Here is a 121,896-nt window from a genome sequence, read left to right as displayed (position 1 = left end):
TAAAAACATGCAGCATGAAGATGCAGAAAGTAGCGTGGAGCATGCAAAAACCAGATCTGCAGCACCATCTATCTACAAGGGTGAAGTACGTCAAAAGGCTTCCTTCTTCTTTAGTTCACCTCACAGATCTTCAGGTCTGTCAAAGATGTTTATTAGAAGTGAGAACTTCCCTACAATCCTCACGCCTGTAAGCATTAATATTTTAGATCTATTATAACTAGATGATAAAATATATTGTATGTAACAATTAGAATGACAGATACAAGCTGCTATTAAGTTCATGGGTATGTCTGGAGTGCTGCTGATATTAATCTTTTAAGCTCCCTTACTTCCCCAGGGATCACCATAGCAGAAGATGCTCGTGTTTGATTTGGCACAGATTTTCTGACACAAAGCTCTCATTTATCAGAGCTTGGGCTCAGCACAGGACTACACCAGCTTGCAATCCCTTAAGGCAAAGGAAATCATTCACATGTAAGGCAAACATGTTAATCACTGCACCACAGGGCTGCTATTGTGTCTCAGATACACGTGACATGAGTTTTGCTTGTTTATGAAAGTTATCAGATTTCTGTTATTAAAGGCAAAAACACAGATGTAATGTGATGAATGCATTTATTGAAGAAGGAAAGTGGGAAACCACCACTGCAGTTTGGCTCAGTGAAATCATTTTCAGCTTATTGTAACAACACAGTTTACTGAGTCTCCAGCTGTCAAATACAAGTATTAATATCTATAGACGACTGGTGCAGATGGAAAACCTTCATAAACAAACTTATAATACAAAAAAGCCCACATAGGCAACTCTTCCCCCAATTATTGCTCGTGTTATGCATCTAGGCACGGAGAGTGTTAAAGTCAGTACCATCAATGTGTCAGAGTATCAGGTGACTAAATGATGTCATCTAAAAAAGGCGAGGTCACGCTCAAGATTGACTTGCTTCTTTTTGCGAGGCAAGTGGAAAGCTGTCATCTACAGGATGTTTTCAAAAATAAATATTACAATTTCAAGCAGCAATTCAATATTTTAAGAGTGTAAAATTACAGTTTCAAGAAAGCCCATAAGAATCGTATTAGCAAATTCCTTCTGTCAAACAGAAAAGGATCTGATAATGCATCCAAATGTCCCAACATTCATACATTATTGCTTTAACATTATTGCTTTAGGGTCTATTCCATCTTTAATTCAATTCAATTACCTGTAGAGGAAATAAAGGTAAACAAATTTGATTTAAATTCAGATTCTTTTCCAGTTGAGATGGTGAGTGAGTTTAAATTGCTGATGTATCACCAAAATCTTTGTTCCATTTGGTGTACATATTAAGAGTTGCTGGACTAACAGTTGGTTTGATTCGCTTCAGAGAATCCTCAAAGTCTTTCTTCTTAATGTTGCGCACCTGTGGATATACACGACAGTATAACTGTAAAAACAGTACAAATGAGACATATGTAGGATTGGAAGTAAAAGCTATTCTCTCACCTCAGCAGCAGCCATATTACGGACTTGGTCTGGTCCCAACTCTGTACAAAGCAAAGTTCATATAAACATTAAAGATGTGGAAGTATGTGCGACTCTTTGACCAGCATGATAAAAGACTCATACCTCTTATTGGGCCAAGTGCAGCATCTCTGGCTAATGCTGTCAAATCGCTCCCTGAATATCCTGCAGTCACTCTGTGAAGAAAGTTTTGAGGGATTAATGCAAAGTGACATAAAATTATCCCTCTGAAGTCTTCAGAAGTGGAACTCACTTTGCAAGACAGGACAGTTCGTTTTGGCTCAGTGGACTCCCGTGCTTTCCCAAAAGATTTTTCAGCAGCGTAAATCTTGTCTGGAAGAACAAGAGTTACATCATATACAGTTATTAGATTTAACGGGCAACTGCTTTTTCCTCACAGGGACAGGTAGGTGTAGATAATCTTTTTCCCTTAATAAATGAAATAATAATTTTAAAACTGCATTTTGCATTTACTCAGGTTATCTTTATAAACAATTATTTCAGTATATTTGTGTATGTATATTTTTCTATGTATATACCTTCTCATCGGGTAAGGTCACATATACTCTTTTTGCAAAGCGCCTGAAGAACAAAAAACAACAAATGGTTGTGAGTCACGCATGAAAATAATCCTCCAACAAACAAAAAATATATTTACAGTATTTACAAATTGCTTTGTAAAATGTAAATACAGCCAGAATGCAATGATATGCAAATCTCATAAAACCTTATTGTATTCATGATTGAATATGGAAAACATAATATACTTAAACTGAGAAAATTTACCATTTTAAGAAAAATGCAAGGTCATTTTTAATTTGATGGCAGCAACATATTTCAAAACAGCTGTGACTTCTTTTCCCTATTTTTCATTTTATGATGTGACAAATGTTTTCAACTGGTGAAAAGTCCGGACTGCAGGCAGGCCACTTCAGCACCTGGACTGTTCTATGAAGCCATGCTGTTCTAATAGATGTAGTATGCAGATTAATATTATCTTGCTGAAATATGCAAGGGCTTCCCTGAAAATTATGCCATGGGACCATATGTTGCCCTAAAACCTGTATATGCTTTCAGCATTGATGGTGCCTTTCCAGATGTGCAAACTGCCAACGCCATAGGTGCTGATGCACCTCCATACCATTAGACATTTGAGCTGATTGCTGATAACAAGCCAGATGCTCCATTCTCCTCTTTACATTCCTCTGACCACAGAACAGTTTTGCACCCGATCCATTTTAAATGAACTTTGGCCCTGACAACCCAAACTGTGTTCACAGATCATTTCTGGAAGCAGTGATTTCCATGATAGAATCACATCTGTTTTTAATGCAGTGCTGCCTGAGGGCTCACACATTGAGTAGATTTTCAGCCTGGTCCCTTGCACACATTTCTCCAGATTCTCTGAGACTTTTAATAAGATTATGTACTATAGATCAGCGGTTCTCAACCACCGTGCCACGGACCGGTAGCGATCCATAAGTCGTTTGGTACCGGGCCGTGAGAGTTGAGGCTCGGGTGTGAAATTTCAGAGTTTTTATCGTTAACTCGGTATCCCTGGGTCTTTTCCCGTGTTGTAGTTGAAAGAAATGTTTACACGTTACCATAGCGACCAGAGAGCATTAAGGGGCAGAGAGGAGGACGTTACTTTCAGTGTTGTTGGCGCATTTCAGGAAGACACTGCTAATAAAGTTACACAATTACACAGTGAATTCGCATTTATTATTACATTTACAAAATACCACAGCTTTTGTCTTGGTCGTATCATTTTATTTTGTTGTATTTATCCGCAACACCTAAAGGCTTGTCTGTGAAAATATTGGCTGACATTAAACCGGTCCGTGGCGCAAATAAGGTTGGGGACCGCTGCTGTAGATGATGAGATGTGAGTTTACACTACTATCATTTGTTCTGAAACTGTAGACTATTTGTAGACAGTAGTTTGCAGATTAGTGAAACTATTTACTTCTGAGAAAGCTCTCTAAGAGGATCTTTTTACACCCCATCATTCTTACTTACGCATGTAGTTGCAAAATTTTCAAATGTTAAAATTTGGCTTTATGAGATCAGAAAATTGATGCATTCTGCTTTTCTTTTGCATTTTACACAGGATTTAAACATTTTTGGAAATGTTAATGTAGAACAGCATAACATACCTTAATATTGCTTCATCGAGCTCCTGGGGCCTGTTAGTTGCTCCCATTACAAGTACCCTGTCATCCTTTCCTGACTGCACCTGAAACCCAGAAGAAGAACTTCAGAGAAAACACCACGGCTCTCCAAGTTAACTAGGATTTGAGCTCCTCTGACAATGTTTGATGAGTGAATTGCTGAGCTCTGCTATGTTTAACAAATTTCTGAACTTACCCCGTCAAACTCAATGAGGAACTCAGTTTTTAAACGGCGAGAGGCGTCGTGCTCCCCCTCCCTCCTTTCACAGAGCAAGCTGTCCACTTCATCTGAGTGTCAAACAGTAAACAGTGAGGTTTATTCATGAGCTGAACATTTTTGAGATACACTGGTGTTTAAGGCACATCTATTCTTTAGTGTAACACACACCGATGAAGATTACTGAGGGCTGTAACTCTCTTGCAACCGCAAAGAGTGCTCGTACAAGCTTCTCGCCTTCTCCCACCTGTGATGGTGACGACATGAAACATTTAGAAGGACAAAAATGAGCTAGTAGGCAGAGAGAGCTCATTAAAAACTGTTAAAAGTGTTTCTTACATATTTGGAGGTCAAACTAGCAGCACTGATGTTGAAGAATGTTGCATTAGACTCTGCAGCAACTGCTTTGGCCTTGCAAGAGGAAATAAATGGCTGTGATTCAACTGAGGATAATGAGGGCTATCAACAGCTCTATGCAAAATACAAAACAGTTTAAAACATGACTCATATGATTTGTTGTGCTGTAAAAGGAACTTACGAGCATGGTCTTCCCATTTCCTGGTGGGCCAAATAAAAGCAAGCCACGTGCAGGAGCTCTCAGACCAGTAAAGAGCTAAACAGGAAAATGTAACAAAAAAAAAACTTTGCATCTTAACAAAGAAAAACTTTGAAAGTGTATTCATGGTAAGCAGACAGATAAAGGTTAAGAAGTAATAACCTCAGGTCTTAAGGCAGGAAGGATGACAATTTCTTGAAGTGCTTGCTTTGCCAGATCCTGCCCTGCGATGTCATCAAATGACACAGTCGCTCCACTGCAGTGAACAGAGGAAATATTTTAAATGTGCAATGCTTTTTTTTTTTTTTTTAATTTCACCCAGGGAAAAATGTCTTGTTGATTGTGATGCTTCTGATACCTTTCTACAATTTCATTCATAATTAAGTTGGCCAGTTTACTGTCCACATTCTTGAAGTTTTTCATATCCCTCTTCGGTGGCTGTTTCATAGCTGCCGGTCTTCCATTCTGAGTTTTTCCCACCCGAGCGGTTGTCTTAGCAGGAATAAGATTGTCCCAGAAAGCATTACACATTAGAAAGGTAGCTTCAAATGGCATGTGCCTGCACTATTAAATAACAAAAAAAACCCACAAACCTTTGCATCAGTTAGTCTTAATGAAGGTCTTACAGGAGTGGAGGGTCTGATGGTGGTGGAAACACCTGCGGGTTGACTTTTAGGAGCTGACTTTGGCTGTGGAAGAGCATGACGTGATGTCCCTTGGGGGTCATTTCTCCTTTTAGAGGCTAGTGTCGTCTCTGTGAAGGAAGACATTTGATGATCTCCAGCATGCCTTCTCAGCATACATTACTTTGATAAAAATAATCAAGGCCAACTCACCTAAAAGGGTAAGTCTGTCTTTTGCCATGGTGAGGTTGGTGACCATTTTATCCTGGAGTCTCTTTGCTCGGTCATACTGCTCTCCTGCTTAAAAATACACTGAGTATGAAGTTACAGCTGATTGACAGCTCACAGCATACCTGAATGTATTTGTAATACCTTGCCCAGTGAGCTCTATTGCAATACCCCTTTCAAGCTCAGAAATCCCTTTCTTGTACCACTGCACAGCCTCCTTCTTCTCACCTGTTGTGACAGAAAGGATGAGGTGTTTATTACTCTCTTTCACACGTACAACAGCATTTAATAACTCAATACAAAATTAATAACACAATAAACAAACCTGTGTCGTCCTCGTAGATCTTCAGTGCCTTGGATATATACTCAAATGCCTGCTTGTGGATGTTTTTTATAACTTCAGCGCTGTCTTTGGGCTTACTTCCGTTTGTTTTGGTCGACATTACTCTCGCGCTACTTCCCCCCTGTTCTCAGTCATAACACGGTAAGCTAGTCATAACCGAAAACGTTTAGGCTTTAAATCGCATTTAAAGGTGATGCAGTCCTCTTTCTTTGGGACAAAACACAATGCTTTAACTTCATAGAATAAAAGTTCTGGCGCTTCGTGACAACACAAACATTTCCAACACAAGCTTCCGGTTTACCGAGCGACCCAGACAGACTCCGCCCCTCTCCGTTCGACGCAACATCGCTAGAAGGCGCCCGCAGAACTCGTCCTCGTGAATGTACCGTTACAGTCATTAATGGACATTTTACTAGGTAAACAGAAAATACACTATTTAAAGGTGAAAACAAAAACATATTTTGTTTTATCCCTTATATAGTATAAGTAACGCAAAAGAAGCAAAGACAATTAAAAAAAACTTACGTAATTTCCTTTTTATTAAAGAAAAATTATATAGAACAAGAAGTAACTTCCGGTTGAATTCCAGACTAAAAGTATGCGATGTCTGCATATTTCCGGGACACAAACTGAAAATCTTTTTTTCTAAAACCTTAATAATGTGCACATACTGGTTCTCTTTAAAACAAACAAACCAACAAAAAACAAAGCATGACATTTGATTCAAGATTACATTTTTAACAGAGGAAGGGTTAGCCATTCAGTCTTTTTTAATTCCACCCATTTCTTATCACTATACCTGTGTTGTGTGCTGCACCCATATGGTTGAATGAAAACTGAATTCAGGTATAACAACATGACTACAGCTTTATTTGATTAGTACGTTTTACATGAGTGGCACGAGACTAACCACTGAAGATCAGTGAGACAACTCTGAAGATCAGCTAAAAGTATGTGAAGATAAATAACTGTCACTAGACATTCGTATTAGTGTAATAATGTGCTCATACTGATTTGTGATGCTGATTTATGTTTGAGAACACAGTCTCACTTTAACAAGACTCAACCACAAATCTAAATGTTTGCAGAAAAGTTATGTCACCACCTACAGTGAAACATCTATTTTGACAAACATTTGTGTTCATTGTTATCCAAAACCCAAAAGCTAAACAGAAAATAAATCTGAAGAGAATAATTATGGTAAACAGAATTAAAAACATTTAGAAGGAATAACCTCAGGTCTTAAAGCAGGAAAGTTGACAATTTCTTGAAGCACTTTTCCAAATACTGTCCTGTACTTGTTACAGCATAGGAGGGCCAGATATCCTTGGAAACATCTGCAGGGTGGATTTTGGAAACTGGCTTTGGTTTTGGAAGGACAAGATTAAGTGTCATTTGTCTCCTCTCCTTTTAAAGGGTGTTTTCTTACCTAAATAAGCTGATAAATAAGCTCTTTTCACATAGAGAAAATCTAAGCAAACAAAAATGCGCCACTACGAAGCACATTAGAATGTTCAGTCCGCCCCAAGCACATCTGGCCAATAAAGCAGATGTGTCTGACCAATAAGCCAATAAGCTGACTGAACTCAAGATTAACAGGGTTTCACACCTTTGTTGTGAGAATGTTCAGCCCACTTACTGGACAGATGTGTCTGGGGCAGGAGTAACAAAAGTAAACAATTGTTGACAATTTTATCTTATTGTCTGTTTGCTCTGTCATATTGATCTCCTGCTAAAATATGAAAGAGGGCATAGGACTTTTATCTGTACTTTTATCAGTTTTACAGCTTTTTCAATAGACAAAGACCTTCCTCATTGCCACTCATGCTACACACAGGACCTGAGTAACAGATTAACAATTAAGTTACAGAAGATAATGCTTTTCCCACAATGTACTACAGAGTTTTTTTTTTGTTTGTTTGGTTTTTTTTACTGTGGGTCCACAGTAAAAAGCCCAAAGTGCTGCACTGACCGTATTTTTTTTATTCACTATGGCAGCATTTCTTTATCATGGAGAAAAACTGAGACATACTGTTGAAATGTTACTTCTTCCTATATTAAGATAGCTCAGGGATTAAATATGTAGTTAAAACATCTTTCCATTAACAAAAAAGGCAGTTTCTCGGGTACAGACTAAAGTGGACTGTAGGCCCACGATGTAATATGAGTTTGACATCTCTGGTTTAGACAGGTCTTTTTGAAAATAGAGAACACAAGTTTTGTATTTTGTCATCCAGTTTTCTTACAGTATTTAAAAGTAGAAAGGGAGAGAGAGCCTTCAGTTTTCAGGCCCCTCTTCTATGGAACCAGCTTCCAGTTTGGATTCGGGAGACAGACACTATCTCTACTTTTAAGATTGGGCTTAAAACTTTCCTTTTTTCTCTAAAGCATATAGTTAGGGCTCAATCAGGTGACCCTGAATCCTCCCTTAGTTATGCTGCAATGGGTGTAGGCTGCTGGGTGATTCCCATGATGCATTTAGTATTTTTTCTTCAGTTACCTTTCTCACTCACTATGTGTTAATAGACCTCATTGCATTGAATCATACTTGTTATTAATCTCTAGCTGTCTTCCACAGCATGTCTTTTGTCTTGTCTTCCTTCTCTCACCCCAACTCTCATTCCAACCCAGATGGCTGGCCCTCCCTGAGCCTGGTTCTGCTGTAGGTTTCTTTCTGTTAAAATTGAGCTTTTCCTTCCATCCTCATAAAAGTGCTTGCTCATAGGGGGTCATATGATTATTGGGTTTTTCTCTGTATGTATTATTGCAGAGTCTAACTTACAATATAAAGTGCCTTGAGGCGACTGTTGCTGTGATTTGGTGCTGTATAAATAGTTGAATTGAATTGAATCTAAATCCATGAGAAAAGCAATTAGTTTTTAAACAGTCAAAAATCTCTCATGGTAGCAAACAATGACTGTAGAAATGACTGTTTTCTACAGTCACTGGTAGCAAAAGTACTCCTTTCAATCCTAAGAAGTGGAATAGGTACATTTTGGTGGATGCCCTATTGACGTCCCTGCTTTTTTGCCACGCTGTACCCGCTCACCTGACGGACAGCACAATTTCACAATCAAACAACATCTTAGTAATGGCTACGCCTCCTGGATTTTTTAACCAATCATGTAAAGATGAGCAATCAAACAGCCAATCGGACAGCTCTGACGTCTCTTCGATAACATTTTTTTTCAGACCCGCCCCTTGCCTGGCTTGACAGACAAGTCTGTAATCCTCAGATCCCAACTGTGACATCGCTGCTTTTATTATTACTGTTCTGAGTGTTTCATATCGGCACATTACAAACATTCTGTAATTTGTGCCTTTCCGCATTGCATGCTGATATTAACAGACTTTATGCCAAACGGACCCTAGCTACTCTCCTGGCTAACTTATTAACCGGTAACAACACAAGGGCCATCTGACGGTACACTGAGCTTGTTAGCCAGCTAGCTGCTGATTCTCCAGTCGAACTGCCCTTTGTCTTTTCAGGCAAGTCAGCTAGCAGGCGTTGGTTTCTTCTCTCGGGTAGTTAACCCAGGATTTTGGAGTTTTGTTTTTAATTTTTCGCCTGACAGGAGTGAAGCAAACCAAGATAGGCGGCTTGGGAACCAAGATGTCGAACCGAGTGGTGTGCAGAGAAGCAAGTCACGCCGGGAGCTGGTACTCTGCTTCGGGTAACTGTCAATGAAGCACCATCCGCGTTAGCACACCGTGTGCTAGCTGGCAGTCTTATTTGTTTGTTTTATGCTTTGTGTTCTATTAGTTTTTGAGGCTTCTCATTATGCGTAACTTACTGGCTTTGTAACTGGGCTCCTGGTGGCTTGCCACCGCAGAAACTGAATAGCCAGTGTCAGGGCTGTAACGTTAGTCCATCCGATTTTTTTTTTAAGTCGGCTATCTAACTGTTATCGACTGCCGTCTCTGTATTATCCCATTTGGTGTACGATTGGTTTGAACTTGTTCAGCACCTCCTCCTCGGATAGTGCGTGGAAATGTCAAAACAAAGCATTTTTGACTATCAACTCAACCAACGCTAACTTGGCTAATATTGCAGAACTTCCTGGCCTACGTGCTAGCTAGCCAGCTACACTTAAGATTTCCCGAAGCTAATTACCTACATTAACTTATGCGGTTATTGTCATTATTGTGTTCTTGTTGGTGTCTGCCCCTGATCCGCTTAAGTTATGTGTACAAATGCTCCCTGTCACAGAACAAAGGATTGGGTAGGGCAGGGCAGAAAGCTGAAGGTTCATGTTGCACCCCTTCCCCCATTTCACAAGCTGTACGCTAGTTTATTTTTTTATTAAATCCCAAAAGGCTGCCCGATTATCCATTAGAAACTGCCATTTACAATCCTTTTTGAGACAACATATAAAGCAGATAAATACTGAAAACAACAAATGCTGAGCTAACATTGATTACCGTGATTCTGGTTGTTTTTCTAACAAATCATTCAGCTCTGTGTGCTGTTAATGTTGTCAACTATTGACACTGGTAAACATGAACTTTAGTAGTTTATACTGTAATATAGGCATTGTATTCCAGTTTAGTTAATCACGTTTAGTAAGGTTAAAATTGGATTATGACACATTATAATGAGCTCCAGCTTTACAATGACAGTTGCCCAGCATATAAAAGATTGACAATACTATGTTAGGCTTTGTCAAGATGGGCTCTTATCCATTTCTTTCCCGTTCCAAAATAACTGACAAGGAATAATGAACTGCTGTCACAGCTGGATTTCAGCCCAGTGCATTGCTATTACAGTGCGACATTGGTAGGGATCTAAAATGATTGTAGCCTTATCAAAGTGTATTTGGACTATTTCTACAATTATCATTTGATTTTGTGACCCCTCTTTATTCTAGTGTTAGTCTACTCTAGTGAAATATATATACACGTATATATCTTTTTTTTTTTGTTTACTTTTCAGGATCCCAGCTGAATGCACAACTAGAAGGCTGGCTGTCTCAAGCACAGTCCACCATCAGACCCGCTAGAGCCATCATAGCACCGTAAGCACACATTGACAAACAGAAGGAAAATGTCTTCTGAATGTGTTCAATGCCTTCTTAATTGTAATATGGCTTGTTTTTGTTTGTAGCCATGCTGGGTATACTTACTGTGGTGCTTGTGCAGCACATGCCTACAAGCAGGTTGATCCCTCTATTACGTAAGTGATTCTGTTTTCTAGCTCTCTTCCTCATTTAAGAAGATGCTTTGCATGATTGTTTATCTTAATTCCACTTTTTCCACAGACTGAGCAGATGTGAGTGTAGATAGCAGAGTAAAGAAATGTTGGTGCTGTGCTTTTTGCGAAAACAGCTAATGAAATAAAATTCTGTTGCCCTTCAGTCGTAGGGTGTTCATCCTGGGACCTTCACACCATGTGCCCCTCTCTCGCTGTGCCCTGTCACCTGCAGACATCTATAGAACACCCCTCTATGACCTGAGAATCGACCAAAAGGGTATTCACTGTTTTCAAATATGTCTTACATCTTAACTTGTGCTATAATTTATTTATAGGTATTTTGCACATCCTCATAAAAGGTGTTTTGAGGATGTGCGGTGATGTGAGGTAGTAACATGACAGTTTGGATAACATTTAAAGTGTAAATTTCATGTTTTGTGCCAAAAGCAAAGTGAAGAACTTTTTTTTTTTTTTTTTGGAGTCATTGCTCTTAAAAATGTGAAATGAAGCAAGCACAGAGCTTCAACATACAGACCTTATGCCAGTTTGGCAGGTGATACACTTTTAATGATCCTCCAACGACCAGACATTGCCTTGACTCTGTGGTCAGGGCTTTCTTTTTATTTTTTAGATTTTCCTCAGCTAGGCACTTATCAGAATTCTAATCTCACTGACTTTATCAGTAGTCGTGACTATGAAAAAATTCTCAAAATAAAGTGAAATCTCTCTCTTTCAGTTTATGCTGACCTCTGGAAAACTGGGTTGTTTGAGAGAATGAGTCTGCAGACAGATGAAGATGAGCACAGTATTGAAATGCACTTGCCTTACACTGCTAAAGCCATGGAGAGGTAATGCACATGAGTGACATTCATTCAAGTGGAGAATCAATCTATGCATTTAAAGGGAACTGTCTGACAGATTGAAGCTTTTTCTTGACTGTTTCTGACAAAAGTAAATACAAGGTACAAAAGCTCTGTTACTTCTGTTCTCTTATTTTCCTTCACGTCCTATACTATGCACCAGGCACTATTGTAAACCAGAATCACACTGGTGCAGGGACACATGGATGTGCATAATTTATACAACCTTCTGTTAGGTTGGCTGGAGACAGAGCCATTTTCATGGTTCTGAAAAACAGGGATCATGTAGTAGAACTTGAACTGAGCTAAGTGACTCCATAATGGGAAATAACAAGTTGAAATCACACCATTGATGTTGACCAGTGAGACTAAAGTCACAAAGTTGTTGTTTTTAGCATGTAAAAGTTAAGTTATTATTATTGATGTTGCAGCCACAAAGACGAGTTTAGCATCGTGCCTGTGCTGGTGGGTGCGCTGAGTGAGTCAAAGGAACAGGAGTATGGGAAGCTGCTTAGCAAATACCTGGCAGACCCTTCTAACCTTTTCATCATCTCATCTGACTTCTGCCATTGGGGTATGTACTGACATGACACACTGAAAACAGCAGTTTGTGATGCAAGGATAATTTGGTCTAAATGACATAATTACTTGACTGTACCCAGCTGTGTACTGCGGTGTGTTTCTCTCTTGAAGGTCAACGGTTTCGCTATACATACTATGATGAATCTCAAGGGGAGATCTACAGGTCTATTGAGCATCTTGATAAAATGGTAACTACTGAGATATGTAAGATATAACATGTAATATAAAATGTTGGGGAAAAAAGTGATTGTAAATTTTTTTTCAATGAAAAGAATAAATCTGATCTATTTCACTGAGAAAAAACACTTTCATCGGCCAGATGCACGGCTGCTGTGGGTAATTAAGCACATATAAAACGCGCACAACCAATAAAAGCTATTGCACATGGCATTTTGAAAATCTCATGGCCTTAATGAGACAGTTTATTTGCTTGTACAAGTCAAAGATTAACTAAATTTAATGATAAAAAAAAACTACTGAATAGCAGAGAAGATTTATAGATTTTTCTTAGGGTCATGATTTTTTGTGATAAACTCCAAAATAATTTGTATATCAATTAAGTACAGTATATAATGGACTCTGATAAGACTGATATGTTGTTATATTGGTAGGGGCTTAGATATTGGCCATTTAACTACTTATGGATATCAGTATCTGCATTTATAACTGCCAATTAATGAAAATGTGAAAAGTGAAGAAGAAAAGGGAGACGTCATTCAACCACGCACAATTTGTCCACTAGAGGGCACTTACCAATTTACTGTGAAAGCAAAAAAACTACACTGCCATATTATCATAGTAAGGACTCAAATTTACATATAACCATGTGTAACTATGAGTGTGTGTCTCAAAGAAAAACAATTATTGGCCAATATATAGAATTTTTAAATTACACAGTATCAGTGTGAAAAATCTTATATCGGTCAGCCTCTAGTATATTACATGAATATAAAAAAGGAACGTGAATATCCAAGCTGATTTTCACTGCAGGGTTTCTGATTAATGACAGTTGCATTCCGCTTATCGAAGATCGTTTTATTGCGCATGCTGATTCATTGTCATGACCTACTTGGCCAGTCGCAACACCTAATGGAACTGAGCCATTATGAGTGTTATTCATTTCACTTTATTATTCCTGCTGCGGCGAGTCATAATGTGTTCTTATCCAAAAAAGATACAAATTTCTGCAGGTATGAGGGTACATTTAAGGTTTAATTTCTTTCTGTCTGTCAAGGGGATGGGCATTATAGAGCAGCTGGATCCCATGTCTTTCACCAACTACTTGAAGAAGTATCGCAACACCATATGTGGGCGTCACCCGATTGGAGTGCTGCTAAATGTAGGTAACCCAGGAAAAAGTCTTACCAAGTGTATTTCACTCACACTCGTGTTATTAGGTACACCCCCTTAATTCTTCATTACATAGATTCAGGATATTGACATGATGGGGGTGTGGATGCCATTTGAATACAGTGAACTCAGTGTCATGTTTAAGAAACCAGTTTGAGATGATTTGAGCTTTGTGACATTGCACGTTATCCTTCAGCCATCAGAAGATGGGTACACTGTGGTTAAAAACAGATGACCATATGTTTGCACATACTCAGAAAAAATACTCACACTGTGGCGTTTAAACAATTCTCAGTTGACACTAAGGGACCCAAGGTGTGCCAAGCAAATACCCCCACACACCATTAAGCAAGGATTATACTTTCTGCATCCGTGAGTTCACTTGGGTCCCAGTGACATGAATTTTGTCATCAAACAGTTTACTGAAATTGAGGAATTTCGATGAGCATCCCTAAATAAGAGCCTCAGTTTTCTGTTCTTGGCTGACAGGAGTGGCGTCCTGTGTGCTCTTCTGCTGCTGTAGCCCATCTGCTTCGAGGTTCGACTTGTTGTGTGCACAGAGATGCTCTTCTGCATACCTTGGTTGTAACTAGTTGTTATTTGAGTAGATGTTGCCTTGCTATCAGTTTGAAGCAGTCTAGTCATTCTCCTCTGACATCAATACATTTTATTTCTTTTTCGAGCCATTCTCTCTGAACTTCATGTCTGTGTGCCCAAATGAGTTGCTGCCATCTGATTGCCTGATTACATATTTGTGTTTATTCAGTTTTTGTGTGTATATAACAGTCGTTGATGAAATTCATGTTGTGGGCTGACTTTATTTGTATTTTTCATTTTGACTGATAACCCCAAGTACAGAATCTTCAATGAAATGAGGTTTAAACTACATGTTTTAATCAAGAAGTCAGCATCCTCATCAGCTTTTCTATACAAGAAACACAGAAAATACAGAATCTGGATTCATCTTGAGGTGATCATCCAGAAAATCCTAAGGAAATATTACGCTGTTATTTGATTTTAATATAACCTTTCAATGTAACCTCTAGTCCCACATGTATGACATCCTTCTGGGCTCTGGAAGCAGTGCTTTCCAGGTAGTCCATTCGTCATGACACCCCTATATTTCTTGTTTGTTTTTTATTTTATTTGGAAAAGCTAAATTAAGATGTGACATAAGGAGGATAGGTCTTAGTGCCACTCAGGTCCTCTGGCCAATGGTCAGTTGACATTCAGGATCCAAATTCATGTCCTTGTCGAGAATAATTCCCTAAAACGAGCCAATCTGTCGTCGTTATCGTCTTTGTTTGTCTAAAGACTCTTGCTGTGTCCCATGATGTGAATTAGTGCCTAAGTGGATTTTGCTGTTTTGCAGGCTGTGGCTGAGCTGAGGAAGTCTGGTCTAGAAATGAACTTCACTTTCCTGAACTACGCCCAATCAAGTCAGTGCAGGAACTGGCAGGATAGCTCTGTGAGTTATGCTGCTGGGGCACTCATCGTTCATTGAGGTCAACTTTTTGCAGGGGCCACTGCAACGCCGCCACCCTGCCCTTACTATCTATCGCCATAACCCGACCTAGACACCCTCCCTCTCACCCCCCTCCCCCAGTTATGCCCACTATTTGCAGGAAGGACCTAGACACTCAAAGCCAATACAGTCTTCTTTCTGTCTCTCCCTCAGCTCTCCTCTGCCTTTTCTCCGCCAGTTTGAAGTGTGTCTCAGAGCTTTTGGTTGAAACATTTTGCTTGAAGTGCAGTTTTGAGATTTTGTAGGAGCAAATGGTTAGTGGAGATGGGAAGAGTATGCAGTGTTTTGGCTTGGAGTAAGCAATGAGAGGGGAAAAAATAATCTTATTTAGGTTTTTGCAAGGACTGTAGTCCTCTTAGTTCCCTTTTATTTTCCCGACTAAACAGATTTGAGTTGAAAAAATGCAATCTTTATATTTGGACTCAATCTGTTCTCTTGTAATTTGCCTCAGAATAAGAATTAAAATAAAACTGCAGATATTAATGGAGACTATTTAAATGTTGCCAGATGAAAATGGAGTGTTTTGGCTGACTGCTTCAAGCTACATGCGATTTAAACTTTGAAAACAGTGTCATAGGTAATTACTACCATTGCTCAGCACGTGTTGTAGTTGCTAACAAAGGGCTGCACCCAACAAAGTTCACTAACCCCCCTTACTGTACAAAACCAAAAACAATATTATTATCCTTTTAGTTTATTAAACACAATATTTTAATCATATTTTATTCCTTTTTGTTTTCCTTATTTAGTAGTTTTAGATGTGATGATATTTACTCAATTAGTGTGTAGGTTTGAACAAAAGCCGAGTCGTCACTTGAGCTCTAAAGCCATCAGCCAGTTTGCCCAGTAAACTAGTGTATACAAACACCGCTTCCTGACTACAATCCCATGCTTTCTAGCATGCTAGAGCCAAACTGCAGTTATGTAGAAATACAATCAACGGTGGATATTGTGTGCGTGACTCCATCTATGAGACGTCCAGTCTCCGTTTACAACTCCACCCCGACTTTCTGTAGTTACTGAACTGTCAGAATAGGAGAAAGACAGTTTTGTTACACATTCAGCAACATTTCTTTTTGTCTAAACAACAGGCAAAGCACTGAAGACCACAATGACTTGCTTAAATAAGATCTGTACCTCTCCCCAGTGCAATGCGTGGTAAACCTTATCTGGATTTTTTTGATTGAGGAATGCCAAAATTTATTGGAAAAATGTAAGTTTTCATCCTTATATTTGGTTTACAGTTTGGAGAATTCATTTCAGAATTACTAATGAGACAGTGCAAGTGTCTCTTAGGCAAGTACTGTGCACAAGGCAATTAAAGATGGCTCGAGTATTAATATCAGCACAAATGCTTTCCTGGTAGTTTTAACAATCTACCCGGTGTTGCTCCCTGCTACGTTTTGGATTTATCGGAAGTGTCAAGCACAAATATTTTATTTACTAACAAGCGAAATAGTTGCTGCCTGAAATAATTCAGTTTCCAAAGGAATGCTACATGCAGACCCCCCCCAGTGATTTTTAGTAGCAGTTTAGGCTTTTAGTACCAGTAACGATAATAGGCAGCACACAAATGTCTGCTGTCCTGTTGTTTAAGATTGGAACGTCACTTTTCTCTGACTTTTGCTGCTAAAGTTGAATATTCCTATTTAAGCAAAGCAGTCCTCTAACATTAGCCCCTCCCCTCTTGGCACCAAAAGAGGCACCACACTCAGCATTAAACTACAGCATCTGTTCGAATGAAGTGGGCACAGACTGAAAGATGAAATCCCAGAATGGCTTGACCTCTATTGCTAATTTAAGGGAAACTAGTAAAGCATGACACACTGTGCTATTGTGCCTTTTATCACTGTTGCACATATACATATAAAGCATATTCTCACTTTTAGTCTTATTTTAGAATGTGTACTTGAGTTTTGTTTTTTCTCACGTGTACCCTCCCCTTTGCCTATTGCCCGACGGTGTCTCCAGCTCGCCCGACACACCAGGAATATTCTACCTGTCCCCCCCGTCATCCGTTGGTCTAAAATGGCACCAACTGTTATCTCCTTTCTCCAGCAGGGAGTTGTATTCCTCTTTCTCCTAATCACCTCATTCCTGTAGAGAGAGACAAAGGCTAAACCTCAACACTGTTCATTTTCTGTTATATGAATATTTGTTTGTCTTTTAGAAATGTTTTTTGTATTTCTTGTTTTTTTTTTTTCTTTTTTCTTTTCTTGGTTTGAGAATTGGAACTTACACGTCACAGACCTAAAAATATACTACTTAACTACTCCCTTAATGGAGTTTTTTTGATCTCAGGTTCCACTGGTAAAGCATCCCAAAAGGCTCTTCAGATGAGGCCGAGGATTCATGTAACAAAATGAGTAAAATGTACTGAAAAGCTTGTCTGCTCTGGTGTCTCGTTCTTCCGGTTTTTACAATCACAGAAAACGCACTGATCTCATACATCCATGTAACTTCTCAGTCACTGACTACATTGAAACCAATTATGTTTTTCAATACCAAACACTCATTTTCACCCCAGTTTACCAACTAACAGACATAAGCGAACAATAGGTTTACAGTGCAGCTTCTATAATAGACATCCTGTGCAAACTACATTAGTCATGAAGCAATTTTAAGGCCAATGTCACCAACAGGGGGAGGCAGGTTGCATGACAACACTAGTGTGTTTATTTTGGGAGGTAAAATATGTGAGGACTTCAATAGTCAAGTTTTTGTTTCAGATAGGAACCGATTCCACTTTGTGGTCATTTTCAAGGCTATAGTTTGAGTTGGTGTTAAATTGTACTGTTATACTGAGAATTATTTGTTATTTAGCCCATTCTTACTAATGGAGAGATAGTGGACAGAATATTACAAACACTAATCTGAAACTCTTTCAGCACCAATTGATCATTAAGTTCTTTTTCAAATAGGAAGGACACATTTTGGAGCAGTTTTACTACACTATAAGGTTTCCAAAATGTACCTATTAAAAAGGCAGCCGATTGTGCTTGTGTGTATTTGCACAAAACTACTACAGATTGTGTTGCTTTTTAAGTCTACCTTGCTTTATAGTACATATTTCTACTAGTTTTTTACATATTTGACCACTGAACTCAAATTTCCTTTTTTTTTTTTTTTTTTTTTTTTTAAAAGAAAATGTGTCTATATAAGTGCTGTAGCTGTGACTTGACTAATGAACTCGGATGCTAGATAGCTGCTGCTGGTTCCTTACTCATGCCATTTTCCCACCAGAAGCATTTGATCAGTTGTAGAAGGAGTCATAGTACAAGTTGAAGTTAACAAGAATTCTAACCACCAATGCTAAGTCTTTAGTTACCCTTCACTTTTTAATTAACTTGGTTGGTTGATTATTTCTTTGTTGTAACCTTGCTTCTGGGCAATAAATCTTGTACCGTTCAAAAGCCTGTTTATTTCCCCTTAAATGGTCCCACATTCGTGGAGATGCATTTGCGGGTTGTGCACATGAAAAACTTGCCAAATCATCTCTGCCAATGTCAAACAGCTTATTCTGCTATTGACTCTTGTTTGATGTCGTTTATTGGACTGGATCACTGAAGTCTGAAGAAATAACACCAAAAAAGAGTGAATAGCAGAATAAGCTGTTTGGCATCAACAAAAACATTTAGCAAGAATTTTATGGGCTCAACCCACATACTCAACTTTGCTTCTCAGCCCAATTGTATCCCCTTAATATGGAAGCCCGTTTCCGCCACTAAAAAAAAAAAAAAAGGATCCATAACTCAAAATTTCGAGTTATTTTCTCGAAATTTCGAGTTATTTTCTCGAAATTTCGACATATTAACTCAAAATTTTGAGAAAAGCAACTCGAAATTTCGAGTTAGCGCTGCCAATCAGTAATCTACGTGAATGACGTCATTTCCATGTTACCCGGAAGCTGAAGCCCTCAGCTACAAATGCTACAGCTAAGCTACCGGTATTACATCCAGTCGTGAATGCACAGATTGCTGAGTGTTTTCAGCCTGGCTTCACAAATGATGAAATCCCTGTGTTATTAGCTGAATCACATGGTGTTACTATCAGCAAACATACTTTAATTTGTTGGGATCTGTTTTTGAGTGCGCGGTTCTGCGCCATATGCTTCCGGGTAACAAGAAAGCGACCTCATTCACGTATATTTTTGATTGGCAGAGCTAACTCGAAATTTTGAGAAAAGTAACTCGAAATTTCGAGTTATATTTCTCGAAATTTCGAGTTATGGATACTAGCTTTTTTTTTTTTTTTTAGTGGCGGAAACGGGCTTCCATATCTTAATGCCCTTTCCTTACTTTTTTATGTGAAGTTTATTTTGCTTTCAAGGAGGCAGACTTTGTTATTTTTAGTGCAAAAGTTCCTCAAGCTCTCCGAAGGTCTTTTGGAGTTTTTCTTTGGCTGACATTGGCTGCTTTTTCATTCATTTTAAGTGCAGTCCTTGTACCTGACCTTTTTCAGAGGAACTTTGTTTTGTTAAGCCACTTAATACTGACTTATTATTAAATAGACATAAAACAGTCAACATTGGCACTTTATTGCCAGCGGCCTGTCACAAATACACATAATTCTTTCACATTTCTTTGGTTGAATATATGAAAGAAGCTTGGAGAACTCTTCTTGAAGACTACTTAAAGAAATGGCAAGAAAATTTGACAGAGATATAAATGGCATTTCCAGGTATGCTTGCACCTTTCAGTTCATTGCTGCACCTATTTCCCATTTTCCTAGCAAAGGTTAAATAAATGAGGGGTGGTTTGATACTTTTACACAGTATGTTTACTGGGGAATGAACATCAAAGACAATACAAGTTAAATGGTGTTGCACAGAGTGCTGAATTTTTATGTTTCCCTCATTTTCACATGTATTTAGAATCCATGTGAAAATGAGGGAAATGTATCAAATTTCTACATTTGCTACATTTCTACATTTCCTGATCTGAAAGAACAGGTTCTGATGTTCTGTAACAGTGACCTAGCTGTGTGCTTGTCATGGTTTTATTGAGGCTGAATACTTCAAATGATTAATTTCAGTACTATATTCATACCGAGTTGAACATACCAAAAAAAATGAACTTTTTGTGCAAATGCATATCATATATATCATCTGATCACTGAACCCTGAAACTAGGTACATTTATATAATCTATAATCAGGATTATAATCTGGACTTTGACTTTGCTATGAATTTTTGATGACTTCAGTCAGTCCTCCTGTGCCAGCTGTACCCTCTTGGTGGTATTTAGTAGGAGAGAAACTCTTACTCTAAAGCTACAGGACTCTGAACATTTACCCTCATGCCTTTTACATATCACTTGGAAATACAAAAAGAGCAACATAACTGAAGTGCACTTCAGGGATTGCCATGTACATCTGTAAGCAGTGGTGGTTTTGAGCACTTTGGTTACCTCTCATACTCAAACTTGTGATGACTCTTTTCATGTGTGTTACAGCTTTTGGAAATGTGACAGTTTAAAATCAAAATGTCTTCCAAGACAGAAAAGGCTAATCGAGACATTGCCTCTAGCAATGTTTGTACCTACGCTCTGAAAGCTCAACCTGTCAACAGCCTGATGAACACACACACCTCTTTCTTTATTTTGGGAGGAGTCTTGCAAGGCGGTTTACATCCATTGAGCTTCATACATATGCTTAGTTCGCGAGTGGAAACGGTCACAGCAGTTTTTACCGGTTGAGGTGAACACTTGCTAGGATGCACTGCCATCAGGACTTGGTGAGCTTTCTCAGCTGTGGACTTATTCTGGCAGGAGTTTGGCACCTGGTTTATCACAGGAAGTCACAGAGCTCCTATGGACGCTACATGGTATGCCCTCCTGCTAGAACGGTTCCTGCTAGACTAGCCTGGTTCCTTCAGGAGATGCCGGCTTTCATCATCCCTCTACTTTTAATGCTCACCACGCACAAATCCACAATTATGGGGAAGTACCTGCTGCTAGCGACCTTGTGCGTGCACTACTTTCAAAGGTAAAAGCAGAAAAACAAGTCAGCTTTGTGCCATTTGCTATGCATGTGAAGGGAACAGGGAACATGTATTCCTATTTACAATATTCCTATTTAATCTTTCCAACATAAGTGATCGACTTTGATGTTATTTAAAAAAAGGAAAGTTAAAATCCCTCTTCTCTAACAGTTTGTCTTTTCTATTTTACATAAAACAACAAAGACGTGGCGTAATCATCTTTTAGCTGCTGGATGTACATTACGTATTGAGACATTTAGTGAAAGCAAGAGACAAAATTTCAGATGGGGACCTAAAAAGCAAAAGAAAATAACAAAAGGAGATTTGAAAAGGATTTTTCCTGCTGCTATAATTCAAAACAACACTCTGAGGAATGCTTTCCTAACCTCCCATGAAGAGTGGAGCTTAGTGGCACCATTTTAGTTTTCACCTTAATGCCAAATCATTTATACAGTGTGCTTCCAGTGGATTGTAAAAACACAGCTTTTTCTGCATCTACCAACATGGAAAAAATGCACCATTATCCCCGTCTTTCGCCACCCCTGCTGCATCTACCATTTTGTTCCCCAATCATAGAACATTTGTGTACTCGCTATTGATGAGAGGAAAGCCTTTCCCGCTGAGTGTGATGGTGACAGCGGGTTTGTTCTGCTCTCTAAATGGTTTCCTGCAAGGACACTACCTGCTGCATTGTGCCCAGTTTGATGATGAGTGGTTTACGGGCTATTGCTTTAAAATTGGTAAGTGGAATATTTACTCTTTGGATGTGAAAGTCAGAATCTAATTGTATTTTTTTATATGTCTCATATACTGAGAATTCTTTTTTTGTTGTTGTTTTTTTTCAGGTTTACTGCTGTTTTACATCGGCATGGCCATTAATATTCACAGCGACTTTATTCTACGCAACTTGAGGAAACCAAAGGAAGTAATATACAAGATTCCTACTGGTAAGAGACAGATTACAAGTGACCAAACTCCCACTGTGCTTGTATTAACCTGCAGTCTACTTAATCTCCTGCAGGAGGTCTGTTTGAATATGTGTCTGGTGCCAACTACTTAGGGGAGATTGTGGAGTGGTTTGGATACGCTGTAGCCACCTGGTCTTTTCCAGCACTCTCATTCGCTCTGTTCACCCTCTGCTTCATTGGACCAAGAGCCTACTACCATCACAGGTGCCTAAGATATTGATGTGAAGGAGTCCTGACACAAATACTAACCCCTCAACTAAGGATTTTACCCACATGCTGTTTCTAAACCGTTGTTGTTTCTTCTGTTGCAGGTTTTATCTTGAGAAATTCAAAGACTATCCCAAGTTTCGAAAGGCTTTAGTTCCTTTTATCTTCTGAGGGAAAACATTCATGTATTGCAAAAAACTGTTTACCGTGGTCTATAACATGTTATACAACATTGTTATTAGTGAGGCCTTAACGTGGAATAGTCTAGTTAGCTTGGTTTAGTTAGTGTTTGTATTTAAGAAGGTACCGAGGTGAAGTGTATCAATAGTATTTGCAGCTTGTGAAATTTATGCATGATGTATTAATAAATGTATTTGTCTTGTTTATTACTGATACTCATACAACCGAGTTTCCAAAAGTCAGGAATGCTGTTTGAAATTAAATCAAATGTAAGAATCCATTGATTACCAATGATAGGTTTGTAGCTTGAACCCATCCGCTGGAACGTTGAAGACAATATAATTACACTGCAAAGCAAGACACAAGTAGGCAAGCTTCTTCATGTTTCTCGTGCACGGGAGAGAACCGGACAGGCGCCGTTCCTTCGCTTGACCCCAGTTGCTCTCGTCCGTTCTCCCGTACCACTGTTCTTTTATTGAGGTTACATGAATATGCATAAGTTCATTAACATATGACGTCTACATACACACAAAGAGTACCTTGCCTGTGTGTGTGTGTGTGTGTGTGTGTGTGTGTGTGTGTGTGTGTGTGTGTGTGTGTGTGTACTGCTGATCAAAGGGTCAAACATCCTTGGTCAGGAAGAGGGTAGCCTCCCCCTCACCCTAGATGGTTCATCCTAGATAACACGGTGAGGAAGTCCTGCAGCTCATCTAAACAAAAAGCACTTAGACTAGAACAGACGCAACTACGTTAATCCTACCATAAAACAATAAGAGAAGGTACGACCTCTCTCGTGCTCCCAGGATGTGGGTGTGCATTCTAGTGTGGAATACACACCAAGCCTTTGCAGCCTGCTAAAGATCACAGTCCTATCACTACACAATTGATTATACACCTCTAAGCATATATGGTTAAATATTTCTAAGCATAAATGACAATCAACAATACAAAACCTAACAACCAATTTTACTAATCTTGCTTCAAAACTGCTGGTGCCATAATTTTTGGGACAATTTCACAGCTTTTGTAATTTTGTGTCCGTAGACCATCACAGTGGGATTAAAACTAAACAAAAAGATGTTAGTTTCAACTCAAATGGTGTAACAGCAATAGGACCATAGCCCACCATTTTCAGTTGCTGTGAAAGTAATTGGAAACTTAACAGACAGCCGGTTTCAGTTGGCCAGGTGAGACCAGTTCTGTGACAAATGAGATAGATAAGAGATTTGGAGTCGATCCAGTTGTTGAATTTTACATTGGAACTTAACATGAGGTCTAAAGACATGTTGATGCAAGTGAGGCCCTCATGAGGCTGAAAAAAGGAAAGTATAAATTAAAAACAAACCTCTCTGTTTAAGAATGTACCAGCAAAATGAAAAGCCCACAGAAGCCAATTACAGTATGTGATGGCAAATTCCTTCTTCGATTAAGAAAAACAACTTCTCCACCAGTGGAAATGTGCTGCTAGTATTTAATGAAGTAGCAGGATGAATTGTGAAGCGTATAGGCCAATACTCTCTGCTCCAACTCAGCCAGATGTTGCAAAACTGATAGGAGACCCTTTCGCAGTGCAAATGGTAAATAACCCAGAGGCTACTGCCAAAGAAAGACAAGAGTTTCTCAAGGCAAAGACATGGGATATTCTTCAATGGGCAAGTCAGTGACTTGATCTCAACCCAACAAAGCGTGCTTTTCAAGTTACTGAAGACAAGACAAGGCAGAAAGTCCCACAAACATGCAGGAACTGGCTGCACTGAAGGCCTGGCAGACTATTGATGTTGCCTAACACCGTTTGTGAGCCACGGTTCAAATTCAAAGACTATCCCAACTTTCGAAAGGCTTTGTCCATAGGCTCTAGACTTCAAGCAGCCATTGACTACACTGGCTACAAAGAATTTTTATCCAAGTTTTAAAAACAATCTTTATAATTAAAAATTTATATAAGTATATATATAACCTCTTGAATTAAAGCTGAATATATGCACATCTGTCACATTTGATTTAAAATCTACTTCGTTGGTTTACAGAGGAAGCATTACAAAAACTAATGGACCTAACTACAAGGCTCCAAAAAAACCCCCAAACTTTAAAGTTACACTTTTTTAAATCAGAATACAGCATCAAGTCAGTGAATCTTCTGGGATATTGAGCTGGTCAGTTCAGTAGCAGAGGGGGTTGTTAATCAGTTTCTTCATCAGTTTCCTCTTTGATGTTAATGATATTAACGACAGGTGCACTAGATGGGCAACAATGAGACGAGCCCCAAAACAGGAATGGTTTTACACGTGGAGGACACTGACATTTTCGCCTCCTCATCTTTTCTGTTTTGCATTTGGCATACAGTCAAAGTCACTACTGGTAGCACGAGGCAATACCTGATACCAGAAGGTTTGCTGGGTCTCCCATCACAGTCTCAAGACCACGGAGGAGATTCCAGGGGACAGGCTCTGGGAGAGCTGGACAGCTGTGCATGTAAAAGGTCCTTAACACATCAGCAGGACCGGTATCTGCTCCTTTGTGCAAGGAGGAACAGGATGAGCACTGTCAGAGCTACAAAATGACCTCCAGCAGGACACTCATGAGGGTGGTCTAAGGGCCTGACGTCCTCTAGTGGGCCCTGTGCTCACTGCCTGGCACTGTGGAGCAGATTAGCATTTGCCATTAAAAACCAGAATTGACAGGTCCACCACTAGTGACCTGTGCTTTTCACAGATGAGAACAGGTTCACCCTGAGCACATATGACAGATGTGAAAGGGTCTGGAGAAGCCGTGGAGAATGTAATGCTGCCTTTAACATGTGGGTGGGTGGGTGGGTGAGTGATGGTCTGGAGAGGCATATCCACTGAGGGGCACACAGACCTTTACAGGCTAGCCAACGACACCATGACTGCCATTGGGTACCAGAATGAACCCCATGGACCCACTGTCAGAACCTATGCTGGTGCAGTGAGTCCTGGGTTCCTCCTGATGGATAACAATGCCCAGCCTCATGTGGTGAGAGTAAGGAGAGTGTCAGGGTACTGGGTCTCCTGACCCAGCGTGTTAATTCTTTGTGATTTTTTGTATTATTGTACTTGTGTGAGTTATTCTATGGTTTCTAGTTTTGATCCCTTGTCCTTCATGTTTCTCTGTGTCCCCTCTGTTCTGTGTAAGTCTGTATCTGCATGTTTGAGTTTCCCTCTGTGGCTTTCGGTTCTTAGAGCCCTCTGCCTTATGGTTTACGTCTCTGTGTTTCTTAGTTGCTGTCTCCACCGTGTCAAGTTCGCGTCTCTGTGTCTTACTTCCTGTTTTACTTTGAAGGTCCGTGTCTTATGTGAATGTGTTCAGGTTACGCTTCCTTGTCTCCTCAGTTCTGATTTCCCCCAGCTGTGCTCTCCTTCTGTGTCTCATTCCCCTCGTCACTTCCCAATGTATTTAAACCCCGTGTTTCTCTGAGTCAGTGTCGCGGAAACATCCGACTGGGTTATGTGATGGGTGCACTGATATGGAGCCGGTTGAGCATGTACTCCTTAGTTGTGGGAAGTATGTAAGTCACAGGAGGGTGATGTGGGGTGAACTGAGTGGTGGAAGGGAACTTACATTTGAACAAGTGGTTGATAAGTTAAGTCATGGTGAAGGGAAAGTGGTGGTTTTCATGGTTATTTATCCCGAATATTGTCTCAGTATGTGTGATACAAAAGAGAAAGTGGAAAGTATCAGGGCAGAGTTTTGGTATGATTGTGTAACTGTTAGCCTCAGACAGTCAGTCAATAGTATAATTCAGATCATAGATCAGTACATTTGCATATTTTTATAACTATAAAAAGAAAGCTGACACTTTTGAGACTTTATCTAATGTGTAAGCATCACAGCAGATGCCTTTGTGTCAACATAGCTGAGGCTAAAACAGAAAAACGATTTTATAAAAATATTCAGCAGTAGATCAAAACCGAAAGAAAACCATTAATTAACAAATGAACATTACCTGATGCTGCTGAATTGAAGCAGAGCAAATTACAGAGGTTTTATTAGAGACACAAGCGTTTTGCAATTTTGCATAATGTTAAAAAGTTTAAATTATTTTAGTAGCCTATTGAACGGCAGAAATTAGGTTTTCTTTTCGGAAGTATTTAAATGGGAAAGAACAGCGGCTGACAAACAACGGAGGTCTTATGCGTAACAAACAAGCGAATAATGCAGAAAACAGATTTTTAGACGGGAAACTGTTCTTGAAATACTGTGTGTGTGTGTGTGTGAGTGTGTGTGAGAGAGAGAGAGAGAGAGAGAGCTGTGCATGAATGTTTGAAGAGAAATAAAACCTGCAGCTTCAGAATCACGACCCGACAACGGATCAGAATCAGTGAACTGTCGGCTTTCAGCCCCGACCGTGTCCGTGCTGTCTGGTGAGAAAGGCGACATCTCACTGATTCTGATCCGTCAGTGTGTTTACGTCTTTGTGCAGAATCGGTGTACCTCCTCATTTACTGTTTTAACTGTTTGGTGGTGGTTGAAATGTAGTAATATTTATATTAAAAATCGATTCAGGATTTTAATAAATGCCCTTTTACATGCCAACCCAGCGTTTTCCTTCATCACCACGAAGGAAAACAGTCTGTGGTCGTCCGAGTTTGGTGATTTTTGTGTCACAGGACTACGTGTTTAATACAGGGACTTCCACATACATGTTTTTATTGAACATTTGAAGAACTAGCAAAAAAACCCCACAAACTCTTGTAGTTCACATAAAGTCAGAGATAAAAACGACAAGGAGCAGGTGCATCTAGTACAGGTAGAGCTGCTGCAAAAACCCACAGAGCCCAGCAGCCAGCAACAAATTCTGGATCCTTTGCTTTTAGTTAGCAATTAGCATTAGCAGCACATCCTGCGTCCGATGTGAAAGGACTTTTATGCTGCGCACTGTGACTCACAGCAATGGTCCTGGGTCAGCCCTGACTTTGTGTTAAACTAATCCTAAAGTAATAATGGTATTTCTAACCACTGACATACCACAACTTTATCCTTTCAACAGCCGCTGAAAGTAAGGGGACCTAACTGCTATCCGATATTTATATAGAGATTACCCTTCAAGGACCTGCAGTTAAAAAAAGGGCCCCTCCGACAGCCAAACCCATCTGTTCTCTGATTGGATTGTTTAATTTGTGATTGACATGACATTGACTGTGATGGATGCATGCAACCACACAACTGAGATACTTAGGTAATATTCATTTGGTCTTTTGTCTTATGTTTACGTTATGCTCTAAAGTTTCTGTGATCATAAGTTAACTAATTTGATATTTTGAGTTTACCTGTAATGCATGACAGCACTAAGCTATAGCCCAAATGGTGGCATAGACTTTGCTTTGCATTGTTTGTTATTTTATATAGGTATGTTATATTGATTATATTTCTACTCTTTCTGAGTTACCTGACCTCCGCTCCAGTCCTTCCTGGTTTGGCTGAGGGTGGAGCTGGTTTAAATGCAAAAGCCAATAAAGTGGACTGGACCATCTATTGTGATCATGCAGGGGGAATGGGGTTCTTCTTGAATGATGGTTATCTGTTATCTCTTTATTTTTCACCTTTGGTGTATATAATGGTTTATTCATTTGCTATATAACTGGAGCTGTTTCTCATTTGGGCAGGTCAGTTTGTTGAGTTATGTTTTTGTTAAGTGATTTTTGAGTAGCGGGCTGTTAAGTTAACCTCTTTTATGGGCCCACTTGGTTCTTAAAAACTTTATTTTTTGTTATTTTGAATTTTTGTAATCATCTTGTCCTTTTTGGGGGTATAATAAACCCATTTTTTTGAAGATTACATTTGTGCCTGTGTGTTCCTGGCTGCTTGGATCATGACATTGACCAATCAGCTTAAAGGAAGAAAAATAGGGTCAAAATTCGTACTTGTAACTTGCAGGGTTTTTTTTTTTTTTTTTTTTTTTTTTTTGGGCTAAGTCCACGCACAAATCTTTTTTACAAGTACAAAACCGATTTACAAGTACAAAATATTTATGACCACATTTTGAGCCCATACATCAAGAGGATCTGAGGATTCGGGAGTGACGGACGGTTAACAGCCAGGAGATGGCAGTAAAGCAACAGTTTTGGATGCAAGCTGCCGTTAAACTTGACTGAAGAAGAAGAGTCAGTGTCGCGTCGCCCCTCATGCCGTGTGGATCTCCCTGTGAGTTTAGTTTACTTTGTATGCTTGTTTTTCTGTGACCAGCAAATAAAGCTGTGGTTTTGAGTTCATCCCTCGAGTCTGTGAGTCCTGCATTTTGAGTCCTCATCTCCTGCCTGCCACACAGCATTTTATGACAGAATGACGCGACCAGACATGGACTCAGCAGGCTCCGCCCGGGAAATTGATTTGGCCCGCATCCAAGGTCTGGTAGAGCGGATTTCCCACACTGATGATGTTCGGGCTGTGACTGTAGGAATCAAAGCCATTGAAGCCATCCTCGAGAGGAACCCCCACTTTGGTCAACTCAGAGGATTTATGGACTCAATAAACATGGTGCGCGAGGCCCGGGAGGTACTGCAAGCCCGAGAGTTAGCTATTCTCGCCCGCTCCCGGTATTCAGCACCGAAGCCACCAGCGCTGCAGCAGCAGATGGAGCTCTCTGCAATGCAGCAGCGGCCATTAAAGCGCAAGGGGGTTGTTAAGTCAGAGATTATTAATCCCGAGACTGTTTTTCCAAAAGCTGCATTTTTCAGGTCCCCGGGGGGTTTGTGTGTTTCCGTTGAGCCTGAAGACAAAATAACGAGCACTGCGAAAGAGCTCTAGGTTTGCGCCCACAAGGACAGATTCTATGGCAATTCCTGAGACTGCTACGCTCTCCAAGGCTTCCCCAGAAGCTGAGTTTGTAATTTCATCTGAATCTGGACCCCTGGAGACAACAGAATCCACTCAGCCTGTGACTATTGACTGTTTCTTGGCTTACTCAGAGCAGGAAATAAATACCTCCAAGACTGTTTTTCCCGAGACTGCTCTAGCCCAAAGTGAAGCTCACTTAGCTGCCCGGCCTACTGAAGCTCACTTAGCTGCCCGGCCTACTGAAGCTCCATTCTCACCTCAGCTATCACTCCAGCCTCCTACATTGCCTTTAGGCCAGTCTGCTATTCATTGTTCAATTCAACCTTTAGTTCGGCCACTTGTGCAATCCATAGCTCAATTACCCATTCAGTCCATTGCTCATGTGCCTAGTCAGTTCCGAGCTCAGTCTCTTGCGTCGCCACCAGTTCAGTTCCCCGTAGCACTTCACTACACTCAGCCAGTCAGGCTGCTACTCAGTCAGTCATTCAACCTATAGCCCTGCCATTAATGCACTCTGTAGCTGAGCCGTTAGCTGCCCGGCCCGCAGCCAATTCAGCCACTCCTCCACCCGTTACTCCTCCACCCGTTACACCTCCACCACAACCGTCACTGCAGTTCCCGGTTCAGTTTCCTGCAGCTCAGCTGTCCCCAGTGCAGTCTCCCTTAGCACAGTCATCCACTCAACCACCAGCTCCACTTTCTCCCCAACCGTCACTACTACCTCTAGCTCAGGTTCCTGTGCAGTCACCCCTAGTTCATTCTCCTGTGAAGTCATCAACTCCACCACCCACTCCACTCTCACCACCACCGTTACTACAGACATTAGTTCAGTCCCCTGTGCCAGTGCAGACGCCCTCAGTTCTGTCTCCCATGCAGTCATCTACTTCACCACCATTAGTAGCTCAGCTCCCCGTGTCTCCAGTAGCCCAGCTCGCACCTGAACCATTAGCCCAGCTCGCACCTGAACCATTAGCCCAGTCCCCTGTAGCAGTTCAGTCTTCTGGTCAGCTTAACATTCAGCCAGGGGTCCCAATACCCTCTGGTTCTACATCGGCTCCTGCTGGAAGCTCTGATGAATCCATCCAGCACTCTGTGGCTCCCACACCGCCACCCGCCTCGTCCGCTGGGGGTTCTGGAGAGCCCGACCGTTTGACTTATGAACTTTTGTGACGGCGACCTCCGGGTCGGCCCCCTGACTTACTATTGAACTGTTCTTTGTGCGCCGTGTTTTCTGTGCATGTGTTGTTTTTGGACAGAGTTTTTATGACAGAGTTCCTAGAGAACAAAGTAACTGATGTTGCTGACTGGCACCCACACTTGCCTGACCTAAATCCAATAGAACACCTCTGGGAACACCTCTAATGACAGGAGCTCAATGATGCCCTGCTCCAGATCAGCGAGGAGATCCCCCCAGGACACCATCCGTCATCTCATCTCATTAAGGGCATATGCAGACGTTGTCAGACATGCATGTGGGGGCCACGCAAACTACTTACTAGTATTATGAGTTGCTTTAATGACATTTCTGCAAAATGGACTAGCCTGAAGTATCAATGTTTCATTTTTATTTATGGGCTGTCTTTGAATTCAGCCCTCTGCAAGTTGATAATTTTCATTTCCATCCAACAACATGGTATCTCTTTATTGCTAACACATTACCCAGTCCAAATTACTATAAATGCCCAGCATGATTCTTTTCCCCATACACATCAGATGCGTTTTCAGCGTAGTTAAACATTAATGCTACCTTCACAGATATAAGTTACCCATGTACTAATGTACCCCAGTGCCAGCATGGGTTTTAAATGATATGCAAAAGGACTCCCTATTGTCTAAACTTTTTTTTTTTTAATTTGAAACCAAAAAGGCAGCATTCAGTCCCCATTTTAAACCCACAAACCAGAATTCCACACTACACAAAAAATCTGTTCTGCTAATTCATATCTTGAATTATATATTTAACATCCAGAGCAAGATTAGCAGTTTCCACAGCAACTTGCAATGCGCTGAGTTTAGCTGTGAAGGAGTCTAGTACACGTGGCTGCACACGAGTGTCTCTAAACACCGGTGATGGACAGAAATCTGAATATTTAGTGTTTAGATAAGTCCACTTCTTACTTGGGCTACTTTGTACCAGACCGCAGCCACAGAAGCCCAAACTTTCCTCCATGGTTTCTTTGATGGCATCTGCAGGGAGCATCCAGCGATGAGCATGAGTCAGATCAATTAAAGAACTCCCACCATCGTGCTCCAGCGCTCGAGCTGCAGACTCCAGAGCACAGCAGAATAGCTCCACACCAAGAAGGTACTCTGTCTGTGAGCACATTAATACCGATGCAGTCTCTGGTACCTCACTCTTGCTCTAAGAAAAAAAATATGGCATCATGAAGGCATGTTATTGTGAAAGACACGTGAAATCAATAAAACTGGGGTAAGTGAAGACCAAATACTGGATCTCACCTTGTGTCTAACATAAGCAGCCAAGTTTGTCTCAGTACAGCCACCCCCAACCAAGGCAAATGGTTCCCTTAGAGTGAGCCTCAGTACATGTTCTGCCGTCTGGCACACCACCTTTAGCACAAACACATCAGGAAGTGACCACTTTGTCACATTTACATGACAATAATGGGTATTCCATGTCTCTGTGTTAAAAACATATATTTTCTGAAGAAATTTGATCTCTCAATGGACGAACACTAAAACATTTACTTTGTGGGAAAATCCATTACTGACTTCTCATTTATTGAACTAACATACAGCAGGAATTGTAAATCTTAGCGATAGGGAGTCTTATGAGTGGAATCTACGTTGTTTCAGGCAATATGTCTCTCCATCCATCATTAACTCCAGAAGCCAACAGTACAGCTTTAACACCCACTTTATCTTACCTTCAGCTCATTTAACATGGTCTGGTTCCTGTGGCAGAGGATCATTGTGCAGATCGCAGACTCCCCAAGAGGGAATAAATGCAGCATTGTCTTGGATCCAAAGTGCTTTATACAGAGATCCCTCACCTTCCCGTAGGTCTTGGGTGGGATTGTGGTATGTAATGTGGCCACAGGTTGAGCCCCTATTTGTAAAAGGTATGCAAAAGAACAAAACAAACAAACAAAAAAACCCCCACCATAAATACAACACAAGTATATTCCACTCGGACAGTAGATAGATTATTACAGTAGTGCAGTGAGCTGAATTGAAAAACAAATAAAGCCATTGGTGTTTAACTGGTGCTTGTATGTATGGCATGATTTTGCAGCCTGCATCTAGGCTTACCTGTCAGCTGAGTAAGTGGCTCCATAAGAGCAATTCCCAGTCTCTCTACCACTATGACACCATGACTCCTCAGATATTGCTGCAAAACTGGGTGGATGACCTTCTGGCACATGAAGAGCTTCACTTCATTGTTAATCACCTGTCTGCCAAGCTCTAGAAGTTGACCCAGGATCTGTGAGTCTGTGTCTACATCCGGGTGGGCCTCAATTACTCCATCTCCTAGTTCAGAAATGTCCCCAGCAAGAGACGCACTGAAAAGCACAACACTGAGGGGATTTAAAGGTTTGTCTTCCTCACTCAGGCCATCAGGCATCTCCACCAGTAAACCTGGAAGCACTTCAGAGCTTAGCACAGAATGACCTTCTACAGGAACAGTCACTATTCTGCCAAAACTGACTATACCTGGACTGCTGCAGGGAACGGTGAGCAAAAAAGCCTGCACAGCCAGTTTGCTAATGTGAAGCGTCTCGGGCTCTGTTAGTACACATGCGGGTTTGCTGGAGATAACACTGCGAGCTAACGTGATCAAGTTCTGAGTGCTGCAGAAGTCGAGCTTCACTCTACAACCACAGTCTTCTCGTTGAAGGTAGCTGGTACACAGAGCGAGCAGGTAGTTGTTCACTCTGATAGCCACGCTTTCCCTGAGAGCAGACTTTTTGATTTGTTCAATAAGAGAAAGGCATAAGATAGCTGCAAACAAACCGCAGTCGCTGAAGCGAGAGACGTGGTTGAGGATGGAGGTTTTTATGAGATTGATAAAAGGCTGCGAGGAGGAAACGGATGAAAGAAGAACCGAGGAGGCAGAGGTGGTCACGACGTATCCTCCAATGTTGTTGTGAACTTGTTTCAGTCTACCTGTGGGACCGAAACAAGACGTTAGTATCTGTTTCAGCAGGTGAAGCTTGCTGCAAATATCAGTGTTGTCCAGTGGCATATCAGTGCAAACAGATGGAGATTTCTTGCTGAGTCGAGACATGACCGAAGCACATTTAACATTGTTAAGGTAGACAGTACCAACATACGGCAAATCGGCAGTGATAAGTGTTAGCGATGGTAGAATAGTGATGCTCGTAGCATTGCCTGACCAAATTGTGTTTTAAAAGAACGGGGAACAGTTGCAGAGTAATTTATTAAATCCAACCAAAACCATCACTACCTTATTGTAGGGTCTAACATTTGATGCCATACATATTTAGATGTAATTTGACAGTGTGTAGTTTGAGAGATTGACAAAGGCGTTGTACAGACACAACTCGTTTCCATGGTAGCAACACAGCGCTTGGCCAAGCTGCGGTCCTACTCGAGAAACCGTCGCTTGCCTCTAGTACCGGCTTTTCATATAGAATAAACAAACTAAAAGCGAATTTACGAGTCTTTATGTAGAAGAGTAGTTGTCTATCTCTATTATTATTATTTTTTTTTATGCAAAAGGCATACAGTGAAACGTCCCACGCACAATGCGCTCAGTTATTGGACTACAAATTGAAGGTGACGTCATCTCCGGTCGCCCGGCTGTTGAAGAACCATTCAAAACTATTGGCGGTATGAAGTCCTGGTTAACTTTAATATACTTATATGTTTTATGTCTAACGAACTTATATGTTATTATTTTATTTTATTATAACACTTGTTATGTTTTTGTAATTGTTGACGGTGGCCGTTTGTCGTACGAGCGTAACAAATAAAGAAATCTGTCTCTGTTGTCTTCAAAAAATACAGCTAATCGCTGCCCACCGTGCACTTACTCTAGTGAAGCTAACTGAATTCATGAGAATGGCTCCTATCAAACTTGTCATTAAGGTAAGTGAAACGATATACCCAGTACACGAACTCGTGTGGTGCTGTGTTGAATTAACATACTGTATATTATATTTGTTGATGATGAATGAATAAAACGAGGTAGAGAAGGGTGTGTGGATGGAGGACAGTACAGATCAGGAAGTACAGATGATTAGTAAAGAGGAAGTGAGGGCGGCTGTGAAGAAGTTAAAATTATCGTAAGACTCATTTGCGGAACATTTGTAGCAGTATGAGCAGTACTGTTTTGATTACTGGGATACTGCAGACACAGGAAGAAATCTACACAACAATGTAGGCTTGAAGAGAATGCAGGGTAGGAACCCAAAGGAAGAAATGTTGATTATTTTGTTGACAATAGGACATATAGGCTAATCCATACACTAGAACAGGCAAACACCGAACAGGTCTCTGCATTTATGTAATCCACCAAAACCTGTTGAACACGTGCCAATCCTTTGCATTAAGTTTGAGTGAAAAAGAAGAGAATCAGTGGCTTTATTGAAGGACAAAAATTACAGTTTTACACTGAGGAATTTGTTGCTGAAAATAAACAATTTTCTATTTAAATATCTTGAATTAGATGATTGATGCTAGTCTCCTGTCCACATTCCAGTCCACTAGGTGGCAGTAATGCACCTGTAAATTGGTTTGCCAACTTACAGGTGCATTACTGCATTGAAGAAAAAGCTACAAGAGGATGAAGAGTGGAAAAGCAGTTGGTTCAAATGACTTGCCTTTGGCGGCATAGAGATATCTATATGAGATGGAAGCATGTGATAGGATGCCAAGGAAGGAACTGTGTTATTGCACGAGGAAGTTAGAAGTGGCAGAGAAGTATTTGAGGGTAGTATAGAACATATATGAGGACACCAAGATGATAGTGAGGTGTGCAGTATGAGTGACAGATAGGCTCTGCCGTGAGCCCATCCTTTTTGCTGTTGTGATGGACAGCTGAAATGAGATCTGGCAGGAGTCTCAGTGAACTGTCATTTTCACAGATGACTGTGATCTTTAGTAAGAGTAGGGAGCAGGTGGAGCCTGGAGAGATGGTGTGTTCAGGAGAGTAGAGGAATGAAACTCATTAGAACCAAGAAAGAATACATGTGTGTGAATAAGAGGGAGATGGGTGAAGATGCAAGGAGTAGAGGTACTGAAGGCGCATGAGTTTAAATATCTGGGAACAACCATCCAAAGCAACGCACAATGCAGAAGAGAGGTGAAGAAGAGAGTGCAGGTAGAGTGGAGCAGGTCAGAGGTGATTTGTGGGAAAGGGATAGCAGCAAGACTGAAATGGAAAGTTTACAAGATGGTTGTAAGACCTGCTATGATGTATGGTTTGGAGATGACACTGACAAAAAGACAGGAAGAGGAACTGGAGGTAGCAGAATTGAGGAAGTTCACATTGGTACTAATCAGGATGGACAGAATTCGAGATGAGTAGTTTGGAGACACAGAGGGCCAAGTCTGTGCATGTGTGTGCAGATGATGTATAGTGGATATGTTGAGGAAAGGATGTTTACTATGGAGCCCCCAGGCAGGATGAAAATAGATATACAGAGAAGATGAATGAATGTGAAGGAAGACATGAAGATGGTTGGTGTGAAAGAGAAAGATGCTAAGGATATGGTGAGATGTAGGCAGATGGTTAGTTGTGGGAGCGCATAAAGAGATCAGCTGAAATAAGGAGATAATATATATTTGTTAAATTAAAGAACATTGTGCTCCCATGTTCAGCTGCGCAACAGCAGTTGTACCTCAATGTGCTTTACATAGTATGGTAAAGACAGAGTTTGAAATTCTTATCAACACTCATTTTAAAAGCCTGCATCTCTGATGGTGCATTAATGCATGTGGGCTTGCCAGCTAACACATCTGGAATACACTCTCATCCAGATGATGTCTTTTTCAGGGAAGGCCTTGCATATTTCAGCAATACAATGCTAAAGCATGTACTGGATCTATTACAACAGCATGGCTTCACAGTAGAAGAGTCTCAATGCTGAACTGGTCTGGCTGCATTCCAAACCTTTCACCAGTTGGAAAGATTTGACAGAATATAAAATGAAAAATAGAAAAAGGAAGATGCAAGACTTTTGAGCAACTAGAATCCTGTATCAGATAAGAATGGGATAATGTTCCTCTCCTAAAAGCTCAGCATCTGGCCTCCTCAGTTTACAGATATTTACGTTATTGAAAGAAGAGGACATGCTACGCAGTAGTAAACATGTTGCTGCCATCAAATTCAAAATGACTTTGTTTTTTTCTTGAAATAGTACTACAATTTTCTCAAGTTTAAACATTTGGTATGTTTTCCATGTTCCCTTGTAAATAAAATGGGGAATTATAAGATTGCAGATCATTGAATTCTGCTTTTATTAACATTTTATACAGTGTCCCAGATATTTTGGAATTGGGTCTGTAACTCTAATTGAAGTGCATTTGCTGAGAGCTTTCCCAGTAAACTTTGCTCAGGGCTATAAAACTGTTTATAGCTTATTTCAGCATCTTGTCAACAAGTACTTGCCATATGTATTTGGGAAATATTTTGCTTCTAAGAAGCTGTTTTGTGTTTTTCACTCACCACAAAATGCATTTTTCTGACGTAAGATGCACACAAGGTACCAAGCGACGAGATGAATATGCTTTCTTTTCAAACGTTTTAGCCGTCATGATAAACAGCTCTCTGTGTTTGTGCTACGTCCAAATAGTAGAACAGCTACACAAACTACTTCCAGCAAGTGACATGAGTTTTTATGGTCTGTGCTAAACCTTTGAAAAGCTCTCGTGCAGCCCTGGAAAATATGCAACCCAGCAATACAGCATGTGGTTGTTTTTCTAGCATTTGCTGTATTCCAATTCTGATGTAAGATTTTATTTCTTTTTTCCCCCCTCTAAGTAGCACTGTATTTGTCCACAAGAGGGCACTACAGATGCATGTTTCAGCTGCTGTTACACCATGTTACCATGTTGTGGTTCATTCTTTAGAAAAAGTTGGAGTTTCTGGTCACCTTTTGGAAATCTCATGCCTTCCCAAGAGCCTTTTGTTAATGGGCACAACCATACGGCGAAGAGGAAACTCATTCTATGAAAAATCCGAGCTGTTCATCCTCAGTCTGTTGCTCTGACAGAAATAATGCACATCAGATGTTTTTGTTAAGTGCAGGGAAAGCTGTTGGTCTCTCTTTTGTTGATGTTTCATTTATTGAGAGTTTTGGATGAGGGGCTGCAGACATTTTCGCTGATCTCTCACATCCTCCGTAATGCCATGTGTGCCTAGCTGACCAGATATTGCGTTCATTCCCTTTTATTTGTTTCATATGCATGCCTGCATACAGGCTACCCCACCACCCCCCTCGGTTGGATGTGGGAGAGTAAAAACCCTGGAGGTTCACGGAAGGTTCCTTCCCACTGGGCACATAATGATACTGTTGTGTTAGTCTGCCTGAGAAAATCCACACAGCCTCTACCATGCTTAACCAGCTAACCGCAACAAGTATGTTAGAAGGGATCAGACCAAACAATAGCATTCAAGGCTCTGCCTATGGCTTCTCTTTTACAAGACATACAGCACTGCCACCATGTTTTCTTAATGACTGAATTAACTTCTTAGAATAATAAAGAGAAAAAAATCTCCTGGTTTCTGTTTTCACAGATGTTGTTGATTGTGTTTGCCATCTTGCACAGAGAATAAGGTTTATCTGAGAAATTATGATTTTTATGTTCTTGGATTCATCGGGCCATGTTCAGTAGGTTGTTCGGGGTGTTTTATGGTCCTTTCTACTGGGATGTTTTCAAAGCAGCTCCCTCCGTGGTCTGTGGAACTGCAGGAGGTGTTGGTATGCTCCTTCTTAAATAGGCTTAGACCATATAGTGACCTGCCACTTCTCAGACCTCCCGAAAAGGCCCTGTGGGCTAAAAGGCTGATCCACTCAAGTGCATGCTGTGTCTGCCAGGACATTATTGCTACAGAGCCCTGCAATCTGCCTTCTATTAAGAGCATACACCACCAACTTTTTACCCATCTAATGTAGTAAGTTGAGACAGACCAAAGTGTTTTTTTAAGGAATAAAAGATCTGAGTTATCACAGAGCAGTTTAATGTCAGAGGTTTATGTGCTGTTTAGTGTTATTGTTGGTCTGGAGATGAGCTCATAACAGACCACACATCGTGGCTCTGAACAAAAATGATTGCATTTTCTTCTTGGAAACATTTTTGACACTTTCCATTTTCAAAAAGAGAAAGTGACAAGGATAAAAAAAAAAAAAGAGGAAAAAAAACGCTTTCATCTCAAAACTGGCCTACATTGCAGTACAGAAATCACATCTCCTAATGAGGCAAAATGCTTCTCAGCTTGCTATTTCTGTCTATCTACCAATTTCTCAGGGATGTGTCTGCCTACACTTTGTTTGCCGAGTGTTACCTGGAGATATTCTTGTCTGTTCTTGCTGCTGGAATTCCTCTCCTGGGTTGTGTCTCTTTTTATCATCAAATAAAAGGAAACTCAGGTGTGCTAACATTCATCCAGAGTGAAGGGAGGCTTGCACACAAAACACTTTGGTGCACTGTTTGTAAATAACATTTGCATTTGGGAATAATCAAGTTTCAAATGTTAACGTTAATTAGCCAGTGGTTTGAAAAACTGGAAAACAGTTTTTTTTGTGTGTTCTTTGCTTTTTTTTATAAGGGGAAACCCAGGTGACTCACAGCACAAAGAAAGAGAGCTGGGAATGAGAAAAATAAAGCCAAAGTTGTCACACCCACATATCTAAAGAGTTCCCCAGGGTGCTTTGCAGGCTTGCAGAAAGAGTCAGAAAAAGAGAGAGAGAGACAAAGGGAGAGTTGGGATAGATGCAAGTTTTATTGAGTGAGACCGCATCTGCTGCCCCTTCTCTCCCAATGTAAACATCTGCGGCTGGTTAGTGTTAGCCTCTGAGCTAAGTGCAGTCTGAGAAGGTCTGGTTCTTACACTGCGATAGCAATGGCAAAGGGCAGCGAGGTGGGGAGGCGGGTGAAGCTGGGCTCCGTGCCCAAGTTTGAGCAGCGCAGGCAGGAGGTTTGGAGAGCTGGGTCTGGGAGAGAGATAAGGGAAGGTAAAGAGTGTTTTGGGAACTGAGTGTGACATAGACCAGAGCTCTGCAAATGAGAGAAAGTAAAAGAGTCATCGGGATGTGTTTATTTACAGGCAGAAAATAGAGAGGACCTTTCTTGTGTTGTGCTGTGGGCTGTGGGCAGGTTTAGTGTCTGCTTTTTTGGATTTTTTTTTCTCTTGGTTAACCTTTTTTTCCCCCCATGCAAGTTATCGGTTCAGAAGCAGGGAGACTTGGGATAGAGAAGCTGAGCCTTAGCCTGCAGGAAGACTCGGTCCTATCTATTCAATATGTGACAGCAGACCACAAAAGATGGCACAATAAAGGATTTGGGATTAAGTAGCGCTTCTTGCCGCCTCTCGTTCAGCCTTCAGCCTCTGTTCATAACTCTAAAGCCCGAGCAAAGCAGAGAACAAAGCGGTGCTGGCCCACTTTAGTATGTATGAAAAGAGTAACTTCCTCTTGAACTTGGCCCTTTATCAAACTGTTCCTTTCCAACAACAGTGGCAGAAGCTCTGAGTATTTCCTTAAATGTGTCACAACGTAAAATAGCTCTTCAGTTTCATCAGTGAATATGTCACATTTAATGAAACCCTTAGGGTCCTGAGTATGACATGGTAGAAACTGTCACAGAAAGAATAAAATATGGAGTTTTTACTGATGGGGTGATGCAAAATTCTCTGTTGCCCTTTTACTGTGTTTTCTAAAAAACAAAAGAGAGAGAGAAAACTTGTGGTTTCATCGCTGCATCTAAAAAGTATACTACTCCTTGCGAAGATCTCACTTTAAAAAGATCAATAAATAAACATACACGAAGGTTATGGTTCGTGGCATAGTTCAGCCAAGAGATGCACTGGTCACTCTTTGTGCTGGGAGTTGACAAATTTAGGCCACATGATGTGATTGTACTCAGAGCCTTTGTGCAAAATTAAATTAAATGCCAAATTCTGCTGCTATTTTGTCTTGTCTGCGATATTCAACATAAATGTCCCTTGTAAAAAGCTCTAGTAGCTGTAGTGCCCAAGCAGCACAGCGTTGGCCAAGATATCAATACTTTTGCAGGTAATTTGTCTCTCTACCAAACTGGCACTTTTGCTGGGCAAATTAATTGGTTTCTCATTAGGGTGATTGCATTAGTTTGCATTCCTGACAAAATCCCCCGTTTCCGAGAATCTGGCAGAATCACATGCTGTTTTTGTATAAGGGCAGACCAGTGTTTATCATTAACTTCCAATTCCCAGTCGAGCCTTGTCTGCTGTTCTAATGTGATAAAAAGAAGTTAGTCTAAAGCTTGATACTTGTCTGGCTTGCAGCCCAAAGGACACTCACTCAGAAGCACAGAAACCACGTCAGGGGATTTACAATGCTGTGCTTTTCTATAACGATCTCCCTCTGAACCCTATACTGATTGCATATTTTTAGCAAATTAATGTGACATCACACTTTTTTGTGATTGCAAAAAAGTTTGCATGATATTTTGTCCTTTCTGATGTCAACACAGCTGAGCAGGCAGATAACCGCTGGTCAGGTTCAGTCTCTGCCAGCACACATGAGATTGTGTGATTTTGAGCCATCTAATTCAATGATTGTAAGATTTTGAGAAAACAGAAAAAGTGCACAAGTCCAGTAGCCACAAAAATGTTGATGAGTGTCAACTGAACATTTGTCTTGCACATTGTCAGTAAAAACTAAAGATCATAAGGATCAAAGGGTGGTTAGACTGGATAATCTGGTAACTTGTACGCAGTGAAAAGAGTTAAGTCTTAGAAGTCGGGAACCAGTATACCAAAAAATCCAGTCTGCATGTGTCATCTCCACTAGCTGGTCTCTGTGTTTTGATTGACAGGGTCTGACCCTCTGTTGCTAGGTTTTCCCACACATGGGTATTTGTAGGAGGCCACCAGTCATTGGTGCGCAACTGTGAGACAAAGGTCAAAAGATGAAGAGAATGCTGATCTTTAGGGACGAGCTGATACTGACAGGCAACATGCACACAATTTAAACATGAGGAGCGGGCATTAAATGGGGCTCCGTTCTGGTCCGTGGGGTTCATTTCTTTGTGCATGCATGCTATTGTATAAGAACCTTTCAGTATTTTTTGCACACTCTGTTTTTACTTTTTAAACAGTTTTCCATTTGTAAATGTATTTTAACATTTAGACTTGCATTAGTACTTTAACATGAATTGGCATGCATTAATGCTGTAGGGCTGCACATACTCAATACTACAAGACATGTCTGAGATTAAAACCAACTAGAAAGATTCACTTATCAGTCATGTGGGGGCACCCTCTGCACTCGTTTAGCTGTGGAAATAAGAAAGCATATTCACTTCAGTTATTATAATACAGAAAGAACGAGAGAGGATAATGCTCTCAAGGGGAAAATAATGCAGAGTATTTGGCAGGCTGATTTGCTCACATGTAGCCTTTAATAACATTTGATGAAAGGTTCACAGCCAAGCTTTACTTTTTACCAGTTGAGAAACAATGCAGTACTTTAATGAGCAAGCTAAGCTAATCTTAACTAACAAAAGAAAGAGACAACTGGAAAAAGTTTGGAGGTGGGAAGTGTCCAGAGTTAGAACATTAGTAGACGGTTATACCCCTGCGGGATGAGGTCTCTCACGTCATGCTGAGAGCATGCTGGATTGTAGAGTTTAGTCATCTTGTCTATAATACTATGCTTTAACACTAGCCCAGAGGATGTGCCTGCTTAAAAACAAAGCTTTCAGTGTGTACCAGTTTCCCCTGTTACTGAATGATCCAGTGATCCTTCTCCTCTTGTTACACACTCTTCAAGTTCCACAATGTGATCCTCAGGTCAGTGTCTGGTTTTGGCTTTTCGTGACCTTAGTGTTTTTGCACCGTCATTCTCATGAATGCTTTTTGCTGCATTATCACTCTGGGTTTTAGTACTCGCTGCTCCACTGTGTCATGTTGTGGGTGGTCTCAGTCCATCCATTACTTCCTTGACCATGGAGAGGCTAAGTTCACACGAGACTCACATCCATTTGCTCTCTGCAGAGGGCAGCTTTTGCACTCATGTGTAAACCATAATCAGGCTAGCTTGAGAAAGATGTAACAGCAACTTAAACAGCAGCGGCACTTTTGGCCTCCTTGTTCCTTATTGCTTATTGTCACAAGGACATGGTGCTTCAGGAATCCACCCTGCTGCTCTTTTCCTTTCTTTCTACAACACACACACAAAAACAAGGTTTTATTACCTCTCTGATACAAACTGGGATAATAATCCTCATTTTTATGGTACATCTTTAGATTTTCCTGTAGCTTACTGTGTCCTCAGGCACTGTATTGCAGATATAATTTACGCTGAGTGAGGGGAAATATGAGGAGACAAACGGGGCCATACTTTTTGTAAAGAGATTGGTAGGGAGATGGCTAGACAGAGAAAAAGGAGGGAGCGGACTGCTGTGAGAGGCCTGGGGTGATGTTTGAGGACACAGGGGGTCGTTGTGGTTTGTCTCGCTGTCAATCACCCGCACTTTGATTCCCTTTGTTGCCTGTGAGCTCAATGCCCCTCAGCAACCTGTGGCTATCCTTCCTCTTTGTGTTACAGTGTGGGAACTATGCTGTGCTGGTGGATCTCCACGTTCTATCCCTGGGCGGCCAAGAGGACACTAGCTGGTTCACTACGAGCCACATCGAGGTACAGACACGGGGAGATGGGCGTGGCTGTTATTAAGTGTGAAAGGGAATACATGGCGTCTTTCCTGCTGGAGACCTTTTCAAAAGGCAGCAGCAGCGTAGAATCTAAAATGACTCTGAGCCTCGTCTATTTTCATTGTTGGAGAACTGTTCCCATTTCCCTCTCAGCCACATGTGGAATTTCAGTAATCATCTTTGCCTCATCTGAACTTTAAACTTTACTTGTTACGCCAAATCAAATCTTGTGTTCTCTTACCAATTCAACATATGTTTACTTTACATACATTAAATATGTGTTTTTAGGAGGTTACAACCCTGGTTCAAGATTCTGTGGACCAGAGGGTTAAGCAGTATACCGAGTTCCTCCACAGTAGAAGACAGCCCAAACAGAAGAAGGAGCTGGCATCAGCTTCAGCCTTTTCTGTGGAAGGTAAAACCCCATTATCCCCACCCTCGTTATACTGGATTGTTTTCTCCAGCGGCAAATATTCCAGTGTTTATCAGTTTATATAATTTAGTGCTTTAAAATCCATTATTTAGCACAACACTGTGTTTTTCAGTTGTTTTCCTCCAGCACTGGTTTTAATTGTCATGTGCCAGTTGTATTTATTCTGTTTTGAAATCATTGTTGCTTATTCTAATGAAGTCATCTACATCTTCCCTTTCCTTCTCCTAGGCGTGTCTGTCGTTAATTCTTGGATAAGTAAAATGGTTTACTTTGGCTTTGAACGCAGTACCATATTTACTCACACAAAGCAGACTGTTGAAGTCTGTACGCACAATGCAAATTGGGTTACAAAACAAAGTTACAGGAAAGCATTTCACGGCTACCTTGTTGAGTGGGTGAAAAGACAACAGAACTAGTTGGGACATGGTGGTTCCCTACGCCCAGGGTGTGACCTGTAAAGGCAAGAGCTGATAGGAGTTTTTATATTGTGTTGTGGTGTTTGACTTGGCAGGTCTCAGGTGCATTTGTATGCGCAAGACGCATGTTCATTAAACTTCTAACGTTTATTATCATTCTGTTTAATGCGCCACTGGGTAGTCTGAGTTTATCTGCGCCTGTAGTTAAACGATAACATCAAAAACCAGCTGCTGTGACACAAAAAAGTATGTACAGTAAATATCAATAAATTATGCACAAATTTACATAAGTCGATTCGGTTTGTCCCTGTTTATGCAGAAAAGATACATTCCCCCAGCCATCCACATGCATGCCTTTGAAGCACTATAAACCTATAAAGCATCAGAGGAACCTCCAGCTGTGTGGTGTAAGACAGACAGGTTTTGTCACAGGTAGCAGTTAAGGGCAGTTAAACTGGGCTCTCTCAGCGGGGCAAGCCTGACTGTTAGAGTGGGATTACAGGGCAGTCGGCCCCATAAAGTTTCTCCTGCGGCTGTAGCTCTGCCTCTCACGCTACCTCCCACACACACACCCACACACACACTTAGTCCTACCACCTTTTCGTAGTTTTCACACGTAGTGTATATGTACTCATTTTTCAACTTTCTGTCCATATAGTCCCGATATAGTACGACAGTGCGTGCACACAGGTGCTCATATGCATCAGAGAGAGTGTGAATCAGAAGTTGTACAGTGTGTTTGAGACACATATCCTCCCCCTGGGTTAGGTGTGAACAGGCTGACAGTGTAAGGTTACTGAAAAGCCTGACTCATATTTCCCATGACAGACTGACGAGAGACAGACATGTCTAATGATGGTGATCGTAGACTAAGGCTCCACGTGCGCACGCACACACACACACACACCCCAAATGGTTGTGCACAGTTTAGAGTGTGAACAAGGGGACTATCAGTATTTCAGCAGTGAAATATGCATGTAAAAATGATTAAGCTCCTTGCAGCTTCACCACAAAGAATGTAACCAGTGGAACATGACTCCATAGCATATCAGAGAATTTTCCCCTCTTACAACATGAAAAGGTATAGTGCCTCAAACAGGCCTACACAGTTCATGTTCTCTAGTCCTATTAAAGGTCTTAAGTGAGTGTAATGACATTCTTGGGCTTTTCATTGTCCCAAGTGAGGGAGGTGGCTGAGCAGTAAAGACTGAGGCTGTGACTGTGAGAAGTGAGCATGCAAGCAGGAGCCATAAAAAAGGGGAGGACAGACTATAGGCTTAGGGAGGGAAACCCAGCAAACCACAGGAGGGTATTAAGTATTGATGGTATCCATTCAGCAGTGGAGGTAGATATTAATCTTTCAGACTGTTGGAGAGATTGTTCTTTGTTTTAGCAGAGGACCTGTTTGCATCTGTTTGTTTTATGTTTGATGGCAGGATGGTCCTGGATATCAAGGGGTGAGCCACATGCGATGAAACATGTGCACGTGCATGTAGTTGCATATAGAGAAAGGTGTCAGGCAGGATAGTACTGATGTCTACGCCAAGAATAGGCAGATGGACCGTTGCGCTATGTGTGGGATGGTGCGGGAGGGGGCTTGTGGGTCTTGTGTGAGGCGGCGTTTGAGCTGGTGCCAGTGTAAAATCACAGGGACTTCCGCCAACAGACAGCAGTAAGAACGGCGTAACAGTCTCAGCTGTTGGCACTTCAAATGAGCCATCAACAGCTTTTAGCATTCCAAGACTCCTCAGCACAAGTGTCTGTATCGGACTTCTTTCTGTGAGTTATGGTATTTATGTATGTACGCTGTGCTGAATGCATATGTGTGTGTATAGCACCCAGTGAACAAGTCAGAGAGCAGCTTATCTCATGTCTTCTGTCAACATAAATCTAAGCCATTTCTACAAATCTCAGCTGCAGAAGCCAATTCCAACTGTCGGCCCCCCACCCCTCTCGTTTTTTTTATACAGGCTACTTGAGACTTCGTGATTAGCTCACAGTGATGTGATTTATTTATGTTTTTAGAGAGATGAACAGAGGGAACTTTTCCCACCAAGCATTTTGGCTCTGGACTTGCAGAATGGACATGGTAGACTTTAAAAGTCCAGGGAAGGGGAGCATGAGTGAGGCCTCATGCATTCTCACTGGTAGACCGTGTTCAACACACCCACATTTCTCATAGTAATTACAAAATGAAAATCAGTGCATAATATGTTCTGTGTTCTCAATGACATTTTAGTCATTCAAAATGTTATCCGAGTAAAGAAGCTACAACAAAGACTATCCACAATAACATTCATGAAAATTCATGACAGATGCTAATATCTTGATCATCATGCTGTCTAAAAACATACAGACTTGGAAAAACATACAGACTGTCTAAAAGATTGCCATACACCACCTACTGTATTTCCTTTTCCTTTACCGGATTAAATATGATCCTGCACTTTCTTGCCTCATATTGTTTCCACTCAAGAGGATATTGATTTTGTAGACCATAATAGCAATATGTATGTGTCTATGGGTATAGTGTAAACTGAGAAGTCCCATTTTACATGGGTTTAGTTAACGTGCCATTTCAACTTCCCAAAGTACATTGCCAGATGTCTTTTGTCTACCATTGGTATTGAAATAGGCACACTGATCTGCCTATGTGAGGCAGAGCTCAGGTGTGGTTTAACCTGGCATTTGGAGTCCTGCTACCAGTCGGAGGACTTAGAGGCACTGTGGCAAAATGGTACCTAGAGTCAGTTTGAACCCATGAGCTGGTTCCTTCTTCCTCTCCCTGCACAGGTGCCAGGGCTTAGAGGGAGGGAACACCTGCCAGCCTGTTTCCCCATGGCCACGGCAGGCTGGAGAGGCATTTTCCCAGGCTCCCCAGATGAATGGTCACTAATAGCCGTGGGAGAGGGCTTTGCGAGTGCTGCACAGTGTACCACTGACTCCTTTTGGCAGGCCTATGAAGGGGGCTTAAGGCAGCCTGGACACGGCCAATGCAGGAAAAGCACAAGTGTTGCTGGATAGCTTTACTGCTGGAGAATGTGTTTACGAATGACCATCTCCCTTCCAATAAAGACTGCGGAGGATGTTCAGGGACAAGAAGGGAGATGGCTCACTTTTACTCGGCTCTGATTTAACTGTTGTTTGACTTAACCATGCATTTCAAGATCTACAGCCCAACAGTGAGTTTCTAATTAGGATAGGATTGTAGTAGCATATGACATTTTCTGTGCAGATATACAAAGCAGTGCACGTGTTGCTTGGGATCATTTTGAAGAGTGTTCGGCCTGGATGCAAACCTTTCTGCTTAGTACTGTGATGCTTCTCTTGAGGCAGACTTTTTATCAAATGTCATTAAGTGGTGACGGTCTGATTTAACACACTTTGTTGGTTTGTAATGTAACGTCAGCTATTATTATTTATATTAGCAACTATTATGTGGGAACTCGTCTGTAAATAGGGAAGCATGCCTGTGTGGTTTAGTTACCTGCCCTGCTCTATGTTACTGGGCGTGAGGCAGGCTGGGATTAAGGCAAGAGGGAAACGGAGACCTGTGACAGGAACAAAGGAATTCCAAGGCCTAGGCTGGAAATGGATCCTGATCAGAGTAGCCGCTCCATCCAGCCCACCTCTCTCTCTGCTTGCTCTCCCTCCCTTGGCCCCTGCCAGGCAAGCCCCTTCCCCATGGTGCTTTGTGGTGTTGCTGTGGCTCTTTAAATCCTTTCTCTAAGCCTCTAGCCTTACTCAGCAGCAACACATAGGACAGTCCGACTCCATTGTTAACCCCACTACCTATTATTTCTCACAAACACGCACACTTCTCTTATTTGTCTTTCTTTTTTTCCCCTTACATTTTATGCATTTATATTTATTATCGCCTCTTCTCTGCCTTCCATGTCTGCACTTCTCTGCTCTCCTAATGCTGTCTTTTTATGTTTTCCCACTTTCCCTGCTTCACTTTCTCCACAGGGTCAGCTGTAGTCTCTTAGGACACAACCGCAATCCCCACCATAGCTGTCACACCACACTCTTTTCCCATATAATTAGGGCCTGAGTCTTAGCCTGAGCATGGATCACATTCATGTGACTGTTCCCTTTTACCACAATCTGGTGTGGGAGACGGAACACACACACACACACACACACACACACACACACACACACACACACACACACACACACACACACACACACACACACACACACACACACACACTCTGTTGAACTCATGCTAAGTGTTCAGCCTGACCAGAATGCCTTGTTGCAGGCATTACTAAAACATGTCAGAGAACAGCAGTTTCGTGCCCTTTCACTTTGGAAGAAATGGGCTTATGTCACGTGCTTTTGAGTTTTGGTTTTTTTGTTGTTGTTTTTTCCATGGACAGGTGTTGTTATAGTAGTTTGCCTAATGCACTGTTTTGTCAACACTGGTGAGGTCATAATTGAAAACAATATTGCATTACACTTTCAAATTGTACATAAAGTAACAGTTTCTAGTTAATCCACAATCACTTAAATTGCAGCAGTATAACTTTAACATTTACATAAAGCAGCATATCATGACAAATTTCTAGATTATGACTAGATCTTTGAACTTTAGCGTAACACGCTTGCTCTTTTACGCAACAAATTCCAAGTAATGTGTATATCTACTACCCACAAGTCATAGGCTGCTCTTAAACTTTTCCCCTTGTTGCACAAGTGGAGTTGCAGCAATGCATTACCTTGTAATACACTACCTCCAACACAGGTTATCAGAAAAGCCTGCCGACAATGGCTTTAACAAAAGCAAATACAATGGATAGTGCACGCTGACCATTTCCAGTTCATGTAGTGTTACATCATTTAACTATTTACAACAGATTATAATAAGATTCAGACCTAGTCAGAGGAAAACAGTTTTGTTTTTTCTCTCACTCACTTTGTACCTTCCTGTTATCAATAAACAGTGGTAGACATTCCAGGTAGGAGAGGCTTCTTTCAATGAGACTTCAGCCCTGGTTTTAAAGAGTGAACACTTTGCATAACTCAAAGCCCCAAAATGCACTTATTTTATTTAAATGCAGATTAAGCAGATTGCTTGCTCACTCTGAAAGCTCCGTTTGACTGCACTTTGGGAAATTTGTAACCTCGCGAGCTACTTAAGATATAATGATGATTGAACACGACATTTTGTATTGTGACTTCATGTCTCTCATCAGATTATGTTCCTGAAAAATATATTTTTCCCTTTGGTAATTGTTCTGCACTTCAGAATGCTCCCCACCACTTTTATTCACATGCTGCATTATGGGTTGGCCTGAGCTACCATGCTGCGGCGTATTTTGTAACTGCGATGAAGGGGTCACCCAAATGTTAAATTGAACACTCATGTGCAAATATTGTTTCAGGTGGAAGTTGTGCGGGATGATAAGGCACAGTTCTCTGCTACGGCCGTAGTTACAGTTACACACACAGAGTGATGTCCAGGAAAGCCCCCACTTACATATGGGTAACTTCCTCATGCGCTCTCATCCCTCACAACTCCACCCCACTCTCGCGCACTAAGCCTCGACTCTCCACCCACACTTGAGGACAGAGGGAGGGGGTCTACATCAAAGAAGAGATGTCAGGAGATCAGGATTCTCAGGCACTGGTGTCTGAGTGTCCTGCTGGTTCAACTCCTGTTCGTAAAGAGGTTTCGTGGGAATTACAGTTCTCCCGACATGCAGTCATTAGTTTTACATGCACACTAAGAATATGTTAATGAGAGAAATTAGGTTAGAGGAGGAAATCGGTGCCTTTGCAACTACTGCAGTAATCAGATTTTTGTTTTTGAGGCAGTGCAGGCATAATTTAAACATATAATACTGTGGCCTGTAGAATTCTGTTCATTTTGAGTTGAAACAGTTAAACTGACTGACTAAGCAGCTCTTTTTTTCCCCCCCAAGAGCCTGAATTTGACATAAAATCTTTGTTAAACTATGGAAATTGGTTTCAAGGATGCATCCAAGTTTTGGGTAATCAAGTAACTTAAGAGTCTGTAAACACAGAGAGAAAAAACTGAAGTTTTCCTCGTCACCACAGGACAGGCTGCTAGAAATGCCGATGGTAAGACGAAGTATGCTGTGTTTTCTATGGGTGTTTTAATGATCTCCTCAGGATATGACTGAAGTTAATGAAGTCTTTTCCATGGGTGCTTACCTTTGACCCTGGTCTGAATGCCTCTCACTCCTGTCTGGTCCATTTTACCGTCCTACTCACTCTGGACGCCTTCTGGTTTGACTTTTCTTTCCTCTCATTGTTTTCCCAGGAAGTGGTGAAAACTGCACTGTGTGTGTATGTGTGTTTCGAAAGCATAGCACTCTAGCATTGGTCTTTCTTCTGCAGTTGTTCTGCGGTATGTTACAAGATGGCAGAAGTCTCTCCAAACAAGAGGTTAAAATATTATCTACCACATTTCTAAAAACATGGCATACTAGCTTTTTTATTGTTTGATTTGACCTGTCATAATATTGTTGTGCATTGGATTTCAAAACAATTAAGCAAGGCCATCTTCTTTTTAAGGAAGTACAAATGAAACCTTTTAAAGTCTCTGCTCTGCAGATTTGAGTATTGCACCACTGTGGGCCACAGTTGCCACAAAAAGGGGCCACTTATTCCCAGAGGAGGGACCAGCAAACTGTTTGTGAGAGAGAAACATGAATGTAAGCTTAGCACGAGAGAACCTGGGCAGAGGGCCAAGAGCAACTCTGCGCTGCGCAGGACGTTTCAACATTGGAGCAACAGCTGATGTCTCGGGCCGCGGCGTTGCACTGGTTCCCAACTCCATGTCCAGACATCCCTGTCAAGTTTGTCCTGGGAATTGGCAAGCTCAACTCACCAAGGGAAAGCAGTGAGAACAGTTGTACAGCTAGACAAGTGGCTAAGAGGGCTAAATCAGAGCCTCCAAAAACAGAGTCATGAAAGTGCAAAGAAAGATGCTTGCTTCCTGGTTCCTCATGGACTAAGAGCAGTCAGAGAAAACAAAACGGAGATACAGATCAGCATTCCACAGTGGGTGATAAATGATTTGCTCCTTTGCTATTTAGGGAAAAACACAATATTAGATTTTGTTCCTGATAAAGAAATTCTGCTGTTAAATACAGACATGCTCAACATACCCAATCTGTGTGTTAATGCAATTTCCCATTGGGATTAATGGCAATCTATTTAAAGACTGTTGACTTATTCGTTATTATTACATACCTTATGTGCACCAGACTCTAACGGAACAGTCTTATAAGGCTGGAAACTCTAAAGACAATTTAGTGAGAGTACTATCAGTACCATATGTACTCCTACATTAAAGCTAACACCAGCACGGAGGTCCTCCTTCAAAGAGATGTGCACCAAGTATAGTGTAGTCAGTAGGAAGGACAGTGACATTTTTTTATTTTTTTATTTCGGCTCTGTACTCATGCGCATTGTATCTAAACCAAAAAGACGGCTAGAGCTTAAAGTACAGCAAGCCACGTTAAAGGAATAGTAAATCATTTTCTTAGGTTATTTGATAGGAAAAAAAGACTTCTTTCAAACTATTTATGCCCATTTAACATTTATGCATGCATATTTTCATCATCTCTTTCTCATTATGTCTCCTCACCTCAAGCCTCATCTCCTGAAGTCAGGGCTCCAACACACAAAAAAGTGTGTTAGCATGGTAACAGTACCATGCTAATTTGTGTGGCTAATACATTTTAGGCATCATTAACTGTAAAGGCTTTGCTACCAAATTATCTGCTTTTCATTATGGACAAGTGGATGTAATCCCGTATAGCTCGATGTTGGCAATTGAACATTATAATCACTGTTTTCTTGCAGACCTACAGTGATGGGGGCACATAGCCAGTAAAACAAATCATTATTATACATGCTGAGTGTGCCGCATTTCCAGAACTGCAAGCTCTCGGCTGATAAAGCAATTTGGACAATTCTTTTTTATTAATAAACATGGTCTTATGGGTCTTTTTGGAAGGAGCTTTTTGCTGCAAAGAAGCAGAGTTTAATGCCAGCCTGCGCAACCTAGATAGAGCTGTACAGATTCTATTCACTGACAAAAAGACAACTGGGTTGGTCCCAAGACATTAGTCATCCACTGATGGCTTGTGTAAAAAATCATTTGGCCTGAGGAGCAAGAGTTTTGTACAGAAATAAAGGATATGGTAAGCTGAGCTTCTTTTATCACCCCAAAGAAACATTTTAGTTTCACACAATTAATATTATGTAACTTTTGAAAACAAATAATGTGATGTAATGTGTAAGAAAATATTTAACCAATATGCAGTTTGAGTGAAGAAATGGCTCTTTACAGATCTCACAAATGTCACTACTAAAAGTCACCCTGCAGTTGTGCCCGTTAGATATTTGGGTTTTGTTCTCTTGCAGAGAGATTCTGTTGAATGTTCACAAATCATAGTTACGATGCTAAACATTTTCCAAAACAAATTTTGGTAAGGCTCAATTTATACTAATACATTTGATGGTAAAAAGCATTCCTGAAGGTGAAATTGAAAAGATTGTAGCCTATGGGTAACAATTTCCCCTGATTGTCATTAAAATACTGATTGTAATTGCTTAGTATCACAGTAACTCATAGTAACACACATCCAGTTTCAAAGGCTCTGTGATGAAGTTCACGATTGATGGATTTTAGTCTATATTTATAATGTCAGACTGATTTGATTTGTGTGTTTCATAATCTATGTTGGTATTGTCTTTTCTAATGATGAATGTTATTCTTGATGTGCTGACTCTAGTTGCTAATTATACCGCAGGCACCAACAGAAAGAAACCAGACATGATGCTATCAATCACTGGGTAGTAAACTTAAGAATATACAATAATATCTTGAAGTGTTGACACTGTTTTTGTAGTTTTGCCTCTGTTCACCACCAGATTGGATTCTAATTTAAACAATTAAGATGTGATTGAAGTGGAGACTTTCAGATTTAATTCAGGGGATTTAACAAAGGTATTGCATTAACTGTCTTTTAGTCTGGACCTGTTGTTCTTGAGTGTAATGGGTGGTTTGCACCTTGTTGTAAATGCTCTGTAGTTTCACTCATAAAGCCATTTCTTGATCGTGGACTTTAACAGTGATACACCTACTTTCTTAAATTTTGTAAAGGGTTTGTCATGAAATAATGCAGCAACAGGCTTCATGAACATGGGCATGAAACTAGTTGTAGTTTATTATTTGAAGTAGACGTGTCCAAGTTGTTCCAAGTTTTCTTGATGGGTGACCGTTAGTGTCACTACTGGCAGATTTAAAAAGACGTCCAAAACAGCAGCTTTTCAGAAATATAGACAGCCTCATTTTTAGCCTGATGACAGTGCACATTTGAGATTATCCAGGGACTTCTGAAAGAGCCTTAAGTGCAAGAGGTCATGATTTTCTCAAACTTAGGAAGACATGTAATCCTTTAATTGAAGCGGGAAAAAAAAAACCCCAACCCAAACCCAGACAGTTTGCAGAAAATGTTTTTTTTATATGTCCACACATGAGAGAGAATGTCAAATAAGAAATAATAGGAAGGTGGTGTTAAAGTTTCACATTCACTTTCTTATGAGGACAAAAAGGGTACGAAGAAGATATCAAAGGATGAACTGGCTTGGTCAGCTTCCCAGCACTGTGTGTCTGTTTGCAAAGAACAACTGCATAGCGTGTTAGCCAGGCCCTTGCTTTTAGTCAACAAATTCCTGCCAGATTAGGCAACAAGCTGCTGTTTCTGCACAGCACATCTTACATACCATGAAATCATTCCATGACAAATAGAGCAGAGACCCCAGAAATGGTTTCTGTGCTTGTGCCAAACTGGAAGGTCTTTTAAATTAAAGGAGAATGAATTGTTTCACACTCGATAAATAATTTGGCTTGTTTTAGCGTGCTGTGCCTTAGACCAAGCATAAACTTAAAGTTAGTAGAAAATTGATGGGTATGTGTCCAAGCATATGGAGCCATGTGCAGCACTGTTATCTGCATTAATGGAGTGTGCCCTATTGCTGCAAAATACACTAATCCTGTGTTCAGTTTTTTTTGTTTGTTTTTTTTATTTAAAAAACTTTACTGTGATTCTTCTACTGCATGTGACAGCAGTAAGGCCAGTTGTGGAACTCATCATATGAGGGGCTTTATACTCATGTAGTGTGTCCATTATTTAACCACTTTGTCTCACTATAACATTTGCAGCTGTTTCGTGTAATGATGGGAAATTGAATTTGGTTTGTAATCGGTGTATCAAAGCATGCCGGCATGCACCGTCTCACCAAAATGTGCCCACTGTTAGACAGGTAATAGAACCTTTTATGTTAACTGTCTCTCTGTTTTGGTTTATACAGGTGAAAAATTCAACCTGGTGGCCAATTTTCTGAAGCGACACTCCAGTCTCAGATGTATTGTCAAGCAGGGTAAGTGACCTACATGTTTTCAATAAATCCATCCCCAGTTAAAACTCACAAATAGACCTCTCAAGGGTTTATACTCAGCCAAATTTCCCACAGAATGAGTGAGGCATCTGTGGTCTGCATGTTGATGTTTCTCCCCCTCACTTGTTTTTATGTCCTGTCCCTACCTGATCGGGGTGTTGTTGAGAACAAGCGGCCATTAAGTGGTTCCCTTGAGAGGCTACTGAGAGAGGCAGAGAGAGAAGGATTCCTTAGCTGTCTGTGGAGGGCAGTGAGAATCTATCTCCATGGCTCATCTAATGCCTGTGACCCTTGGCCACCTTTTCATGGGACCAACATGGTTCTCTTCCTGTCAGTAAAGTTAATATCTGCTCCTTGGGGGAGGACCAGGCCTTGGCTGTTGAGGCAACGGTGACCTGTTGCTGGCTGAGATGACGGCTTCTCTCAGCAGGTCCATTACACATCAAATTAGACTCGGTCTCCTGAGGTCAAAGGTTGTGTAATTTGGTCCACTGAGTTGGCAGTACATATGTGGTTAGATCATTAAAAAAAATCAATTAGCTATAAAATGGATGGTGAAAAGTTTTTATCGTGGTTGACGAGACGGCTACAAAAAACGTTCTTAAAAGGAGTTCAAGGCTGAACCACAGTAGGTCTTCTTAAAGCTATGTTACGGTAATTAGTTGGTCAGAATGCAGTGAAATATTCTGATTTAGCTGACTTAAATTTCACTCCACAATGCCAACATTTTAAAGAATAAAGAAGGAAAAGCTGACATTTGGTGGAACAAAGACTGTAAAGTTTGCCCAGGGGTTGGCATTAAAGGAATAGTTACGAGGTCGTTGAGACTAAATTCCTCTTATTTAATATGGTTTGCAAATTCCCTGTCAATCTACTTGTTAGATTTCAAGAAGGCTTTTGGGTTTGCTTTAAATTTTAACTGGGATCGGGGTCCTTCGAAGAAAAGTTAGATTTCCAAACTCCAAGAAGTTCTCTGTCTAAAAGTGTCCTGAGAAATTTTCATTGAAGGTTCCAATTTCGCTTGAAACATTTCATGAGCTCTGAACTTTTTGTTGAGCAATCAAGCAGAACCCAAACCCAACTGAAAACAGCAGATATTATAAATTTAATTATTATTAGTGTCACATGTCATCCGGGCAGAGACCTTTGGAATATAGCTGGACCTGAGTTTCTTGACATTGTTTGGAAAAGCGGCTTAAATGATCTTTCCTTCTGAAGTCAGTGAGACAGTATTATTACTCCCAAGAGCCATTGTTAATGTAAAATTTCCTAATATTTCATGCTGTTTATGCAGCTCATAAAATTCAGTAATTATATATAAACTGCTATTTTCTCCCCGGTCTGAGGGATAGTAAATACTTGGTACTGGTAGATGTAAAAATTAAACATTGACCACAATTCCCTCTGTCTGAGTTTGACTGATAATTAGAGGTGAGCCCACGTTATTAACCAGCAGGGTCTGTGTTGTTTCTCTGCCTGCTCTCAGATTTGCGTGTGTTTCCCGAACGATATGTTGTGTGTGTGAGCCGTCCAGAAGATGCCTCAGCGCACCATAGAAACCCGAGCCTGCCCGCGGTGAGTGCTGTTTATACTCCTCTATTTCCTCTTCCAGTCGCCTGGCAAAAAGTCGTCCATGTGTCTGTGTGTTATTATAGGGATGTGCTGCCAAATTGCACTCTCGCTTATATATGCTTATCCTCTTTATAAGGGGTGGACTCTGAACCTACATGGGCTTTAAGGAGACCTAGTGAGAGGAAAACCAATGATCGTGGGAGGCTGGGTGAAGCGGTGCCAAGTCACGCTTTTTTGAAAAGCTCCTGCTCCCACATTTTTAATTACTTACCTGCAGAACTTTAGTTCTCTCTGTCAGTTTCAAGCATGAGGTTTTGGGGTTTGCATGCTCAAGAGAACCACAACAAAACCCTCTGTCCTGCGGTTGCATGTGCATTGTTTGGGTCTTTAAGAGAGAATTCGGTTAACTTTACTGTCTGCAGTTGAATGCCGCGTGCCTTGATTAATTGGACTCAAATAAAGTTGGGTTCAGTGAGTATTTCCTTGTAGTCTGTGCTGTGTAGACCAAGTTGAACTCTTGTCAGTGCCATAAGACCTACTGCTGTAGTTCTTTTTTTGTCCGCCTGTATTATAATCAGTTGTCCTTTGGTCAGTGTTCATTTGATCTCAAACTCCCCAGAGTATTCTGGGAAAAGCCTGTGGAGCCTCTCACCTTGGCACTCACATCAAGGACAGACATCTCTCCCATCACATCCCATGATCAGTGGCCTGATGTTTTTCTACAGGGTTTTTGCTATTGTTTCCCTTTGAAATGTCTCTGCACTCTCCACAGTTTGGCTTCCAATGAAAGCAGCGATTGTAATATTTTTAGTGGAGCAACATAGTCGTCAGTGAAAAGTTCAGATTGTGTAACCAATTTTCCAGTTCAAGGAGGCACTGTTGTCGATTGCGTTCCTCTCCTCAGGATGTGGTTCTCTGGGCTCATACAGTACAAGCTGAGGGAATTGGAGGGTGGGAGTCTTGTGGTGAAGCTCTCACTAGCTCAACCTCGAGCCCGCTTTGTAAGGGAAAGATACCAGACAGAGAGGCTGAAGTTTTTCACATGACAAAAACAATAATTTGTTTACATCCCTCACTCTGTTCTTATTTGTCAGAAAGGGAGTTTTTGCAGTTTTAATGCTGCCAAGGAAGTCAGAAATCGGAAAGGAAAAAAAAAAGGTTTAGACTGTGAGTCACAACTGATGTAAGGTATAATGTTGCTGTCTATAAATAATGGGGTGTTTGGAGTTCTGTGTCAGAATTGATATCATGTTTAAAAAGGGGTCTTTTATCCCCCAATTCTTGACAGCACAAGACGGGCAGTCTCAAAAAAAATGCCACATTTGTCCGTGTTTAGGGAGGTTTCAGGTTTGTCGTTAGGATTCAGTTTGTGTGACTAGTTGTGCAAAAATCTTCAGCCGCAGTGGAAATGTAGACTCATCAATAAGCAGTTTTCACAAGGTCAGGGGGTTATGTTATGAGGGAGCTAAGGTGACATCACTGAAAGGCAGCTTCTCACTCCCGCATTTGAGTGTACTCTATTTTAATTTTATACAGTTTGTTCACTCTATATTAGTCATATTTTCAACTGACATTTTGGTCAGGAAGCAGAAGCATTTTCCTTCTAAACAGCCACACACGATGAGAGAAAAGGCATGCTATATAAAAAGGTGAGATTCTATTTCTATCAAACAACCTTCCCAGGAAGGGATTAGCAGTGTAATATGCAAACTATGGGAAAGAGCAAACTAAAGGGGGGAAAAAAAGGCCAACTCCAGCTGTTTTGGTTTCAGATGGTCATTTGCTGCAGAAACAACCATGATTGTCCAGTTTGAAATGCTTGATTCAAATGTTACTGGGGCAGAGAGTGTTCAAGCATCCGGCAAATGTTTTGGTTCAGACATACTGAGTGCCATGTCTGGGATAAATGCTGAAATCCTATCAGCCTAATTGACTCTGTTTGTTAGGCACCTAGAATCCACTGTTGCTATGTAGAGGTTGGGCAATTGATGCTGCTTTGTTTTCATGTGATAATGGAAAAAAGGCATACGCAGAGGATTTGAAGATTTACGTCCCTTCCCTTCATAAAAGCTTGCTCCTATTGTGAGTCAGCACCAACACCGAAGAGGGCAGCATGGGAAGGAAGATCTAGTGTTTATAATTGCGGCCGTTGTTTTTTAGTCAGGCACAGAGTGGGCAGCTGAGGTGAGTGGCGTGCTGGGCTGCAGAAGTTTGGATCAAAGGCAGAACAGATGTGTTTCCAGTCTCCCCCCCTCCCCTCCTCTTTTGAGCTCTGGACAAGCTTGTGTGTTTACTCGTGACCTCAGCACGCCTCTGTTCTTCAGAGCTCACAACAGCTAACAGCAGTCCGTTCCCAAGCGTCCAGTGTCTACTGACCTCCTCTACACCTAGGCCGAATGCACGACTATGATCTCTTGCAGGTCCTCATTCCAGCCCATCTTAAACTGCTTTAAATGATTTACATGAAGTGTGTTCAGTTAACCACTTGTCTCAGTCCTTTGATATGGGTGGATCCAGAAACTCTTGTTTGGGGATAAGAACTGTCCCCTATTTTAGACATGTGCCCATGCATGTTTGTTGACTTTGTTGCAGAGAAGATGTGGTGAGCCTACACAAACAGGGCATGCTTGCCCTGTGGGAGCAGGGTGGGTGCATGATGAGGAGTGGAATTTGTGCACTGCATTCACGAACATCTCTGCAGGAGGTTTTTCATCCTCTGACAGTTAAATACTCTTGTTGTTTCTTGGTGCCAGTTTGAGGACTTTGTATACTTAGATGTGTCATCAAAACAAAAAAAGTTCCAGTGGAAAGAATAATTCATTTTTTATAATATGAGTGCTGTGAGGGCTTCAAGCATTTCAAGCTACCACAGATTTCAAGTTGAGACACTATTATTTTGTGACAGATGAGTGGAAAACTGCTTTATGGGATTGCATCTCACTGGTTTTGTATATGTTAGGTGAGGTACAAAGATATTAAAGTAATCCCAGAACAAACAATCTGACTTCCACTGTGGCACATGAAAGTTGATGGTTCATCGGAGCCTCCCATGCTGACTTGTTAGATTTTTTTATTTGAAGTTTTTATGTTTTAACTTCCATGCTTAAAAGCTTTTGGAAAAAGATTAACTGAAAAATGCTCTTTTTCTACAAAGCAAAATTCTTAAAGTAGTATTTAGATGATTGTGCATGTGTATTTGTGCAGACTATATACAAAAAAGCTGTAGTGTTTATAAATATGGCATTGTATATCAATAAGCATTGTCTTTAAACACCAAGAGAAGGTTTGTCATCCTTTGCAGCAACATTTTAAACAGCTCAGAGACCTTTTGGCCATATCGCTGCATTACTTTTGAGTGCAGCTGCATTAAAAGATAACCAACATAATCTGTGTTCTACCTTATCTTGGACGGCTTAGAGGTTGTTGCCTGTATTTTATGGAGGCTGTTGCTGGTTATCCTTTTGAAGTTTTTTTCCAGGAGTCATTCAGAGTTGGGGCAAGTGCTGAGAATCTGTCCTGGTAGCCTTTTAAACCAAATGAATCATTCTCTCTGCTATCCTTGCCCTTTTGCCAGGCTTATCGCTGTAATCTGACATCCAGATGTGCTGTTTTGTTGCAGCTCCTGTGGCGAGGCTGTGTTGTTTTGGAAGCTCTGGGGCCAGGGAGGGCACTGTTGGTCTGCTCTACATGTTGTATCACAAGGAGCATTTTTCAGCTTTGTGTGGGGGCGAGCAGACTGGCTGGCGGTGGGGGGGTTAAATCCTTTTTTTTCTCTCAGAGAGAGGTGGTAGCAACGGCGGGTAGACGTTCTTATTTACCACCATCCCTCCCTCCTTTTTCATGGGACTCTCTCCAGCTATTTAGAGTTTGCATCATTCCTTACAAGATTAGGCCACCTCGGTTCCCACACAATTCTTACCGTTTTATCCACATAGCTTGTGATAATTATAAGGTTATTTAATCCATCTGATTTCTTCTGTAGTTGCTATATACAGAATCTCCAACCTCTAGACCCCTGCTGAAAATAATTTATGCACAATCTCTCTCGCTCTCTCTGTTTATCTATCTTTTCTCTACTTGCTATCTATATCCAGCCTCTTCCTCTCTTCATGCTTCTTCCTTTCTCTGACTCTCCTCTTTCACTCTCTTGCTCTTTTGAAGTCGTGCCGACAGGAACAGAAAGGCACTAAACTTTCCCAGAGAGCCTCCCTTTAGCTCCTTGTTGATTTTTCTTTCAAGTTCATTTTCAAACGGCATTTATTCATATTAAACAGGCTAGAATACATATCAAGGCATTACAATGCAAACGATAGCACCCACATTTTTCTCAGAATTGTTGTTGTTGTTGGGGTGGGTGTGTGAGTGTGGAGGCGAAATGAGAGTTTGTATGTGTGTCACTGTCCCAAATCCATGTTGAAGGTTAGCTGTAGCTCTGGGTATGAGAGAAAAAGTCTAAAGACCAGAGCTCTGCCCACACTGTAGCATGACTCCATCTCGACACAAAGAGGAGCCTGTGTGGAACTTCCTGTGTGAGGATTCTTGCGTTTGTGGGCATGCTGGAGAGACTGTTGAGGTCAGGCAGTGTGACTCTGAGGGGGTGCCTTTGCTTTTGTTGTGCTCCACTCTCTTTTTTTTCTCTTATACACTCTGTAGTATCTTGTCTCTTGTATTTCGCCAGCTCCGCCTCCTTCCCTGCTGCCCGGCCTCCCCTCCCTCTGTCTGGCCTCTTTATTCCCGTCTACCACACCACAGACCAGAGTTGCTAGGTCTCAACACCCAGCGCAAAGCCACAATGCCCCAGCTTGCCCTCGCAGCTCGGGTCAATCACTCCATTTCCCCCTTGCGTGTCGGGTCACATGTTGTCACTAGTATCGTGACGTGCGGGGGAGGACATTTATGATATTTCTCTCAGTTTTCACAACATCTGCAGGATGCCAGAGCTTACCGCACTGGCTTTCCCCATCTTAGAGTGCACATTGATCATTTTACCAACCAGTTTATATAATAGCAATGATCTGAAAAATGGCTGATGTTGAATAAACATAGCGGCCACGACCTTGAATTTTCCCAGATTTAATTTCTGTCCAGTTGTTGTTTCCCGTTTGCAAAAACCAATAAAGTTTAGCGGCGTGAAGCTGTGGATAGCGGTCTCAGCCACGTTGATCCAAAGAGCGATAGCTTCAAAAGTATTGGATGGTTTGCTATGAGCTTGGGCATAGCATAGCGCAGTGGCCAGAGAATAGATCCTGATTATTAATAAATCCTATTTTTGGTGATCCCTTAAATCTTGTGCCGCCACTAGATCAAATTTTTCACTTGTCAGTGAAATAGCTCAACTTTTATTACACAGAAATACACTAGAGGATAAAGCTAAACCACTGTGGCGATCCCCTAACTTTTTGCTGTCAGGTTGATATGAATGTTTTTGAGTGAAATATCTCAACAGATAATTTAGCAGGCATGAAACTTGTCCCATCTTCTCCTTTAAACTATAAACTCGCTACCAGCACCCAGGAAAGTACTACTCAATACCATGGGGTTAAAAACATAAAAACAAAAAAACAAGATCACGTTCTTTTCCTGTCAAATTTACACTGTCCATTAACATTACAGACAGGCAGAACTTATGTTTGCTGCCTAGCTCCAACATTAACATGATCATTTTATTATTAGCCATAACCTCTACCTTACAGAAATGGCTATTGCTAATTGTTAAAAAGCTAATGTTAGCATGTGTTCCAGCCAGGTTAATATTTATTACTGTTTTAAAAAAAAAATCTTGCTGGAACAGGAGCTTTACTTACCTCACAAAAATATTCCTAAAGACCAGGGTGTCTGTCTTACATTTCCTTTGCCAGGGTTGTGGTGCTACTGTTTACATCTTCAGCTGCTAATGAGGGGAAGGCCTTTCTGCCCACCAATCTGCAGCATTCCTGTGCAAAGCTATCTGCCAACTGTAGGAAGTGAAGACGGCACTGCTGGTGTCAATAGTGAAATATTTAGTGATCTGTCAAGAGACCTAAAAACAAAACAGTCAAAGAAACATAGGTTAAAATGACAAGCTTTATTTCCTGACTTTTGAACTTTAAAATTGGGTCATCAGATGGATTCCTATTTAATTCTGTAGCCTAAAAATGCACACGCCAACCTTAAAAGGATTGCAAATACATCAAATGTGCATATCACTGCAAAACCTACAATGTATGCAAACACATAATAAAATCATTCTTACAAACCCACAAGGTAAAATTGAGGCCCATTATAAATTTCCAGACAGACACCTCACCCAACCACATATGCATTAGGATCTAATTCAGTTCAACTGAATTTTATTTATATACCATCAAATCACAACAGCAGTTACTTCAAGTCACTTGTAAGGTAAAGACCCTACAATAATAGAGAGAAAACCCTAGAAAAGATCGAACAACTCACCCCATCTCTCTTTGCCTTCATTGGCAGCAGCCCTAAACAGCTGCAAACAACCTCGTTCACCTTGAGGTAAGTGCAGATACACCATATAATGTTCTGTGCCTTGCTTACACACACGTCAAATGCCCATTGTTTGCTTCTGTGAAGTCCCACAGTCTGACCGCCTGTGATATCAGTCATTCCTGTTGGACGAGTGACAATGAGTTCAGGGTTCATTCCAGTCACATATAATGCAGTTGCAAATGGACGTCTAATCCAAAAGTAATTTTTAGTATCAGTTAGTATCTAAGTATCAATTTCGTTGACAACCCAACTTGGTTGGTATGCCGCTTAGGTAACTACTGTGCTGAAAAAAAAGTAGCTTTTTCAGTTTTATACAAAGATTACTTGTAAGTATCAGTTCTGGCAACATCCCCATTCTAGACCATGAGCTGATATAAATGCCTTTGTACAGCTTCAGACCTTTAGAAGTTCTAGTATACAAAATATAATATAATATACTGCTTCTCCAGATAAAAACTAGCAGACATGCTCATTTTCTAAACCATTGCTAGTCTACTATTCCACCAATTTTTTTTGATTTGATTAATTTATGATGAATTGACAGTGCTTCAGCCTTTGAAGTTCTGCTCAATTTGCCACCAGCGTCTCTTGTTCTCATAAATCCAGAGTCTGTTCTGGGGCAGCCAAGGAAAAGACCCCATGATTAACCGTCATTAGTGGCCTGTTGAGGGCACACGTTGGTGAGATCCAATTTTCAGCTTGTTCCTCGTTCTGCCTCAGAGGTTTCCCTTAGTATGTGGATATTTTGAACTTTCACCCCAGAGTTCTAGCAAATAAGACTTGCTTTTCAGAGACACTTAGGGGTGTAGCAGAATTACAGATGAAAGTTTTAGACACATAAGGACGTAGAAGAAGCGCTCGGCACTCATCCTGCTTTGATCAGTTACAGTTTCATGGCTAAAAGTAAAGAAGGTTTTTTTCCCCTTCAGTCTGTTTACATTTGCAGCTGTCCCATAACATGCTTTTTACACCTTTTTTTAAAAAAATATTTTCTCTCCCACGCAATGCTGCCCTTGCGTCACATTTTTTCTCTATTACTGAATCTTCGTTATTCGCTGTTTTAACTTGTCAATATGGTCACCGTTTCGTAACTCTGCCTAAGGCTGAGAGCATTATTTTAAACCTCAGGTAGTGTAGGCTGAACAATTGTCACGCCATAATGAGCCAGTGATTCATTTCAAACTTTGAGGTGGAGGATTTGGGGAGTTTACGGTGGGTGCGGGGGGGCAGCTGCTACTCTCTCTGAAGGCCCTTTCATCTTTCATGTTGGGCAGCATCATAGTTTAAATAATAAGGTGACTACATTGATTGAACTTCAGACAATCTGACATGAACTCTTTTTAGTTTTTAGTCTAATGGATTTAATGAAGGTGTTCAGTGAAGGATGATGACAGCACTGTGAGGCGAAATGTTTCCAGGGTATGCCAGTAATAATATTTGTGTTTACACTGATTCTGTTTGTCCTCTTTAGACTGAGCTGTGCGAACAAAGCAGATCGGAATATTTTTCCAGTGTGGGAGAAACCCAAGAGCCTTTAAACAGCCCCACGAAAACAAAGACTGTGCTTCAAAAGATGTAAGTATGATCTAATGCAGAACTTTCCAACCCCACCAGTCAGAGAGGACACTCAAGTATCTGTTTATATCCTTTATACCCATTTTTTTTCTTTCTCAGAGCCAAACAAGCCAGTGTCCAGCAAGTCCTTTGTGGTTCCACTATGGCAGAGCAGCAGATTGACCAGAGAGTCTGTGCTGAAAACCAGAAACCGGAACTTCAAGTTGTCAAGTCAGAATCAGGCTCAGTGAGTCTGTCCAGATCTGAACAGAAGGTCCTGTCAGAGGCAAACCACAAGGTGCCTTGCTCCAGTGCATTAACTGTAGCAGGAGCTCTAATTGGGACTACTCAAAAGCAGGAGCGGCATGCTGAGAACGATCTTCCAGACTGTATCAACCTAAATGGGACCTCAGCAGGTTTCTGCCAAAATGAAATCAGTCAGGAGACCAGCACGAGCAAGAGGTGCAAGCTGAGTGATGCTGGGGAAGACCCTCACCCACACGGGGCCAAGAGGACGTGCCTTGGAAGACCTCCAGCCCTAATGCAAACTTACTCTGCACAAACATCCAAGCACGACCTCCTTCTTCTGCCACCCCTTCCTCCACTTGAAGCCAAGGCAGAGTCCCAGGCTTCCCCTGTCTCAGAGTGCAAGAAAACCACACTGGAAGTAGAGCTGCTTACTCCAGGGAAACGAGCCCAAAGGCTCTCCCTCACAAGCAATAACACGGCACAGACAAACCAAAACAGGCTGGCCGCAAGTCTGAGGAGCCTATCTGTCAAGCCTGCATCCTCAGGCTCCTCTATTGGTTCCAGATCCACACTCGGAGAGGAGTGGAGTGAAAATGTGCCCAGAACCTCTAGATTACGACGACTGAAGAGGTCCTGAGGGGGAGAGAGAGAGACAGGCTACAGTAAAGATGCCTGACGCCACAGAAATAGAGATGAGACTCTGTCAGACTACATGCTTCCCCCATACTGTCCATGTGGTCTGCTCAGATGACTTGCATTTGTGCTTGTGTCACTTTTTACTGCGATATCTGTTCTTTTCACATATGCTGCACACGCACAGATCAAATGCTGAACACATTATGGCAACTGATACATGTGCATTTGAGTTATGCTTTGTCAAATACTTGAAACTGATCTCTGCCTCCACCCATAAGTAGTGGTGGTCAAGAGCGGCTCGCAAATGAAAGTCAAAAACCTTTAATTGGAGTTAAGATTTGGTTTTGTGTTAAAGATTGGGGATTTCAGACAGGCAGGAGCCATGCAGTACGTCATGGCTTTCAGACTCAAATACTGGCTCCTACGTGTCTCAAAACTGTCCAGTTTACCCGCCGAAGCTCGAGCATGATTGATTGCTGTTTCCAGGTTTATTTCATCACCCCATTCTCAAAAAAAGTGTTTTTGTAGCTAGATATTTTTCATATACCAGTTAGTTGCTAAGCACCTGAAAACAAATCTATAAGTGGAAACATACTGTGCTGCTTTTTTTTTAACCTAAACCAACTAAATGCAGGAAGGTGATCAGTTTTCAAATCAGAGGTTGAACAACAGCTGCTGTCACCAGCCCGCCGCTTGGTATAGGTCCTTAAGTCTGTCCACTGGCCCGAGCCCAGAGAGAGAGCCTACCGTCAGCTTCGTTTACAACCCAGTATTTCTATTTCACAACAAAATGTTGACTGAAAATTTTACTCCTGTTTTATTTTACTGGAAAGACATTTCGATATAAATAAATTTTTCCCTCAGTCAAAACAAAACAAAAAAAAGCCCCATTTGAATCATTGTGTAAAATTCACAGAGAATTTTGGGAAAGCAGCCGGCACAGATCTCATTGCATTGTTTTCCTCTCACAGAGTCCAAACCAAATGCTGCTTGTGGCAGTTCGACAGTGGGGTCTGTCCAAAAATTGGGAAAAAAAAAAAAAAGTATTAGTGGTTACAACCTGAGTGTCACGACTAGGAGCCAGTTCAGCTATCAGCTATTAGTCCCAACATGTTGAGGATCTTTCTCAAGGGGTGTTGTAATCTCTCGTCTTTGTTTTAATTCTGGCAAGAAGAGTTTGCCCAAAAAAATAAAGAAAGAACATAATAAATCACTTTTACTCCACAGCTTAGGCTTCTCCAGCCCAACTTTTTTTTTTTTTTTTTTTTAAAAAGAGCTTGCTACAGTATCTTAACCAGACCATAAAGGGCTACAATATCTGAGCGTTATGAGTACTGCGTCTCCAGGACTCGACTAGGAAACCATTAGCTGTAGTTCCCACGCCACGAGAGATCTTTAATATGCTCCAACACGTTTGGCTCAATGCATCAGACTCGTCACTCTCTCTCCAGAACAGAGACAACTTTAATTCTCGTTTCATACAAAATATTTAATAAATATGACTTTCAAAAATATATTGCCAGATCAACACATAATTCTCAAGTTCATAACACAAAGTCAAAAAAAGAAAAGGGACAAAGTGTTGCCACGATCTCAAAGGGTTAACAAATGAGATAAAACATGTTTGTCTTTAAGAGCCTCAATTTTTAAAAAGAAACAAAATGTGCACAGAAACAAAGCGGACTCTTGCAGAGCAAGGCAGTGTATTTATCTGATACTACAGTGTTCCCATTGCTCCCCTACTGTTCAAGTACTCACAGTCTAGCTTATGATATTATGCTGACTAAAGCAGATGGGAATTCTGGCGTGTCATACTGATGTGACTTGCCTTGCAACTTGGTTGATTTCGACAGCCTTTGAAATACGTCTGGGTTAAACTGAAGCTGCTGAAGAATTTTTGTTCCCTTAAGTATTTATCCATTAGTGGCAAGCAATGTGTCTGCCACCATGTCCAACCCTTGCAGCAGCCGTGATCTTTTGTTGTCCTAACCTCACTTGTCTACAATTAAGGTCCTGGCAACAAATAATGAAATGTCCAACGTGTGTATGGGAGGGAAACAAAAATGAAGTGTTTCTTTCAGGGCCAAAGCACCCATCTTTTGTCTTCTCTGAAATTTGGCTTTTATTGAATGCATTGGAAACAAAACAAAACAAAAAAAACCTTGAAAGAAATGGTAGGCTTCCACAGCTATCAAAACCTTCAAACTAAACTGGAACGTATAAATAAAAAGGAATGATATCTTAAGGCTCTTGATTATTAAGTTAATAAATCAAATATACACAATGATTAATAAAAAAAAAATGTACATATCTACACGTTCTAAATTGTCACATAAATTCTTCATATTGACAGCAACTGCTGACATCGAACCCCTTTCATCTCCCTCCCCACCCAACCCTAAAAATAAAAATAAATAATAAAGTTGATCTTTTTTTTTTTTTTTTTTTTTTTTGTGTCTCATTTGACAGTTGCTGAAGTCTAAAGCTGAAAAAGCACTTTCTCCAAATAGAACTAGAAAAAATTCAAACACATACTAAAAATAATTAGCTCTAGTGTTGAACACGTCGGGTAGTTTAAACTCATTGTACAACAATTACACCAGGAGCCCCTTAAATGTGTCCGCTAAAAAAAAAAAAAAAGAAAAAAAAAAAAAAAAAGAAACGGGGAAATGAAATGCATAGGAGGACACGTTTGCAACTAGTTCTACAGTGAAATGTATACCAGTGCTTTGTGTTTCCAGCCAACCAAAGCAACTGTCACTGCCAGTGTAAGCCAGCTTGTCAAAACTTAAATTAGCACGGGGAAATATCTGAAAATACTGAGGGGGAGGAGGGGGGTCACAACTGACATGACTATTTACACATGCCAAAGCTCCCCCAGTTTCACCCACCACCTGGGTGTGAAGGCGTAAGGCTAGGTTGCACAGCAACACAGCTGTCTGCTATACAATGTAGTCCATCCTGTTTATGCTGTTTGCTGTCTCCAAGTCTCTATTGTCCTGTTTGTTAGTCCAATTAGCGTGCTTGGATGTTGAGTTGGGATTGGAGATGGTCGCCTTCTCGTCCCTCTCCACCAGTGTGTATGCTGGCTGTTTGGCAAAGCGGCCCTTCTGCAAGTGCCTCTCCTTGTCGTCCTCATCTCCCTCGGGATGATTTGTCCTTATTTTGGCAATGATGGAGTTCTTATTTTCATAGTCTTTAATGGCCACTGTGAGGCCCACGTGCTTCTCTATAGGGTTCTTGATCTGGTTAAGCTGCTCCCGGACGTTGTTGGTCGTGTTGTCCTCCGAGCTGGTCGCTGATGTCCCGTTGTGGTTGCTCTGTTTCCGCCGCCGGCGCATGCACCACAGCAAAATGGAGACCAGCACGAGGACCCAGATGACAATGAAAATGGAGCTGAGAAGGGGCACTAGGTAATCTGGTAGAAGAAAACAATGACAAGTCAGAAAGAGACCACAAATAAAAAAGAATTGACTCAAACGGTGAATAGTAGGATTTCTGTATTAATGCATCAAGCTAGCTCAGTCATTAATGCGCTTTTGCCAGAACAACCTGACCTCCAAGCCTGGAGCTGAAGAGGAGGCTGTTTCTACTTGGCTGTGGCAGCAGTCTGCTGTCACCGTACTGATGAATGGTGAACACAAGTGGGAGTCTGACTAAAAGTCCAGCCAGTTGTACCGCGAGCCAATCTAAAGCCATGTAGCCAAGCAGCTCTGCTCTTTCCATTGAAGATCCTGGCTAGATTCTTTTTAAGCTCCATCACAACTGCCATGAGTCGTGTGGGAGGTTAAGGAATCAGTTTACATATACATGGAATGTTTTTTCTTTGGTGTGCAGCTATGTTGTCACTTTTAGGGCTTGGCTCTATCTCATGATCTGATCTTTAGAGAGAAAAAATTGAAAAAAATCCTCCCACCCATTTCAGCACATGCAGGTGTGTGCAAGTGTGGAAAACTTCATAATCAAACAAATAGTTTCAGTTCATACCAGTTTTGCTGGGGCTTGGCACACGCACTTCTGCGATGGCGGAGATGATCGTGTTGTTCCCGTTATGCTTGCTAACCAGATCAATTATCCTTTCTGTGATCTTTTTAACGGGGCTCCCGTCCAAGCGGTGGTCGTCAGTCGACTGAAGGCAAAGAATAAAGCGAGGTGTGAAATTTAAGTGTTTAGTTGTTGTAAACTGAAGCCACAGAAACTCAACCCTACGTCCATAACACATCCTACCGCAGCTGCAAGAACTCTACGATGCAGGTTATGAATCAAAAGCATTTTTTTGTGTGTGCTTTGATGGAAGCAGCCAAACATGGCAGAGTGAGTGGAAGGAAGTACTCACGATGCAGACGTGGATCTCGTTGCTGGCTGAGAATGAGGGGTCACAGGTTATGGACACAGAATGCTCCAAGGAGAAATTCTTGACCACGTATAAGCTCCTCAGCTGCTTACATACTCCTTCCACAGTCAAGCCCTGGACCTGAAGGGAATGAAGCAAATGTTAACAAACACAGGAAAAAAAAAAAGGGAGGAAAAAAGGGCAATCAAGAAGAAGAAGAAAAAAAAAGAAGAGCCAAGGCTGCATTTTGGCAGCATGTTCCAACATCCTATCCACCTAATTTAGATTAAAGACCGCAAACTCATATGCTTGTCACTATCTGCTGTCATGCTTGTTAGGCAACTGGCAAGTGATCATTCTATGTGGTGACAGAGTCGCCAGTGGTCCTGTTCAGCTCAAAATCCATATCATCCTGAAATTAATCTCCCCATGTGGTTGGTTTAAGATTGGGATTGGCAGAAGCTAAAAAGTCATGAATGCCTCAGTCTCAGGAACAAAACTTGTATGCAGACAAGGCTCCGAGAGAAATATTCCCCCCACTCCTTCATGGAGCACATTTAAATACATGGCTGAATTGTTAAGGAGTCTTTCTGCCCTGGAGGAATGGGTAATCTTTCACAGTTTGCTGCTCCCATTCATTTAAGACTGCTGGTGGAGGGGAGGGATTGAAAACGAGCCCAAAACCTGTTAAATTCAATCTCTTCCTCCCTGGTGCCTAGGTAACTCACTCGAGGCATGATCTCCTTGTTGAAGGTGAAGGTGATGTTGGCGCAGCTGTTGTCCTGGTAAGTGGAGCTGGGGTGGCATTTGGTGGGGGGCTGGGGAGGGTCGGAGTGCCAGCACTCTCCCAGCTCAATGCAGGGCTTCACAAAGCAGTGGCCCTCCCTGAGGGGGATGCAGCTCTGGCCTGATGGGCACTCGCCTCGGCCCTTGGCACCCAGTTTGCATGACATCGGGCCACACCACATCTGGAGAGGAAAAACACAGGAGTATTGATACATTTATATTATACTGAGTACGCTATACAGTAGAAAACACTTTCAAACTGTCACTGCCGTATCCCCAGATACATCTGCATAACTGTGGAGAGATTTGTATTTCATTTACTACTCTGGGCCTCCAGAGGATGAGTCACACTGTACGAATGTCTAAAAACAAAAAACTGGACCAGTGGTAACAGCTGTCCAAAGATTGATTTGTCTCCACTGCATGTCAGAGATCGTTATGTATCACAAACAAACAATACTGTGATGTCAGGCCAAGTTTTAAATCCATCTCCCAGATCTTTTTCAATCCTATGATGCATTTTCTTGCCGAGGTGAGCTCCACTAGTAAGCCAGCAATGTTCATCTAGCGGTTAGACAGCCATGATGATGACAGCACTACTGTCTAACTCACCCAATCGTCCCTTAGTGGGAACCGGTGTGTGTGTGTTCGTGTTCTAATCAACTAACTGCATCACGAAATTGGCACTCCCGAGCCAACTCCACCCAGTGACACATAATGTCGTGGCCCTGCCTACACCTTCTCATGGAAAACAAGGCACCAAACATCAAAGCGATCCATTTTGTGCAGTTCTCCGCAGCACTTCTTCCATTCGGAAGCATGACTTAGACTTCACAGGTGTGCCGAGCATTCATAAATACTTTACCTTTGTGCACACAACTTTCCCATTGGAACAGTGGCAAGTGTTGCAGTCTTCATCCCATTTCACTCCATCAGGGGTGACGTGTCCATTAACTGAGCAAGGTTTTCTTGTAACTGTGTAAAAGCAGTCACATTGTTAGAAATATTTTCAATTATTATTTTTTTTCCCCTTCATTTTCATATTTGTTGGGGGTTGTTTTCCCCATCATGTGGAGGCTGCTACCTTCTTGGCAGTGGGATCCAGTCCTGTCTGGTGGGCATAGGCAGCGATATCCATTGATCTCATCCACGCAGGTAGAGCCCAAGGCACATGGAGAGGACTGGCACTCATTAATATCTGCCACAGAGGAGAGAAGCCAGGGGTAAGAATTGGTTCCTTTGTGGCATAAAGAGCACAGCAACACAGCATTCAAATATTTCACTCTGCACACAAGTCTAATTGCTAGGCTAAACTCACGAAGGCTGTGCATCATTTGAACAGTACATACTAACCAGTTAATAATAATGATTACTTAGAAAAAAACCAAACAAACAAGCAAACATGCTTTATGCCAGCCCTGGTCTTATTAGGCAGCATCATTAGCAGGTATGCAGGAGCTAAAGGCTGGACTTAGGCGAACAAAGGGTTTGCAATGGGAAAGAATGTGGCCATCTGAAAGCCTTTAAGAGGGAAAACAATCTGTGTAATCAGTGTCAGAGAGCATGGCTGATTAGCCGTTGGCCTGCTAAGCTGGTTTCCCCCAGGGAAAGCAGCGAGGCTTGGTGGAGTGACACCAAAATGGCTCAGCCTGGCCTGAAGCCCAATGAAAAGATAATTGGCTGACTAGACCTTCCATTTGGAGTGACTGATGGTCCCAGGGCATGCTCTAACTGACTGCTCAAACTGCGATCAGGGGGACGTTCTGGAGGCAGGGTTAATACTCACTGATCCGACAGTCTGGGCCAGCGAAGCCTGGGGCGCACTCGCAGCGGTACCAGTTATCCCCATCGACACAAGTTCCACTGTTGTAGCTGGAAAAAAAAAGAGAGAGAGGGCAGGGGGATCATTTCAGTCTGGAATTTTCTCACCAGTCAACTGAACAATTTCTCAAAGATAATTAAAGCAATCATTCCTATTCTTTGTTTTGGACAAGTGTGCTTGGGTTAGGGAGTTCACTAAACAGAGTTAACTGACTGCATCCCAGGAATGACAGGGGCAGGGTGTATGCCTGGTTCCCAGCAGAGAGTGAAAGCGTCGCAGGTGAGAAACTATCACACGAGGAGGAGCAGCTTGTTTACATTTGTCTAAATCTGCAGGAAATGTTTGGCTTCCACTTACCATGGGTGTGGACTGCAGTCGTTGGTATCTGAAAGAGACAAAAAAAATAGAATGGGGAGGGAGAGAGACGAGAGCAGTGAGCATGTTGATTGTTCTCATGTTTTGTGCACATGACAGCAAGAGCACGTCTGAGCTTGCGTGTGCAGAGGCGTGTTGGGCCGGTCGAGCCCGGACTCAGCGCTGCCTGATCACGATGCCTTACTAACAACACCGAGTCGACTCTCACCCTCAAAAATGCAACCCACCTCCCCACCCACCCCTTGGCAACACCCATAATTCCATCCCGAACTTCTCCCTCCCGTCCAAAAAAGTTTCAAGAGGAATTCATGTTTTAGAGTGCATGCATACATGGCAGGGATCCCAGAAAAAAGGGAGATGGATATATATATATATATATATAAATAAAATCAGGGAAGTGGAGGAGGAGAGCTCTAGAACAAGCAGACATGTCACTGTTTGGACAGGAATGCAACGAATGAGAGGGGAGAAAGGGGCGCGTGTTGAGCTAGCAGAAAGGGGGAGAAACATCTGTCTCCACTTTCCTGAGCCCTTTTCTCCCTCCTCCTTTGCTTTCTCCTCTCATGGCCGACAGCAGCCAGGGAGAGAAGAAAGAGAAGAGGAAGGAGGGGGAGAGGAGAAAAAAAAAAAAAGCTACAGATCAAAAGATGATGGGAGAGTCTGCTCTAATCAGATGCAGGAGTTCACCTTTGCACTAGGTAGCACAATGTTTATCATAATTTAATGGCAGTAACTGTCCACCTTTATGTATTACACCACCACCCTCCGCCCTTTCTTACTTTGGGTGCACGTGGGACCCTCCCAGCCTTCCTTGCAGACGCAGGTGAACGAATCCCCCGTCACCACGCAGGTACCTCCATTCTCACACGGGTTTGGAAGGCAGCTCGAGTTTTTGGCTGAGAACAGAGAGAGAAAGGTCAAGTTTGATTTTGTCAGTGAGCTTTCCCAAACAACCAAGAGGATCATCAGCACAATCATGAACCTCAACCCAACTCAGACTGCCTTTGACTGGGCTTTTTTTTCCCCCTTCTTCTCCCTGACAGCCTTAATTTTCCTTTTTTTACGCCCTATATTCTTTGACTTTGAAGTGTACTGTCAGTGCAATTAGGCATTTTAAGCATACGTCTGTCGGCACTCAAAGGAGAGAGAGAAATGGGCGAGATGAGAGTGGGAGGGAGAGCTGACAGCACGAAGGGATAAAAACTGTTTGTGGACCTCGCAGATCTGACAGATCTGATTAAGATCTGACACAACACGGAGCTCTCCCATAAAGCAAACTTCTTCGTGTGCGTGCGTGCAGAGATGAAACATTAAACCAAGCTGGATGACTCACCTATGTTGCACGTCGTTCCCTCCCACCCTGGGGAACACTTGCACTGGAATGTGTCACCCTCATCATAGCAGGTGCCTCCGTTGTTGCATGTGGCTTCATCGCACTGACTCTCGCCTGGAGGGTGCATGGATAGTCTTTCTTACATGACACTCAGCACAATGTAGAAAATACTGGGTAATTACAAAGAGCCATTAGCACATACCATGAGCCTGCACAAACAGTCTACAGGGGTGTGGAAAAAGCAGAAAAAAGCAAAAAAAAAAAAAAGAAAAAGAAAAGCTTACGGGAGTGGCAAGTCTTTCCCTTCCAGCCATTTTTGCATTCGCAGAAGAAGTCCGTCACCAGGTCTCGACATGTCCCTCCATTATGACAGGGGTTGGTGCTGCAGTCATCTATGTCTGGTTGCAACAATAAACAACGGCGTGATTTATGTGCGGCATATCAAACAAACGTCGTGTTGAAAGATGAATCGACAGGCACCATGAAGGAAGTGTGGCCTTGTTTTGAGGTTGCAGGATAAACAATCGTACTCACTGATCTCGCAGTGGTCGCCTTCCCAGCCGTCACCGCAGATGCACTGGTACACGCTGACTTTGTCAATACACGTGCCCCCGTTGCGGCACGGGTTACTCTCACAATCATTGATGTCTGAAAATGGCAAGAGATGTGTTAGATTTACGACGTGATACATTGCGATCAGTTGTAGATTTGGACTCTGTCCTTACTCTCGTGGCAGTAGGTGCCTCTGAAACCCTCTTGGCACTCGCAGCTGAACTGGCCCCCGGCCTGACTCTGACAGCGACCGTGAGGTCCACAAACGTTTGATGAGATGTAACGCTCTCCTCCTGGTGTGCTGTTGGATGCCACGGCAACCGTGCAGCTATCAATCACTGCAGAGAGGCAATCAAGTTAAATAGTAAAACCAATGACTTTATGAAAGGCTTATTGCAAATTATAAATAAGCCTTAAACCAGGTCCCATTTTGCCTTATGACCCATGTTTACCATAAATAAGAAGGGGTGTAAGACACATTACGACAGATCTAAAGGGCAACAGGCCTTTACAGATATAATGCCCATGTGGTTAAAAAAAAAAAAAAAAAAAGTCCAGAGGAAAAACAGTACTGTCAAAAAAGAAAAGGCAAATAAAAAGAATGACAGAGATAAGCTGTTATGCTTTCATAAGCAATTCATTCATTCTCTATTTTACTCGGAACTGAAATCCCTTCCTTTCCCCCTGTCTGATCAGGTTAGGTGAGCTGGGTGAATTTGTTCCCCTGTAATCACTTAATTCTTGCCAAGAGCAGAAAGAATCTTGCGCCTGGTATCTGACTCTGTGGTTGGTCCACTCACTCAATTACACAGACGGGGAGAAAGAGAGAGAAATGTGCACATTCACTGAGGGGGAAAAGAAGAGGTAGCCCACCAAGTCATTACTAAGAACACACACGGTGCTATCAGCCCTTTGCCAGGTTTTCAGGGAAGAATCATCGGAAAAGCTTTGCTAAGGAGAGGGAGGGAGGGCCATCATCAAGAGAGCTGAACAAAAAAAACAAAAACAAAAAAAAACAAAACCCCTGCTCACCTTGGCCAAGAAATTACTTTGAGTGAAACTAAAATACAGGTATTGCCCTCATGGGAAAAATGTGGGCAAAGTATCCAGGCAAATAGTGAATATCTGGCCTTATTCAGCATTATACAACATCACAGTGCACAGATCATCTTTCAGGCCCCTCGCTGGGGGAGGGGGGCAAAGAGCTTGCAGTACTTGCATCAGGAGACGTACCTTTGCACGTGGTGGTGCGACAGTGGTCCTTAAGGTGAGAACAGTTTTTGCCCTCGTAGTCCTCTGGGCAGGCGCAGTAGTAGTCTGTGGCCAGGTTGAAGCAGACTGCTCCGTTCTGACACGGGTTGGGCAAGCAGTAATCAATATCCAGCTATGGAAGAAAAGGTTTTGAATAGAGAGTAATGAACCTGATAGTTGACATAGTTTCTGCTACAGAAAACAGAGCAAAACCCACAGCATCCTCCCCACAAACTGTGCCAGGAAACAACACACGCACAGCGCTCAGAGGAGGGGAGGGGGGGGACGAGCCAGAGACATAGGACCCGTCCTCTGAGTCTGGGCTTCAGCGCTGAGGAATGTATCCCACTGTAGCCAGGAGCAGCTTCAACAAAGCACTCCCTTTTTAAAAAAGGAGGACTGTGGAACAACAGCCGTTTAAGAGGGTGGGGCAGGAAAACTTTACAACAAACCCAAAAGATACAGGCAGCGCTAGCAAAAAGAGAGGCTTAAAAACGCTGAATGAGGAAAGGGAAGATGCTCGCACGCACTGGTGTGGGATAGTGGTGGGAGTCATGTCTCACCTGGCAGAGATTTCCTGAGAAGCCAGTCAGACACAGGCACTGAAATCCGTTCACTTCGTCCTGGCAGCGGCCGCCGTTCAGACACGGCGAGCTCGCGCACTCGTCGATGTCCCTCTCGCAGTGCTCGCCGGCGAACCCAGGCGGGCACGCGCACCGATAGCCGTTTACCAAGTCCTGAGAAAGAGAGGGAGAAAGAGAGTATGAGGGAGAGAAGCCGGAGTTAACCTCGCACAGCCACAAATTTGATTAACTGCTTTCAAAGGGTGGGGTCCAAACAATAACTGTCAAACCAGGGCACAGAATGAACAGGACGGGGGGGGGTAAATATCACAGCTACACAATTATTTCAACACATTTTCCTGGCACGGGCTCAACGCAATAATGTTTATGGTAATTCTATCTAGTGTGGTCGAGAAACTTGAGCGCCCCTCCCTCAGAAACCCCTCTGAACCCACTCCTCTCAGATTTGATTTCAGAGGAATTCCACAACAATTCCACTGTCGGTTTGGAGGGAACCGTTTACGGCAGCTATTTATACAACCGCTGCAAATGTCTCTGGCTTTGACAAAAGAGACACAATAAAGCAAACAAGTTGGCAAGCAAACCAGCAATACCAGATAAAGCGAGATGGGTTTTTGACCTTACCTTACAAGTTCCCCCATTCTGGCACTGGTCCTTGCAGTCGTTTATATCTGCACATGAAAACAAATCCGAGATTTAATTCTGAACAGCTTAACTAAATAGTCTGTCTTTAAAAACAAGTCTGTGCTTTGAGTTTCCCATGCTAGGGGCCTTTAAAAACATTGTCGGAGCTGGAGAGTGCTGTGCATGTGAGCTGGATGATGTGGCTGCAAAACTCGGTGCAAAACAGCGTATTGAGCAATCCCCTCTGCTGCCAAGTGAAACTAGTCCCTGCGATTGTTTTGAGCCACCCTTAATCACCGTGGCCTTGGCCACACACAGGCCTCATAATGATAAAGCAGATTCATTTATACTGCAGGAGGAAAAAATAAAAAGGAGGACTGCACTTGTCCAACTCTCCCCAACACCTTCACATTACAGCTTCTATGCAGCATGTAGACGATGAAAGGAACTGAAATATCTAAAAGAGCAACAGGAGCTGGACAGACGTTCTGACCCGCAGCTGCCGCTGCTGACAGAATTCAGACTCACTGATGTCACAGTTCTGCCCCGTCCAACCAGGGAGGCACTCGCAGAAGTATCCACCAATCAGGTTGCGGCATGAGTTGGCATTGACGCAAGGCTTGCTGTCGCATTCGTTGGCATCTAGAGGGTGAGAGAATGCGGTTAGTGGCATGCACACGTGTTGCCGACAGCTGTGAAGTGGTGTAGAAAGGGTGAGTGATTCACCTATTAGACACGTCTTCCCCGTCCACTGTGAAGGACAGTGGCACTTGTAGCTGTTAACCAGATCCTGGCAGGTACCGCCATGGTTGCAGGGGTTGGGAAGGCAGTCGTCAACATCTGCGCAAGAGAAGAGGGTCTCGTGTAAGCAACAGGATATTTTCGGTGAAAAGGTACTGACATTAAGAATGTGCACACATTCAGGCTTACTGATCGTGCAGGAGGGGCCGGTCCAGCCTGGTGCGCACTGACATTCGTAGCCTTGACTGGTTTCTGAGCAGCTCCCTCCATTCGAACATGGATTTGAGAGACAGGCGTGTTCGGCTACAAAGAGAGATCACAAAACAAAAATCCTTGTTGTTTTAATGACAAACTAAGCATCACAAATATACATATTTCTGCCACTGTGCCTGCTAACAGAATATATGTTATTTTTATTGATACTGAAACAAATCGTGATGTGCAAATGCAGGTTCTGACTTTGACCCCTTAGAAACGTGAGCCCTCTACCCGCGGTCCAAGCTGTTACACGTCCACGATCGAGTCATTCCTTCACCTCTGAAACCTCCTCCTCTGCCCCGAAAGGCTGCTCAAAAATCCCCCTCTCTCTCGCTCTCATTACCCGCCCAGGCAGACTACACCACCAGGAAATCATCTTTCATGCTAAGTTGACCCGGCCAATGCACCGTGACTTCCCTCTGACTCCCCGCCATTCTTCTTCTGAGAGGCGGCACAAGATGAGAGTAGCGGGAGGGAGAGCGGGAGAGGGGGCAGTCGCGGCACCTCCTTTACAGACGAGTTAAGGATGAGTGAGCACCAAACAAATCAAAAATTAATGATTCGCTCGAGGAATAACTCTGCAGTAGGAGGTGATCGGCGGACGTCCCCTCGGTATGCCGTGGGGAGGAGGGAAGGGATGCAGCGCTCGCACCCTGGGGCCTCCTTGTTACAATAGCCCAACGTATCGTCCGGTCTGCAGACCTCCTGTTATGAGGGGCATGGTTTCCTGACATCTCTGCAGTTAAGCTGTCAGCACCCTGCGAGCCTCAGATTTAATGAGGAAAAAAAACCCATCATCTCCATGGTAAGTGTTTGCAACAGCTGAACCTTAGCAACACACCCCATCTGTCTCGAGGAGAGAAGGATGACAGGCCCCAAAAGATCAAGATCGGTGGATTACCTGACTCAGGGGCCACTTACTCTGGAGTGGAAACAGATTATTGCCGAGTTACTGCCTCCTCTGATTACAAACTGAAGGCACCTCTGACCTTTTGCCTGCAAGCTTGGTGAGCCCAGAACATTCCCATTTATTCTAACTGTAAGAATGCTTGGAAGATATAGACAACACGGACACTCACCTCTCTCGCAGTTGGCTCCTGAGTAACCCTCCGCGCAGGTACACTGGTACTTATCAGGTCCTGTGTTGATACACGTCCCTCTATTCAGGCACGGCTGGTGAGTGCCACAGTAGTTCAGGTCTGGGAGAAGGAGAAAAAAGAAGAGAGGGGGGAAGGATCACAGTTTGTTTGGGCACAACAGTGGCTGCTCCTACAGTGAGCTGAAATAAGAGAAGGAAATTAACCTTTATCACAAAGGTGACCGCCCCAGTTGATGTCACAAAGGCACTGCCACGGCTCTTTACAGGTGCCGTGCACACAGCCGGGGTGGGGGATGCACTTGTCGCAGTACTGACCCTGCCAGCCATACAGACACCTGGAAAACACAGAGATATAGATTTTTTTATTAGTCTTTTATTTATCCAGGTAAAAAAAAAAAATCTCATTTTCAAGAGAGACCTGGAATCATGGATGCAGAAAATTAAAAAAAACAAAAACAAGTAGAGACAGACAGTGACAGACGCACAGCCTTCAGAAAAGTTCACAACCTTCACAGAAGAGGTCAGATAATCCACGCACTGCCTGAAAATGTTAATATTTTAATCTTCCATGTATTCCAGATTCGTTCAGCAGCTACTGAGCCATAATCTTAACTTAATAAAGTACACACTAGCGTGAAACAAACCAGCTCCCACAACTGGGCTGCATCTTAAAAGACCGCAAATGAATTTTAAGTAGCAGGGTGTTTATGTAACGGCCTTTAAACAATACTTGGAGCCGCCGCCGCCAACGAAAGAGGAGCATTTAGCTTTTTACTAAACAAGGAAAACAAAAACCCAACACACTAAATTACAGTTCCAATGGGACCTTTAGCACAGCTAACATTAGCATGCGACTAGACGCTCCCTTTAACATCACTACGCCTGTGGCTTGGCAGCGGCAGACGAGGAGGGTTCAGCCTTCTTGGCTGTTACACTGCTGCTCGTCCTGGTTCCCATGAGTCAGAAGTCAGACTTGCGCCCCGAGGGTGAGGACACAGCCTGCTGACCACTGAAATATCCAGGTTCATAATTACACCGATAATGCTGCTCCCTTTCTCGCTCGGCTCCATAATTAAGACGGCAATCCAGCCCCGGTTGATAAATCGGCTCTTTAAAAAGCTGGCAAAGCGGCGATGCAGTCCCTGCTGCTGAGCCCAGCGACAGGAAACGTAGCGTCCCCCCACCCCCTGCGGGCGACTGGGGGGGGGAGCGGCACGCTGATTAGCCTCAAGAAACGGACGGACTGTAAAAATAAACGCGGCAGTTAAGTAAACCTCAGTCTGTGATTAAAGAGGCTATTCTTAAAAGTGTGCTAATCCCCCTCCATGAGAAGTGGAGCTGGAATCCCCGCAGCAGGATCCCAAATCATTTACAGTTATTACACAGCCAAATTACTGGGGAATGTGACATTAGACTGTGCAGTTCTGCTGATGCACAAAGATTTCATACCCATGAGAATCTGATAGGTTGCAGCGGTGCACATGTGCCTTCTCAAACTGTTGTGCAGGCCACAGGTGCACTGTTGTTACTCCATTAGCAACAGCGGACGCTCAGGGTATCACTAAAGACTCTAAAGTCATTAAGCTACGGCTTTGCTGCGACAACGGGGCTGCCAAGCCTGCAGCTAATGTTGCTATGTACTGCAGTTGTTTGAGACGCCGCAACAGCCCAACGCTGGGAAACTGCTCACTGACTACAGCAGCAGTAGATCTTGCTTGGAGAGTTTGTTGGCGGAGTGCATATAAACAGAGTTAAACCCTGAGCTTTAAATATAGCCACACCTGTACAGGGACTAAAAGACATTCAGGCTCTTGTTCTGCCAGTAGTCACACAAGCAATTACATGAAACTCGATGATGTCAAAAGCTTGGGAAAAACAACAAAGCTGCAGCACAGAATGAACAAACCTGATCATCCCTGTGCTTGATTTATGGCCAAATCAGACAAGTAAGAAAGCAACCATTGCCTGAACTGTGGGAAGAGCCGGACGCCGTGGGGCCCTTCTCCGGGATGAGGATGAGAGTCGACTCTTACTGCGCGCACACAATGCCCTAACGCCGATACCCTTCTGTGCTGGGCTTTTCCTCTGGCTGTGCGTGTAAACAGCATTAGGAAGCCATTAGCTACATAAACAATACACTTTAAGACTCATCCGAATGTTACACACGATTTCGCTGCTTAACACTTCCCCTCGTTTGGAGAGCTACATTTCCAGCAGGGCTGTGGCAGTCGAGCCCTACTGCGCAGACTGGCAGCCCCCATCCACAAGAGCTCCACGAGAGATTTACAAGCAGCTCAGCCTACATCTCTGTTAAAGCCCTGGTAGTGATAGTCTGTTGGCTGGGAAGCCAAAAACATGTACAGAGAAAGATCTGTGCCATGTCAAAACTGGTGCTTGGACACAATCCCTACACATCTAAATGATCACCACCACAGGCTTCTGGCAACACACCCCACAGCAAGTAAAGGCACTTGAATCAAATGGCTCTCTGCGCAGGGTATTCCAGCCAAAGAAGATAAAAGGCTGGCTCAGTCCAAAAGGAGCGCAGACTGGGATATTTTGTGGGAAAAACAACATTTGGACTGTTAAAAGAAAAGAGGCTTAGATTAGCTGTTGTCCCAACTGATATTAGATGACAACTGGTAAATAATCAGCATACTGATATACATAAATTGGAAAACATTGGTAGAACTTATTTTGAGAACACCATCATACATTTTGCAAAGTAATCAAATCACTTTTTTACCAGAGGGTGCAAATAATTCAACTCTGGGTAGTTTGTTTTCACTCATGTGTGTATTTTTGTTTTGTTTTTAATCTGTGAAAATAAATCATTTGAGCACGGGCCCCTGATGTGCAAACATCATCACCCTTCAGCTTACGTCACTGCGACTTTGTGGCTAGATTTTTCTACTCTTTTCCCCTTCGCTTCAAAAAGCGCCTAGAGACACATCTAGCGTCAGCCACCGGTAGTGTTTCACCGCAAGCACGCGGCTCTTTCCCACCGCAGGCGAACTTCTTCTTTTTTTTCTGTGTCTGAGCTGGTTGCACCTGCAAAGTTTTTGTTTTTGTGGTTCGTTACTCAGGAGAAGAATGCGCATGGTGCGAAACACTGCGTAAAAAAACTCTCTCATTTTACCAGGAAATCGCTCAAAAATCACAGAGTATGGGGATTTTGTTCGAAAGACACATCCCTCCCCTGCAGGGCCAAGGACGAGGAAACGTATGTTTATTGACAGTTTATTACTGCACAAGCTCAAACGGTTATATTTGAGCAAGCGTTGGCATTTGGAATATGGAGGAATATGGTCGAGGGAAGTTCCCTTAGCTGACATCCTATGGATCAGGAAGTAGTGTAAATGTACAAGAAGGGGAAACTGGGTAATCAATGGTCGGCATTTCATTTGGAAAAGTGCAGAAAAGTCTCACGAAGCAGCACTTACTTGCATCCACCTGGTTCCTTACATGATCCGTGCTCAGTGCTGCAGCCCTGTCGACATATAGCTAGAAGAAGAGGAAGAATTAATCATTTAACTGCACGGTGACTAGATTCACACTTGGCCTGTGGCAGTTATAACAGCAAATAATATGATTAGTGCTATTTGACATTTCTGTCTGTAGAACAATCAGAGCTGTTTACAGACAACCATGCATGCCTTGCCAAAACTACGACTGACAGTCTAAGAACCGCAGTCTCATGGCATGGTAAGACATTTATTAAACTGACTACTGCCCAGGCTTGTTTTTAGGAGGAAATATGATTTTTTTCACACTCCTAGCAGGAAAGAAGAAAAAAAAGAAAGGAAAAAAAAGAGGGGGGCAGAACGGAGATGTCATTCAATTCAACAGAAAGCATTTCCTTCATACACATAAAGACTAATCCTGCAGTCTTACGCAGTTTTCTCCAGAAGCATCTGTTTCAAAGTGACTTCTTCCATTACTTCATGCTGCCATCTCACCCAAGGCCTCACCTGTGTTGCAGTCAGGTCCAGACCAGCCTTCCAGGCAGGTTTTGTTTCCATTGTTGTCACACGTATAATGCCCGAAGAACTCGTCTCTGGGCCGACAAAACTTGTTGCAGCCGAAACCGTAGTAGTGCTCGTCGCAGCTGACCCGGATCTGGTATTCAAACTGGGCTACGGGGCCGTTGTGCGTCAGCTTCTGCCATTGCGGGCTGGGGTTGATCATGCCAGAATGAGAGGCTTTTTCTATCAACCTCCCATCTACACCTTAAAAAGGGGGAGGGGGGGGAGGAAGCACAAGCAGTCGTACTTGTGAATTTCAAAGTAAAGGAAAGAGAAATACTAATTTTTCTGTTTGGTTCTTTTGAGTTTCATCAAATGTTTGGGCCTGAGAGGAGAAAACAAAAACACCCCAACATCAGTGGAATGCAGCATCCTACATTACGCTTTTGGCTTTTGCACTTTGCTCCGAGAGCCTAAAACCGGACCAAGAATTCTGACACAAATTGCAGAAGATCCCTTACATAGCAGATTATATGTAATTAAAGCAACTATGTGTGTTGGAGAGGAAGAAAAGTAGTGGGATGCAGGAAAGAAAAAAAAAAAAAGGATGCGGGTAATGAGCACTTTTAACTGCTTTTTTTCTCACGCTTCCCTTTCCAACTCTCCATGGTTGGTTTGTGATTCTCAGGTTTACAGCTTGAGGAAACTGCTGGTCTCTGACGCTGCCCTCTGCATCTGCTCAGGCGAGGACAGAACTGCAGCCGCCGTAAATTACAGTGCGAGGATGCCACAGTCACTACTGGGAAGCCAGCCAGTGTGCCATCAGCACTTTTCCCCCCAGTCTGCCTTCCTCACATGCATTTTTTTTTTTTTGGGCACCAACAGCTCCCAAATGTATTGAAATCAACACTTGGAAGATTCCATCTTCACTTCAGGAGGAAACCAAGTTTATGTTTTGATTGTAAAGATCCACACAGAAACAGACCTGCGTTTTAGTCAATGTGGAAGAGGTCACAGCTCTGGCAAATAGAGGACGGAGGCGAGGGCCACGCTCGCAGAGCAAACGCGCTCACCCCAACCTCCAGACACCGCACCGTCTACATGCAAGCCCTTTCGCATTAACACCACTCATTCACTCGCGCTCGCTACTCCATGTCTAAATCTTCCACCTGGGAGAGAATGAAAAATGTGTCACAGTCATCATTTACTGCGCTCACACGAGCAGGGGTGGTTGACCGCGAGGTAAATCGCTCCTGTGTGTAGTATGATGCAACGCAGCGCGGGGGGCGGGTGGATGGCCCGCTGTTATTTATTTACTGCGCTGTGTACGGCGGCGTCCTGAAATCACAGTGCCCGGTGATATTTCGCAGTACTCTGGAATCCAAAGATTAACCGTGTGGTATTTCTCTACCGACTGCTGGCCTGCAGTGTCAGGAGTAGCACGCCCTTGCTACCTGCTGCCTGGCTCGTAGCTTAACATAAATCAGACCAACTTTAAAAAGTTTAGAAAGGACATGCTAGAAAAGAAAAAAAAAACTTTTTTAATCTAATTTTAAAAAAAGAAGGAAAGCTGGTTTCTAAAACACGCTATAAAACTAAACGATTCAAGTTCTACATTTACACAGGTGTTTTAACTTGAGCCAGATGTTTTATTCTGTTCAGGAATCTGTTTAGATGTCGGTCAAACACACGAAGCCTACAGAACCTCAAGCCAGCCTGCTGGAGGCTCAGAGGCTTAAACAGCACCTCATGTGTACATTCGGGGGGCTTTTCACACCAATGCCCTAATGGGTCTCCGGGGAGCGGCAAATACAGCAGAAAAGACCGAAACCTCGCTGAGCTCGAAAAAGACATAAACAAGCACGGGATAAGGCCCTGCCCTCATCTGGAATCACAAAGCTGACCACCAGCCAGCAGGAATCCCAGCAGGAACCAGAATTTAGTCAGGTTGATCGCATAATTATGGGAGGAGCAGCTCAAGTCTCAGAGTGGCAGAGTTGTCAAAAATAATTTCAAGCAGTTTAAGTACCAATATTTCACAGATACCCCGCTGGGCCCTCTCTTACTCTGCCCATGTGAAAATCCCCACATAGCGCCACCTCCTCTCTCATAGTGGTGTCTACTTCTTGTCACTTGTCCTACTCACTCCAGTTCACTAGCATTTTGCGTGGTGATAGAAAGCCGCTTTTGTGGCTGAACATCTTTTTATAATCATCTTAACCCCCACCCGTCTGTGGTATTGACCATCTGTATTTTTCAAGGCATTTACCCAAACATTATTGACTAGTAGTCGTCCACCGCACATGCTCTGAGCTCAGCCCGCCTATATGCCTGCGGTCATGCACAGGCCAGAGGTCACTTTAACCTCAAACAGAGCAGAGCTCTGAGGCTTCAGTCTCCTACACACCAGTCAAAGCCTCAAGCTGGTCGGCTGGATGAACTATGTTTCACGCCTCAGTGACAGTGAGACAGTGTGACCCCCGACCCTGGCTGGCAGCACCCGCCATCAGTCATGAGCCAAATAAAAATGTTTTTTCTATTGGGGGAGCAGCGAGGCTCTGCTGTCTTAAAAAAGAAAAAAAAAAAGGAAAGGGGGCGGGGGGTCACCCTTCCTCTACCTTGACAGCCCTCCCCAATCCCATCTTCTTCCTCTTACTTCCTTTAACTCATCTCCTCCCTGTAGCCACCTGTCAACACACACGCACACACAAAACCACCCAGTGGACCATGTGGAAGAGAGCAGGGGGGTTCAGGAAGAATAAACTTCCTTCCCTGACCTTCAACGAAACTCCTCCCAGGCACTGCTGTGACAGGGGGGAAAGGAAAAAAAAAAAAAAAAAAAAAAGAAGAAGAAATGAACAGAAGGTAAGATGGAGATACCAGACAAGGAGAAATACTTACCACTGGTTTCATTGTTGAAGTCCAAGGCTTCCACTATCAAAGTGTAGGACCTCTGAGGAAGACAAGACAAGACATACAGGAAGCGTTAGTGGAGAGGAGGAGTTCCTGCATCATAAACAAAATGACTCAGTGGCAAATCTTTTGAAAGACTTCATGATAAGTTCAGTGAATTACGTCACAGTAGTGCCCTTGTAGTTTTTTTACTGACCATGCAAACTAACTCGTAGGAGGTTCACACGTTCTCCCATTTATCGGGAATGCTGCAGTTCTTGGGCCCATTTATCTGTGAGGTCTGAGGGCTGGAACGTGTTTTTCCTCAAGTGTCATAAATGGTACATTTGTAACGCCTACGAAAAAAAGAGACTAAAATCCAGAACTTTTCCATTTCCCATGACCTCACCAACCTTGCCAATGACGTTTCATCTGCCTCTCACCGGGTTAGCCTAAAACAAAGCCTAGTACAGAAACCAACGTGAACTATGAACAATAGTCCCGTTGATCTGATTAAGAGGATAAGCTCGAGGTGGTGCGGAGGTCTCTGTGATTAGAATGGCAGACACAGTGAGCAGTGGTCTGGTCTAGGTGGACACGCACCCGGCAGGACGGCGCTGGACGTGCCAAAAAAGCAACCATAAGTCAAAAATAAGAGCGCACAGAAAAAGCAGAGCCAAAGATCTGTCTTCATATTAGCCGTTGTAACCTTGCCCCTCTTTAGAAACAGTTTTTCCCCAAATACAGTTTTTCCACATGTTTATAAAACGGTGGTGAGAGGCCAGTTGATTCCTTTTATTTTTTTTTTCTTTTGCAGCGTAGGTGGGGTTTTCAGTTTCATCCTAATTTATGTACTTCAATAGGCGTGCTATGATGAAGCCAGGCAGAAGTGCTTAGGAACGCCACTTTATTTTTTAAAGGACAAGCAGAAAAATGGGACACAAAAAAAAAAAAAAAAAAAAAAAAAGCATAAGAGATGGTGAAATGGGGAAAAAAACTGAAATACAAGAAAGGGGAAACCACAGAGAAACTGAATGAGAGCTACACTCTGGAGGGCCCGTCTACATTTCAGCACTGCCAAAAACGCTTTGTCCGATTCAGGGTCGGTAGCGCTCACACCGATATCGGCTTACACATCCACCCTGCGCTGTAGTTATGAGGGAATCGGACAAAGTGTCTGCGAGCGCACACGACAGAGTCCCAGAAAAAAAGCATGCGGCTGTGAGAGGGTGTAATCCACTTACATTAACTTGGGCATCCAACTTAAACACCTACTTGTTACATTCACACGCGTACTCGGCCGTAGCAGCGATGCTTGGAGGCATTTCAGATATATATAATTTTTTTTTTTTTTTTTTTGCATGGCCTCTTTCTGCCGCAGCAATGACTTCACGATAAACAAACCAGCTTGAAGGAAAACCCCTGGTCTCTTTCCACAGAGGAACAAAAGGGGGCATGAGTCATTCCTGATGCTTTTTCACGGCTTCACCTTGTTTTCTCAGGCATTCGCCTTTCCATCTTTCCAGGAGACATTCGTCTCATCCCGTGCCAGTATTTCGCTGCAATCAGGGCAGCCATTATTTGAGATGCAGCGCTCATCAGCAACAGCCTTTACAGTATATTCTGACTCACAATTGGCTGCAATCGCTTGCTGCAGAGCTCCAACAAGTGAGTCAGTAGTTATGTGATACCTAATCACCTAAAGCCACAGCCCAACCTACAGAGAGTTGCTTTAACAGTAGGAACAAGAGTCTTCTGGCTTCTCTTCAAGCATTAAGTAGTATTGTGTAAATGTTGTCATTCACCTCCTGTGACCAGCACTTGACACAGTTGCAAAAGAGTAGACTTCTCATTAGAGAACCAATACTCCAGCGTAAAGAACAGCGCTTGGATACATCTAGCAAATGTTTACAGACTTTTGAAATATCAGGATATCACCCATGTGACAGCACAGCACACGTGGAGAAGTCATCTTAAAAAATGGGAACTCAACTGAAAGATAAATAAAGACGAGAAACATCTTTGGAATTTCCGAATCATGGTGACATTAACTTGACGTGTTTGTCATTTAAAGTGTGGAGAAAAAAAAGAAGAGGATTTTGTGTTAAAACCCTGTTTTTGTTTTGTTGTTTGCACTTGCCAACACGTTATCATTCTACTGGCAGTTAAATAGGGAACAGCAATGGATCCCTGCCAAGTGAAAACATCAACAAGCCCGGATTCACCTGCTGCACAGCAACATTTCACAACGTGTCCGAGACTGATGGGAAAGAAATCCCTCATTGTAGTGAACTGGGCGTCAACAGGCGTCAAATCTAATGGAGTACTCCTAAAATAAGTAAACAAAAAATATATACACAGAAAAAATTCTTTAACATGACACACACACTTACACACCCATATCTTCTATCATTAGACTTGCCTGAACACGGACGCTTTTGAAGCTATGCAATCGTGCAGTCACGTGATCGTGTAGTGCTCCTTCATTAACATGATTAAAAGGGCTCGCAGTTAAAAACTGGGGGGAAAAAAAACAAACAAAAATTCGATATCGATGTTTTCTGTTCTGCCCTTTCTGGCACACTCCTAATGTTTCTATACCACGGGGTTCCCAACGTCAAGTGAAACGTCAGTGCGGCCTGATCCAACAAGTAGCTTCCCCATTAATGGGATGTTTAGTTTCATGCTAAATAACTGCTCCCAGAAAGTGAGATACTGGCTGGCTCCTCATTCGCCAACACTCCATAACTCCTTGGCGGTTATCAGCGCCGAACCGTCTGCCACTGCCAGGTTCACTTTTCCCAGGCTCCCAGCTGACTCACTTCTCCTCTTTGAACTACATAGCACACTCTCTAACCCCCTCCCCTCTCTCACACTTGCACACAGACACACACATCCAAGTGCAATAAGTGTGGCCATATGTCTTCTTATCTTTCCGGGCCAAGCAGGCACTGTCCAACAGACAAGCGGCATAAGCGATAAAGATCATTCCAGTTCGAATCACATTCACTTGCCAAAAAACACTACTGAATCCTCTCAGTAGGGGAATTTTTCCCCTCACACACCCTCTTATCTTCCCTCTTTCTGAAAATGAAGCCATTTGATGTACCATTACTAAGAAATATAAGGGAAAAAAAAAAAAGTACAGGGGGAGAGGGGGTGTCTCATGGAACAGGTCAAAGGTCTAAATAACGGCAAGGCAGAACAGATTGGACTAGTCTAGGCCTACAGTCAGCACAGAGGAAATGTAAACAGTTTCATCAAAGGCATGTTGACTTTCTGTATCAGCTCTCCTGAGTCAATCACTTTCATGGTATCAGCCTGCAATCTAACCAATGATTGGGGCTGCTAAATAACACACCCTGTTTGCCACCAAAACCTTGGTTCAGTCCTGAAAAGCCCACTCTTGTGATCTTCTTTAAAGCCCACCGGCTTTCACTGATTGGGGTTGGAAGGAAGGAATGCATTGTTTCCCCAGGACTTTTTCATCACAGGAGTTACACGGAGACTCAGTTTATGTATCCTGTTAAAAGGTACGTCGGCCCCTGGTACAAACAGAACCTCACCCCGACCAAAAGAATCTCACCTTTTGCCAACTAAAACACGAGGCACCGCAAACAGATTACTCACAAGGCAAACTTAATCAAAACATGAACCCGAGTCCAGGAATGAAAACCATATCGAAGTGTTTAAAGAAGCAGGCAGTCATCGGGTCTTTGTCAAGGTTCACAGGCCATTAAGGGAAACAAACAAAATTAAAAGGTGCAGGTTATCTTTTCCAGTTAAATACATATTTTCGATTCATGTCTCCCTTCCAAGAAGCTGCGAGCAACTGATAAGAAGTGAAGCATCAGAGGGCATTATGTAACGCCGCGGTGACAAAACACAGCAATTACACTATTATAAAAAAAATAAAAAAAAAAAACCCAACAACATTCTTTTCTCTCTTTCACTTGAGTAATTTGCACTTAACTGCCACATCAGAGCCAACTACAAACATGTCATTACTCCCACCGCTCCCACGCTCACAGTCCGACTGAGCTCAGCATTGTTCTTTGACGCACCTGATCCCGGTTCTCAGACTGCTTTGACTCACTCCAAAACCCAAAAACAGGGATACCACCGGGTCTCAGGCCTCAGAGACGCCAGAGGTTTTCTTTTTGTTTTGTTTGGTTGGTTTTTTTCAAAATGGAAAGATACTTTGAAATCCAGGCATCACTGGAGCGAGGGAAAGGAATCGCTCAAAGATACAGACGATGGCGGGGAGGAGGGGACTCCAGAGCAAAGTTCTGGCCTTTTCCTTTTACAGGTGTTACACGGGCAAATTATTGAAGGCCTGAGAGCCAACCTTTATATCACTGCTGAGTCTACTACTGCAGCTTCCTGTTGCTTGCCCTGCGCTGGCATTACAGCTGCAGTGCATCTATTATGCTCTGTAATCCTCACTGTAGTCACCGAGGGCTCACTATTGTCCCGGCTTGCCACTGTAGCAGGGCCCTCACTTCTCTGTGGGGCACAAGCATGAGGCGGACATTAACCAGGACCTGCACGGGGCTCTGAAACACTTCTGAAAGAGATGTGCGGCTGATGTCATTCAGCTGGATGCCTGGCTCTTGCCCCTACCTGATCTAAGCGCATGTGTGTAGCCTCATTAAGTGCCGCAGTTACCGTGGGTGGCAAGGTTAAAGCGATGAAATGCCTGGGGTCCAACCGAGCGTGACTTAAACAAAGCCCTTAGCCTGGACAAGAGGCCAACTTCATGCAGCTCAGTAGAGAGGATGAAGGGAGAGAAAGAGTGGGGGGCTGGGGGGAGTTTCATGAACTCAGAGTACCCAAGAACCCAACTGCACCACACTGCCATCTGTCCACAACAGCCAATCAACTGATGAAAAGGACAAAGAGTGATATCATACCTAACCTGACAATTGTTAATGTGCAGTGAAGTAAAGCACTTAAAGTGAAGGATGGGAGAAGCTAGCGAGCAGCTCCAAACTCCCGATTTCTACAGATATGGGTTCAAAACAAGTGACCTGATGGATTGTGCAGAACTTTTTTCTTTTTTAGAAAAACAGCATATTTCTATGTATCTGGAGATTTTAAAACACGACATGGACATCCTTCATTAGGCCCAGAACATGCAGGCCATGTTTGGAAAGAAAGCATTCACATTATCAGCGTGCGAGAAGAGAAATGTGAGGAAAGCGAGCAGAGCGCCGGGTTGCATTTCAATGTCAACAATGTGCCGTTTCCAAGCAGAAATGGTTTTATCCAGTAAGATGAAACTAGTCGGGCTGCAAGGATTAATACTAACTTAGTGTTGCCATAGTGTGAACATAAACACAAACCTTTGTCTTTTAAAGAAAGTTGTGAGGTGCCAGAGACTAAGAGGAGAACAAATAAAAGTACAGGCTAGATCAAACTGCACGCCATCCTGCTGAGAACATGATTTTACTGGCAGATTGCAGGGAAAACACAAATTTAAATGATCTGTTCGACCTCACAGGTAAGGCACACAACAATGAACCACATGAAAGGGGAAAACTGAAAAGTCCACTTCTTCCCCCACTCTCCTCCTCGAGGCCTTTCAAGTGCGTGCAGTGCCTGAAATTACAACAAGAACCTCCATCAAGTTTGAGGTAAAAATAGCCTTGATGTAATTGAACAACACATACCAACAGACTGTGCCTTTCACCCATCAGGCACAGCAGAGGAGTTTGCGGGCCAAGCTGTGGGGCCAGTCAGTCTGTGCACAGTCCTTTTTTTTTTTTCTCTCCCCCTTCTTCTCTCTCACTACATAGAAATGTGCTCCAGCATGGCAAATCATCTCCCTCTCACAGAGCTACAACACTCCCACAGGCCTGTCAGGCCCATTTATTTATTCAATGAAGAAGAGCTGACACTCAAGGAAACCAGAAAGTGGGTTTTCACCCTGGAGTTGCTGTACTGTGCTACATGACCAGCTTTGCCAGGAAGGCAGACAATGGGAATCTGAGAGTTAAAAATTATTTTAATCTACTCAATCGCGCCAGACAAGGGGGCACACATTCATAAGGACTGGTAGGAAAGGAGGAAACCCATTCAACACATTAATGACAACAACAACAAAAGAGTGGATTTCTTGAAATGTTTCATCTTTTTTTTTTTTCCTACTAGATTAGATAACCCAGGAGTTCAGATTAACTGCAAGTCATAATCTGCCCACTTGCACTCCCTTAAGCCAAATTCTAACTCGGGTTTTATGATTATATGTAACGCGGTTTTAACAACCTTACACATAAGCAGACAGGTCTAGGCCTGATGGTGCAAAAATGCCTGCACCTGGTCAATTAGCGCACATAATGAGGAGGGAGGGGGCGCTTTCTCAAAGGGACAATTCACTGAGAACCAAGTGCCAAATGAGAAACTCACTCTTTGTTTGTTGTGCTTTCTATCCTTTTTTCTCCTATTTTTTGAGGGGAGGGGGGTTAAGAATGATTGACAGGCAGTAATTGCGCAGAATTGCCCTGCAAACACACATTTTCTCTCTTTGGAGATTTTTTTTCTCTCGCTTTCTTAGAGTCTCCACTCACCGGCCAGGCAAAACTGAAGGGCAAAACTATCCTGGATTTGTCATTCCTGACAGAGCTCTTGAAAGAAAAGGTATTCCCTCCCAGGACAGGCGTAGATCCCATTCCGAAGCTGCAGGGCCCTGCAGCGGAAACTCTGGACTGGTATTCCTTTAGGCAAACTTTAAAAAACGTATTGCACTCGTCCCGTGTGCACTTTCTATCCGCGCCGCTCCGTGCGCCGTCGCAACACACGCCGCTCAGCAGCTCTCCGTTCGCATTGCGCATCGATAAGATTTGTAACTCGAATTGTCCGGATCCCTCTGACACCTGTTGAAGACAGAAAAGTGAGTGCAATGGGACTGTGTGTGGAGGGGACTAAACAAAAAAAACAAAAGCTGCACTTTTAACACTTTTGCGTCACATGTACGCTAGTTTTTACGCACGCAGCATGCTAACTGTTGAGATTTTTCTTGCAGAGGCATGCCTACATGTAATGTTAGCATAGCTGTGAACTTTCAAAGGCGACACGCATGCAGAAAGCAGAGGACATCCAAACGGCCCGAACTGAGTGACCTTTCCCGCTCGTTTTCAGCGGAAAAAAGGAACCAATCCACGTACCTTCGCGAGAAAGCAGAGTAAAAAGGCAGCAACCACCGAGCCCCGTCTCAAAATCATGCCTCCGGACTGCTGTTGCCACTCGTTTGTACTAATCGTCTGGCCGACACACGGCACCAGAGCTCTCCTCTGGTTTAAACATGCACGAGTGGGGAGCAACGATTTGTTCAGTGGAGCGCAGGTTCCTGATTCATAGACCTTCCTAGTACGTCCCTCAGGTTCTCCGAGCCTGTGCGCCTCTTCGTTTATCTTACACTCTCCACTTGTTGTTGTTGAGCAAAGTTTACACAGTAGCCATGCGGCGGCCGAGCTCACTGCTGACTGACTGCTGCTCAGAGTTGGAGAAAGCTACACAAGTTCAGCAACGAGGGAGTGTCCAAGCCTGCAAACTTCATATTCATGAGCGCTAAGCCCGGCCCCATATTTCTTTCTCTCGTTCTCTCTCTCTCTCTCTCTCTCTCCCTAACACACACACGCACGCGCTCGCGCATTATTATGAGGATAACCATAAGGACTCTTTGGCAGTGCTGTGGTGGAAAAATAAAAGTGGAAATAATCTATGACCCGAAGTCATTTTGATACTCATAAGTCAGCACAAGCCACAAACATAAACGAATTATACCTTAAGACACGCATCATGCTCCACCTCCCCACCTCTCCGTTAGATTTTATCAGTTTTTAAACGATTGTTATTATTTAAACGCTACTCTCACCACAGTGTATACTCTTATTTTACCTCATAAAGATTTATGTCAGCTTAAAAGATGGACAGAGCGAGTTCGGCTGGGTTTTACCCCCCTCCCCTTCAATATTTGAAGCAATAAGGAACATACTAAATCATCTGGGCTGCAAAATGGGCTCGCATCAAGGCCAGTGCTGAGTCAAGGGCAGATTCCAAATGCATGGTATGTCAGAGAAGCCTTGGATAAAGAGCATAAAATTCCACAGTAGGAAAAAAAAAGAAGCTCAATCTCTTCGCCTTTTTTTAAGCACACTTTATGGGCAGAAATACTTAATTGTCTGACATTTTAAACAACCTAAAAGTGGCAGCTTGATAGTATTAGGAGTATATGCAACAGTGCCCCCAGAGTGGAAGACATGCCATAAGAAATGTAACTTACATTTTAAAGCTGTTTCCAATCAGCTTCTATAGCCAAGCATAATATCGAGATGGGAAACCCTGCTGTCTGGATTTAGAGCTTCAAGGTTCAAAATCACTGATAGTTTGCTGAAAGATGTTATTACCACACTGTCCTTTTGGTGTCAAAGGGCAATGTGTCCCAGGTGTATCTCTGCCAGAAGGTAATCCGTGAACCGGATAGGTGAGTGCCTTACATACACATGTACACATGTGGATATGAGAGGATGGAAACCACCCACCCCCTCCCCTCCCTGCCCCTGTGGTTAGTGATTTGTGTGGACCAATTACACAGGTCACTCAATGGGTCAGAATCAAAGAAACACACAAAACTGGCAAAGTGAGGAGCATCATCAATCAGTAACTATGTAATACTTCACCATCTCACTTTATAGCTGTTTATGAGCCTATCGCATGTCTCAGATGTATCCGTTTGTATCTGATAAGCAGAAAGGTCATGGGTTTTCTCAAACCCCACAAGTAACCGAGGTGCAGTGAGACATGTAGCTTATCTGATATTTTGTCGAGATGTGTTATGACACAGGGTTGGTGCATGGTAGCACTGTAAGTAGCGGTAGCCCTTTAATGTATTTGAAAAGGGAGGCATGTGTGAGCGTGCAAAATAATTGAACCACCGCTTATTTCTTTATATAGAAAAATGGGAAACAGCTGCAGTGATTTATTGAAATATGTGCATACATGAATGGATGTGCATGATTAGTCAATATAAGTATTTAGCAGTCATACCAAATATTGCAATAGTCACTATATTTCAAGTATGACCACCTTTATTCTTCAGCACAGTCTGAACTCTCTTAGTCAAACTTTCATGTCATTTCTTTAAGTAGTCTTCAGGAATAATTCTCCACCTGAAGGACATTGCCTTTGAGGACAGGCGTAGATCCCATTCCGAAGCTGCAGGGAAACTCATCCAAAGAACGCTTTGAATGTCACTGAAAGACATTCAAAGCTCTTCTTTGGATGTCGGCTGTCTTTAATATTCATCTCTCTAAAGATGATCCCACATTGCTTCAGTAATGTAGAGGTCTGGGCTCTGGGGAGGCCAGTCCATGACTAATAGTGTTCCACTGTGTGTTTCTCTATCCAAGTGTGCTTTTACTGCACTGGCAGTGTTTTGGGGATTATTGTCCTGCTGAAAAATGAAGCTGCTGCCAATCAGATTCTTTCCAGGTGGTATTAAATGGTGGTTCAAAATCTGATGGCACTTTTCTGAGTTCATAATTCCATCAATTTTGATAAGATGACAGCGCCTCCGTTGTGTTTTACTGTTGTACCTCTCTCTAGACCACCTCTGAACATACTGATGTTGAATTGAACCAAAAAAATTCCAATTTGGATTAATCACTCCATAAATCCACAAGAACTGGACTGAAAATCAGTCCAGTTCGTGTGTAATCTTGCAAACCTCAGCCTTTTCTCTTGTTTCCCTTTCTTGGGAATGGCTTCTTGACTGGTGTTTTCCCACTGAAACCATTTCTGATGAGGCTTTGTTGAACAGTAGATGGATCAGTTGAAGGGCCAGATACATATCTCGGGTCCTGTGTCAGTGTATGTTTTCACCTTATGTTTCTTTGGGAATCAATTCTTAGTCTAAAAAATGCTATTTTGAGCCTGTCAAACTGTTATCTTTGGCATTTTTATGGCGATTCAACTAAAGAAATTTGAGCAAATTATGTATTTTTGCTACAGGCTCTTAGTAACAAAGTGCCTAAAGATAGAATTTAAAATTGGTTCTTTGCTAAGTTGTCTGTGTGTAGACTCAACACTGGTTCACCTCATGAGTTAGGAGCCTTTTTTAAGCTTGAATGATTCGCAGGCTAAGCAGCTTACCAAATCGAACCTAAAGCATTCCTCTGAAAATGAGCCTGTACTAGGACTGGACTATAAATGAGGGGAAAAGCAGCCAATGTACAAAGAAAACCTTTGAAGGACTTTTAGAAAACCTGGAGAACTATTACTCAAAACCACTTAAAAAAATACCAAAATGTCACTGGAAGAATAATATTTTTTAAAAATGAGGGGAGGCTCAAGACTTTTGCCCAGCACTCTAAGTGGTCTTAAATCACCGCTGTCAATATTCAGGTGTCACATTTCCTGTGGTTGAACTTCAAGATGAAAGGTGCAGCTTCCTCTACCCCAGCTCCACTCACTGACATGATAAGCATCTCAGGTTACAGGCCTAATTTCAATGCTGTTCTGTGTAATTAGGGTTAATTGGAGAAGTTTTTAACCTCAGGGAGCATTTTTTCTTCTTGATGGGAAAAGCCAATCTTGTGGACACTTTGAGTGGGGTGGGGAAATCTGTCGGGTCTTCACTATCTGCCCAGAGGTGATGCTGGTGTTTGGGTTGATGACAGGAGTGGTGTGAGAAGTGAGAGTACATTCATAAAAATAAGAGGGGTCTTTCTTTCTTTCTTTCTTTTTTTTTTTAAGAAAGACGGGATGTTTTTTGTGTTTCCACGTTTGCACAGGAAGCCTCCACCCCCACCGATGATTGGTGCTCCCTGTATGCATGGCTCGTAGCCGACACGGCGCACAGACAGGGTTTCTCCTCTGAGGCCACGGTGATAATCTCCTGCAGCCTTAATGTGATTATGGTAATGATCACACAAATGACCCCTGGGCTTTGGGGGATCCGTGTTTCATAGATCCCCACACATGGGCTGCAAAGGCACTGTGACTCCATTGGCCAGCATAAGAGACCACCGGACTGAACCAGTCCTGGTGGGCCACTTCTGTTCTTATGTCCTTGCTGAGCTTGGAAGAGTAGAGTGAATGACCAAATAAATTCCAGCCAGCCACAAAAGAGCTGAACGGCCATGAGAGAGATGGATATCTTTTGTTGTCTGACACTCAGTGCCGTATACCAATCCAATTACCTCAGCCTTTTGCAACCCCTCCTATCACAGGGCATGGCATTGAAGCCTGCCTGAATTCAGACTCAGACCCCTAACAAGAATGCGGTGGATTAGATGGTTAGTGAGCACTCCCTTCCCCCCTATTTTTACTAAGATCTGTGCACTCTCTCCTAAAGAGATTTACTCCTCGTGCTATCTTTTAAAACATGTATCCTGTTCACATTTTAATGTCCAGCCACCAAAGGCAGAGAACGGAATAATTACTTTTCTCTGTAACCAAACGTTACGTGGCTCTGTTGTTTCAACATGGACTTTTATTGTGGACAGTCAACAGTGAAAGGCAAGAAAGCACCGTGTGACACACGTTGTGGATTTGATCACGGGGTAGTAAAAGTGACGCCGCACTACTACAGACATGCGGCTGCACATCAGGGCTAAGAGGACTACTTGTTCGTTAGTGACGAGCGTGTAGAGCAAAATGGAAGTCCCCCTTCCACTCAGAAATGTGGTTTTCTTGTAACTACACCTCCATAGTGTACAGCAGGCGTCCCCAATCCCAGTCCACGAGGGCCGGTGTCCCTGCAGGTTTTAGATGTGTCCTTGATCCATCACAGCTGATTTAAATGGATAAATTACCTTCTCAACATGTCTTGAAGTTCTCCAGAGGAATGGTAATGAACTAATCATGTGATTCAGGTGTGTTGACCCAGGGTGAGATCTAAAAATTGGGGACCCCTGGTGTACAGCATATACTACACTGTGTGTGGAGAGAGTTACACTTTAAGGTTGTTTGTGGTCATCTGCTGAAGGCTGCAAGATTTTCTGTTCTCACCATAAAATCTAATGTTGGACTATCACAATGCTCTAAACATAAATCCTGTTTTCCCCCTCATGAGTTCTTTAACTCACAATCTTTAGCTGAGAATCCAAAATAATGTTTTTTCATGGTTTCAAAAGTGTAACCACTCTATACAAGATGTCTTAAGATTGATTCAGTGTATGTATGTGGCAGATTGCATGTTGGCCCAGTACTGACTTCCAGCTTATTATTACAAATTATGATTTAAAATAGCAACAGAGTAGTTTTTGTTGTAAAAGATGTCTATTTAAGAACAGCTGTGCATTAAAATACTCCAAAAGTTTGCTGCCCGTTGGGGGAAATATTGGAAACTTGGAAACTGACAGCTGTAGTTATGTATGAGCTCCTTTGTACTGCAGTTCTTCATGAAAACACAACACCTCTGAATCATAGACGCAACTGGGTTTGTCCTCTGAACTTCTCGAATGATTTCATCTCTGCCAGTGCTGTAAATTACATAAAAGTACCTCATTATATTAATGGCTTCATAATGCTGCATGCTAAGGAACTGCTTTTTGTGTACAACTTGGGCTGAGATTTTACACAAACAGACCAGGCAGGAGGGAAAAGTGGCTTAAACCTCTCACTATCACATTTCCTCTGATTTTTCTTGCAACCCTTTGAAGGAGGTGTATCACTTACATTAGTATTAGCCACAGGCACATCAAAAAGGGCATAAATGTTTTAGCTTAAAGAAATCCAGTACTATGTCAAAGTCTTGCACCACCTCTCATTTCAAACAAATTTCGACTCATTTCTTTAAGTAGTCTTTAGTAATAGTTTTCCAGGCTTCCTGAAGGACATTCAAACCTCTTTTTTTGGATGCCGGCTGCCTTTTGTTCTGTCCTCTGTTAAACTGATCCCATACTGCTTCAACAATGTTGACATCCATGCTCTGGGGAGGCCAATCCATGACTGACGTTGTTCAAGTGTGTGTTTTTCTATCCAGGTTATGTGTTTAGTGGGCTGGGGTTGTGTTTGCCATCGTTGTCATGCTGAAGAATGAAGCTGATACCAATCAGATGCTTTCCAGATGGTATTACATGGTGGACCAAATCTCATGGTACTTTTCCATGTTCATCATTCTACCAATTTTGATAAGATCCCGACACTACTGGCTGAAATTAACAAACCATGACAGAGCCTCCACTGTCACTGTGTTTAGTCCAGTTCTTGTGTAATTTGTCATACCTCAGCTTGTTCTCGTGTTTCTCCTCATTAAGAATGGCTTCTTGGCTGCTACTCTTCCACTGAGACCATTTCTGATAAGACTTCACTGAACAGTAGATGGATCAACTGAAGAGCCAGGTACATCTCCCACACCCTGTGTCAGGTCTTTTTTTTCCTGAAGGACAGGATTTAAGATACTGTCTCAGAAACCTTAGTGATTGGTGTAAAAATACATTTTTATGTCCATCAGACTGTGTTACTTTTATCATTTTTGTAGATAGAAATCAAACAAATTATGTTTTAGTGAGAGACAACACACAACAAAGTGCCTAAAGATACAATTTAAAACTGGTACTTTGCTGAGTTTTCTGTCATGTGTAGACAACAACGATTTGCTTGAGTTATGAGCCATTTTTACTTTTGAAAACGGTCAGGTACAAAGCCTGGATGAAAAAAACAGCGAAAAAGCAGCCAATGCCCAAAGAAAAACTGAATAACCTTCAGAAAGTCTGGAGAACTATTGCTCAAGAGCACTTTAAAAGACTCCAAGAAAGTCTGGCTCCTTGGAAGGAAAATATAAAGAACTTTTGCAGAGCACCGTACTGTTAATTAAGTTTTCTTTATGTCAATTTTTATGGCCAGGCCTAGTTTAACTGCATGTGAGTCAAAGATGTGCAAGGTAAAACAGGAGAAGGAGATGAGTGCCTAGACCACTATAGAGGGAAAAGGGAGGCTCTCTGTAGTGACATTTAAAAATATCACAGTGTTTACATGACGTGTTTATGGGACCTGCTTTTACAGAACGTGTGACAGATGGTATCAGCAGTCGGCACTGAGATAAATATTATTTTCCACCGTTAAAGGCGGCCTCTTTGTTATTTTCAACATTTATCCAAAAACCCTTTCTGTGAGGTGATGGTATTTTTTTTGATGTCTGAGTGTATATGTGGTAAGTACCTCAATGCGGTTAGTGCACAGGGAGTCCAGCTGCTCTGTAGAGGTTAAGTAAAAATTGGATTATGGAGGGTTTGTTTGAGAGCATAGGTTTTGATTTTCATTGGTTCAAACTGTGCCTAATTGCTGTGGTGATGCTGTGGGTGAGTCTTTTATGTCGTGTTTATTCTCCTCTTTCTTTCTTTCTTTCTTTCTTTTCTTTCCAAATTCGTGTTGTGTGTCAGTAATATAGATGAACTACAGAGCACAGTGACAGCGTCATAAGAGATGAGTGGATCAGCAGTCTGCACAAGCACTCAGGTTAAGAACCTTTGAATGGATCATCTGTGTGTGTGCGTGTGTGTGTCAGTGCACATCGTTAATGGCCAGAGGTGTTCGATCCTCTAAGGGGAGGAGGGCTGCGGTTGGTGAAAGAAATCAGATTATCCCTTCTTACTCTACTAGCTTGCTACTCACCAGGTCTCGTGGTCCCGAGCTGACCCTTGGGATCATGTGATTAAGTGATTTGTCTGTGAGTGTGTAACGTCAGAGCACAATTGTTGTCACTGTGAGTTTACAGACGCATTTGATTGCCCCTGCAGGACACAGAGGAATGTTTAGGGGTTAAATCGTTAATCTGGGTGACAATTTCTTAGGTGGGAGGATGCAAACTATCCGTGCAGGAAGATTAGATACTTTGCCCATCACACCATTGAAGGTGGTCTCCCTTTGGAAAGGAGGGACTGTGAGTGTCCCCCTCAGGATCAGTGAGTCAGAACAGTGCTCTCTTCAAACAGGATATTTGCCTTCGCTTGAGGTGAGTGCAGCTAATTACCTGAGCTTCCTATCTGGAGGAGGTGACACTGATAAAACTCTTCCTTTCTTTTGTCTCCTTTTTTAGTCAGTCGCCTGACACTTTGGATCCTTGAAAAGAGCCCCTTACTCTTCAGACCTCACAGTGTTTTAGAAAAACAGCCTGTAGACTTGCAGAGAGGACTCTAAACTCGAACATGAGGCCCATCAAAATGACATCCACTGCCAGCCTTGAGGGGAAAATATTGATGCTGGCAAAGTCTTGACGTCCGCTCGCACCATGACGTAGCGGTTTTTCCATGACACATTTGATGATTGCTTCAAAATGGTTCTGTCAGCTTTAATATACCCTAGAAGAAACCAGCATTTCACTTTCCTCTAAAGTAAACAAAATCCACTAGCTCTCTCCCACACACACACACACACTCACACACACACGTACAGATGTGCGATCACACTCCAGGAATGAGTTTTGAGATAGAACAGGCATTTGTGAGCTGATATATGTTTTCATGGTCAATCTTTTCACTCTTGAGTGAAGCAGTTTGAATCGATGTTGTTTTTGTAAGTTTGCAGACTGAGAGCCACGGTGTTATTTCAGGAAACATGGATGTAAGTCCATGACATGGTGTTAAACGCTAGTATGTGGTGGATGTAAAGAGATTTTGCTTAGAGGAAGCCTGTCAGAGAGTTTACCTTACGCTTTTCCTCACGGTAATAAATTAAAACATTGCTCAAGTGCGCTTTGTTAATTTTATATGACAATAAACCAATTTCTTGTCATACTTACTCCTGGGCTAAGACCCAATGCCAACATTTAGTGAGTCAATATACTGACAATTGGATTATTTAGTGTCAACTAACAAAAAGGAAGGACAACATCCAGTTTGTTTATAGACATGTGAGAGGCTGGGCTGTAAAAGGCGGAGCGGTCACAAAGAACATGGAAATATGTGGGAACAGCGCAATTACAAGACGCACTGCGAAGCTGAATATTGGACGGTCCAGTTCGCTGGAGCATGTCAACTACCTGTTAATGTTAAACTAATGAGTCTACTTTCTTTCCCATTTCTGTGAAAAGGCTGACGCACAATGTAAATCACCATGTGCTAGTCTGTGGTGGAACAGAGCTGATTATTGCAGCATGTGTTGCAACTTTTACACACTGTAACAGCTATCTGTTATGACTTTAATGAAACAAACTGACATTTTGGAGAAGCGGGTTATTTGCTTTCTTAGCGGCGGTCTTGATTACACCATCATGCCTGTGTGCTAAAAATAACGTCAGGGAAACAGTTAGTCTGGTTCTTCGATGAGTGAAAAAATTTTTTTATATTTCTGTGAAGATTCAAAACTGAAATGCGGTTTTGCAGCTTAGTGTTTAAGTGTTAGCCGAATCTTCTTGTAAAGCTTTTAGAGAGTCACGACAATCCTCTGAGAGTTCATCGCTGTGAGTCACTCATTTCATACAATTTATAATTGGCAGTGTAATCCGCGGTTAACATAAAAATACTGACTTCTCTTTTAAATTGGATTAACTAATGTTTTGTTGATGCACTCGTTTAATCTCCACCTCGAGCTGTGTTTGTGTTTTTTTTTAGCCAGAAAAATTTTACGATGCTGTCACCATAATTTTCCCAAGGTACTGATAAAGCTGTTCAGCTGCTGTAATCTGATTTTAAATTATCCTGCTCAAAAAAATTAATGGAGCACTTTTTAATCAGAGTACTCATGATGTCAGTTAGACCTCTGGGATATTGATCTGATCAGTTAAATAGTAGACGGGGCTTTTCTGTTTTGCATTTTGCTAGGGTGAGTGTTACTGCTGGTAGCATGAGGTTATACCTGGACCCTATTGAGGTTGTGCAGGTAGTCCATATCCTCCTTGATAGCACATCAATATGTGCCAGAAGGTTTGCTGTGTCACAGCATGGAGGAGATTCTAGGAGACAGGAAGTTGGGAGAGCTGGGCAGGGCCGTAGAAGGCCCTTAACCCATCAGCAGGACCAGTATTGGCTCCTTTTTGCAAGGATGAACAGAATGACATCCACCAGGAGCACGACTGGTATTTGGCATAGAATACCACAACTGGCAGGTATGCTGTGCTTTGTCAGAGATGAGAGCAGGTTCACCCTGAGCACATGTGACAGACGTCTTGGAGAACATTATGACTGGTTTAGTGGTGAGTGAAGGTTTGGGGAGGCATATACATGGAGTGGCACACAGACTTCTACATGCTGGGCAGTGGCAGCTTGGGTGTCTTTAGGTATCAGGATGAAATCCTTGATGCACAACAATGGATGGTGTCATGTGGTGAGAGTATCCCTGCAGTTCCTGGAAGATGAAGGACTCGATACCACTGAGTTTCCTCCACACCTGCCTGACCTAAATCCAATAGATCTCCTCTGGGATCTTTATATTTCAGTCCATCCGACATCCCCAGGTTCCACCTCTTACTGTCCAGGACCTCAGCGACCAGTGCCCTGGCCCAGTGCTGTGAGGAAATCTCCCAGGGCAACACCTCTCGTCTCATTAGGGGCAGGCCCCGGCGTTGTCAGACATACGTATGATACAGCGGGGCTCACTGAAACTTCTGAGTACTATTTTGAGTTTTTGTAATGAAATTTCAACAAAATGCACTAGCCCGACGCATCATTTTTTCACTTTGATTTTTGGGGTGTCTTTGATTTCAGCCCTGTGCAGGTTGATAATTTTCCTTTCCATCAAGCGATGTGGCATCCTATTGTTCCTAACACAGCACCCAATCCATATCAGTATAAATATCCAGTACGATTTTTTCCCCCCCAATTGACATGATTCGAAATTGAAATGAAATTCTGAATCTGAATTTAAGTACTTAGCGCAATAACACTGAAACAAAATAAACTTTATCGCTCCGCCTCAGCTAGTTGTTTATACAACTAGTTAATATACACTGCTAATATGACTGCCTTGTTGTTGTTGTGTGTTTTTTTTTTCAACTTGTTGTTGACAGATCTTGTTTCGTAAGAAACTTCGACATATTTCAGGCCGTTTGGGAAACACAAAGAGGACGTCACGCTTCTGTTCTGTCTGCACAATAGGAGTAGTGACACACCATCAATGGTAAACCTCAGTATGGTTAAATTTCACTATGGCTTAATAAGCAACAGGAGGGTTTTATTGCCATGTCTTTTTTTTTTCTTGGCCATGAGTCTCAAAATGCTGTGAAGTAATCATAAAGCTGTCAGTAGGAGGAATATTTTCCACACGGCTTGATGACAAATAGCATGTAGGCCATACATGTGTGGGTGTTAAACAGACAACATACCGTAATGTGCAGTTTTCTTTTTTTTCATTATCAGTCTGCATCAGTGGGCTGTCGTCTGAATGCTGTGTGTGTGTGTTTGTCGATGTAAGCCAAAGTAACAAAAAACAAAAAACAGTCTGGTTCCCAGTTCTAAAAAAAATCATAACAAAGATAAGAAAGAAAACATCCGTTTTTCTTCGGTTGAAACATGTTGCCTCCCTAAGACTTTTTCATCATCTGAAGATAGTGGAAGCCTGTGCGTAAAAAGAATCCAGCACATCATGAAACGTGGGAAATGTTAATGTTAAGGCTCAAAATTTCCTTCACCCCGTACCTCTGATTATTTAGACAAACGCAGGAAAAACAAAACCTAAGCATGCAGTTCTGAAAGTGTCCAAAAGTCTGAAACACAATGCAGTTTTAAAACGTATCGTGCTGTTAAGTTAAAGATTCCATCAGCTTTAAGTGTGAATGTCAGAAAGAGGATACCTCTGCATGGTTGGTAGACTCTCAGCCCTTTGAAAAGGTGTCAGCTTGCAACAAGCTGGCATTTCTGCCTGGCTCTGTCCTCTTGTGGTTACTCCGCACTAAATGGCCCGAAACACTAAAGCAAAGCACGCTCATTAGCAAATAGAACAGAGGGGGGAAAAAATCACATTAAAATGTTGAAATTCAAAGATAATAGTGAAGGCAAAGAGATCAAACTTTTAACTGAAAGAGAATAAGAAGATGAGGTCTGCAGATCAGAGAGGGGATGGTGTATGGAAGAACTTCACAAAGCATTTAATAGTAAAAATACATGACTGTTTGCTGGGGTGGGCAAAAAGACGTGTTACTCTTTTATGTTGTCGTCATACGTACAAGAATGCACTGGATACATAAGTGCGTGAGCACATAGGGTGATAGTAACCGTGTTTTGCTGCTTACAGTCTCTGTTTTGACATAAGAGTGCCTGTCTGTCACTGGCCAAGTCAACTTGTGCAGAAAGAGAGCGAAGCGCTGGCAAGTCTCACGGGATCCGTGAATCAAGGTCGGCGCAGCAGAAGGGGCCCAGTGTTTTCTTAATTCACTGACAGACACAGCTAACTCTGTTTACAGCAGCGTAACAAAAGCAGTCTGGAAACCATAGAGTCAAAACCTTGTTTTAATTATTTGCATTTGATAATGTTTTTTCACTCTGACCTAGTCAGAATTCCTGAATGCATTTTAATGTGGGGCGCAAATCCCTGGATGTCTCATCTCCCCTCAGCGCATTATGCTTTATGTAAATCAAGGCGGAAAAGGAGAGATCTTTTGTGTCAGCACATCTGACGTTCTTTTGTGCTAAGTTAAAGGCTTGTCTCGCGTAATCATGCCTCGCTGCTATTGTGGAGTTGTGGTTTGTGCACATTCATTAGGAGGAGCTTGTGAGAGACATTATGTTAGCTCTTACGGTTGAAAGTGAGAGGCTGTGCTCATTAACAAGACTACAATAAGTCCCATTCGGGGACCAGTCTATCCAGTCTTAACGATCATCCACTACCATGCAACTACTATGTGAAAAAAAATAAATGAATAAGAAAAACACGAACATTTAGTCATGGTTACTCAACAGGTTTCCTTGCCAACTTATATATGAAAAAGAAAGGGAGAAAAAAAAGAAAAAACAAACTTTATATTAATTCTGGCTCAATTAATACAGAGTGCATTCACGTTAACCAGTAATCATTACGCTCCACTGATCTAAAGGCCATTGTCACTCAGGCACTTGAAGAAGTCTTTTGTGTAACAGAAGAATGGCAGAGTAACCCCCGACAGTGCCGAGCAAGGCCAGGGAGACATTTCTCCAGCCCCACTCCTCTCAGCAGCCTGGAGTAGGATTTCAGGGTCTGAGTGGCCATGAGTGTTGCTGAGTGATAGGCAAAGAGAAGGGACCCTAAACCCAATAGCTTTGATGATTGAAACAAAACACGGGAGTCCCCTCGGACCACAGCCTGCGGCTCTGTGACTAAGCAAGCTGTCATGCTAACTTGAGGGTTGCAGCTACCAGACTTTGAGTATGAGTGCACCCTTCCTTGCTATAGGTGTTTAGTTCAGACGTACACCAACAACCCACTCTAAAAGCTGATACAGAGTACACTTTCAATCAACAGTCGCTGCAGTTTTTCCCATGAGACTGTGAGTAGAAGGCTGGAAAGTCTTGACAATGACAGTAATTTTAAGGGGTCAAAGGTGGTTAGGAGTTGCACTTCTCTGAAATGAAACGCTGTTCTCATGAATTCTAATGACGTTCTGAATGTTCTTTCCATGTCGCCTAGAAAACATTTCTAGACTACGACATTTCTTTGCCAAATACTTTTGGGAGGAAACATAATTGCTGCCTCGATTACTTTAACTTCCAGTGTTTCTTTTTCTGAGTTCATGGACTGCGATGCTTTCATACCATCAGATCTATTTGGAAGCGATACAGAGAGACAGGACCACATGGCAACTTCACCTGGCCACAAAAAAGTTCATTTGTAGGCAAATAAGTACCGATTGCTTTATTTACTATTCATTTATGAACCCGACAAAAAGGGTCCTGCAATGACAGGATGACAGTTCGTCACTGTCGCTGTTATTTTGCGAAAGTCATTTAAAAACAAGTTGAAAGCGGCGACACTTTGCTCCCTCTGAAGATTTAACGCTATAGCTGATGCATTTTTTTGGCCAGTAAAGTATTTGTTTACCCAACAGTTGTATGTATGATTGATGTTTTCAATATTTTGAGGTATAAACCATGTCCTGTGGGTGTGCTTCCTATAGGTGTGGTGACCAGCAGTTCAGCTGGTTGTGGCTATTGAGTGGCCTCAGTGTTGGGAACTCATAAAGCATCAAGAAATGTAGAAAACAGTCCCAAGAAAAAGCAAAGAGTAACAGGCCTGCATCTGAGTGTCACGTTGGACCCATGGAAGTTGACTGGTTATCAACAACAGGGATCATGCTGCCTCACAGTGAAAAGTTTGACATGACTTATTCTGAGCAGCCACACACAATCATGTGTTTCTTGATGAAAAATGTTCAACATCTTTATCCCTTTTCACTTGTTATTGTAGCTGTCATAAAAAGTTGTACATATTTGAAGTACTCTGCAAGTCTTGAGCAACCCCTCATTTCTTCATCTTTTGCTTGCCAGACCATCTAGTAATTTTTACGAAGGCCTTTTGAAAGTTTCTTTTTTGTTAGACATTGGCTGCTTTTTCCCTCATTTTCATTCCAGTCCAGACCTGATCATTTTTAGAGGAATGTTTTTGTTTTTTCACTTAACACTGACCTATGAATCATTCAAACATAAAAAATGCACCTAACTGAAGTGAAGAACCAGTGTTGTGTCCACACATATCAGACAATTTGGCAATGAACCCATTTTATCTTTAGCCACTTTTTTTTTAAACTAGCAAAATAGTTTAGTTAAATCTTCAAAGCTGCCAAAGTCTGGCAGGCATAAAACAGTATTTTTGCAAGGTCATTCATGAAGAGCTTTTAGCTAGAATTTATTTTCTTTAAAACAACTGAGGAAATTGACAAGTGGAAGAAAAAAGAAGAAGTGGGAGGCCTAAAAAAAACTATACAGCAGATTAACAGGATCTGAAAGTAAAGTCATTAATAAAAAGTTGTTGTTTTTTTTAAAATCTGACACTGACCAGACACAGTACATGCATCTTCCCCTTTGGTTCATCCAGCTAGAATTTGCTGAACTTTTATCATAAATGATCTCATTGGAAGGGTGGCTGTCAAAAAGCCACTCTTAAGTAAAGGAAACAAGGCAAAAGGCTGAGTTCTGTCAGATTACTCAAGAACTGGTCTGAAAATCAAAAGACAACAGGTCTTTTGGAGTGATGGATCCAAATTTGAAAGTTTTGGTTCAGATTGTCATCAGTAGGTACGGGAACAGTCTGGAGAGAGGCACAGCAGTGAGTGACTACAGCCATCTGTAAAACACGGTGGAGGCTCTGCCATGGTTTGGACCTGCACTTTAGTCAATGGTGTTGGAGATTTTGTCAAAATTGATGGACTTATGAACGTAGATAAAGTGGGGTACAAAATTTTGGTCAACCACTTAGCACCATCTGGAAAGTATCTGCTTGGTAACGGCCAATTTTTCACCAGGACAATGATCCTAAATACACTGACAATGCAGTAAAAGCATACCTGGATAAAAAAAAAACACACACACAATGAAACAGTATCAGTCATGGACTGGCCTCCCCAGAGCCTGGACCGCAACATTATTGAAGCAGTTTGGGATCATCTTGATAGAAAACAGAACAAAAGACAGCCAACATCCAAAACAGAGCTTTGAATTTTTTCCCTTTAACCTGAAGGACTACTCCTGAAGACTACCTAAAGAAATAAGAAAACTAAGTAAGTTAAGGGTAAAGATAGTAATACCAAATATTCACTTTCAAGCCCTTAGAACTGTACAGTACAGCTGTTTTTGCCTTGCATCTTCTATTTAAGTGCAATTTTTCAATAAACTACTGCACTTATTTCTTATTTTTCTAGCAAAATATAAAGAAATGAGAGGTGACTTAGGACTTTACTCTATGCTGTATGTGGAATGACTTCCCTGTTGCACGTTATAGGTCAGCGGTCCCCAACCCCCGGGCCTCGGACCGGTACCGGTCTGTGAGTCGTTTGGTACCGGGCCGCGAGACTTGAGGCTCAGGTGTGAAATGTATGGTTTTCAGGGGTTTTATCGGTTTTCAGCGTTATTTTGTTATCGTTTTTATCGTTAACTCGCTTTTCCTGGGTCTTTTCACGTGTGTTATGAATACATTTTTTTTTTTTGGTACCGGTACTAGTTTTATTTAGTTGTATTTATCCGCGACACCTTAAAGGCCGGTCCATGAAAATATTGTCGGGCATAAACCGGTCCGTGGCGCAAAAAAGGTTGGGGACCGCTGTTATAGATGTACCAATGACCCACACTGAATCTTGATCACATCATGGATTTGTAAATTGGCATAACAAATAATAATACTCAGTTGATCTTAACTATAAGTTTTTCTTCTTTTGTTTCATGCAAAGAAAAAAAGAGAATTGGAAACATTTTTATAACAGAATGTTAAACTAATGATCCTGGTACCTCTTGTAAGGTGTTTCCCTAAAAGAATTTAAAAAATGAGAATTTTACCTTTTTAGGCCGTAGCTCTTTAACATGGTTGCAGCCAGTTAATAAATCAAAAATGTTCAACATCAAATGCACAAACAAACGTGAATCTCTTTGAGGGTTAAAAAGAAAATAATTCTCCGAGCCTTTCAACTCCGCTGCGTGCTTCACATCTTCAGGATGTGTGAAAGACGGAGAGAAAACACTGCATGCTAAAATGTTCCAGCTTCATGGGACGTGTTTAAAACTGCCGTTGCTCAATCAAAGCGCCGATAGCATCTCCTTCTCTTTTTATTACCCTTTGGAAACATGCTCAGAGTATTATGTTATCAAACTGGGAAAAGGGAGGGAGCGCGCAGACAGCTGAACAAAGGCAACGCAAACAGCTGTGCCAGTGCAAACAGCAGACAGATTATTTGTGAGAGAAAAGTTAGGCAGGCCTCACTATCATAACACTGTTCTAAAATCATAGCAGCCATGAAGTGCTCTTCAGCTGTGTTTATTTACACACTTTTTTTTTTTTTGAGCAGTTTCTGGAAATGACAGTTGTGTCGGTAAAAACCAAACTGCAGCCTTTGATGTAAAACTCTGATCCCACTCAGCCTGAATGACAGCGCTTGCCTCTTGTCTGTCAGGACGGTCTCGGACTCGACGGTTTCTCTCTTGAGGTGGCTGGCTGCAGTAGGAGGACCAGTGTTGATACAGCTGATCGCTGTTATTCCAAGTGAAATATATGGTCCTGTTTGTTTTCAGAGATAGACCCAATGCTTTGCTTCAAGTTCATATTCATCTATGGAGGGAAATATCTCAGCACAGATACAGTCTCTTCTCCTCATCGTGCCGCCGAGGAGCATTTTTAGTACATTAAAAGTCTCACCAGGGTGGGATTATAAACCAGATTCTGATCAAGCTCTGACTGACTTCCTGCATTTTTCCTCACAGCAAACTACACCAATTACACGCGATTATGCCCTGTGAACGCCATACGATGAGACGGTGGGTGGATTTTATGAGCCGTGTTCCAAGAGATATGATTGCAGTCAAAAAAGAAAAAAAAATTGACACGACAAACATAAGTGCCCTCAAGGTGTTGAAGGAGCGCCAGTAACAGGGGATAGCAGTAATTTTAGAGTTGCGTGCAAGAGACACTACCTTGTGGAGCTGCTGCACACCCATGTGATGGATTTCCCCTCAAGAAGGTTTCATTGGTATCTATCAGGGGGGAAACATAAAAAAATGACTAAAAGCATTGTTTGATGCTCTTGGCAGGAGTCGGGGTGATGCGTTCTGCTGCAGGACTCTCACAGGCTCGTGTTACAACCAGAGGAAAGTTTGTCACACAGCACTAAAATGTATTCAGCTCCAGCAACAATCCCAGTAATGTTACTGCCTTAATATTTGTCAAGACAAATTGGCCTTTGTATATGCTCTCACTTAATTTGGTCTTGGACTCTTAAGACAATATTGAGGTTAGACTGCAGCATTTGGTTTAAGTAATGATATTACCTCAGTGGTGGATGAGGCAATACAGTATTCCTCTACATCTTTGGAGGGAAGGGGAAGTCCCCGCGTCTGTGTGCTGTTTGACTGAGCCGGTTGAGTAATGCAGCCTGGGATTAGGTGGAGCAGCCTCACAGCAGCAAGCCCTCCCTCACACTGATCTGTCTGGACCCACACATGTGAACAGCTGGATCAGAACCGTAGCTGGCCTGCCTCCTTCCAAGGTGTCAGACCATTTATATATCAGTCCTAATGGAAGAACATTCTTTCTCTTTTAAAGCTGTAAAAGAGCAAATAAACCAAATTTACTGTTTTAACAAACCCTCGCTAAAAAAGCACACGGAGGAATGCATTCCTCCTCTGATTTATGGTCACTCAGTGTTTTTATGAACAAAAGGCATTGTGCTTTTCCTCAAAAGGCCATCGCCAACAAGCAGATGATGAAATTAAGAGTCTGTGCCTCTGTGTAAACTTTTAAGGTTTGTTTTTTAAAGCAAAAATAAAGATTTACAAGATAAATCCTGAGTACGCTTTAACTTAAGATTTCGTTTCTGGCAGAAACAAAAAAGAAAAAACTTTCAGGGCAGCACGACCTGCTCTCTCATTCTCTGTGTCACCAGCGGCAATAAATTAGCGGTACACTTCGTCACTTATTGCAAAAGCCGCTGAATGTTTAACATAAATTGATGGATTTTTACGGCCAACTAAATATTTGTTTACCCAACCCAAGGAACATGGACAATACTTCCAATATTTTGAGGCTTCAACAATGTCCTGTTTGTGTGTTGCCTATAGGTGTGGTGACCAGGAGTCAGCTGGGCTGTGGTAACTGAGGCTAGTGGCCACAATGTTGGGAAATCATCGCATAACAACAAATGGAGAAACCAGCAAGAGACATAAGATGTTGCTGGAAGAGAGAGCGTGAGAACTCAGGATAATAATGATGACATTCTTGAGGTCTAAAACAAGTGGAAGTGAAAAAAGTAGCGTTGCCAGTAGTGTGACTTTTGTAGAACGACTTTCCAGACATGCTCCTCAAAAGAATGCTCCCCGCGCCTCACCATATCAAATCTACTACGATGTGGAGCACTAATTTGGTTAAAATGAGTTACGACTGCTTCATTGCATTAGAGCATCAGAATATATTAGCGGCAGAAAAACAACTCACTGTGTAATATGTCGACATTAAATCATTAGGCAGATATTAAGGGTGGCAGCTTAAATGCGCGACTAAAACAAATGATTAATGCCACGACATGACAGAGTGAGAAAGTATAGAACAATCCAATCATATAAGTGGTTGAAGGAACTGCCAAAGATGGAGAACACCCCTAGTTTACAGACGACAGCAGCAAATATTTGACGCCCCCCCCCACCCTCCTTAGCTTGCGCTGCTGTATTGCAACATATTTATGGAAAATAAATTAAAATGTAATTTACACACGCACAGTCTCGTATACAAAGAACTGTGTTTGCTTAATTAAAAAAGAAGCAATGATTAGTCTTTGAGAAAAAGTAATGGGAGCACAGCAGATGAAAGGCTTCAATTATCTGATTGTTTATAATGCAGCACCGGGGACCTGGACCCATACTGTTCATTATAAAGGAGTGTGATCCCGAATAAGGCACCGCCAGCTCTGCACCGATCAGATATATGTAGCAGTGTGGAAATTGGCTGTATATTATGAAAGATTACAATCTAAGCAGTGTGGTGTGTGCATGTAATTCATGCCATATCCTGTGAGGGCCTGGGGTTAAACAGGCAGACTTAGTGACAAGAACGAGACTTCAATCAGCGTGAGGCCCCAGTAGGGTACGGAGAAAAATCCACCGCTGGCAGTCGATTGTGAACGACATTAGCTGGGACGGAAATTGAACAGCGATAGCTGAGAAAATGTGTTAGGTTCGACTTGTGTGGTTTCAAGTTGGAAATGTCTGTAAGGTGGTTTGAGTTACAAATCTCATGTTTATTCTGGATTTTAGCATTGCAATGGAACGAAGCGTGTGCAGATAGAGGAGATGGGTGATATGGTGTGTGTGGGGGGCTCACAGCTGGTTAGTGTGTTTCTTCCGAGGCGGCAGTGGCAGCCTCCGTGGAGTGTCTATATTTAATGTCCTTGGAGAGGCTCAGATGAACTCTCATACACAGGTCCAGGCTTTAGCGAAGCATGCAGCAGTGTGGAGAGACAGATTGAAATGCTGAGGGAAGTATTTAACCCCTGCCACCTCTCCAATTAGACAACTTATGTCCCATTTCCTTAAAGATCTTGAGAACATATTTATTGAAAAGGGGCTTTATTTTGGCCACGAAACAATGGCATGTCCCTGTCCGCAGTAGGCTTCAAGTTACCGTTTTTAGCTAGATGCTACTTTTCAACCAACATCTTCTGATTTTAAAAGAAGGAATTGTGAGCCAAGGATTTTTAAGTCACTTTGTGCAATATCATTGCATTTCTGTTTGCTTTTCCTTTCATGATGTGTTGTCTTTACAAACTTTGTTCATTAATCTTAGTGCAGAAATATGCAGCGCCTCCACTCTCCAACCCTAACTCGCTCACTAGGAATAAAACGGACAAACCTCTGATCGCACTGTTCTGTTCTTCTAGGATTACCCATCAGTGATTTTAAATGATGAACAAAAAGCTTAAATGTGTAGAAACAAGCCACGACATGGGAGGAAGTATTGTGCCAGTTAAATGGAATATCCCATTAAATAAAGTGGGAAAGTATACTATCATTAAACTAGTCTCACAGGAAAAATACATCCACCAGCCACTTCATTAAGTACACATGTTCAACTGTTTACTAATGCAAATATCTAATCAGCCAATGACATGGAGTTAACTCAGTGCATTTATTCATGGTCAAGGGAACCTGTTGCATTTCAAACTGATGGGGATAAAGCTGCTTTGTGGTGCTTTAAATGTGGTATGGTTGTTGGTGCCAGACGAGCTGAGTATTTCAGAAATTGCTGATCTGCTAAGATTTTCCCTCACAACCATATCTGGGCTTTGAGAAATGTTTTCTGCAACTTACTGAATCTGTTTAAGGCAGTTCTGAAGGCAAAAGGGAATCCAACCCAGTACTAGCAAGGAGTACCTAATAAAGTGGCTGGTGAGTGCATATATTCCCGATTTGTATCAGAACAAGGGGGAAAGTCTAAACTCCCAAATACGCAATGATGAAAAAATGTACACAGTAAGTACCATGCAGCTTCTTTGTTCCAGGTGTTGTTGAAAGGTAGATAATAAAAGTAGAACGTCATGAATCTGTCATGATTTCAGGGCTGCCACTGAGAACAAAGTGGAGGAAATGAAGTGGTGTCCAGGGATAATGCCTCCTTTCTCCAAACTCTTAAAGGCTCCCAAGCTGCCAGTCAGCACCTGATTAACACCAAAGGTCTCCCGTTTTCCACTCCCCCTTTCATCTCTACCCTTGGAGTGAAATGGAGACCATGGACTTGTCAAAACTGAGTCTGCGGACAGTCTGTATCCCGTTATTCGCACATCAGTGGGTTTTACCGAAGCCAAAAAGGAATACAAATTAGACCTAGTCCGTCATTTAGGTGTTTTTTTCCCCTCTCAAAGCGTAAAGCTTCCAGGAAATTATCATGAGTCCAATCATGCGTCTTTTGAAAAATGATCAAATCGGCTATTAAATTTCGTGATTTTTCTCCGACCTGTTTTACAAAGTGATTACTTTGAACTAGAATGTCACAAAAAACAAGAAATTTGATCTGATGGGGGGGTTTAAGATCTTTACACTCCAAAGTCCTGAGAGACGGACTATCTAATGGTTCGTGTGGTTAACAGATATAAAAGGACTGGGTCACAGATGAGCCACGGCTATATCACCATGTCTCCTAAATGTGCAACAGTAAACATTTACTATTTCAGGGTTTCAGTGACGTTATTGTGCTTTTTTCCCCTGCACTTTCACAAATACTTCTAATGATTCAAATAGACCAAGAATTACAGCCTTGACACAAGTAAGAGTTTCAGGTTAGACCTTAAAATAAAAACAAACTGTGTGCTCTGATAGTTGGGCTGCAAATTTCTATTTTTTTAGCTTAACAAGTGAAATGTAAATAAAAAATAATGGCAATGATAACAGAATTAACATACCAAATGGACTAATACTGACTTCAAGCACAGTTATACTTTGTGTTTTCTACTTTCCGAGATTTCCATACACAACATCTAGTTCTGAAAAACCTCAGCCTTCAAAGCATGCGCGAGGATGTAGTAACAGAGAAAAACACACACAATCTGGGGAAGATTTCTGATGACAAGGCAATTTCTCGGGTTTACCACATTCAGGCCTATTAGAAGCATGTTTATTTGAGTTCATCCCAGCAACACATGCATGTAGTATTTTATTACTAAAGCATCGCCATAGGACTTTCAGGGCAGATTTGGGGTGTGCGTTCAGGAAAACACAACCACTTATTAAAGTCTAGACGCAACATAAAACCATCAGAAGTCCTGAAGTAAGCACTCGCAGGCTCTCGTGGACAGAGCTGTCAGTGTCTGTTTAACCATGCTGGTTTTCTGCTGCTGTCTGCGCAGTGTTAGGAGAGATTTAGTGCAAACTTTGTGGCGGGACAATAAGAGCACAAACTAAATTTCAGTCATTGTCAGTCTTTTGGCCTACAATCGATTTCCCCGGTCACAATCAAAGTCTTTTGCAGCGTAAGAGATTTTTTTATTCTCCAACTTATGCCTTTCTTTGCAGCAGAGGAATTCCACGATATCTAGAGGTTTCCCACCTGCAGTGCATGAAAATATCCAAGTTTGATTTACAAGCTTTCTTTTGGTTGGACCTGCATGCACATGAAGAATAAACTTGCGGGTAACACTCAAAGGAGTGAAAAACATTCGCTTTTAAAACAGTATCCTGTCACATCATCTCCTACAGGTAAACCTGCACAGATCACCTCAGTTTAAGTACAGTGAAGGTGGAAAGCAGGAACATATTTCAGCGAGTTAGTCATGAATATGTGACCTGCTTATGTAACCCAAACAGTTTCTTTCTTGGTGATCTCTGCAGAATACAAGTATTCAAACAACTTTCAATATTTTAAGGTCATCTGATGAGTCCTGTTATTTTGTAGGGTAAGCTATCACAGTGATAATCATAACTTTGTGAATTTTGACTGAAGGGTGAAGAAACTCAGACAGTTTGCCTCAGCCTCTGTCAGTATCTTGACATTCAAAGAGAAATTATGAGCACTTTTGGAATGAAAGCATTTCTCTAATCTTTTAGCGAGACATTGAGATAGAGAACATAGCAAGGTGAAAGGAATGGTGCTGCCTATGTCTGTGAACAGGAGCGGGTCTCAGGAGTCCGGAGGTCTGGCCCTCTCTTCAAATGGCACAGTGTTTGTTGGGGAATGTGCAATTATGGAGGCCAGGCCTTTGATCCAGGTTTTCCATCAGGGCTAAATTGTCCTCACATTGAGCGCTGCAGTGTATCCTTGGGCACTCCTTTATATTCTGCTGCTCTTTCATGTGCACCCCTCTGGAACTCAAAGCATCCCCTCTTGAAAGTGAGCTTTGGTTTGTCCATGCTCCAGTGCGATAGGGGAAAAAGCTGCCCGAGCTGTCCGTGTGCATGTGCATTTGTGTACGTCTGTGCCAATGATCAAACAGCAAGTAGCAAGGAAGAGTTAAGAGTTGTGCAAAGTTGCGCAGTAAAGTGGGATATAAAATGCCTTTGTGTATGGTTATAATTGTATGTGGAAGAAGTGTTTGTGACAGGAAGTTTGTGTTCCTGTGCTTGCGTGTGTTCGAGTCTGTGATTGTGATTCTTTCCACATGCTCCCATGTGTTATCTGTCCTCCTCATAATAACTACCACCTATGTCAGATTAACCAGAGGGACTTTCTCCCTTTCTGTTTTCTTCCAGATAGTTTGTGTAACTCCTTTTTCCCCCCAAACATCAAGGCCGAATGCTTATTATGCTTTTTCTCAAAAGGATTTCATTATAGACTCGAGGCACTGTCAGTACAAGTGAGTAATTTCGGGGGCTTATTAATAGTGGCCATTTCAGATCATTAGACTGGCTCCTGAAAAAAAGAAAAGAAAAAAGAAATAACGTATTGTCCAGTCTGTGTGCTCTTAATCATCTGTCGTGACACTATAAGCAAGCCAATATAATCAACCACAAAGTGAGACCACATGTTTTATGACAAATAAAATAACAGCGCCCTTAGTTGTGTGTCGCTGGGATGTTCTGTTTGAATTCTTCACGTGAGTTCTTAGAGAGACGAGTATTGAATGCTTTGACTTCGATCCAAATCATTTGTTATCTAAATTTGCTGTAACTGTGTGTATGTTGGATTACATTACTTTGATGTTAACATGGATCTACTGGGGAATGAAAGCATTGCATGAGTCCACCAAACCATAAATAATTGAAAGATTTATTCAAAGCATTTCTGAGAGAAACGGAGCACTGGTGTGTTTTTCTGCACAAAATTTGATTAATTTTGTATAGATGTGATTTGACCACGTTTAAAAGCTCTCCAGACTGTAAAAGTGGCCTTTCTTCAGACATTGAGCAAGATCAGAGCACAAATATACCAATAAATCAGTTTGTTTTACAGCATATCTACAGAACACTGTTGCTAAACTCTCTTGAGCACTGTATGGCTAATGTTAACATGTGTACCATGTCAAAGCCAAGTTCCTTAAATGCTGTCTTAAAACATAAAGTTCTGCATTTTAATTAACTGGGTTGCCCTAAGTAAAATATAAGGGCCTTATATAAACTCAAATCAGATATTTGCTTTCTAACTTTAATGTCTCATTTAACGTCACCGAGTTGTACCTTGCTAGACAAGCTAGCTAGTGCTAGCATTAGCACGTAACTCTCCTGGACTCTCTTGTAATCCAAATAAGTTCATACCCAGTTTAAAACCAATGAACAAACTAACGAAATATACGCCAAGTTGTTTAACTTGATGCTTCAGAATAGTAGTCCAGAAACAAAGAAATAAGACGTGTCATGTGTAGCCTGTCCACCTTTTATATACAGCCTATGACTAAATTGACAGTAGACATGGTAAGTTATTTTGTTAGTTAAGAACATTGCTGCTAGTATGACTGTACGTGTTTTTGTGCCAGTCATACAGGCCTAAGGACCACTTGGTCAACTCCTGGCAACCTCTGGTTGCTATCGCTACAAGTTGGCGGGTTGTTATTGGAGGTTGATGATAGTCATGAAATCAGTTGCAAACACAGTGCTGCACCAAACAACAACAATGCCCCCCCCCATAAAACAAACAAACAACCAAGCAAAAAAAGAACAAAAAAAATTCCTTGTCATTTACTTTTTTTTACTAGCAGACTGCTGTCATCACCCGTAGTTTGCATGGAAGACAGCAAGTATTTGGCACACTCTCTAACTACTATCGAAGTGGTAGTGAAACTTAAAACTCAGTTTAAAACCTTTACCTTCAAAATAAAAGTTGTGCTTCACCACAATGCAGCTCAGCCAATGTTTTTCAAATAGCACAACTGTTATTATTGCACTTCTCAGTTTCACTACCCTTTGGAGAGCAGTTTGCAAGTGCTTGCAGACAAGTTGGCATATTTCATGGAAACTACAGGCAGCTGGAACAAAACGGTCACAAGGTTTTTTTTGTTGTTGTTGTTGTTGCAGCACCCTGTACTTCCTTGGCCCCAATTTCACCTTGTAATTGTCAGCAGCTTCCTACAACCATCTACCAATGTGTCTGGGGATAACATGTTTTCCCTAGTGATTTGTGGTTGCCAAGGAGTCACTGATCAATCTCTATGGCTGTGCGACAGGGTTTTAGTAATTGAGTTCACAACAACTAGTAGCAATCTCTCAGCAACCAGTTGGAGAATACACATTTTTTCCTAGTTACCAGAGGTTGCCAGGCTGTTGCCAACTGGCCTCTGGTGTGACTGGAGCCTTACTCTTGTGTGCTTATGATTTTTGTATAAGAAATAACGTACACTGATTTATAATAGGTAGGTATCCAGACATGGCAAGGTCCAACCTGTCCCTGTAATATAGAAGTTCTATTCCACAATCCAAAGCTCTTACCCCTGCTGACATTATGCTCCATGGCTTCTTCGTTTGTGATCAGTTTGTCAGTTTGATCAGTTTGCTTTTTCCCACTGTTGTTGGTTACATTTTTTCCATCTGATAATTACTCTGTGATAAGAGGACAGTGACGACAAGTGCTCCCTGGAAACCTTAAGTTAGGGTTTATCAAAAGCACCTAGGCAGGAACAAATAGCTCAAGAGGAGTTTTAGGGACATTATTAGGTTTCATATTTCAGCGTTTTTCCTGTGGTTAAGGTAATAGCTTAATCCCACAGCCCCCACACTGTTTTCAGCCTTCTGCACTCGACCCCAACCAGTTCAACTGCTCTAAGAGTTTGTAAGGCCTCAGCTGTTGAGCTGTGTTGAGCCGTTGCGTTAAATAGCTGCAGGAATGTGTTTTAAGTGGTCTCTGGGATTTGAATGAGGCGAGGGCAGGCTCCGCACTTAAACCCCTCCTCCCTTTCCCTCTCAGCTGGTGAGGTGCCAGGCTCTGCGGCAGGGTGGTGGGTCCCCTCTGAAGGTGATGGTGTGAGAGTGTGTGCGTGTGCATTTCAAGCATGTTGGTAGGGCAAAGTCTTCGTTAGTAGCTGTGGTGAGGAAAGTTCTGACGTGATGTCTCCTGCCTCTCAAATCTGGGCCTTGCATTGGGTTCATTGTCGCTCGCGTCCAAAATAAACATGTATCTTCTACACACCCAGAGACTAAGAGTAACCTGCACCATGTCTCAGAATATCCACTCGGTCTTTTAATACATTCTCACTGTGCTTTATTCACTGCCAGCCACTTATTACACCCTCTAGACAGTTTCTTGCAGCACAAGAAGAGAATATTTTAATATCTCAGGATAATTTTTCTAGTGTTAAGTGACATTTAAGTAAATACCCCTGTTTTCACACAAACTTCCGATGACCCCAAGACAAACCTGTCTTGCTTTAATTCACCAACAAAGCAGCACAAAACAAAGACATGCCTGGTGCCTTTGCTGTTGTACTGAAGGTTTCAGGAAGCACGAATGGAACGAGATCCTTCAATACTATGAGACACATTCCCTTCTGATAAAAAATGTACTACCACAGACAAAGGGGAGTCGCTTGGTAGAATTAGATCAGACTGGGACTGGTGCCGATGAGAGTTTGGCAGGCTGCCTTGAAAAGCCACACATGAGCGTACTTAATTGCCAGACAGACCAGAATAATTCTTCCATAATCTCAATTTATACAGTCACTTGAGTGGGGCCATAACACGCTGACAGTGTGTGTTGGATATCAAGACAGAGTGCCTGCTGCACATCGGCAGAGGCAGATAGAGACTGATAATGTGGGTATTGTCGAGCCAAAGGGCCTCTTCAGTGCACCAGACCAGTAACTGTAACAGTCGTGAACAAGCGCTGCTTCTAAGTATCTGTTGGACACAACTGAGAGATGTAAAAACATCCCTCAGCCCTCGACAACGCATGCCACTCTAGGGGCAGCTTGCAGTCCGACTATCTTTTGAAATGTGGACATGTGAGGGTTTCTCTGTGTGCAGCATTGTCAGCGGTAAAGAGTGAGAGTGGCCTTGGTTCCTCTCGAGAGTCTTCTGAGCACCACATTCATTAGAGACGTCCTGTCATGAAAAGAGGACAGATGTGTGTGTGTCTGTAGGGGGTGGGGTTGGGTTATTTCTTTGTGTATGCTGTGGCGTACATGTATGCGTGTCCGGTTAAGGTGCCAACATCTTCAGCGAATGAAAGACAACTCCAGTAAGGTCAACACCCCTCCCCCAAGCATCCCTGTGTTTATCCTTGACCCTTCCAAGAGGTCACCTTGCCTTGTTGCATCTGTCCCACTCTAGAGACACTCAAGGAGAGCGGGTGCTTTTTAAAAGGCACGGTGCAAGGCTAGGCTTCCCTTCCAGTTGTAGATCTTTCATGCTTGCCTGGCTCTGGCCTTGAAGAGCCATTATGGATTATTGTGTGTGGTCCGAGCTTTCTCTGATGACACAGCTGTCAATGCAGCATTTCATCTGCGTTTCTTTTTAAGCGCGGTGCAACCAGATTCTTGAGTCAACTTTTCAAGGAAAAATTTTTTTTTTAAATCAATATTAGTTGAAGACATGTGTTCTTTATTTAGATTAAGATGATATTCAGTGAAACAAAAACAAAATCCCACCTGCTGGCACTTCCGAAATCCTGGAAACATTTTTGTTTCCTCTTTAGCTTTTCAGTTATTTGCATGAAGGACTGCAGGAGAACATTTATATTTAATAGTGAGCACAATTATTTAATCATCGTAATGAATTTTATTTCTATTAGCGAGCTGAAAGAAAAACATTGTGCATCAAATGCTGCAAAGATTTATGTTGCTCAGCTTAAATGCGGCCATGGACTATTTTCCTATTGCCCTCGGTGGGAGTAAATTTATCATATTACTTGCCATCTTTCAAATACAATTTCACCAAAAGGCGGTCTGATTTTTATAGTGCAACTGAGAGTTTTGAATTTGCGGGTAAATCTTGTCATCTGGAAAGTGCATCACAAAGGTCCATCTGCTATCTACATCCAGCCCAGGCACGACATTAGATATTATCTTCCGGATGAGGTGGATGTGTTTTTGGGCTTGGAAGCAATCTGATGATTTTTTGACTTACTGAATGTGTTCTCTCCTTGACCAGGGGGTATGTTTTCATCCATCCCTCTTTAACATGTGATGAATGGTTCGGTCCCGAGTGAGCAATAAGTAGTTTTTATAGCTGAAGGTGGTGTGCGGTGCTTGCAGCCCAACATTACGTTCAATTGAAGGTGAAGGATAAACAAGCGTGCACATGCCTCCCCCTCATGCATTTTCAGCATCAATCTCTCCCCTGAGCATCAGTCCTAATTAGAGCTCACTACCTCAGCTGGCTCATCAGTAACATAATCCCATCCTGAATCACATCTAATAGGAGGTGGGCGACCAGAGGTGACTCTGGAGCCCGGCTCCTTTTTTTATTTTCAATGGAAATTAATTTAGCGAGAAACACAACCTTGCAAGCTCAATAACAAATTGAACCTCAAGCCTTCTGTCTCCAACCGCCAATGATACAACTCTGGCCCCAGATATTCTTATTATTCTTTTATTGTGGTTAGCCATGAAACTGCACACTGCAGGAGAGAATTTTTTCCAGGGTTGTACAACTACGTGATAGATATTGCTCACACATACGATAGCTTGGCTCTTGGAAAATTCCGTGCAACATGGAGTAGAAACTTGAGGCCGCAGTCATGAAGAGGTGGGCTGGATGCTGCAGAGGAACCCCCAACTTGGAAGTAATTTAAGCTGAGGGGATGCACTCTAAATCATCTGTCTGTGGCTTGCAAAAATTCAGTGCGCTGACCCCGTTGTCGCTGCAGAAATGTTACTTGCCATCTTTCTTATGCTAATATTAGTGA

General features: G+C 42.2%; 6 protein-coding genes across 9 annotated transcripts; 3 read left to right on the top strand and 3 right to left on the bottom strand.

Annotated features, from left to right (window-relative positions):
* Positions 1-598: 598 nt before the first annotated feature.
* On the bottom strand, positions 599-5,958 carry spast (spastin). Its single transcript, XM_040034584.1, has 16 exons — positions 5,619-5,958; positions 5,438-5,521; positions 5,279-5,362; positions 5,036-5,196; positions 4,801-4,934; positions 4,605-4,698; positions 4,425-4,499; positions 4,226-4,297; positions 4,058-4,133; positions 3,866-3,957; positions 3,655-3,734; positions 2,038-2,080; positions 1,752-1,831; positions 1,604-1,674; positions 1,481-1,521; positions 599-1,397 (listed from the first exon to the last, which is right to left on the bottom strand). The coding sequence occupies exons 1-16, from the start codon at positions 5,734-5,736 to the stop codon at positions 1,272-1,274; spliced, it is 1,431 nt and encodes a 476-aa protein (XP_039890518.1). The 5' UTR covers positions 5,737-5,958; the 3' UTR covers positions 599-1,271.
* Positions 5,959-8,830: 2,872 nt separating this feature from the next.
* Positions 8,831-18,557, top strand: memo1 (mediator of cell motility 1). Of its 2 annotated transcripts, XM_040034355.1 has the most exons (11): positions 8,831-9,125; positions 9,212-9,310; positions 10,570-10,651; positions 10,741-10,809; positions 10,992-11,104; positions 11,564-11,675; positions 12,119-12,261; positions 12,381-12,457; positions 13,504-13,608; positions 14,992-15,087; positions 17,446-18,557. In XM_040034355.1, exons 2-11 carry the CDS (start codon positions 9,250-9,252, stop codon positions 17,482-17,484), a joined length of 897 nt encoding a protein of 298 aa, XP_039890289.1. In that variant the 5' UTR covers positions 8,831-9,125; positions 9,212-9,249; the 3' UTR covers positions 17,485-18,557. The 2 variants fall into 2 exon arrangements, with proteins under 2 accessions (XP_039890289.1, XP_039890290.1); XM_040034356.1 differs by having other exon boundaries at positions 8,833-9,310; positions 14,992-17,531.
* Positions 18,558-20,511: 1,954 nt separating this feature from the next.
* srd5a2b (steroid-5-alpha-reductase, alpha polypeptide 2b) lies at positions 20,512-22,759 on the top strand. Its single transcript, XM_040034357.1, has 5 exons — positions 20,512-21,129; positions 21,701-21,864; positions 21,970-22,071; positions 22,146-22,296; positions 22,404-22,759. Exons 1-5 carry the CDS (start codon positions 20,858-20,860, stop codon positions 22,468-22,470), a joined length of 756 nt encoding a protein of 251 aa, XP_039890291.1. The 5' UTR covers positions 20,512-20,857; the 3' UTR covers positions 22,471-22,759.
* Positions 22,760-31,073: 8,314 nt separating this feature from the next.
* mkks (McKusick-Kaufman syndrome) lies at positions 31,074-33,600 on the bottom strand. The gene is made up of 4 exons (XM_040034352.1): positions 32,548-33,600; positions 32,163-32,344; positions 31,735-31,845; positions 31,074-31,636 (listed from the first exon to the last, which is right to left on the bottom strand). Exons 1-4 carry the CDS (start codon positions 33,521-33,523, stop codon positions 31,208-31,210), a joined length of 1,698 nt encoding a protein of 565 aa, XP_039890286.1. The 5' UTR covers positions 33,524-33,600; the 3' UTR covers positions 31,074-31,207.
* On the top strand, positions 32,861-67,576 carry LOC120735174 (SLX4 interacting protein). Of its 2 annotated transcripts, XM_040034353.1 has the most exons (9): positions 32,861-32,969; positions 33,979-34,089; positions 34,267-34,347; positions 43,014-43,103; positions 43,406-43,532; positions 54,326-54,394; positions 55,899-55,987; positions 63,951-64,054; positions 64,154-67,576. In XM_040034353.1, exons 3-9 carry the CDS (start codon positions 34,315-34,317, stop codon positions 64,917-64,919), a joined length of 1,278 nt encoding a protein of 425 aa, XP_039890287.1. In that variant the 5' UTR covers positions 32,861-32,969; positions 33,979-34,089; positions 34,267-34,314; the 3' UTR covers positions 64,920-67,576. The 2 variants fall into 2 exon arrangements, with proteins under 2 accessions (XP_039890287.1, XP_039890288.1); XM_040034354.1 differs by lacking the exon at positions 33,979-34,089 and having other exon boundaries at positions 32,871-32,969.
* jag1b (jagged canonical Notch ligand 1b) lies at positions 67,373-93,061 on the bottom strand. Of its 2 annotated transcripts, XM_040034350.1 has the most exons (26): positions 92,700-93,061; positions 92,103-92,408; positions 85,543-85,594; positions 82,648-82,905; positions 82,120-82,180; positions 78,881-79,011; positions 78,657-78,776; positions 77,509-77,622; positions 77,305-77,418; positions 77,107-77,220; positions 76,579-76,625; positions 75,934-76,107; positions 75,353-75,503; positions 74,293-74,457; positions 74,102-74,215; positions 73,852-73,965; positions 73,568-73,681; positions 73,014-73,130; positions 72,217-72,244; positions 71,824-71,909; positions 71,122-71,235; positions 70,903-71,012; positions 69,980-70,219; positions 69,255-69,392; positions 68,906-69,047; positions 67,373-68,336 (listed from the first exon to the last, which is right to left on the bottom strand). In XM_040034350.1, the coding sequence occupies exons 1-26, from the start codon at positions 92,754-92,756 to the stop codon at positions 67,861-67,863; spliced, it is 3,657 nt and encodes a 1,218-aa protein (XP_039890284.1). In that variant the 5' UTR covers positions 92,757-93,061; the 3' UTR covers positions 67,373-67,860. The 2 variants fall into 2 exon arrangements, with proteins under 2 accessions (XP_039890284.1, XP_039890285.1); XM_040034351.1 differs by lacking the exons at positions 92,103-92,408; positions 92,700-93,061 and adding an exon at positions 85,751-86,470.
* Positions 93,062-121,896: the final 28,835 nt, after the last annotated feature.

Source organism: Simochromis diagramma, unplaced genomic scaffold, assembly GCF_900408965.1.
Source record: "Simochromis diagramma unplaced genomic scaffold, fSimDia1.1 OVJJ01000481.1, whole genome shotgun sequence".
In the NCBI taxonomy this organism is placed as follows: Eukaryota; Metazoa; Chordata; class Actinopteri; order Cichliformes; family Cichlidae; genus Simochromis; species Simochromis diagramma.
The sequence above is the reverse complement of the archived record's forward strand: the minus strand, read 5'-3'. Positions and strand labels throughout refer to the sequence as shown.

What these genes read in the sequence shown, in the direction of transcription:
- spast (XM_040034584.1), bottom strand. Translation starts at nt 5,736, where the DNA reads ATGTCGACCAAAACAAACGGAAGTAAGCCCAAAGACAGCGCTGAAGTT. An exon ending in AGACAGACTTACCCTTTTAG is followed by an intron (nt 5,197 to 5,278) that starts GTGAGTTGGCCT and finishes CTTCCTTCACAG; the next exon opens with AGACGACACTAGCCTCTAAA. An exon ending in TTCCTGCCTTAAGACCTGAG is followed by an intron (nt 4,500 to 4,604) that starts GTTATTACTTCT and finishes TTTCCTGTTTAG; the next exon opens with CTCTTTACTGGTCTGAGAGC.
- LOC120735174 (XM_040034353.1), top strand. Translation starts at nt 34,315, where the DNA reads ATGAGAATGGCTCCTATCAAACTTGTCATTAAG. An exon ending in CTATCAAACTTGTCATTAAG is followed by an intron (nt 34,348 to 43,013) that starts GTAAGTGAAACG and finishes TTTGTGTTACAG; the next exon opens with TGTGGGAACTATGCTGTGCT. An exon ending in CAGATGTATTGTCAAGCAGG is followed by an intron (nt 54,395 to 55,898) that starts GTAAGTGACCTA and finishes GCCTGCTCTCAG; the next exon opens with ATTTGCGTGTGTTTCCCGAA.
- mkks (XM_040034352.1), bottom strand. Translation starts at nt 33,523, where the DNA reads ATGTCTCGACTCAGCAAGAAATCTCCATCTGTTTGCACTGATATGCCA. An exon ending in CCATGTTAAATGAGCTGAAG is followed by an intron (nt 31,846 to 32,162) that starts GTAAGATAAAGT and finishes TTTGTGCTAAAG; the next exon opens with GTGGTGTGCCAGACGGCAGA. An exon ending in CTGCTTATGTTAGACACAAG is followed by an intron (nt 31,637 to 31,734) that starts GTGAGATCCAGT and finishes TTTTTTTCTTAG; the next exon opens with AGCAAGAGTGAGGTACCAGA.
- srd5a2b (XM_040034357.1), top strand. Translation starts at nt 20,858, where the DNA reads ATGCACTGCCATCAGGACTTGGTGAGCTTTCTCAGCTGTGGACTTATT. An exon ending in TGCGTGCACTACTTTCAAAG is followed by an intron (nt 21,130 to 21,700) that starts GTAAAAGCAGAA and finishes CCCCAATCATAG; the next exon opens with AACATTTGTGTACTCGCTAT. An exon ending in GGGCTATTGCTTTAAAATTG is followed by an intron (nt 21,865 to 21,969) that starts GTAAGTGGAATA and finishes GTTTTTTTTCAG; the next exon opens with GTTTACTGCTGTTTTACATC.
- jag1b (XM_040034350.1), bottom strand. Translation starts at nt 92,756, where the DNA reads ATGATTTTGAGACGGGGCTCGGTGGTTGCTGCCTTTTTACTCTGCTTT. An exon ending in TGGACCTGACTGCAACACAG is followed by an intron (nt 82,181 to 82,647) that starts GTGAGGCCTTGG and finishes CTCTTCTTCTAG; the next exon opens with CTATATGTCGACAGGGCTGC. An exon ending in ACAAGGAGATCATGCCTCGA is followed by an intron (nt 69,393 to 69,979) that starts GTGAGTTACCTA and finishes CATTCCCTTCAG; the next exon opens with GTCCAGGGCTTGACTGTGGA.
- memo1 (XM_040034355.1), top strand. Translation starts at nt 9,250, where the DNA reads ATGTCGAACCGAGTGGTGTGCAGAGAAGCAAGTCACGCCGGGAGCTGG. An exon ending in CCTGAGAATCGACCAAAAGG is followed by an intron (nt 11,105 to 11,563) that starts GTATTCACTGTT and finishes TCTCTCTTTCAG; the next exon opens with TTTATGCTGACCTCTGGAAA. An exon ending in ACTGCTAAAGCCATGGAGAG is followed by an intron (nt 11,676 to 12,118) that starts GTAATGCACATG and finishes TTGATGTTGCAG; the next exon opens with CCACAAAGACGAGTTTAGCA.